General features: G+C 38.6%; 7 protein-coding genes and 1 pseudogene across 8 annotated transcripts in view; 4 read left to right on the top strand and 4 right to left on the bottom strand.

The window, feature by feature from the left end:
* LOC131315970 (axial regulator YABBY 5) overlaps positions 1 to 2,125 on the bottom strand; it is a 5,861-nt gene extending 3,736 nt beyond the window's left edge. The window contains exons 1-2 of the mRNA XM_058345235.1: positions 1,759 to 2,125; positions 391 to 504 (exon numbers count right to left, since the gene is read on the bottom strand). Coding sequence (XP_058201218.1) covers positions 391 to 504; positions 1,759 to 1,836 — 192 coding nt within the window. The 5' untranslated portion in view covers positions 1,837 to 2,125. The remainder of the gene's footprint in view (positions 1 to 390; positions 505 to 1,758) is intronic.
* A 38,975-nt stretch (positions 2,126 to 41,100) lies between these two features.
* LOC131315959 (methyl-CpG-binding domain-containing protein 11-like) lies at positions 41,101 to 51,273 on the top strand. 2 transcript variants are annotated; one of them, XM_058345223.1, is made up of 3 exons: positions 41,126 to 41,263; positions 47,132 to 47,277; positions 50,171 to 51,273. In XM_058345223.1, exon 3 carries the CDS (start codon positions 50,174 to 50,176, stop codon positions 50,975 to 50,977), a length of 804 nt encoding a protein of 267 aa, XP_058201206.1. In that variant the 5' UTR covers positions 41,126 to 41,263; positions 47,132 to 47,277; positions 50,171 to 50,173; the 3' UTR covers positions 50,978 to 51,273. The 2 variants fall into 2 exon arrangements, with proteins under 2 accessions (XP_058201199.1, XP_058201206.1); XM_058345216.1 differs by lacking the exon at positions 47,132 to 47,277 and having other exon boundaries at positions 41,101 to 41,263.
* A 738-nt stretch (positions 51,274 to 52,011) lies between these two features.
* On the bottom strand, positions 52,012 to 55,378 carry LOC131315949 (thylakoid lumenal 16.5 kDa protein, chloroplastic). Its single transcript, XM_058345204.1, has 4 exons — positions 54,930 to 55,378; positions 52,998 to 53,137; positions 52,687 to 52,759; positions 52,012 to 52,397 (listed from the first exon to the last, which is right to left on the bottom strand). The coding sequence occupies exons 1-4, from the start codon at positions 55,294 to 55,296 to the stop codon at positions 52,288 to 52,290; spliced, it is 690 nt and encodes a 229-aa protein (XP_058201187.1). The 5' UTR covers positions 55,297 to 55,378; the 3' UTR covers positions 52,012 to 52,287.
* Positions 55,379 to 63,160: 7,782 nt separating this feature from the next.
* Positions 63,161 to 68,633, top strand: LOC131315943 (glucan endo-1,3-beta-glucosidase 11-like). Its single transcript, XM_058345194.1, has 3 exons — positions 63,161 to 63,529; positions 65,178 to 66,217; positions 68,355 to 68,633. The coding sequence occupies exons 1-3, from the start codon at positions 63,463 to 63,465 to the stop codon at positions 68,439 to 68,441; spliced, it is 1,194 nt and encodes a 397-aa protein (XP_058201177.1). The 5' UTR covers positions 63,161 to 63,462; the 3' UTR covers positions 68,442 to 68,633.
* Positions 68,634 to 73,656: 5,023 nt separating this feature from the next.
* LOC131315933 (protein PHLOEM UNLOADING MODULATOR-like) lies at positions 73,657 to 74,567 on the bottom strand (annotated as a pseudogene).
* Positions 74,568 to 78,160: 3,593 nt separating this feature from the next.
* LOC131315926 (SWR1 complex subunit 2-like) lies at positions 78,161 to 96,881 on the bottom strand. Its single transcript, XM_058345171.1, has 12 exons — positions 96,682 to 96,881; positions 84,991 to 85,093; positions 84,383 to 84,452; positions 83,018 to 83,092; positions 82,848 to 82,891; positions 82,518 to 82,767; positions 81,402 to 81,480; positions 81,163 to 81,282; positions 80,881 to 80,949; positions 80,012 to 80,054; positions 78,736 to 78,801; positions 78,161 to 78,561 (listed from the first exon to the last, which is right to left on the bottom strand). Exons 1-12 carry the CDS (start codon positions 96,869 to 96,871, stop codon positions 78,372 to 78,374), a joined length of 1,299 nt encoding a protein of 432 aa, XP_058201154.1. The 5' UTR covers positions 96,872 to 96,881; the 3' UTR covers positions 78,161 to 78,371.
* A 13,340-nt stretch (positions 96,882 to 110,221) lies between these two features.
* LOC131315918 (cucumber peeling cupredoxin-like) lies at positions 110,222 to 112,044 on the top strand. Its single transcript, XM_058345160.1, has 2 exons — positions 110,222 to 110,531; positions 111,138 to 112,044. The coding sequence occupies exons 1-2, from the start codon at positions 110,345 to 110,347 to the stop codon at positions 111,704 to 111,706; spliced, it is 756 nt and encodes a 251-aa protein (XP_058201143.1). The 5' UTR covers positions 110,222 to 110,344; the 3' UTR covers positions 111,707 to 112,044.
* A 9,766-nt stretch (positions 112,045 to 121,810) lies between these two features.
* LOC131315910 (uncharacterized) lies at positions 121,811 to 128,014 on the top strand. The gene is made up of 5 exons (XM_058345147.1): positions 121,811 to 122,075; positions 122,516 to 122,911; positions 124,628 to 125,014; positions 126,461 to 126,847; positions 127,435 to 128,014. Exons 1-5 carry the CDS (start codon positions 121,886 to 121,888, stop codon positions 127,809 to 127,811), a joined length of 1,737 nt encoding a protein of 578 aa, XP_058201130.1. The 5' UTR covers positions 121,811 to 121,885; the 3' UTR covers positions 127,812 to 128,014.
* The last annotated feature ends 16,165 nt before the right edge of the window (positions 128,015 to 144,179 follow it).

Below are 144,179 nucleotides of genomic sequence, written 5' to 3'. Positions count from 1 at the left end.
TATTTTAAATAGAAATTCTAAAAAATGTTTTTAAAAAATTGAGTAGTTTCGATCATTTGTGTGAAATTTCTGACCAAATGTACCCATAGTTTTATTTGTTTTTAAAATTTGGCGAAAAAAATGGGTTGGTGGGAGTAAACCAGCCTAGGTTTTGAGTTTGTTAATTTAGAGGCCTTATGCCGGCTGATTAAGAGCTGGCTTCGCAGATGCTTTGGAAAACACGATCTGTGTATTATATGAACCAAAGACATTGATTATCCTCAAAAGAAGGAAAACCCAGAAACCCTAGCTAGCTGGAGTATGTTTCAGAAACCAATAAACTCCCTGAAATTAAGCTGATTTCTTTTCAGAAATTTTTATAATTTCAAGTTTAATGTGTATCTTTTTCACCTGAAAGGACTGGAGGGATTGGAAGGCAGCTGCCATGTTGACTGACCACAGATTTGTGCAGTGCCCGCATCGGACGGTCACGATGTCGCATAAACTGCTGCATGGTACACTCACCTGTCCCCAAAAATTAAAACGGTCGTTTTAATTAGGAGTAGCAAAATTACGAGAGAGAGAGAGAGAGAGAGAGAGAGAGAGAGAGAGAGAGATAACACGCGTCAGGAAGGAAAATATAAATCAGACCACGGACTGCATATTTAGACTCGGGGGGTTCCATTTGTACATGTGTGTTGCTCTGTGTGTGTGTGTGAGAGAGAGAGAGAGAGAGAGAGAGAGAGAGAGAGAGAGAGAGAAATCATGTTAATGTAACATACTAGTATTAGGGACGGAAGAAAAACCCTCTAGGGAAAACTCATTTGCTAAACCTTTTTCACAGATTAGATGGGTCGCAAATTCATGAAAATGAGTTTTTTTTTTTTGCTTAAAAATTTAACTATTTACAAGATCAATAGCTTGAAAACCCAGATCAGAATTAAATGCAAAGTTAGTGCTGGGAATCATTGTCTGTCTGTCTGTGTGTGTTTGTGTGTGTGTGAAAGAGAGAGAGAGAGAGAGAGAGAGAGAGAGAGAGAGAGAGAGAGAGCTACAAGAAACAGCTGGACCCAAAATGGAGAAAATTTCAAGCAACAAAGGAAACTCAATTATCAACTGTATCCTAAAAATATGGGTTTTAAAGACAGCTGCAAAATCTTGTAGAAGCTTTATTTTCTGATAGATCCTCCAAGCTTTATTTTCTGATGATAGATCTCTAACCTCCTCGTCAGTTTGTCAGAAAAATCTTGTTTTGTCACTCGTTAACCCCTCTCTCTCTCTCTCTCTCTCTCTCTCTCTCTCTCTCACACACACACACACACTCACACATCTAATCCATTCCACCCTCTCAGGGCCTCCAGGTATGACTTTTCCTTGACTGCAAAAGATAGAAGTGTAAAATAAAGTCCGTCGACTGAGACCTGACCATAAGGTCCATTATTTTACATAGAAAAATAAGAAGACAAAAAAATCCCGGGAAAGTAATAAAAATTAATTTGCTTCCGTATAATAACAACAAAATGAACTGATCTCAGAGATCACACTTCTTCAGCTTTATCCAGTCTCCACTACTTTCATTCTTTCCTTTTTTTTTGAAACCGCAAAAATATTATCGAAGAATTCGATAATGGGTACTTTCTTTCTTTCTTTATTATTAGCTAAATAAACAGATAAAAGGGGTGGGAAAAAACCCCAGATAGAATCGTGCCCTAAATCCGAATGCACAGACAAATTGATTCAAGGAAACGTATGGTAAGAATCTCGAAGAGAATTAAGTACCGCGAGGACGATGTTGCAGAAATTGCAAGGTATGTAGCAAAGTTGCTCCGGCGGGGAGACATCGACGCCGCTTGACATGTTTGGCGTAGAAGGAATTGAAGCTCTCCCAAAGGAAAGAAAATACTGTAGAAAGAAAGAGTGACCGAACAAACCCTAAGAAGAATAGAATTTTGTGCTCTCTTCGCTTTGAAGATGGGCTAGCTTGCTATGTGTCACAACAATTTATAAAACTTGCGTCCAATATATATAGGAAGGATCAAGAATGTAGAGAGAGAAAGGTGGAGAGAGAGAGAGAGAGAGAGAGAGAGAGAGAGAGAGAGAGGGGAAAAGGAGGAAGGGATAGGATCCAAAGTGGTCATGATCAGAGAGAGCTTATAGGGGAGGCTATGGTAAAAAAACAAAAGGTTAGGGTCGGGGGGGTTCCAGTAGTAGCGCCCACGGCAGGCAGAAAACTGCTGGACCGGAAAAAGGGTTTGAATACCGGTTCAAGAAGGCGGAATGAAAGCCGGGTTTAGGGTTTCGTGTGAGGGAGGGAGAGAGGGTTTTTTTTTTTTTTTTAAACAGCAAAGAAGATTTTTATTAATCTTTGAAAATGAATTACAAAGATTAAAACGACCCTAAGCACAAGATATCAAACCGAAGAGGCTTACCATCCCGAGGTCTCAGGTTCGACTCCCTTGCATTGCAAAAAGCTCTTAGGACCACTCCATGTGTAAAACCCTTTGGGTTAGCAAAGGCTGGTGGAAGGCTGGAGAGATTAGACGTGTTGTGCGTGTAAACTGACCCTGGGGGAGGACTTTTTAACCCCAAGGGGAAGCTTAAGTAGCAACATGGATGAGCTCAAGAAAACTTGGCAATCCAGAAATAAGCTACAAAAGAGAAATCTCTTGTGAACACGCCAAATCCAAGTGTGGATGGCGTACTTTTGAGCTGAAACAAACAGAAAAGTAGTTCATGTGTGCTTAAGTTGACCCAGACACAATTAACTATCGGAAAAAAAAAAAAAGAAGAAGAGAGGGAGAGGGAGAGAGGTTTTTTGGCAGTATATATTGATAGAATGAAAGAGACAAGTCTTCCTTCTTATGGCTCTCCCACCTATCTTCTGCCACACAACTGCGGACGAGGGGGGCGACATTTTTAAATTTTCTTTTAAATGCTTATTACCTTCATGACATGTACATGTGTAAGTATATATTACATAGGGAAGGGTAAAATTCAAAATTGGGGAAAAAATTTACAGTGTTTACATAATAAGATGGGACGTTTTGAATTCCGGACCAATATTCGGGAATGTGAATATGACTGATAAATATTCGACTGAATTGACTCGTTAAGAGTTCGTTTGTAACCAACAAGTTTTTTTTTATCAGCAAAGAAAAATACTACTATATTAGTATGGAAGAAGGAGAAACAAAAAGAGATACGTTCCTCTAACTGAAAAGGCTTAATGTGTGGAGGAGGAGAATTAACTCTTTTGGTGGTAGACTTACTTTGATTAATTCTGCTTTTAGTTATCTCCCCACCTATTTCATGTCTATTTTCAAAATGTCGTTGGCCGTGGCAAAGGCTATGGAGAAACTTCAGAGACAATTTTGGGGGCAATACTTCGGAAAAGAAAAATTGCATTTAGTCAAGTGGGAAACAATTGCAACAAAGAAGGAGTTTGGTGGGCTGGGAGTGAGGAGAATGATGCAACAAAACCTTGCTCTTCTATCCAAGTGGTGGTGGAGATTTAATAAGGATAAAGACTCTCTTTGGGTCAAGGTTATTAGAGGCAAGTATAACCTGTTGCAAGAGGCTTGGCTACCGTACTTGCCAAGAGCAGGTAATGTTACCATTATTTGGAGGGACATTTGCTCCTTAGGGGATCCTCTTTCCAATTTGGGTTCTATTATCAATGAGGGCTTCAGAATTCAAGTCAATTCCGGGCACAAAACTTCTTTTTGGAACAATATATGGTTGGGGGATGGTACTCTCAAAGAGGCTTTTCTGAGACTCTTTCTAATTTCTTCTCAAAAGGAAGACACGATTAGCACAGTGAAGGGGGGTTCTGGGGATGAGCTTTGGAATCTACAATTTAGGAAGACACTGCGGGTACGGGAGAACCAACTTCTAGACGAATTGCTTCAGAGGCTGCAACAGGTTACTCTAGACCTATCTAAGGAGGATGTGTTGCAGTGGAAGTGGTCTTCTGACAAACAATTCTCAGTTAAATCAGCGTATAACCAATGGGAGCAGATCGGTCAATCCAAGAACCAAGTTTTGGGTTCTATTTGGAAGAATCTTTGCCCTCCTAAGGTGGAAATCTTCTCGTGGTTGGCAGTTCAAGAAAAGGTAGCCACTAGATCAACGTTATCAAGAAGGAATTTGATCCAGGAGGATCAGCCGTTATCATGCCCTCTGTGTTCCTTACAATTAGAAACCCCCAATCATTTGTTTCTACACTGTCAGTTTTCTTGGAGTATTTGGTCATTGGTTCTCGACTGGTGGCATGTTGTGTGGGTATGCCCTTCATCCTTGGCAGACCTAACTTTATGGTGGTTCGACAGCAGGTTTGGAAATGTGGAGAAAAAGTTATGGGAAGCTTCTTTTTATGCTACACTCTGGTCCTTGTGGTTAGTTCGGAATGACTACGTTTTCAACAACGCTACAATGTCGAGGAGGTGGGGGAGATTGTTAAAACCAGAGTAGCAATGTGGATGAAGCCCAAGTTAGAGATTAAGTTTTACTCGGTGGAGGACTTTAGGCTGTTTTTGGATGGTATCCGAAAGCTCAAATTGTAGTTCTTTTCTTTAGGCATTGTAACTGTCCAACTTTCTGTTGAATGGTCTTGCGTTGTGCTTGACCGACCGGGTGTTAATAAATAAAGACTAAAAACGCGTCCCAAGCGTAGGACTCTCGACCAATGTAGCACAATAATTCCGGAAGTACCGGAGTTGAACCACAGAGACGGACGGACGGTGTTGACTCAATTGTGATGAACTTTAGTTTAATCTGGCTCTTAGGTAGCCACCCTTTGTTTGATTGATTGATTTACTACCTAAATCACTGAATTGATTTAATTAACTATAAATTTAAAGGAGAGTACAGCCGTGGGAACCCAGCGTCTGCAACTAGCCTAACCAATATTTACTCGGGACACAATTATTCAATTCACTGATCTCAGAATAAGAAAAAAGGGGTTCCTAATAAATGCCCACCACTTGTCACCAGCTCTCATGCGCATTTAAAATCTGATGATGCCTGGGTTTTGTTTATTAGAAAGGGATTTTCTTTCATATCCCAAAACTGTTGGAAAAACGAATTAATTCGTACCCGAGGTAAAACATTGATTAAACTAGTCACAGGACGCCTTCGTCCCGTGGCTGCACCCTGGGGAACTACTCACGCATGCTTGAAATAACAGAAAATAAAACCCTAGATCGAAACATGATCATCTATTGCAGAAGAGACGGAAAAAAAAATAAAAGAAAGATCCACGTAGAATGGATAATAACGAACAACTTTAATTAACGAAGAAATTCGACAAACGTTACCAGAATCCAAGCGATTGAAAGAAATAGTGCAGAAAACTTAAGAACTGAGAGAAAACAAAACAACGTTAGTGAAAAAGCTGCTACGTAAAAGTCTGGAATGAAAAATCTACCCTAAAACTAACTTAAAACGAGGTATTTATATTAATCCCCGTTAAAAACAATAAAAATCCTAAAATTAATCGGAATTGGAACCGGCTTAACCCAAAACGTCAACGTTTTAGGCCCTTTTTAAGCCCCTCGGTAGCGCTATACAAAAAATGGTATAGCGCTCGCGAACTTGTTTGAGGCGTTGATTGCGTTGACCTAGCTTTGGCCAATGTTCTCTCTTAACCTTTAGGTAGCGCTACACCAAAAAGGGTGTAGCGCTAGCCAACTCTCTGATCACTTTGTATACTTTGCTATCCACTTCTAAGCGCTATACCACTTTCTTGTAGCGCTCGCGAATGACTACGGTGATTTTCTTGTCAATTTCACTCCAACACTTAGTCTCCACAGCCTTTCACGCTCACAAGCTCTATCACGGCCTACCGGGTACTTCTCATTAGCGCCAAAACATCTCAATTTCCTGCAAATTAGGCACAAACACAAAATCCAACCTCGTGCACGCATTAAATGGAAAAATGAGAATTAAATGCACGTCTGACGCGCTAATTTCCCTACTTAGGCGCTTAAATTCATGAATTCCACGCGCCTATCACATCCCCCAACTTGAGCGTTGCTAGTCCCTAGTAACGAACGAAAAGAAAAATAACAAAACAAAGACTAACAAGACACGAAGGGGAATACAAAGGTTATGTATGCTGTACAAGAAATAGGAGGGTCGAAAAATTTTCGCCTCCTCACTCACCTGCAACTCAAAAGCATGCATGCCTTGGCAAAAAGATGAACAAAATTAGTGCCGAAACACATGCAGAGATAAATGCCCCCACGAAGGCAACGATGCGACACTCGCTCACCAGAACACTCAAACATTCCATGCAAAAAGCGCTTGGCGAACTACGTGGGACCGAAACAAAGGCCACCACGCGCCAATCAAAGACAACGCTGACAAAGAATAAAAGCACAATATATATACAGTCACGATTCCACAAAATTAGCAACATTAACATAAAACATGCATGAACGAGAGTTTAACAACGTGCACAAGGTCCACTAAGGACTTAATTAGGCTTATAATGACCATGGTTCCGAACGAAAGGGAAACTACAAATTAGGCGGCGGCCTATAGTAGCGCAAGGTCATCTACCCAGACTAGCCGCCACCTTACCCTTAGCTACCAAAATGCTTCCATTGGTGCCAACCAAACAAAGTCCAACAAGAGATTTAAACATCCGTAACCAAATTTTTACGGACCCAAATACTAGAAAACAAATATAATCCACCGACACTGAAAAACATGAAATAAACACATAAAATGACACCACCACCCTAGCTTCATGCATCATGGAAATCCAAAATCAACCAAACTGCTCTCGGCAAAGTTGTCGCTGACCTCTAAATCTGGAAACTGAGGCGGTTGATACAGAGTCGAGGACTGCCCTATAACATGATCAAACAATCACTTATTCTGATGTGCCAGTAGGTGCTGATTTCTCCCAACTTGCCTCAACTCCACATTTTCTTTTCTTTTCTTTTCTTTTCTTTTTTTTTTTTTTTTCGACTTAGCTTTATGGCCTGAAGGTTGGGTTTGGTTACAAAACATGACACCCATCAAGATTTCTTCACTTTCACTTCCGACGACAACGATGCTCCAAATCCAATGCAATAAGACACCCATGATGCACAATGCTAGACCCCCCAAACTATAGTCCAACCCACACACCGGTTTCCTAGGTTAGACTCAAGAACTGACTCGGACTGGTTTAAGATTGGACAAAGGGACACATATGTGGTCTAATCATGCAAAAATGCCTTGTCTCATCCCCTATGCACGTTACCAACTCTCACAAATGCATGCAAAACATCTAGCTACTCAATTGTGAAACAAAAGCCTACTATTTTCCGCAAATGCGAGAAAAAGAAAACAAAGAATATGGGAATGTTTATCAGGATGCACTATTAACTACGTGGGGACACTTACTCAACGTAACGACAGCACTAACATGTTCACAAAGGCGCCAAATATATGCATGAACTTGAATTAAAACAGGCACAATAATTCGGCTAATTCTAACATGCTCGCCTAACAATACAATCAAGCATAACAAATGTATCCCCTGGAAAGAAAAAAATAATAATAATAATAATAAAATAAAAATTTACCCTAAAATTACCCTAGCAACGCAACAAAACATGTACAAGGTACACCCTCCCCCCAACTAGAAACATGCTATGTCCCCAGAGCATGGAGACACATCGAAAGAAAGCACAAGGGAGAAGAAATAGACCTACGGGTGGCAGCCAACCACCATGACCTCGGCCGATGTTCGAGGAATTTCTTGTCACCCGGCCTCAGGGCCATCACCGTACCCTGCAAAAGACATTAGTACCGCCCGGTTCGTGGTATCCGAGCTCCCAAAACAAAAATAAAAAGAGAAATACTCCACCAAATCTTCACGCGATCAACGTGTCATACTTTTCTCCCCATCCCTCGCCGGTGGGCAAGAAACGGGTGGCTATACAAGACCATGATGCAATTTTTTTCCGCTTTTCAATTTTCAATTTTTTTTCCTTTTTGATATGAGAGAAGAAAAACAACTAAATAAAAGACAAAAATAAATAGATTGCCCAAAAACAACATAACTTAATTAGTAGAATCCAATGTTACCAACACAAAATTGCCCTTACTAACCGGAGCTGGGCACACGATCCTTATTTTAATAGCGGCGTGCGAAAGCTATAAGACCCAAGTCAATGATGGGTACCCCTATTACTAGGGGTCGGGTCCACTTCTCAATGAAGAGAGTGGTACGCAAAAGCTACCCGTCGGAACGTAGCCACAACGGCTACACTATAGGGTCATCCGAATAAACAGGATTGACCAACGCCTCAACCAGTTCACCTACTTCACCCAGGATCGACCAACACCTCCATCAAACTCCCTAATTCTGGAGAATTTAAGAATGACGCCTCCTTGGCTATCTCTAGAAGATCCTTATATAAAATATTATCGACATGCTCCTGCATCAGCGTGTCGATCAAACTCACCTCATCAATCTTGACTCGGCTCTCTGCATTAAACACTTTCACCTCCATTTTCAAGTCCCCAAACGACGTTTGGACTTGTCCAGTTTTACAATTCATGACAGCACTGGAAGTGGCTAGAAAAGGACGGCCAAGGATAATAGGAGTCTTCTCAAAGACCTCCGGTATTGGGCAAGTATCTAGGACAATAAAGTCGACAGGAAAAAGAAACTCGCCCACTTGAATTAAAACATCTTCCACCACCCCCTTTGGAACTCTCACACTCCGGTCGGCCAATTGTAGCGTGACCGGTGTAGCTCTCAGATCGCCTAGGCCTAGCCTCAGGTATACTGAATAGGGGAGCAAGTTGACACTTGCTCCTAAATCCAACAAAGCCTTATCGAATTTTTGGCCCGCGATAGCTATAGGGATGGTGGGACAACCAGGGTCCTTGCACTTAGTAGGGATCTCAGCCTGGAGAATGGAGCTCACTTGCTCCGTCAGAAGCATTTTATCCTGACTCTTGGTTCTCCGCTTTGACGTGCACAGATCCTTCAAGACCTTAGCAAACTGGGGAATTGCGTCAATGGCTTCCATCAAAGAGATAGGAAATTGAACTTTCTTGAATAATTCAAGCATTTGAAAGTTCACATTGACCTTAGGTTTCGCCACCAAGCGATTTGGGTATGGAGCAACGGGTGGCGTTGGAGTCATAGGGGTCGCAGTTGCAGGCACTACCACCTCAGGTGACTCCTCATCATCCTTTACCTCTTTCCTAGGGATATCAACAATATCAGGAGTTGCTCTTGGTGCATCAACCGGCTCCGGGGGTGGAGCTGGTTTTTGCTTTAGCGGGATGGACTTATCGATCTCCTTCCCGCTCCTGAGAATGGTGACTGACTTAGCCTCCTCCTGATTCTGGTTTTGAACATTAGGACCTGAAGAATTTCCCAAATAATGGGCGCCCGCTGCACTACCCTGGGCTGGAAACTTACCCTTCTCCTGCTGCAATTGACTGATAACTGCAGTGAGTTGTGACATTTGGGTTGTAAGGGCCCCAATTTGCTGTCTTGATTCCGTCTGAAAAGTCATCTGTGACTGCATCAGGGAATTGACAGTATCCTCTAACTTATGATCACGCTGGGCCATCTGCGAATAACCTGGGGGAGGACCACGAGTGGATGGACCTGCCCCTCTTCCAGGCTGTGGCTGGAAGTGGAATGGGATGACCTGACCCTGAGGAGGCCTAGATGATTGGGCCTGTTGGAACTGTTGGGGCGGAGGTAGCGCAAAGGGTTGAGCTTGGCCTCCACCTACGGGTCTGGAATCCGACCACCCAAAATTGGGGTGATCCTTCCATCCCGAATTATATGTGCTCGAATACGGATCCCAAGTCCTAACTGCATTTACTTCTTCCTGAGTAAATTGGCTCGCCCCCTTGGCGGCAATAAACCCAGGGCAAACAGGTGCGGTGTGCCCTTTACACTCGCACCACACACAAACTTCCTCCACTGACACCTCATTGACTGGTCGAACCTGCCTAACCTCTAGGTCCTCTAACCTCTGGGCCATTTTCTCAACCTGAGCCTGGAGTCGCTGGTCACGAATGGTGACCGGGATAACGTTGGACCCAGAAGGTCCGGATCGCTCAAAATCTGATGGCTCTAAAGCCCTCTGCCTATCAGCTAGGTCATCTAAGAAATCCCAAGCCTCATCTGCTGTTTTAGACAAGCAATCGTCCCCTTTGCAGGAATATTCTATGTGTTGGACTGACTCAGCGTTAAGTCCCAAATGAAAGAAACCGACCAACTGAAGCCTATCAAAGCCATGGTGTGGTAACCTTAGGAGCAACTCTTTAAAGCGCTCCCACGCCTTGAGAAATGACTCGTCTCTCTCTTGTCTAAAACCTTGGATTTGACGCCTAAAAATCTTAGTCTTAGCCTCAGAAAAATACTTCCTATAAAAGGCATCACGCACTTGCGTCCAAGTGGTGAAGGACTGAGACTTTTGCATTCGAAACCACAATAGCGCGCCATCTTTCAACGTCGCCTCAATCAGCTTGAGGCACGCATTCTCATATTGGGTATTAGACGCAAGGTTGCGCACTAATCCCTCGAATGTCCGCACATGCTCGTACGGATCATCGCACTCCCTCCCGTGGAAATTAGGGAGGCTATTAAGGACACCAGGTTTGACTGTAAAGGCATTGCGTGCCTCTTGTGTCTCTTGAGGGAATATAATGGGTCCGAGAGGAGTAGTCCTCTCAGGATGTAGGTGCTGCCTCAGAGACGGCTGAACAACTACCTGCCGATCCCCCATCTCTACTGATTCTGATTCTGACTCTATCTCCGACTGGTAAAGCGGATTGCTGACACTAACTGACTCAAAAGGTAACTCTATATGAAGACCACTAATGGGGATAGACTCTGACTGGTAATCAGCTGAGTCTGACTCTAAACTAGAAGAGGAAAAACTAGAAAACACAGGCTGACTCGACTCCAGTTCTTTTCGAACTAAACGATGAGTCGGGTCGCGATAATAAAGAGGGTCCTGTTTAAAGGACACCTTTTTCTTAACACCTATGGTGACTCACTAAAAGACAAACGACACGAAAACTCACAATCTTGAACACACGTCGCCGTCCCCGGCAACGGCGCCAAAAATGCTTGACCGACCGGGTGTTAATAAATAAAGACTAAAAACGCGTCCCAAGCGTAGGACTCTCGACCAATGTAGCACAATAATTCCGGAAGTACCGGAGTCGAACCACAGAGACGGACGGACGGTGTTGACTCAATTGTGATGAACTTTAGTTTAATCTGGCTCTTAGGTAGCCACCCTTTGTTTGATTGATTGATTTACTACCTAAATCACTGAATTGATTTAATTAACTATAAATTTAAAGGAGAGTACAGCCGTGGGAACCCAGCGTCTGCAACTAGCCTAACCAATATTTACTCGGGACACAATTATTCAATTCACTGATCTCAGAATAAGAAAAAAGGGGTTCCTAATAAATGCCCACCACTTGTCACCAGCTCTCATGCGCATTTAAAATCTGATGATGCCTGGGTTTTATTTATTAGAAAGGGATTTTCTTTCATATCCCAAAACTGTTGGAAAAACGAATTAATTCGTACCCGAGGTAAAACATTGATTAAACTAGTCACAGGACGCCTTCGTCCCGTGGCTGCACCCTGGGGAACTACTCACGCATGCTTGAAATAACAGAAAATAAAACCCTAGATCGAAACATGATCATCTATTGCAGAAGAGACGGAAAAAAAAATAAAAGAAAGATCCACGTAGAATGGATAATAACGAACAACTTTAATTAACGAAGAAATTCGACAAACGTTACCAGAATCCAAGCGATTGAAAGAAATAGTGCAGAAAACTTAAGAACTGAGAGAAAACAAAACAACGTTAGTGAAAAAGCTGCTACGTAAAAGTCTGGAATGAAAAATCTACCCTAAAACTAACTTAAAACGAGGTATTTATATTAATCCCCGTTAAAAACAATAAAAATCCTAAAATTAATCAGAATTGGAACCGGCTTAACCCAAAACGTCAACGTTTTAGGCCCTTTTTAAGCCCCTCGGTAGCGCTATACAAAAAATGGTATAGCGCTCGCGAACTTGTTTGAGGCGTTGACTGCGTTGACCTAGCTTTGGCCAATGTTCTCTCTTAACCTTTAGGTAGCGCTACACCAAAAAGGGTGTAGCGCTAGCCAACTCTCTGATCACTTTGTATACTTTGCTATCCACTTCTGAGCGCTATACCACTTTCTTGTAGCGCTCGCGAATGACTACGGTGATTTCCTCGTCAATTTCACTCCAACACTTAGTCTCCACAGCCTTTCACGCTCACAAGCTCTATCACGGCCTACCGGGTACTTCTCATTAGCGCCAAAACATCTCAATTTCCTGCAAATTAGGCACAAACACAAAATCCAACCTCGTGCACGCATTAAATGGAAAAATGAGAATTAAATGCACGTCTGACGCGCTAATTTCCCTACTTAGGCGCTTAAATTCATGAATTCCACGCGCCTATCACGTTGTTTGTTTGTCTTTGTTTTCTCCCCTCGATGTACCCCTTCGAGTTTTTAATAAATTTCGTCTGCCGAGCAAAAAAAAAAAACTCCTTTTGGTAGTTTATGAGTATTCTTACGTGAACAAATACGTTGATTCGAATAGAAATTGATTTTACGTGCTTATAGTTTTTGACATGTTTTATCATCTCATAAATAGAAGTTAAAAATATATAGATATATCCATTTCCTATCAAATTGGATCCCTTTTATTGATTTGCAGATTTGGTCTTTTAGAGAGTTTCTTTTAGATTATTCATGTCTTTGATTATGCTTAAGATTTATGAAATAATAAAGCTACTTTTTTTTTTGAAAGGCGAAAAAAATATATTAATCTTTGAAAATAAATTACAAAGATTAAAAGGACCCTAAACAGCATCAAGCCGGAGAAAAAGAAAAACCCACACGGGAAAACAACAAACTCCAACAATCATATGCCGAGAAGGACCCAAACAGAGGGAAAGACAAACCAAAAGTTGGCAAGAAGCCAACAAAGACAGCACTATCAATCCCAAATAGACCCTTGACGCCTAAGACCCAAAACAACACCCTAAAAAGAAACACCCCACCCAAAACCTAATAATTCAAGCAACACCAAAAAAGACACCTAAGATCCAATCAACGGAAGAGAAGCATGACCCTTTGTCCGTTTCTCATCTTCGTCTTCCATAATTGCGATTCTTCGAATAACATCCTTCTCATCGCCCATGCAACTCAACACATGATCACCAGCTCGAGTAAAGTTCGTCTGGTCAAATTTGAATAAGAAATGGGAATATGAGCAAATAAAATGGAACAGAGCAATCGAGTATTTTCTGTTTAGATAAGAAATGGCTAGCTAAAGCTAGTATATGCTACACTTGGTATGCCTTGGACGTTGAATAGGGCCAACTCTGATTTTTCTGAGGCCCGAGGCAAACATCAAGAAATAGGCCATTTGCATCTTTTTCTTGAAAAACTAGCAAAAAAATCAACTTCAAAAAGAAAATATCCTAAAATTTAACAAGACTAAAAGGAATTGGCATATTAATTAATACACAAACCCATCTCACATGGTGTGGAGTCTCACTTAATTTTTGGTCCAAAGCCACCAAAAGTTTCTATGAACAAATGCTCCTTTTCCAACATACTCCTTCCGTCTAAAATTGCTTGCCTCATAACCAGAGTTGCGAAGTTCGATATAAATGTTTACACTGTGGAGGATTTTAAGGGAAGTGCTACAATACACACCCCTGATTTGGGTGTGTATCATATGCACCCTTATTAAAATACACCAAAATGTTATGAATCCCAAAATGTTACGAATCTATTGCTAAAAAGTTACGAATCATATTGTTGAAAAATTACGAATTTTTAGTATAAAAGTTACGATACGAAATAAAATGTTATGAATGACCGGTCCTACAAGTAATTTTTTATGAGGTGGCACAATATGAACCACACAATAGGTGCATATGGTACACACCTTAAAGGGGTGTGTATTGAAGACCTTCCCGAATTTTTCAAGGGCTTTCATGACGAAATCAGAAAGGTGAAAGTGTGAGTGTTTTTGAGTTGTGGTTCCATCCAAGTCGTATATATTTTTCTTGTCTTCGTTTTTCTTCTTGCCTGAACGAGTGAGCGCCGAGTAAGCATTTTAGCGCTCACTGTGTTCCCTCTCGATCGATGTACCCCTTTCGAGTTTTATAAAAGTTTCTTATGCCAAGCGAAAAAAAAATAGCTTGCCCCCTTTTGGGGAATAATCATGCATTTTGCACGCAAAAAGTAAAGTATTTATGAGATTTAAAAAATATTACACCAATTTACTCTTCTCAATGAGATCTTCAAATTGGTGTAAAATGTTTTGGAAAAAATTCATCCTAATACTTTATTTGTTGCGTGTAAATTCATGGTTTTTCCAAAAAGGACAAACACTTCGGGACCTGCAAAATTATGAGATTTCTAATTAAGGCCACCTTGTAATTGGGCTGAATGTGCGAGTTTCCCTTAGGTCCTTTTCCTTGTCTGGAGCAATAAATAGTCATGAAGCTAATATACCGCCTCAATGTCATCCACAACAAATAAATGTTTTTTTTTTTTTTTTCCGGTTATGTTTTACGTTTTACGTTTTGAAAAGTTATTACTGTATAATAGTAATGATTATAGAGGGAAAAAACAAGTGAGCTTGTAGACATGACATAATTTCAAGTACAAGGTTGTCTTTTGGGATTAGACAACGAGTAAATAGTAGGGATTGAAATACTCCACAATTTGGTCCACCGCTAATTTGGCTTTAAAAGTCAAAACAGTAACTTATTTTGTCTTTATTTAAAAGAAATTTGCATTTGTTAGTTTTGCGTCAAATTTTTGTGACTTATTAATTTGTCTTGGCTAGAGGACGAAAAAAAATTAAATTTTGATCGAAACTCATAAATTTAAAAAAAAAAAAAGTAAAAAAAGTTGTCTATTTGAGTTATTTTGTTTTTATTAAAAAATTATGAGTTTCGATCATATTTTTTTACTTTTACGATTCCTCTTGACGAGACTAATCAATAAATCACAAAAGTTTGACGAAAAACAAACAAATGCAAAAAAAAAAAAAATTGAATAGAAACAAAAAAAAAAAAAAGGTCACTTAACTTTTTAATTCAAACCTACCCTAAAACTTGTGCTATCTGCGGATACAAAATAAAATACTTCAATGCATAAGATATAGTATATTTTTTGCACCAATTTAAATAAACAATTGAAATGTTTAATATGATACGAAAAAATTTATAAAAGTTTAACACTTTTTTTTATCATAAAATAACATGACTTTTCACATGGACAAAAACTTTATATAAGATCAAGAGATTAGTTAGTAGAATAGCGTTTGACCTTGCCAATTAAGCACCCTCTGCAAAGCAGGTGTCGAGCGATAAACGTTCAGATTGTTCGGATTGAATTTGAGCACATACAGATTTAAATTGTTCATTGCTCGGTCAAGATCCGAGCCTTCAATTCCACACTGTATGCAGATCTTTATGCATGGAGTGTGAATTACATGTACTCGAAAGATTTTCTTAGAAACCTATTCGATAGTGATGTAAATTTCGTTTCTTTTATTTTGTAGTTACAAACCTAGTATGATTACACAAAGTGCATAATTGCATATATAAGCATGAGAGGCCAAATAAATGCAATATTGACAAACAAATTTTTATAGTGGATCGAATCCTCTGCACTCCAAATTTTGAATTGGAGAAAATATTCCAAATCTGGATCATACATTGAAAAAATCAATAGTTCAGATTTGCTCAGAGATTCTTCTTGTGAAGTTCGAATCGACTCTTCTCTTGACAAGTCTCTAAGCAAATTTGAACAATTGATTGCAACAATGTACCGTTCAAAATTTGACCGTCTTCTTCTATCCAAAACATGAACTTGAGAGGATCCATTCTTATAGAGTATGGCTTTTTCACCATCTATATTTTTTTTTTGCTCGACAAATGAAGATTTTTTTTAAGCTCGAAGGGGTACATTGAGGAAGAGAGAGAGAGCACAAAGAGCAACTCAAGGAGACAAAGTGAAAAAACAAGTAAACACCCCAACATCCAACCAAAGGTAGGATACAAACACCTCAAAGTTAGGTTAAAATTTCAGTTTCCGAATACCCCTTAAAGTCCTCGATCGAGTATATCTTAATATCGCGTTTGACTTTGACTATACAAAGCTTGGCTCTGACTTTAAACGAGGCCCTCGTTAGTAGACGATAGGATTGTTATCCTAGAATTGGTAGAGGTGCACGTAAACTGGTTCAAAAAATGTAGTTATAAAACAATTTATACATACGGCTGTCTCAACCAGCAAGTGGAATAAATAGGATTGCCTGTTCTATAGGGCAACTAGTTTGGAATTGAATGCTTGTGGTCACACACCCTCAATTTTGACAGGTAAGTACTTAAGAATTTCGTACAATTTCCCTTGACATGTGTGGCTATTGATCGAGTATAAATTGATACAAACGGATTGTCTTCCATCATTTGTGCACCCTGCACTACAGGATCTTCGAATCCGAATTGAATTATATAGGCTCGCTCTTGTAAATTTACAACGGGTCTATTTTGATTTGATTCCTTGTCATATTAGTTCTTTCTTGATAGATCACCACTAAAAACAAATAGAGGTGTCAAATGGGTCATGCCGTGCGGGTCCAGTCTGTTAAGTTCCGTGCCAAACATGTTTCGTGTCGTGCCTAGCCCTAACCCATTTATTTAGTCGTGTCGTGCCGTGTCGGCCATTTTTAGAATATGCTTAGTGTGGGCTACCCGCCCGGAAGGCTTTCAGATGGCCCGAAAAAGAAAGAAGTGTTTTTTTGAAAAATGGAAGAGTCGCCACCCGAATTTAAGGTTTGCCACCCGAGAAACCGTTTTGATTGATAATTATGTTTGAAATTGAAAACCAGAGATCATTTTGAGTTCGGAAGCCACGTTATGAGAGGAGAAAGGTTTTACGGTACCCTTCTCGCTCGATACGAGATCGGTCTCTACTCAACATTTGTGGGATTTTTGTCAAAAATATTTTGTTTCATAAAAGTAGCTAGCAGGTATCCACAAATATGTCAAATAAAGGGTGTATGCATGTGCCAGTGTACAATATATGATAATTGTAACACCCCGACTTTTTAGAACAAAAAAGAATAAGGAAAAGTAAGGGGGTAATTTTTAACGGGCTTAGAAAGTAAATTGTTTGTAACTTAAGGTATAAAACAATTAGAGTATTTTCTGCATATGTGTCAATTTTTTAAAAACATTATTCCCCTAACCCTATTAAGGACATTGTGGCCAAGGGAAAGGACATAAGTTCCCGTGAGGCGGAGAACCAAAACAAAATAATCCGGAAAGAGGTGACATCTCATTATGGGGCGAATCAGATCAAATCCTACTAGAATATCTCTAGATTTTGTGGGATATACTTAGATATTGTAAGATATGATAAGATTATAGTTGGATTTTATTAGATTATATATAGATTATTCTAGATATGATAAGATTATGTTGGATTTTATTAGATTATATATAAATTATTCTAGATATGATAAGATTATGTTGGATTTTATTAAGATTTTTTATTTATTTTTGCTTGGCAAAAGGAACTTTTATTAAACTCGAAGGGGTACATCGAGGGGGAATATAAAGAATACAAAGGACTAATACCGTAGAAGATATCCAACCAAAGTTGGATAGAACACCAAACTACACCTTCACTTTTCGAATCCCATTCAAATAACCTTTGAAATCCTTTACCGTGTAGATCTTGATGTCAAACTTAACCTTCATCCACATAGCTACTCTCGTTTTAATTAAATCTGCCACTTCCGAAGCTTGAGTTGTTGCCCCATTGAATATATACCCATTCCTCGTTAACCAGATGGACCAAAGCGTTGCAAAAAAACATACTTCCCAGATAGCTTTCTCCAAGTTTCGGAACCTGCTCCCAAACCACCAAGGTGCTAACTCTGCTAGAGAAGATGGATATACCCATTGAATATTTCACCACGCCAGAATTTGTGACCATACTCCCCACGAAAATCGACAATGTAAGAGCAAGTGTTGAGGTGTTTTCACATGCAGATCACATAAGAGGCACATTGCCAATTGAAACTCAGAGATTAAATTTCTATCAAAAAGAATCGACCTCGTGGCAACTCTATCTTGGATGGTCATCCATGAAAAGATTTCCACTTTAGGGGGGCTCAGATTCTTCCATAAGGAACCAAGTAGAGCATTTCGTGACTGTGTCTGGGCTTCCCACTGTCTATAAACCGATTTTACAGAGAAGATTTTATCGGTTGTCCAAATCCACTGTAACAGATCAGGCTTTGAAGGATCTAGTGTCACACCATCTAGTCTACGCATCAAAGCCTCATATTGCTGATTTTCCCGAGACCTTAGTGTGCCCCTAAACAGCAGATTCCAATCACAACTGCCCCCTAATCCACAAAAACTGCTCAGAACCTCATTTTGTTGAGTTGAACGCCTATACAGCCTGGGAAAGTCATCTTTAAGCGCTATAGGACCCAGCCACACTTGTTCCCAAAATAGCGTATCTCGACCGAAGTTTACCTGCACCTTGAACCCCTCCCGGATAGAGAAACCAAGTGCCGAATCAATATTGCCAAGTGAACAAATGTCCCTCCAAACATTAGATATCGACCTAGAACCAGGCAAATACGGGAGCCAACTCCTCCGATCCAGATTGTACTTTCCTTTAATAAACTTAACCCACAAAGAATTTTTTTCGCTGCTAAATCTCCACCACCACTTAGCGAGCAAGGCCAGATTTTGTTGTAACAATCGCTTGATCCCTAGACCCCCATTATCCTTCTTCATCGTGATCCTCTCCCAATTGACCATGTGCATTTTCTTCTTGTTTGGTGAGTCACCCCAAAAAAATTACCTCTGTAATTTCTCAAAAGACTTGGCGACTTCCACGGGCATTTTGAAAAGAGACATAAAATAAATCGGCAGAGTGCTAGAGTTGTGATTGATCAGTGTAAGCCCGCCCCCAGTAGATATTGTTCTCGTTCTCCACACACATAACCTCTTTTGAGCTCTTTCTAAAACTGGTTCCCATGTTTTCACCCTCCTCGGATTAGCACCAAGCGGAAGGCCGAGGTATTTAATGGGCAGAGACTCCACTTTGCATCCCATCACCTTAGCAAGTGCTTCAATATCTTGCCATTGGACTTTTACACCACAAAGGGAACTTTTAGAGTAGTTGATCTTCAGGCCAGACATTAATTGCAAACACCTAAGGATTCGCTTGATATTCCCCATTTCCACCAAATCATTATTACAAAAAAGAATTGTATCATCGGCGAACTGAAGATGAGAGATAGTCACTCCGTTACTCCCCAATTGAACACCTTTAATTATATTTTTCGCTCGAGCTCGTTCCAGCATAATGTTAAGTGCTTCAGCCACTATGTTGAACAAAAAGAGGGATGAGGGGTCCCCTTGCCTCAGCCCTTTCTATGTTTGGAACTCTTGTGAAGCTGCCCCATTAATCAAAACAGACATAGACACTGTGGAGCAACATTCTTTAATCCAAACACACCATTTGTCCCCAAATCCTACCTTTTTAAGCATATCCAATAAAAAAACCCCAATTAACACAGTCATATGCTCGTTCCAACATAATCCTACCTTATTAAGATTATGTTGGATTTTATTAGATTATATATAGATTATTCTTGATATGATAAGATTATGTTGGATTTTATTTGATTATATATAGATTATTCTAGATATTACAAGATATGATAAGATTATGTTGGATTTTATTAGATAGATTATTCTAGATATTGCAAGATATGATAAGATTATAGTTGGATTTTATTAGATTACTCTAGATTTGGATACATATTACAAGATATAGTAAGATATGGTAGAATATTCTAGAGCTTGTGATCCAACACTATAAATAGCCCTCCCATCTACTTCACAAGCACACACCACACTCACGACACTCAACTAGAAAAGAAAGAGGGAAAGAGAGAGAGAGGGAGAAAAGAGGAGGAAGGAAGAGGAAAAGAATTAGGTGCGAGTCCTTCGAAGTAGTTGATCATAAGCCAAGTTGGACGGAACGAAAGGTGAGTTATGAATTATCCCTGTTACATGAATTTTCATAAAATTATATTTTTGACTTACAAAAGTATGTTTATTTAACATTTGAATTATTTTGTAGCAAATATACCATGGAGTTATGATGTTTTGAACAGTTTATGAAAAAGTATTATCGATACATCCGAACGATGTCCCTGGAATCTAGGAAACGGTAAAGATACTAGTCGGAACAGTGTTATAAGGGTGGAAAGAAAGGGGGCACAGCGGGGTGTCCAATTGAATTGATCAATTCACTATATATGCGTTGGGGGTCGCTCCCTCAGTACCGGCGGTAATCGTTGGATGGTATATCGTATTTTGCTTATGATATTAGTTACAATTTAAGCTATGAAAAACTGAAGTTATAATTTTGGTTACAGTTTAAGCCATGAAAAACTGAAGTTATGGTTTTGGTTACAGTTCAAGCCATGAAAAATTGAATTTATGATTCCTGTTTTTCTTTGATAAAAAGAATTCCATGATAGCTCATGTAACTCTGGTAATTCATAATCTCACACAAGTAATGGCTTACGTTGTTGAAAATTTTCCTTTTTCAGGTAATCAGGATTAGCGAAAATCCTATGTGTACCGACCATTTTTGGACCGAAACCGTACCGACAGCCGCGCGCGGCCGTCTCCGGCCACTGGACGGCCGATCCGAGCCGTCCAAAAATTTTTAAAAAAAAAACCGAGGGGCCTAACGCGGGAATCAACGTCATCCGATGTGTGTAGGGTGCTTGATCTAAACACCCTATTTTTCGTGTATACATATATACACGAAAAATAGGGTGTTTAGATCAAGCACCCTACACACATCGGATGACGTTGATTCCCGCGCAGGGCCCCTCGGTTTTTTTTTTTAAAATTTTTGGACGGCTCGGATCGGCCGTCCGGTGGCCGGAGACGGCCGCGCGCGGCCGTCGGTACGGTTTCGGTCCAAAATGGTCGGTGTATATAGCAGTACTCCAGGATTAGAAGGGTGGGCCGAGGAACAATATTATTAAGCGTATGTTATGGTTATGTAATGAATAAGAGAAGAGTGTAGCCTATGTTGATCTTAGCATAATGAATAAATAGTGATTGTTGATTATTAGAGAAGCCTTCCATAAATGTTATGATTATTTCTTTTTGAAAAAAAAGGAAAAGAAAAGAGGGTCAATAGAGACCTTTGATGAGATGAACTCACTGGCTGGTCACGATACTCAAATCCGCTAGATTTGGGTCGTGACAATAATGAAATGATACAAAGTGAAAAATGACAGAAAATCAACTACTATCACTGGAACCACTTCTAAACGCTCGATCCTGCACTCCTGAGCTCTCAGAAGCTCTGCTGAGTCACCCTGCAAACTTTGGTTAGAATAGATGCAATATGATACTTGAAACAAGAACATAGAGTTGTCAATACACACTAGTGCTCAGCAAAGATTTTAAACAGCTAAGAACTGGTCTTAACCATCCAAATCTTGCTTCTTTGCAACTGAAAATAAACCCAACTGGGCTCTGGAAGGATTAGCGCACACCTAATGCTTAAAACAGCATTGAAAAAGCAATATGCAAGAAGAAATGAGATTTGTTGCGATGGCATATTCACCTTGAGCGCTCGTGCCCATGAATAAAAAAGTTTGAGAAGATGTGCCTCCATCTTCAGAAAATAAATTGTTTATGTCAACATGTCAAAGTGAAGCCATTGTAATTGTGAAAATTTTTCATTTTCCTTGAATATTTACCAGAAATATGAGAAATAGGGGTGAAACCAGTCCTGAACGCTCGGGAGTGTTCCTGAGCAGGTTGAAAATCTGTTTTATAACTCTTTTGCCCTTATTTTTACACTAAGGCCACTCAACCGCGTATCCAATATGAAGAACTGGAGTGCGCTAGGTGACCTCCCTCAGAAGATCGAATAATAGCCATTTGATTGAAAAGTAGAAGAATTTCTACCTTCTTGGTTTGAACTAGAACCTTGCTTCTTGGATGGTTTTGATGGATGGAAAATGATGGGAAAATGCAAGAAGTTAGAACCAGATGTAAACTTTCTGAAATTTTCTTGATGTATTTGGTATTTTTTTGGATTTTCTTGGAAATGTTTGAGTGAGGATGACTTTTGAAGACAAGAGTGAAGTGTTGGTTTTTTTACTTTTGAAAACAAAGGGTTATAGAGGGAGCATATTTCGTGTCCCTCTAATGCAGCATTGTGCTGTTTGTATAGGAGGAGTAGAAAATAAGATTTATTTTTTTTTTAAAAATCAAAAATAAAATGGAAAATATTTTAGGGGAAAAAATATCATCATTGGTCTTCAGCACTCTTTTGATGGAGTGTTCAGCTGAGAAACCTCAGATTTGAACTAATATAATGATGCATTTCTAAAAAGTTGAAAGCTCAAGCATCCATTGGGCAGCACAGTGGTCCTGAGCGCTCAGGAGTAGTCTTGAGCGCTTGGGACAGTCAATCCTGAGCACTCGGGAGTGAGCTTGATATAGGTTTTTGAAAAATGGTCCTAGACGCTCGGAAGTGGTCTTGAGTGCTCATAACCTATTTTCAGCAAATTGTTTTGATTTTTTTGAAGGTTCAAGAAGTAGGGTTCAAATTTAACCAAGGTTTGTTTTAATCCAAATTCATCATCGGGGGGCCTCGAGGGCACAAATTAAGGATAATTAATAGGGAGAATTTTTTCCAGGTCCACTATACTACTTTCCAAACCCACTAAGTCCATTTCTAAATTTTATAACCCCCTAAGTCCACTAACCTATTAGTAAAGATATAATAACCCTGGTTAGTCTAATATACCCATGCTTTCAAAAAATCTTTTATCCCATTTTTTCCTCCATTCTCGTTTTTTTCTCCCTTTTTTCCTCCATTCCCGTTTTTTCCTCCCTTTTTTTCTTCATTCCCGTTTTTTTCTCCCTTTTTTCCTCCATTTACGTTTTTTTCTCAAATTCATCCATTATAAAACCCATCCTCCCTCCCCCCTCCCCCCCTCCCTACCCCCCCCCCCCCCCCCCCCTTTTCCAGAAACTCCTTTTTTCCAGAAGAAGAAAACTCGGCAGAAACCTAGACGAACGAACTTCTTTGTCGTCACTTCTTGGTAGTCGGCAATCTTCGTCCTCGTCGGGCTTGTTCGGCGTCAGCCCTTCTTTGTCGTCGGCCTTCTCCCACGTACGTCTCCGTTCACCCACGTTTGTCTCCGTCGCATTTGATTCGCCCTCGCTTCAGTCGGAAGCCGTCGCCGTTGCCGTTCTTCGCCTTCGTTTCTCCATTGCCTTCGTCAGATCCTACATCGCAATCGAAGGGAAAGAAGTTACGAGATCTCCTCTTTTTTTTCTTTTTTTTCTTTTGAGTTAGAAAGGACAGAATCTCAAGTATAAAGTTATAAGGTTATATGTTTATTTTTTGTCACACGTATTACGTTTTTTTGTGTGTATTTATTTATGTGGCAAAGTAATCGAAACACATATAAGGTTCTTTGTTTGTTTTTTCATTGTAAACATATATAAGATTATTTATATGTTCTTGCATTGTAATAAAAAAAGATTTCAGAAGCTCATACATATACGGTTATCAGAAGCAAGTCAATGAGACCGCTGCGCGGACCAATTCAATAAAGTATATAATGTTATATAACGTTATACATGTACAATGACGTTATAGTGACATTATATAAGGTTAAATCTAAATAACCAAAATCATTTTAGGTTTGCATCCTTAATATCGTTATATGTGGTCTTCTGTCATGAGTGAATGAGTATATAACGTTAAATGCGAGCTGATAAATGAGTATATAACGTAAAATGTAAGTATTTCACATTAAATGTGAACCGATGAACGAGTATATAACGTTATATACAGTGTATCAGAAAAGGAGAATCTTCTGTCGCTCTATTGAGGCCGCTGTGCGGACTAATTCAATAAATTATATAACCTTATGTAACGTTATATATGTACAATGACGTTATATTGACATTATATAAGGTTATATCAAACTCTAGTCATTATATGTTCTACTTTATTGAATTGGACCGCGCAGCGGTCTTACTGACTTATTATTTGTGCAGTAAAAAGATTTCAAAAACTCATATAACGTTAAATGCGAGCCGATGAATGAGTATATAACGTAAAATGTAAGTATCGCACGTTAAATGAGAACTAATGAACGAGTATATAACGTTATATATGTACAATTACGTTATATACAGTGTATCATAAAAGGAGAATATATAACGTTATATACAGTGTATCAGAAAATGAGAATCTTCTGTCGCTTTATATCAACGTAACTGCTGGGATTTCAAACGTAGAACGGATAATGGGCTAAAAATATGGGATTTGAATGGAAAGGGTAATCTTCTCTCTCTCTCTCTCTCTCTCTCTCTCTCTCTCGTTTGGACTCTGTTTCCCTTCTGGATATGGGAACAACGTGAATATAGGAGATTTTATAGGAGTGGGATATGGGAGATTTTATAGGAGTGAGATATAGCAGATTAACAGTTTTTAAAGGTAAGGGTATTTTAGTCTTAAACTAATTCCTTTTTTAATTGAATTGGACTTAAGGCCTCACCAAAACCTAATTAGTGGACTAGAGGGGTTATGAAATTTAGAAGTGGATTTAGTGGGTTACAAATATGCTATAGTGGACTTCCCAACAATTTTTTATAATTAATAAGTTCAAATTGAGGTGTCTACACTTAGCCTAGCTCATGGGCACGCCTAACTCCATGTCATGTCGTGCCTGTGCCCTTAATTGAAACTTTTTTTCATTGGGCATTGTATAGACGGAAAAAATATATAGAAAATTGCTGGAATTTTTTTTTACAAGTGACCTAAAACAGTAGCAAATGGTACGAGTAACTAATATAAAAACAACAAAATTAAGTAAAAGCACAAACATTTTATTGAGAATTGCAACTTTGTAATACAATCAACGTACGTAAATAGGTAAGAGTGCATATAGTATACATCTGCTTATACAATTAATTATTTTATATCTTTGAATTCTTACTCATGTCGTGCCCTTCCCTGATTTATTCATGTACAATCCACAAACAATGTCTTATAATGTGTGTATAAATAGAATTCATATAATGGGAACCATAATAGTCTGTAGTCGACCCACACTCTATCATGCCGATTAGGACTTGTCAAGTCAACATTTGAGCTAGCTCGAGACATCTCTGCTCCTGAATTAAATTTAAAATGTATATTTTTATTTTGATTGGCAGAGAAAATTCTGTTAATTATTAATTGGATAAGAAGGGTACATCGAAAGGATAGAATTAAACACCATTGAGAGGGAAATGCAACATCCCAACCTTTCTTACTCGGCCTAGCCCTGTTGCCCTACACGATTGGCTAATGAAGCCAGAGTCGCTAGCAATCGCCTATCACAAATTATATGCCGATGCGAGGTTAAGGGTCATATGAAGGCGACAGTTAAGTCTCGCTCGGAGTTGTGCCGACTAAAATTAAGGAATTAAACTATATGACCAATCTCTTATAAACAGTGTATTGGGTTTCATATAATGCAAGCGACTTCTTGAAGGAAATTAACCTCTAAACTCATCTAATTGATGCAAACGCTTCTTTTTCGTCTTTCAGAGGATGAATTTACGGAACAGTCCTTGAAATTTGTAAAATGTGTATACATGCAAGGACTGTTTCATACATTCATTTGCTAAAAGACAATAAATAAATATGTGCATCAATTAAGAAAGTATAGAAATCAATTTCCGTCTTAATAGTCCCTAAACTTGGCCACAAATAGGGAACTATCCTTTCTGCTGGCATTAGCAGTACCCCTTTGACCTTTATTTGAAGCTCCCAAAACCTTAACAGTCCTACATCTATAGGTCATACAGTATATACCTAGAAATACGTACAAAAAGGAATACCTGCTCTCATGAGATCAGTAGCAGCCAAAGTATAGTGCCTAGCTAGTAGTGGAGGCTCTCATTTGTCTTGAAGAATGGGAAGCCAAAGTAAAAACATAGAAGGAAAGAAAAAGGGGAAAAAAGTCACTGAAACAATAATACTACCACCCAATAAAGATACTAGTAAGTGCAAAGACAAGTTTACCCCCTTCTTGAACAATTCCACATTGGTTTGTCCGAATAGCTATCAAGCTAGCAATTAATGCACTACTCGGACTTGTTCCAATAAGACTTCCCGTCTGTTTTGAAATTTTGAATTTGGATTTGGATTTATAGATAATGAGTGAAAAGAGAAATAAAATAAAGATTATAAATATAGTTAGTGATTGGAAAGAGATAGTGAAAAAAATGAGAGTAATGATTGGAGAGAAATAAAATTATAATGATTAGAATCTAAAATTCAAAACCCTTAAACGAACGGGTTCTTAAGACTTTTTAGGGTTTTATCTTTATTTGAATTTTTGTTTGCATTTGTTAGTTTTGTGTCTCACTTTTTTACCTTTTCGATTCGTCTCGAGACTCTAGACGAATCGGAAAAGTAAAAAAGTGAGGCGCGTCTCGAGACGAATCGGAAAAGTAAAAAAGTGTGGCGCAAAACTAACAAACGCGAAAAGAATTGAATAAAGACAAAACTAAAAAGTAAAAAAAATTGTTAATCGAACGGGGTCTCAATAAAGTAAATCTTGGAAGTTGTGTTTAGATTTCTCACTTTTTCACAGGTTGTGATCTAGCTATCGAACCAAGCTGGCCTCTAGTTCATTTTCTGGTTTTATAGAATCGTTTATTTGTTTGATCATTTTTTTTTCATGTGACAAAAATTAGATACTTGCGAACAGTCCTTGTTGCATTCTTTGTGTTTTGTTTTGGGGTTTGGATGGCATATGATTGTCGAATGTCAGGATGTTAACCTAATTGGGATGCATTCACCTCATTGTAATGCCGCGCGCCCTCAATACCTTTAATTTTCGTAAAATTGCTCAAAGATTAATAAATTTTCTTTTTTTTTTTTTGCTGTTAAAAGATTGATTAGATATCGATTTGTTTTTGAAACTTTCATTGCGTGATTCCATAAAAAAAAAAATTTGAAGCAATACAAGGATGGTTTTTAGGTAGGAGGGTGTCTTGTCCTGAGTGGGGGGTGGGGATGTCTTTGTTTGTGGGTGAGAGGGGGGTCTTCCTGTGGTTTTGGTGCTGTTTCGTTAGTTCCTTTTGGGGGTGGCTCTTTTGGGCATTGTTCGGATTGATTTCTTGTCAATCATTGGAGTTTGAATAGTTTTTGATTGCTGCGGTGTAGGGCTTCTTTATTAATATTATATTCATTTTTCGCCGTTCAAAAAAAAATATAACCAGCCATATATTTGAAGATAATCAAGGTAAAATATGAAGCGGCCGATATGCATGCTACATAGCAGTTGTTTTTTAATTCTATGCTCTAACATTGATCCTGAGTACTTTTTAGAAGCATTAGGTTTATAAACCCTACGATCGTTATCAATGATTCAATTTTCCCCAATCAATCTCCCTAAACATCGATCCTATGTGAGAGTAGCAGTCCGACAACCTGCACAATTTTTACTTATAAAAATTAGGTTTATCGGACATTGAAAGCTATATAACCTACTTTGTGCTACCTTTCAATTTATGGATACAGCACAAGGGTACGTTGAATCTAGTAATTTCCAAGAGAAACTTTACAAAAATTGTATGAATTTGGTTATACACACTCCACATGTCCTGTTTGCAAGACTTGACTTGAAGCTTAAATGGGCCATTGATCTCTACCTGCTTTTGTTTTTTTTCGAAATCATATGTATAACGGAAATGCTAGAGACACGTCTCTCGATTACTCTCCAGACACTCCTCCCTCACAAGCAGTGAGCTATATATGTCTGCGGGGTTCACTGCTTGTGAGTGAGGAATGTCTGGGGAGTGGCCGAAAGGCGCCGTGTCATATGTTAAACCATCTCTCTATTTGTTTTTATTGAGCTGCTGAGTTGCCTTATTGAACTTTCAACTAACTTTTGGGTTTTAATTACATAGTCATTGTGAAATTAAAAATGGCCATATGATATCCAACTGTTTGGTTTCTTTACCCCAAGAGAATACTATTCAATGCAGGCATGAAAAAGTGAGGCTTGCTTTTCGGATAGAAAATAAGTTTGTTAAGTTGGTTGTTTTATTTCTCTCCTCAGTGGTGATCTAAGTTCGAATCCCACTGGAAACAGGTTTAGAGTTCAGGTCTATGGATAGCCTCTGAACTTTCCATTGACTAACATACTAATACCCCGTTAATCTCCACTGATGTATACCGTATGAAAAAAAAAAAAAAAAAACCTATCCTTTTCAGATTGAGAGCATAAAAGCTAAACTTTTTCTAGCTCGAAGGCCACACATTTTCTCAAGTGTTGAATAAATTAAGATCAAACAAAGAAAACAACTAAAACCGAAGATTAAAGGACAAAAACTAAAATACAACTTGAACGAAGAACTTACTGTTGCAGGCCGAAATAATGGCTCGCGACTGTGCCGAGCGAGAGACCGAGCCTTCCGCGAAGGACTCGTTTGGGTCTGGACCCTGACATGGGTTCGGCTCGGCAGTTACCAGTGTTCGGCGGAAGCTCCACTGAAGCCAGGAGGAATCGCCAACTAGGCACGCCAACCCTTTGACGGTCGAGCACCACGTTCGCCCTTGAACGGACGTGGAGACCTTGTTGCCAGCTTACCGACGTGGGAACAACCGCCTTAGCCACGATGACGACTCTGACTTCATCCAAGCGGTTACGTACTTGGATAAGAATAAGGGCATGTGATCGAAGGCACCAGCTCACCCCCTTAACAGTTACAAAACCCTAATCTAACGATAGGGTGACATCAGCCGACGCATGTCGTGCACATGTACAGTCTTGGAGGCCAAGCTAAGGAGAGCTCTAAAATATCCCTTGATAGCAACCCTAGAGAGGTACATGGTCTTCAACACTCAAACCCTAGTCCTTGGCTTTCCTCTCTCTCTGCACTATATTTATCCTTGCACCGAAGGGCCATTCCGGAGATCCTCCAGTGTGGTCTTTAGTCATGCTTCCTTGTGCAGGCTAGGTGGAAGCTAGGAGCTACTCTCAACCCAACCACATTCTAGAAAGGAGCGAACTAGATTCATTGGAGCCCCACACTTTCCTCCAAATGTTTCTTCAACCTTGTATGGAACTCAATTGGACAAGAACTTGAATGAACTAACTCTTGCTACTGCTGTAAGTTACAAGTTACTTCAAGATATTGCTAGCTTGTTAATTCTTGCTACAAGCTACATACTAAAATTACGAAGAAGAAAATATATATGTTGATTGAGTATCGTCAGGAGAGTTCATTTTCTTCATCGACGACTTATCTGTATTTGTAAGCTTTTCTTTATAATTGCCACCGATAACTGTGCTTCGATCGAAGTCCTTGGAGCTTGCCACATGTTCATATCCGGCCTCATTAGACCCCGTTCGTTTTGGAGTTTTAGATTTTGAATTCTAATCATTATTTTATTTCTTTATAATAGCCCAAGGGTATGTACGTTGAATCTAGTGATTTCCAAGAGAAACTTTACAAAAATTGTATGAATTTGGTTATACACATTCCACATGTCCTGTTTGCAAGATTTAGTTGACTTGAAGCTTAAATGGGCCATTGATCTCTATCTGCTTTTGTTTTTTGTGAAACCATGTATAACGGAAATGGTAAGGACACGGCTCTCAACCGAGACTGTTGGAACTTTGGTTTGTATTTGTAAAACATTGTGTCTTTTTTAGTCTCACATTGCTAAGTCACAAAATTTTTATCTACTTTAAATGACTTTGCACACAATTGGGTTTGTGAATAAGGACCCAAGGAGAGGTCTCGTGAGCTCAGAAAAATGGGCGGCAATTTGGAAAACTGATTCGAAAACTAGTTAATCGGGTGCGCGTCACGGATTATTCGCGCAGGGGAGGGGGTGTGCAAATCCTTTTCCAAATGGAAAGCTCTGGCTGATTAACGGATTGATTAAAAACGTGTGCATAATCAGTGGGATCTGATTTGTTGCTGATTAACGGATTGATTAAAAAAACGTGTGCATAATTAGCGGGATTTGATTGTTTTGTTTACCAAAACCGTTGCCACAACCCGCTCCTCCTACTCCGATTGTTTTCTTTTCCAAAACCGTTGCCACAACCCGCTCCTCCTACTCCTATAAATTCAGAGTTTCAGAATTGGTTTTTACACAGAAAAAACATCTCTCTCCCTCCACAAAAAATGGTTTCTGTTGAGTTCGAGCAATAGGTAGGCTTGTGTTTTGTTTTTCGGTTTTCTTTTGTGCAGAGAAGGCCGAGCAGAGGTGGTGAATTTTGGGCTGTTTTATCCTGGGGACAACGTGATACTCAACGAACTGCTTGCACAATCTGGGCAGAGCCGCGAAACGTCTTAAAAAAAGTGACCTAGTCCGCGACTCAACCCAACCGTCATCCTTCATTTTGGTATTCTATATTTCAGTAGCAAATTCCGAGATAATACGTTCTTGTTTTACAGTAATTAATCCAACAGAGACACTTCTTTCTTACAAGCAGTGGACTCCACAGATCTACTGGCTCCACTGATTCTAACAAAGGAATGTCTGTCTTGGGAGGGGTATAAACCATCTCTATCTGTTTTTATTGAGCTGCTGAGTTGCCTTGTTGAGCGTTCAGCTAACTTTGGGGTTTTAATTACATAGTCATTGTGAAATTAAAAATGGCCATATGATATCCAACTGTTTGGTTTCTTTTCCCCAAGAGAATATTATTCAATTCAGGCATGGAAAAAAAGGCTTGTAACTTTTTCCAGCTCAAAGGCCAAACTTTTTGTTTGATTAGCGAGAAAATAAAATAAAAAGTAAAAATAAAAGAAAGTGAAGTGAAAGAAAAGAAAAAGAATTTTTTTTTCACACATCCATTTGATTAGAATGGAAGTTTTGGAGGACAATAGTAGAGAAAATAAAATATCCTTATTTGGAGATAATAAAATTGCCGAAATTAAAAGAGAAAATATGGAGGGAAGAGATAAAGAATGAAGTTAGAGTAATAGTTGTTGATTTTCTTGAGAAAATAAAATTTTCATGCACATTTTGTGAGAAAAAGAAAAGCGCTCTCATGCTTTAGAGGTTGTACAGAAGAATTCACTTTCTACCACTTTCTAGGATATTCTTGCTAAGTGAACACAAAAAAAGTATATTTTTTTCTCTTTATTGCATTTTCTACTATTATCTCGCTAATCAAACGGACCTCAAGTGTTGAATGATCGAAGATCAAACTAAGAAAACAACTAAAACCGAAGATTAAAGGACAAAAAGTAAAATACAATAACTTGAATTAAGAACTTACCTCCAAATGTTTCTTCCACCTTGAATCGAACTCAATTGGACAAGAACTTGAATGAAATAACTCTTGCTACTGCTATAAGTTACAAGATACTGCTACTTGTTAATTCTAGCTACAAGCTACATACTAAAATTACGAAGAAGAAAAATATGGTTTTTTTTTCTCGGCAAACGAAATTTTATTGAGTATCGTCGGGAGAGTTCATTTTCTTCATCGACTTATCTGCATTTGTAAGCTTTTCTTTATAACTGCCTCTAATAACTGTGCTTCGATCGAAGTCCTTGGAGCTTGCCACATGTTCATATCCCGCCTCATTAGACCCCGTTCGTTTTGAGGTTTTAGATTTTAGATTTTAATCATTATCCTATTTCTCTCAAATTATTACTCTCATTTTTATCTCTCTCTTTTTCCAATCATTACCTCTATTTTCAATCGTTACTCTATTTATCTCTACACTAACAACTTCTTGTTGAACGACATCAGAACTTCATGATCTGCCTCTTCCTTCTAGAATGACATGTTCCTTAAGTGTTGGTTCGCCTGGTAATTGTGGATGCCGTTTTTCTCTACTCCAAACAATTAATGCGTTCAAATATCAAACCGATTGATTATCAAGTACTGCTCTCTCTCTCTCTCTCTCTCTCTCTCTCTCTCTCTCTCTCAAACAAGCCTAACTCCACACTTGAAAAATTTGACATACTAAAACTCAATAAAAGTGCCTAAACCACTAAAATCATATGAAATCTTTGTCACCCTAAAACCCTGAACCTTATGAAAACGTTTAAAATCCAAAACTCTATGAAAGTGTCTAAACCTAGAAAAATAGTTTATGTATAATAGGAAAGTGAACCCTAAAACCTTTTGAAAGAGTCTAAACCCAAAAAAATAATAAAATTTTGCCGGAGGTGGTCGCCGGCCAGAAGTGCATGGTGGGTGGAGGTGGGGAGTGGGAGGGGACTAAAGTGTAAAAGTTTGTTAAATGGTACGTACTCTTATCAATGAGGTTGAACTCTTATCAATGTTTCATTGGATGTATCTTTTCGTTTCTTTTGCCTCTTTTGGCCTCATATTATGCTTCAATCTTTGAAGCTAATATTTGATCTTCCCTCGATATACCATTTATCGAGTTTTAATAAAATTTTGTTACCTATCAAAAAAAATGAGATTGTACTTAGGGATAAATAAAAAATGATTTTATCCTTAATGGAAAATAAGTTTCGTCTTTCTGTACTTAGAGGTAAATATCTAAAATAAAATTAAAAAAAAAAAAACCAAGGGCTAATATTTGACTTGCTATTTAACTTTTTCTGCTCATAAAATCATGTAAGTCGTATCTTTGAGGTTTGTTTCAGGTCCCGACAATGTCAAGAGCAGCCCAACATGGGGTGTTTATAGTGGAATTTTCCATTGCTGTATGACATAGCTGGTTGGCAATTTTCCACTCAGGGGTGGGCACTAGGTGACAAGGGGGTGCTAAGGGTGTCGGGGCCTCTACACAAGGTTGGGTTCCTTCTTGCCGCCAGTCATCTACATATAGGAGTGACCGAATCTGCTTAACGGTGAGAGACAATTGGTGGTGGTGCTGGTTTGGGCGGTGTTGCCTATGGTATTTTGTGCGGCGGCAGCTAGGTTGAGGGTTAGGGTTTTGTGGGTTTGGGGTATGTCGGGCGGGTCTTCTTGGGCTAATTTGTTTTCTTGGGCTTTGTTGTATATTTGGGTACCGAACATGCTTGATTTGTATTATTTTTAGGCTCCCGTGTTAAACCTTAGGAGTTGGGTTTTGACCTATGTGATGTACTGTCCAACTTTTTATTCGATTTCCCTTTCCCCTCTCCCCGTTTTTTAATAAATTTTTGCTTATAAAAAAAAAACTTCAAATACTCTCATTAATTATGGAGTACTAGTGTTTCCAATTAAGGTGGAAAAGATCTATAGGATCACCCCTACAAGTCTCTCAAGGGAAAAACAAAAAACGTTCATAAAGTTTCTATATATATATATATATATATACAGTCAGGTTCCGGTGAGGGATCCCTTACTTTTTAAAAATGCGGGACTTTCCTTCCCGATTGAATTTCGATGATCCGAGCCGCTCAAAGTGATCAGAACGTGATTTTAAGGGTCCCCGCGAGAAATCAGCAAAAAAAAAGACCGGGAAGGGCTTCATCCGAGCAGTTTTCATTGAACGGTTCAAAAAAAACTGCTCGGATGAAGCCCTTCCCGGTCATTTTTTTTGCTGATTTCTCGCGGGGACCCTTAAAATCACGTTCTGCACACATTGAACGGTTCGGATTTTCAAAATTTGATCGGGAAATGAAAGTCCCTCATTTTAAAAAAATGAGGGATCCCTCACTTGATAATTTGTGTATATATATATATATATGTGAAAAAATCTCCTAAAAATTTCAAGTTATCAACCGTTTATTTAGTCGTAGATACAATATTAAGTGGCGGTTACCCGCGCGTATATATCCATGATTTTTTTTATCTCATTCTCAAAAAGTAGATATATAGTAGCAGCAAATATATTTGAATTACATATCTTTGTTACTAACGTAGAAATACAAATGGTTCGGGTCCCCTGTCGAGTATAAATCATGCGTTTGCCGCTGTTTCCGCTTGCTATTTGGACTCCGAAAATAGCAACCACGTGGAGATCAGTGCAAGGACAAGCGCTTTTACCTCGATCACTGTTAAATTTACATCAAAAGCTTGTACTCCACGAGAAAAATGAAAATCGTTGCCGACTTGGTGCCTAACCGGACAAAGTAGAATGACAACGAAAACGTGACATTTTTGGATATTGAAATCAAAATCGGGGGCCACCCCGGCCCCATGTGTGGTTTCTTTACTGGTGTATATATATACAGGACGGATCAAGTCAGAGCATTCAGATTTTTGTTTAGGTCTGGACTTTTGCTCTAAACCGTTAGATTGTGTTTCAATGGTGCAGATATGCGGAAGGTTTCCGCATATCTGCACCATTGAAACACAATCTAATGGCTAAAATCGTGATTCAAATTTTAGCTAAAATCCGAACGTATTGACTTGATTATATACATACATATATATATATATATATATATATATACCAAACTTACCATCTTGTCGTCAATTAATGGAGACAGGGGTCGTGGGAAGGTACTGCTAGGGCTTTGGCCTAGTTCTGAGGGTTGTTATTTATAGCACATGATCAAATTTTTACCACCATTTTGATTATTTCATCACGTTTGCAACGAAATGTACGATTCATCTTTGTTTTTTTTTTAATTTTTTGGGAAGATTGAACGAAACATATATAAGTACGCAACTAAGCCGGGATGTAATCGGCGACAAATATTCGTTTTTATAACTCATGTCTTTTCTTTAAGTAGTAAGAGCATCTCCTACCAAGCTCTAAAATAGAGCATGAAATGTGACGTATTAAAGGAAGATTTTGTAATTTATTTCTTAGTTTCTTAATTTTTCATACTTTACCGGGGGAATATAGGAGATGCTAATCATGATTTTTTCGTACTCTCTTACTTTCTAGCTTGAACCAACAGGCCAGTTCACGCATGCCTTTGGGATCACATGTAAAATGAAAATGAAAACTGAATCATGAATTTTAATTCCTGACTATATAGTACACTTTAATATCCTCATGTGAAATTAATCTATCCCCAGTCTTCAGCTTAGTTGTCTTTTGTAATTTGAGTGTTTCCGCTAAAGTTATTATTTTTAAATGTTTATTTTCTATTTTACGAGACAGTTCATTCTTTTATAATACACCACATTTAATTTAAAAAATAAGTATTTATTTTAGTTAGTAGAACACATCCTATGCATTTGTTGTAACAATTTCCTTGAAGCTGTATTTGGTGCTTCAACAATAATATTGGACTTTGTGTATAGGATATGAAAATTCAATCCCCACAGAACTACATATTTAGTACTTCCTTCGTCCCTTATTTTGTGTCAAATATTTCATTTTGGCATGTTCCTTAATAAATGTCTATTTTGTAAAGTTAAGGGGTAAAAATTGGTGTATTGTCTATTTTGTCCCTAAAAGTATATTTCATTTTGAAAAGTTAGTGAATAAAAGTGTAACGATGATGGGTAAGTAGAGAAAGTGGAGGAAAAAATTAATGTGAAAAGTGTAATGATGATGTCTTTTTAATAAATTGGAGTTACGAAGCAGGACACTAAAAGGGGGACAGAGGGAGTACATTTTTTTGGTGCTTCTATAGTCTTTTTTTTTGGTCAAAAAGGGAATAATGTTATTCTTCTAAAGGCAAAACCCTAAACATCAGAGAGTGAGCAATCCTGTGGGGGTAAAGAGGTTGTCCACAAGCTGGATGAACCACTGGAAAGAGCCATCTTAGCACAATAATGTGGAGATTGATTACAATCACATTTGACAAACTTAAACACACAAACCTGCTTGACGGATTCCTAATCCTAAATTAATGGATTGCCCCAAGCGCAGGGCGGAGACCGACGCAGCATAATATCCGATAAGTCCGAAGTCGAATCCACAAAGATGGTGATATGTGCTGACTAAAAACTCGGGTTGTTACTAATTAAACTGACTCTTAGGTAGCCACCCTTTGTTGTTTTAATTGAGATTAATTAAAACCTAAGAAATTAATTGTTCTTTTCAAATAATTAAAAAGAGGTACTGTCGTAGGATTTATAGCACTCATAACCAATCCGGATTAACCTGCTCCATTCAGTGTTCTTAAAAACATTCAACTTTAATTTGGAAAAGATACCCCGCAAGATGCGAAACCTCATGGTCGCCGTTTACCCATGCGCAGCGAAGAATGAATTTTGGACCCCCATTCCCCCCGTTTATATGGACTTCGACAATGCCCGGGTTTGTCTGCGGGAAGTATTTTACCAATCTAAAATTGTCTGATTCATTGTTTGAAAACAAGAGCAATGCCCGGACTAGCCACGATGTGCTAATCATCTCGCGACCCTACCTATACGACTACTCACTAATCATTAAACAAGAAACAAATGAAACCCGAGTTTGAAACATGCTTCTATTGCTCGATACGAAAAATAAACAAGAGATCCCAAACCAAACAAAAACAAACGAACAACTTTTATAAAGAATAGAAATTAAAACAATTTATCAGAGTACGAATAATTGAACAAAACTTTGAAAACTTGAAAGGAAGAAAACTAACGATATTCAGAACAAAAGAATCGGCAGTCTGACGGCAGCCCCATTCTTTCTAATTTTTCTGTTTCGTCCGAAACCCTTTTTTTTTTTTAAACTAAATTAAGATCAACGAGCAACTTTAATTAAGAATGAAACGTAAAATAAGTTACCGAAAGATGTGTTATTAAACAAAACTTGAAGACTTCAAAGAAAAGAGCTCTCAAAAGCAAAGAACGTAAAAAGAAAGCTGCTAATAATATCAACTAACCCTAAAAACGGAGTTCCGGGGGTATTTATATAAAACCCCAATTATTCGGAATAAAGAAAGAACGACAGAACAAAGTTTATTTCCGCTGTGGCCATCGGTATCGATACTGTCCATGGATGTATGGATACAAATATCTCTGTTCAGCCTTGGACCAATTTTAGCACCACTTTGTATTGATATAGGGGATACATGTATCGATACCGCCCTCGTTAACGGCCATCGCCCAAGCCTTGCATGGGATTTGGTCACCCGACTTGCAAACCGACGTCACCCGACGTTCACGACTCCGCCTTGGCATCCCGGCAACGTATGAACCGGCCTCGAAGCCACTTATTCCAACCCTGGCGCTAAATCCACCTTATTACCTGAGACAATAATAAAAACACAAAACCAAAACCAAGCACGGCATCAAGTGGAAAATGGAATAAAACGCGCCTCTAATGCGCTAATTCGCCCTACTTAGGCGCTCGTATTCAAGATATCACGCGCCTATCAAAACCATAAAAGAATCTCTAAGAATTTTGCTGTCTTGCACCAATATATCAATGTCAGGCGGCAGTTCTATTGTCGCAAGGCAGTTTCGAACAACCGACTCCGAATCAGATTCTATAATAACCTTTGGCAGCCTCATAGACTCATAGTAATGCCCAAGTTCAAACCATATCTAATAGCAAGAGCTTCAGCAACCCTAGGGGAAGTAATCCCCGTGTGAATATTGAGAGAAATTCCAATTACCTTGCCATCTGCTTCTCGAGCTATATATATATGCACCCATACCACTTACATTTAATGCTTTCGACACCGCTGCATCTACATTTATTTTCACCACGTTAAAGTCAAGCCGTGCCCATGTACTTCGTTCAGCTGGAACAGATCGCAAAGAAGAGGAAGGTGGTTTCGTATTGGCCTCCAGAAACGTGCTTCTATAGTCACACACACACATACATGTAAATTGATTTTTGCACTCCACAAATTACAATTTGCACTTCAAAAGTGGAGATAGTAGTTTTGGAGTGCAGTGTGCGAAAATCATTGTAAGTGGGGAAAGAAGAGAAAAAGATTAAATGTGCCAAAAATTATGGTTGCATTCTGTTGTGTAATATATATATGTTTTATTATCGAAAACGGAAAATTTCTTCTTCTTCAAATTTTTTTTTTTTTTTTTTGGACATAATGCAAATCCCAAATCCTATTCTACTACTCATCTTCAGAAAATGATAGGTTTGAACCTTTGCTTGGAGTAAATTTTAGTCAATTTAAATGGTTCACACGGAAAAAAACTTAAATGCTACGGAGTAGTAAATTTGAACCCTATAGAATATCTCCAATGAATGGTTCACACGGAAAAAAACTTAAATGTTAGTAAATTTGTATGAAAGATTAAATGTAAAATCTTACTCTTCAAAACACAAACCAAAATGTAAAAGTATATTCAGATCACTCACCGGAGGCCAGGTATCAATCACAAATACAAAAAGTCTAGGATTACATCTTTCTTTTCACAACTATGTTCTCAATCGTTTGATGTACATAGGCTCAAATGCATCGAACGCCTCCGTATGCAATTGTGTCCGGGTTTCTATTTTAAGGTGTGTTCCTAGGATTGCTATGATTATTTAAATTTTCCTATAAACATTGTATTTAATTTCTTTCCCGGGAGAGGGGGCAAATGGCAATGAGGGTAGAAATCCAAACCTGAGGGTTTGGGCTGGACTTTTGCACTGTTGGGCTACTCCTCGGCCTCTTTTGCTCCTCTCTTTGGGCTCAATTACTTTTACCGGATGACCAAAACGGGTCAACATTCGGCACAACCCGTTATCCAAAAACAGTGACACGTGTTCTGCGGATAAGCACAACGATTTGGATTTTGTACTTTCACAAAAATTCTACTCCAACTAAAATATTAGAAATAATAAAAATACCCATAAAAAATATTCACACTTTTTTTTTTCTTTGTCAATCCATTTTGGGGGTGATTTTCGCACTTTCCAATTTTTTTCTTGAACTCCCTCGTTAGTGCAAAAATTAACACGATATTGATTTTCGCACTTTCCAAAATTAACAATTTGGGAAGTATTGATTTTCACAATACTCTCCTTGAGAGTGCAGTTACCAATTTGGAGAGTGTAAAAATCATTCTCCATCCATTTTTTTTTCTTTATTCATTTGAAAGAACAAAATTACCCTTCACGTAAATAAGTGACACAAGAGGTAAAAGTAGATTAGTCATTTTAAGTTAAACAAAGTAAAAAAAAGGAGCGCCAAGAGAAAGAAGAGCATGAAAATCATTTTCCACTTATTTTTTCATATTTAATTTTGAGTGTTGCTATATGTACAGAAATGGGGGGAGAGATTTCGTACCGACAAGAAAAGGGATGCTCCGATCAAGCACCCTACACACCTCGGATGCCATTGATTCCCGCGAGGGCCCCTCGGTTTTTTTTTTTTTAAATTTTTGGACGGCTCGGATCGGCCGTCCGGTGGCCGGAGACGGCCCACCGGCGGCCGTCGGTACGAAATCTCTCCCCCCTATTTCTGTACCTCTATCATTTCTGTTTAATTTTTGAGGGGAGTGGTTTTCACACCCTTTTTGATATATACACTTCCTTTTTTAATTTATAGTGTTGTAAGTATATTTACTATTTTTTTCCACTTAAAACATAAAGGGTTGTTTATATATTCTCCCTCTGTCCCATAATATTTGTCCGGTCTGCAAAACGGAGACGTAAAAATAATACAATTTTTGTAAGAAAAATTGGAAAAAATTTCAACAATTTACTAGATCTTGACGAGTTCTTTTAACTTATGAAAAAAATTTAAATTTTTTCTTGAAAGAAATACATTATTTTATAGTCTCCGTTTTGCGGACTGGACAAATATTATGGGACGGAGGGAGTAAAAAAAAAAAAAAGGGTGCGGAAATCCCTTTCCATTATTTATGGTGTCTACCCAAAATTCGGAGTTTAATTTTGTTCACCCTCCAAAAAGGGTGTTGATATAAAATAAAAAAAAAGGGTCCGGAAATCCTTTTCCAATATTTATGGTGTCTACCCAAAATTCGGAAATCCCTTTCCTTCATCTTTTAAGAAGAGTGAACAAAATTGCACTTCAAAATTCGTCCCAAACCTACAAAATCAAAGGTAGATAGAGAAAGTATTTTAATACATTATTTTATGTACAGAATCATGTATGTATATACATATAAGAGTTTTTATTTTATTTTTTATCCCAAAAACTATGCACATTTTCTTTACTTAATTCCTAAACTATCAATTTGACGATTTATCTCATCAACTATCATACCATTTTACATACTTAGTCCAATAAATAACAGAAGTTAGAAATTTGGACAGAAAATGCCATGTAAGGCCTGTTTGGTATCATGTAAAGTAAATACTTGACTATGAGAGCCTTAGAGGTAAAAATTAATTATGACCTTTTAGGATAAAATGATAAAAAAATAAGATTTTTGCATCAATTTCAAAAGATTAATAGAGCATTTAATTTTTTAACCATATTTTTTAGTATAATATAAACCTTAAAAAATTAAGTGCTCGAATTTTTAATCTGTTTGGATTGGTGCAAAATTTTTATTTTTCTGATCATATTATTCTAAAGAGTCATGATTAATTTTTATCTCTAGGGCTATCATAATTAAAAATCTATTTTTTATTTGGAGCCTTTTAGAGCAGATACTTGATTATAAAAGCTCTAGAAATAAAAATAAATTATAACCTTTTAACATAAAATGATCGAAAAATTAAATCTTCACATCGGTTTACATGGATTGAAAATTAGAGCATTAAATTTTTAACCATATTTTTAATATAAAACAGTCTAAATTCTATATAAAGAACTCAGTCTTTAAAAAATATATATGTATGTGTCAGTCTCTATAAAATGTCTTGCAAGATTCTAATATATGAAACTTGTAAAAAAATAAAGTGTTCCAATTTTAAATCTGTTTAGATCGGTGCAAAGATTTTTATTTTTATTTTATCATTTTAACCTAAAGGGTTATAATTAATTTTTATCTCTAACGTTTTCATAATCAAATATATGCTCTACAGGGTCTCAAACTGGCCTTACATGGCATTCTCTGTCCAAATTCTTAACTTCCGTTATCTATTGGACTAAGTAGGTAACGGTATAATAGTTAAGGTGATGAAATCGTCAAATTGAAAATTTAGGGACTAAACAGAGAAAATGTGCATAGTTCAGGGGATGAAAGAAAAAAAAAAACTCCATATAATCGAGTACTGTGAATGGGTTTGAGGTCGTGATTTTGTGGGGTTTGAATTTGGTAGGCAGCAAAATGGAGAGCCCAGTCGAGAAGGAGACTCAGAGCGGTGCTGGGGATGAGGTTTTCTCCTTGGAACTTCCTGCTCCTTCTGGTTGGAAGAAAAAGGTACTCTAAGTCTATTCAAAATTCGTATGTTCGAAGTTTTGCTGTATTGTGCCGTGAATTTTGTCTAATAGTGGCAATTAGCTCCTGGGTTTGTTGACTTTTAGGCTTTTTTGTACTATGTATACATGTTTATGCAGATTCATGTGTGCGAAATTTTGCTGAATTGTGCTGTGAATTTTGTCTATTAGTAGTAATTAGGTTCTGGGTTTGTTCAATTTTGGCGAATTTTTTGTTGAATTTGATTGGTAGGGACAGATTGAAGCTAGGGTTCGAGGAGGTTTATTTATTTTTGGTAAATGAGGAAGTTTATTATATTATGGTGAAGTCTGATTTCTGCACGGAAGATTGGTTTTTTGCTCTTTTCTAGGTTAAATGCACGGTCTTGTAAAAGCCCGAACAAAGAATACAACCTAAACTGAGGCATCCCTCTGGAATACAAGTTCCTGCCAGGTCTGTCCAACCCCAGCATCAATGACAAACCCTAACAACCTATATACAAAGAAAAAAACCAGAATCACAAACAAGGGAACACTACAAAATAAAACCTATACGAAAGAAGAATTATACAACAGACTTTAAAATCCTATGTGAGATCTCCCAATCTTGGCATAAGGCTGTATTTGTCTGAGTAGGATCCACCATCCTCATTGAGCTCAGGTAGTCCCTGATGTTGCTCACAATACTCTGAACAAGCTGCCCCATGGGAGCAACCTTATTATGAAAAAATTATTTGATTTCTCTCCATCCACAGATGATATATAGAAGCAGGTAAGGAGCACTTAAAGACTATGCAGCTTACGTTCCTTCCCTTAACTCTCCTACTACACCAGTGCACAGTATCCATGAGACCCAAAGGACCATTGTGGACCTTATTTTTTCCTCTCGCAGCCTGCCACATCTCCCATTTTACCAACCTGTCACAAGTGGTCAGCTTTTGTTGAACAGCTAGCCAAGAGATAAAGGACCATCTTTGGTCATTCTTGCCAAACCAAATCACACTATGCCTTTTCTGGAATAGATGCTTCTGTCTAATGGCATTCCATGTAGAATTTGTTGTGAAATTTGAAGGAGCCCGGTCACTAAGTGTTTTCTGGATTCATCTGGCAGGAGATTAGAAGAGGTATGAGCCATTATACATTGAATTGTGCTATACATTTTTCTAGGCCAACACGTCTGCCCATTTTGAATGATAGAAACCACCCTAGCTTGCAGGAACCTTCCCAGGTTAAATACCAAACTTTCCCCAAATCTATGGTAGAGGGGACCCAAAGAATGCCAATTATCCAACCAGAGATAAGTGGATTGCCCCAAATCTATGGAATTAGACTCAGTGGTGCTCCTCCATGTTCCATCCTATGATAAATGTTTGGTGTATATGTACTATCACTAGTCACTACCATTGTTCCAGATACATTGAAGGAGGCTAGGACACTGAACATGAGATGGTGATTTCCCTCGGATTCCCTTCCTAACCATATCAAAGGAATGGAATGAAGCCGATCTATACACTCTAGCATGCATTATAGAGCCGAATAAAGGCAGATCTTCATTGTGTATGAGTGATGTCTACTGCCATGAAAACATTCTTTGTTGTCATGCTAAGTTTTTTCTAATGGGTTTCTAGTGACAGACCTCATTTGTGGCATGTTCTTGTTCTCATTTTCTCCATTGCTCTTATCACACAAAATGTGATGCATATTTTGATTGTCTCTCTTGTTTTTATGCATTTTCCATGGGAATTTTCTTAATTTGAATGATTTTTGTAGATGTTAATGTCTTGTTTTGTGTTGGTAGTTATGTGGTATTGATATCTGTGGATTTGAAGAAATTTGAATTTATTTTGAGGATTTTCTGTGCGTGACTATTTGCTGATTAGACAATTGATTGAAACACGTAAAAAACCCCGAAGATGACCTTCAGATATGTTTATTGATTTAGAAAAGTATTTGATAAAGTGTTCTGTGAGGGATAATGTGTAGAGTTTCAAACGAGACAAAAGTTTCAATTAGGGATATTTACATCATCCAGGTATGTAAATTAAAGTGATTACTAATGTGTGAACAAGAGGAGCTGTTATAACTTCCTAGAGAATTTAAGAGTTATAAAAATGAAGCATGAATAGAGGAAAAATAAATAGATGGGGTGTAGGTATAACAAGAATGACCATTTTGGATATCTTGGATGCGTTGTTCAGAAAGGAACAATTAGGGGGGATGTGGCCAATGGAAGTAGAGCAAGATGGTGAATGCTTGAGTTCTTCAAAAGTGTCGGCCATAAGGTTCCTATGAAGTTCACCAGTAAACTTTATCTAACTATTTTGAGGCTATTATCATATGTGGTACAAAATATTGGGTAATTAAGGACTATTGTTTTAAATAACAAGTGTAGCTTAAGTAAGAACATTTAGTTTGGTGATTGATGTTATAAAGAAAAGCTAGTTCAGGAGATAAATGCAGTAACCATGTTAATCGACTATTGGGAGTAAAATTGTACATAAACTGATGGTCTTTCCAAGGGCTCCTTAGAGTGGAAGGGGAGTACTAGTAGTAGGAGCAGTCTTAAAGCTTCTCCTTTGTAGTTCTCCCCAATTTTTTAAATTGGAACAAATGAGGCGTTTCAGGGTGAGAGGTTACTTCCTAGCCATGAGGTCAAAGTGCTGGATGAATCGAATCAAGGGTCTTTGCAAATCCGTGAAGATCATGGGGGACAAAAGGAGATTCGCTCTGGCTGGCTAACAACACCTATTGCGTAAGGTAGTTTCGTAACTGTCTATCTTGTTACCTCTCGGAAGAAGAGCTACGATTTGAGGCTTGAAATGGATTCGTCATAGGACACCTTCCAAGGAAAAAGTCATGACACCGCATTTTCCCCTCTCTAACTTGTTTGATAGATGAGTAGGCTGGCTGAAGCAACCAACTAAATAGTTAGCAAGTGAGTGCCACCAGGATAAAAATCTTCTTGAGCAATGTAGGAACTTGGGGATCATGGAGTGCAAGATTAAACACGAGACAGGAATTGTGATGGCTTTTAGGAGGAGGTAAGGCTATTGATTATTTGTGGCTTTTGAATTCTCACTAGATGGAGAGGGGAGGAGCAAGGAGAAATGTCCCAAAAAGTGGTGGTTCCCATAGTACTATGAGATGCGATGGATTATTTGTTGCATAAATTTATGTGGAGTTCTAAAAAGGGGGCTGTGTGTTCTCAGAGGAAGGGAAAGGGGCCTAATTTTCTTGAAATGATAGTATTTAATATCCTGAGTTGAACCATGCAGGGCCTATATGTTGATGATAGGGCTGGTGTTGAAGGTGCGTTGAACCAGTGGAGGACTGGAGTAATGTGTCTTCAAGAAACCCGATTGAAGAGTAGTCACATGATTCATGGAGAGTATTTGGGGTGTGAGATTTGACATGTGATAGTGTTTTCTGGCGAAAGTGGTAGTAAATGTATTCTATTATTTTGCAATAATAGGAGCATTCATAGAAAGTGCAGTGTGTTCCATAATGATAATAGTATCCACACTTGAGATTTTACTATAAACAATATAGTCTTGATATTGAAACGAATTTTTTGCACAACCAATGAAATATAAAAAGGTTTAGATTCTTATACTAATGCCTAATTCTTTAGGGTTAGGATTTTGCATTAGAAAATAGCAATGGTTTCTCGCTATTCTTGTGCTTTTATGAAATGTGTACTTTTGCATACATTTGTAGCTGCACTCCATTCCTAATTTTGTTCCTGATGTTCCAGTGTTTTCATAGTTGTATCATATCATATACGATAGGATACCCTTTGCCTCATTGGTGTGTGGAAGTTTCAGTAAGTTTCCCTGATGGTTCTATAGGTGGATGGTTGATAGAGTTATTTTGGGAAGAGTTAGTAATTAGTTGTTGTGCACCCCAGATGGGGTGCTTCATGTGGTGTTGGGGAACTCAATTTGGTTTGGCTTTCTTGTGAGAAGTTGGGTTAATCAGCTATAAATACGACCATTACAGGCTTTTCGACTTTTCTCAATTAGTTGAAATTCATTTTTCTGCCTTTGAGAGCAGGGGTAACCCTTGGCTGATGGTCAGCACCAAATTTTCTTGTCCGGTAATGGTTGGATTTTGATCTTGATTGACTTTGAGAATAATTGTTTGGGTTTATTCTTCTTGATTTTTGAGGGGGCATTGGAAGAAGCCCAACTCCTTTGACCATTGTGTTTGTGGGATTGGGTGGTCATGTGATGGCATTAAGTTGTAGATTTCATATGCCTAGAAGCTCAAATTGTGGTTGGGAGATTTCGACAGTTCGAATAAAGAGGGGTTTGGGTGGCTGGAAGCAGAAGGCGAGTTTTAGATGGTATTCATTTTTAGTTGTGTAGAAAATTGCATTAGGGATTGGCCTTAAAGAAGAATGATACAGCTTAAGGAAAATTGATGAGATGAAAACAAATTATTTGGAGGCTTAGATTAACTTTTTTGTTGTTTAATGAAGGAGTTAGGAAAGCTCGATGTTTCCATATGATTGCTAGTGTCAATAGATGTAGAAACTGAATTATGAAGATGAGTGTTGATGACCATCTTCCGCAGAAGGAAGGAGTGTGAGGAAGGACTGTTAATTTCTACACAGAGACTTGGTGTAAAGAGGAGATGGCTGTCAGTGATGTATGGAATGCACCTCTAACAAGGTTTTAAAGATCCGGTGATACGTTGCATATTTGTGGATAATACACCTTGTTTTACTCGTGGGAATGAAAGTTGCTTGAGTTTGGTTTGTTTATGATTCGCATCTATTCAGACCCGATTACAAACTTATTCGCTGCAGATACCTTCTGTTCATTGCTAATGCAACTGATTTGGTTATCTTTTTCCAACTGATGTTTTGAAAATTCACCTGTCATCACTCGATTTGAGATAATTATGGCTTCAGAATTTTTGTTGATTGCACGTGTTTGGCCCCTGTATTAGAGGAGAGCTTAGCCACGTGAGTCGTGAGGGGGTATGTAGAGAATATAAATGGTATTGTTACCCCTCTCTCTTGTAGGTTAAGCTTTTGGAAGAATTGGAGGTCACCAATTTAATTCTAACTTTAAGCTTTCTTATAGAACTTATGCTTCAGGTAATAGGAACTCACAATCATCCCCACTCATGATGTAATTTCCAGTTTATCCATTTTGCGCAGTTTGTGGGTAATGTTCTCTTCATTCTTCTATTTTGTGTACACGGTGTTTCAATGATGTCAGCGATGATCTTCTCAACCTCTATGCATGATTTCGTCATGAGATGTGACTACTACATTTATACTGTCCATCTACCTACCAAAACCTGCCTTCTCCTGGCATGGACCAGCGTTTTGGAGGATAAGTTGTGATGTATGACGGGTAAACTGTTTGGTTTGGCTCAGTTTAGACATTTTTCCAAACCAAACCATACCATACCAAATATTAATGGTTCAGTTTAATACAGGAGGGAAAATAACTAAAGGATGTTGGAGATGATTAATGCTTGAACTCTTTTATGGAACTTGCTATCCAGTAATACCTGTTTTGCTTCTCCAAATTGTTGATTACCGATCGGGAGGCATATGAGTATGAGCAAAGCAATGACTGTCTGCCCATCTCCCCTTGCTTCTCCATTTCTTTATAATACCAATGAAGAAAGAAAATAACAAAAAGAAAAAGAAGAAATAGGGAAAATAAGAACCGTGTTAAGCCGGTAAAGGGACTAAAGTTATGCAGCATGTAGTAGTACAAATCTGAAGAGATATAAGAACTGTCATGCACCATTATCTTGATTCTGCTGCCTAAATAAGCTTTCTTTCAGCAATCTGTATCCTGTATGTTACTGCTGAAATAGATACTTGTGTATTCATTTGGATGCATCTTAGTGACCCATATCTGTTGGGCATCCGAAGCAGCCTGTTCAAGTCTTAACTCTCGTGTCTCTGTGACCTTTGTCTTTTGCGACTTACGAAGAAGTTGGTGGAGGCTGAAACTTCACAAGAGAAAACAGTGACAAAGACATAAAATTCAGGTAATGACCAAAATACGAATTTGCGTAGCGAGATATCTTATCTTTAAACAAAATCTTGTATGTTACAGCTGACGGTGATTGTTGACCGATTTTCGAACTGAGTGTGAGATATGCATATGTTTATTTATGTCAAACATGGATTACTGTGGTACACTAAAGAACCATAGTCCCAAGTCTGTACTGGGATGATGTCGGAGTAGCCCCCATGTCTTATAAATAGGCATAGTTCTGACTTCTTTGCAAGTTCATTTTTCTAGATGTGGTTATGTTGTAAGCTGATTTGGTCCTTCAAAGTGCTTCCAGTTATGTTGAGTTCCAACGGGACTCGCTGGAACAGCAGGTGCAGTTGCAGCCACCATCTCTTACAGCGCTTCTCTTCTTATTTAGTTTGACTGTGGTTTTGAGTTTGTCTACTTCAGAGCGGATTAGTTGGGTCGTCTCCCATTGTTTTTTTTTTTTTTGGTTAGGATTGTTTGAATTATTTGAGGGAGAGGGAGGATTATATGGTGTTTTGATACTTTGGCTGTGATTTATCACTTGGGTTGTATGGTGTTTTGACTTTTGTCACAAGAAAAGAGTTCAACAATAGCCTTCGTATAGTATCTTTTGGCTGCTTTGGATGAGGCCTTCATGGGGGTGATTTGCAAATTTAGACATTTGGAAAGGAGTATAATCATATGATTATGATTTGTTGTACAACCAGACGGAGCGTAAATGCAAAAACATGTGTAGCTGACCCAATTGATTGTGAATCGAGGTTTATTTTGGCTGGTTTGCTTGATTCATTGATAGATGGATTTGGTAACGGATGGAAGCTATGGATACTGTGTAGCATTCCAGCTTGGGTGGCAAGGAGGCTCAAAAAGTTGCAGTATGGTTTGTTGAGGTCATGTAGGGAAGAGGTTATATGACAGGATGTGGTTTGTCTCCCGACGAGGGATGTTGGGAATTTTTATTTTAATAGAGTTACGAGTATTGGGGAAAGTGGCTAAATATGTTTACCAGCGAGGGGGAAAAATAGTGGAGAAGGTTGATTGACCTGCTGGAAGTGACTCATAGTCGAAGGGGATTTTGACTTCGTTTTTTACTTTTATTTGGTTGTGTTATTTATTGATTTTTTTAACTTTGTAAGTGGTGTGAAAATGATGTATTGGAGAAACCGTTTCCTTTTTATTAGTCTCCCCCCTTGGTGATAAAGAAGCATTTCGGAGGCAGATTATGTGCAATGTGCTGCTAGTGATGATTTTTTGAGATATTTGGTCTAGGACTGCAAGATGGAGAAATGGAACCGTTAACAAATATTTTCAATTTAATTGTGGGTGTAGGTGGGTTTTAGCTAAGAAAGTGAAGTTCAATGCCTATTTTATAGGGCTTTGTTGGGGAAGGGTTTTTTTCCCCCTTTCATAAAGACATTTGGATCTTTGGGACTCCATCCAGATGTTGCTTTTCTTGCAGTCAACTGCAGAGAAGCCAGTGCAGTTCAATCACAGCCGTTCATCTTGATAATTAATGGTCCAGATTTGCTCTCTTACCTGTACGAAGCTTTCAGCATATCACTTGTCCTACTTGTTGGATACTTCCACAAATCTGGTCCAAGGAAAAAAACTTTGGACGGCTACGATCAAGCAAACTGCCCTCTGCAATCCAAAAGTGGACTGCAGACAAGCTGTTTCCTTTTTGGAATTACTCGGGATTGTGGCTTTATTTGGGATGGATAGGCATTTTGCCAGGGTTATGTTTGGATTGTGAGGAGGTAAATGTGGAAGGTTTGGCTGGCTGCTTCTTTGTGTATGAGGTGCCTTTTTTTTTTGGGCGGGCGTGAACAAGAGGGCTTTGTGAGGTGTAGAGGAGTATCTGTTTGAGCTGAAAAGCTTAATAGCTGTTTTTGGTGAATTCCTTAACTTCGATGATTTTGTAGATTCTCTTTACTTCTTAGAATTTCTTCTCAGCATTATGGGAGTGGATCCTTTTGCGATTGTGTGGGTGCAAGTCCGAATGTGTTGAATAGATTGGTGATTAGGTTGATAGGTTCTGCATTGCTGTCACTTTGTTCACCGTTTTCCCTTTACCCTGTTTGATAGTATTTCAGGCTTAACTTAGTTATTAGGCTCTGTATTTTTAGGCCCCCATTTGTTTTCCTGGATTAAAGCATCCATTTGGGCAGCAAATCCAATGGTACACATCCCACGTCTGGTTGGAACTTTTATCGTGAGGATTGAACATTAGTCAGCTCTTCTGTTGGAAATATGGTCATGTGGATATTACTTCCTGCTCAACATGGGCATACAATACGTTGGGGATGTGTTATACTTTTATCGTGAGGATTGAACATTAGTCAGCTCTTCTGTTGGAAATATGGTCATGTGAATATTACTTCCTGCTCAACATGGGCATACAATACGTTGGGGATGTGTTATACTTAATGCTTCCACTATTAGTCTCATATGATTGCTTATCCCTTGGGATTATATATTCCTTCGATATTAGCCTAGTCAAATGAACAGGGGTCTATATTCTTGTACTAAATGTCATGGCAACAGAGAATAATCACATAATAGGGACTGATTGTCAATGGAAGAAAAAAAAATAAAAATAGAGAGGTCGTACATCTGATATAAGTCCATGTTTTGTTTTAAATCATTGAACCTGAAATTATGCAGCAAGTGAGAGTTTGGCATGTAGACCTTATTTACTATGGGCAAGATTATCTAGTTGTGTTCATATTTCGATCCCTCCTGTTGTTATTATCTGTTAAGTGTTTCACTTTGTATACCCATTCACATTTGTGAAGTCTGCTTCTGGATATTCTTTGTTTGGTCTTTTACTTCTTTCTTTCTAGATGAAGAGTTGTAAAACTCAATGCTGTCATTTTGTGTTTTTGTTTTTCCTGTAGTTCATGCCCAAGAAAGCAGGCACCCCTAAGAAAAATGAGATCATTTTTACTGCTCCAACTGGAGAGGAGATCACTAACCGGCGACAGCTGGAACAATACCTGAAATCGCACCCTAGTGAGCCAGCAATAGCTGAGTTTGACTGGGGATCTGGTGAAACTCCAAGGAGATCGGCTCGGATAAGTGAGAAAGTCAAGGTCACTTCCCCGCCAGAAAGTGAGCAGCATCCAAAGAAGCGTAGGACTTCAGTTACAAAGAAGGAGAAAAAGGAGGGGGCTGAAGAAATTGTGGTGGTTAAAGAAAAAGAGGCAACTGAGAAGGATAGTGCAGCTGAAGAAACAGGTAAGGATATCGGAAAAGAAAACCAAGAACAGAAAAAAGCAGAAACACAGGCCACAGATGGGAAAGTAGGAGAAAAAGGAGAGATTGAGATGGCTGATGCTGAAGAGTGCAAGGAGGAGGGAGAAGCAGAAACAGAAAAGTCCAAAGAAAAAGTAGCTACTGATACTGAAGTAATGCAAAATGACAAAGGGAAAGCGGAGGACACCGAAGTTCAAGGAAAAGAGGAGCAAACAGCTATGGAGCAGGACAAGCTGGATACAGTCACGGCTGAGGAAAAGAAGTATGCAGTGGAAGGTGACGAGAAAGGGAACGAGAAAAGTAGTGTTGGAACTGAGGGTGAAACTAATGGGAAAGAAGCAATGGGCGTGAAAAATGAGGAACAAAGTAAGGTAATTGACGGTGAGACAAAAAAGGTAGAGGGAGAAGTGACCGAGAACGGCGGCAGCGCTTGTGACTCCAAGCCATGAGTTGATTTGGTGCTGCTTCTCTCACATTCCCAACTTCCGCGGGTCTTGTCCATTGAATAACTGTAGTATTGTAGTTTACGACTGAATTCTGATTGTTCGTGTAGACATGGTGTTTGTAAAATTGTACACTAGAATGCCTTCGATGTAACGTGGTGTTGTAGATTAGGTCTTTGATGCCGCTGCTGCTGTCTTTGGGGACATTGAAGGCACTTGTAGCTACTAGCTTGCAGAGCACTATGTAAAATTGTAGTGTTTAAAACTGGTATTGTAATAAAGTGCTTATGTGATTCGGTGAATGATCCTATGAACTCCTTTGAGTTTGTTTCCTCCTCCATAATTTGGTATGCTTCTCTTGGGATGCTGAAAGTTTTTAAGGGTGAGTTTGGCCTATATTATCCGGGGCTTTTTGCTATGGTCTTTTTCATTGCGTTCTCTTAATCCTTATAAGATCCGCGTAAAATTTTTACACCAACTCTTTCGTCTGGATTTTTTTGGGTCTTTTCGTCACCTTATATGAATTTGTTTTCAAGTTTGGTCTATGTTTTTATATTTTTCCAAATACTCTCGTCGTGACGAAAAATATGGTGTAAAAATTTGACTCAAAGTTTGTAAAGATTATGAGAAGACAACAAGAAAGACTGTGCCAAAAAATCCCTGAAAAGTTAAGCAGCTCAAATAAGACCGAGAAATGAGTTGGGTTTCGCCAAAATTAAGGCTTCCTTATCTTTCTTTTTGTCCCAATACGATTACCAGCAGAACAATTATCCAGAACATACTGTATATAGAGAATGATGTGGCCTCTTCAAGTCTCTTGTCATTTCGATTTCAAAAGCAGCATGGTTTACACATCAGCCGTTACATAACAGGATTTTGGACCTTCTATGCCGAAATATACCTACAGCATACTGTTCCATATCAGTCGATATATTGCTGCGTATTCTGATGCGGCAAATTAGAACTCTGAAACGCCCATCGAAGGGATCTATTAGACAAATAATGACACTTTTTTCATTCTGTTTTAGCTTTGAAGTTGATGAAGTAAACTTGGTTGATACTTGATAACAAGTTTAGATAAAGGCAACTTGAACAAGCTGAGCAAGGGTTATACAACTCATATGCAGACCAGAGAATCTTATCTGCAGATACTGATATCTACTAGCTAGTTGAAAGAACAAGGAATTTCAGTGAAGAATCAAATGAAAAAATCGGAGAAGAGATCAAGAGGAGTTATGAAATCTTCCTTCCAGGTAATTGAAAACCTAAACAAACAAAAATAGGAACAAGAAGAATTAAAGTTCCATTTCCTCAATTCAGAGCCCTTTCAGCTGCCCAACGAGCCCTGTCAAGGCAGTCCATTTCTCGAATGCAGTTGCAGATGAAACAAAAGCTATTTTAGAGGCGTCGACATCCTTCCGGATCACTGTGAAATCCAAAACATAGATTATACTAGCAAAATCCGAGAAATATTCAACGCTTAATCAACAATCAACATCCTGTTCATGGGTTCTAAAATTCAGACGAACGGAACTCTTTAGGAGCTGGCACTCAGAACATGTTGCTTGATGTTTTATAGAACATCAGGATCTAGATGAGTTCTTTGTTTTGAATACAACAATATCACAACTCGACACATCGTTCTGTACAAAATCGCCATATGCTTTTTCTGTTTGTGTCACCTTACTGAGAAAACTTTCAGATAGGAACCTAACCTGATGAAATCAAAGAAGCCAGTGAGGAGTTGAATGTTTCCACCTCAGTCTTCTCCTCAGGGCTGGAGCTCAACTATACAAAGGTAGATATAAAGTACTCAGAATTATCCGATAAAGACGATATTCCGTCTATAGGCTGCATCTGAATTTTGGATTCGCTGAGGGATTTAGAGGGAAAAAAAAGAAGAGCAGCTTAATAGCTCCTTTCATTTCCTGTCCCTCAGCAATTTTCTCTGTGAATCCAAAATTCAAACATAGCAGTAGAACGAACTGAGAAAAATGTATCCAAAGACTACAATCAGTTCGAACACCTTGGAAAATGCTAAATTGGCTTTCTGAACCCAATCTGCGTCAGTGTTTTGACCGAGAACAGAAATTGCAGCAGAGAGATCATTGTTTTCGATCGCTTGGCCTACTTTGCTCAGCTTGTACACAAGATCTTGCAGATATGCTGTAAAAAGAATATAGTCACCACGGTGGGGTTAGAAAACTTGTTGAGATCATTGCCAGAATTTCAAAAACAAGTGCCAAGTCCAAAAAACCAACTCTTACCAACTAGTTGATAATATATACTGTAGTTAGATACTGCCACTAATACTATAAACTCAGAAAATATTTATAGAAAATGTCCAAAACTTTTAGTGTGGCAACACAGTACTCATTCTGGTGCAGTGTGGGCCGCATTCAGGCGAACTATGCTTATAAAGTGCTATTCAAATTGTTTTCCGAACTCAATATCGATTTATAGCCTACGCTACGTGTATCCTTGTAAATGACTAAACACCTGCGTCGAGACACTAACACTCGAATAAGGGTGTGGGATCATACCTAGCCAACGTATTCCACGAAATATGTGCAGAACACCCAAATTATGGATGAAATGCCCCATTTATTCGAGAACATAAAAGAAAAAAGCAAAGGAATTTGAATATTTGGGTAATGTCCTTGAGATGAAAATGAGAGGACTTTGACACTTGGACATGTACCCGCACTTGACACCCGTACCCAAGTTCATGTAACATGGCATGCACGTAGCAGATGCAAAACTGAAAGCAAGTGTTTAATAGCCTATGAAACATGACATTGTTTCTTTTTCATCTTCTTTCTTATTTATAATTGCTGATAGGACGCCATCCAACATATCTAAATGCAACTACAATCAACTTTAAAAGGTTAGTAAGTTCATGTCCTCTATGGTATTAAATAGAGGAGTAGCATCAGTTCCTCACTGGTCAGCATTTTCAGTTCCAACAATTGGAAGTGGCAATAACATGAACCTACCCCAAGCTAGGAATTTTGGAACAGTAAAACAGGATCGAAGAGAAACAAATAAAGAAAGTAAGAGAAAAGTCACACAAGAACATCAGATTAACGTAGTTCGCCTAATGTGGGCTATTTCGTCGTCGTTGCAATGGCTTTTCACTATCATGAAGAACAACGAAACTCAATCGGTTATTTATTTTGTTTTATCAGTAATTCGCGAGAAACATGGTTTGGTGTAAAGTTCTAAGGAAAATCCCAGTATGTCCAGATTCTATTTCTAGGTAGTTGCATTTCTAGAATGGAGTATCCTACCACTCAAACATAAACACAAAATCCATCATCTATAGGCATCAACTTTTCGCACTTGAGTATTCATCAAATTGATCAAACTGCAAACTAGACAAAGAGAAACCATGAAATTTCGTAGGGAAGTTAAGGTCTTGCTAACGACTGTCCACTAGTATGTTGTTGAGAAACACATAGTCTACACGGGATTTTGTCCCCGCTTTAGTTGGGTCCTCTAGCAGACAGGTCTAGGATCAACTTTTCGCACTTGGGTATTCATCAAATAGATCAAACTGCAAACTAAACAAAGAGAAACCATGAAATTTCGTAAGAAAGTTGAGGTTTTGCTAAAGACTGCCCACTAGTCTGCGGTTAAGAAACACATAGTCTATGCGGGATTTTGTTCCCACTTTAATTGGTTCCTCTAGCAGACAGTGGAATTGGTGTAGGATCAATTGTTTCATTGGCTGGATGCCGAGTTATCAAAAAGAGACGTCACGCCAAAGAACTCAACCTCTCCACACACATTTACAATACCCAATTAAAGCACCTATTTCTATCCACTTTTCACATTGTTTCATACACTTTTTCAACCTTAACCGACGCCCAAAAGGCTATGCTTAACATATCCCATCAATATATGTACTTATAAATTCCTGAACTACTCAGTAGAAAAATGAAAGAAACCAATTAACCTTTCTCTTTGTTGGATGAGCTGATGACCCCTTGTCTTTCAATCCTCTTTTGTCTGTCCTTCTTCACCCTTTCCAGAAGCTCTACGTCATCGTCGGCTTCGAGTATCGCTGCATTGGAAGCAGAGTAGTAACCCTGTCCAGCTATGGAGAATAGGAGAGTGGTGGTGAGAGAGAGAGAAAGGTTCCTTTTTGTGAGAACTTGGGGCTTATACTTAGGTGCTGAATCACTCACTGTTGCCTTGCACAGAGGCAACTGTGGCCTTGCATTGGGTTTCTGGCCTTGAGTTTGAGGTGGTCTTGTCACAGAAGATGATGAGGAGAGAGAGTAGAGGAACGTTTTTGCAGTTGAGAGGAAAACTGTTGCCATTTTTTTTCTTTTTCTGTTTTCTCATGGGGGAAGAGTCAAGAAGTGGGCATTGGAAGTTTGGGACTAAAAAAAGTGGATAAGATTAATGGATTCTCTGATCTTGACACCATAGACATTTTACTCATGTTTGAGGGTATTTTAGTCATTCAAAGTGATGAAAAGCTTTCCTTTTGTTTGTTGGTAAATTGATGAAAAACTCTCGAGTTTGGATATAATAGTCCAACAACAATAGTGGTTTGCCGACCTTATCTCTCAACTCTAGCCACCACAATTCCTCTTCTCCCTTCCCTTCTCCCCCGTGGGTCCATATCTGTGTGCGGCGGAGCGAGGGGAAGGCCATGGTACTATTCCGACTCATTTTCTTTGTTTTTTCCTTTTTCTCTTTCGTCTTTCCAGATTAACGACTTGTCATCTGAACTGTGAAAGTTTTGTCTCCCGTTTTACGAGAGTTTTAGTTTCGTCTTTGAATGAATTTTATCTATAGACCGGGTTCTCTCAATCAAGATTGCTTCACAACAATGCTTCGGCGTTCTATCACTACATGATAAGATTGCTTCACAACGATATCTGTGCTTCGGCGTTCTATCACTACATAATATCTTTGGCGGAGCAACTCGTGGCGATTTGACAAATCCGTAGTTCTTGGGAGTTTATTGGTGCGTTCATTCTTGGTTTGAGTGCATCTGATCATCTGGGTATTTGGTGTCTTTTATTCTTAACTTTGCATTTTTTCTTGTTTGAGACTCCTAATTAGATGTTAAACAGTTTAAAAGTATCGCTGTTGCGTTAGATCATATCGATTGCCTTATGATTTACTCGTTTGTATTTATTAGACAATTAGTTTGACTTTATTCAAATTCTTTGTAATGATTTCCGATTTGTAAGTGTCGCTGGGCATTTATCAGTACAATATTCTCACTTACAAAAAGAGGAAGAAGATATAATAGTCCAGTTAAAAAAAATATAATAAAAGGATATTTGACTCAACATGGGGAAACTTACTATGAATTGGCAGATACAAGAAATTTTTAGTCGCAAATCGGGTATCACGTGGTACCCATGCAGCGCATTCGAGACGTCCAAGCGGAGCAATCGACGATCCAGATCAAAACAGCCTTTTTCATTTTCATTTTCCTTTTTTTTAGATCCGTTCGGTACCTTTATATCCGGACCCTTGGTTGCAGTTTTTGAAGATACGAATGCGCGGAACGAGTACCACATCAGCAATATCCTATTTTCACCCAAAAAAATCTCGGCAGGTACAAAGCTCTTTCGAGAAAGCCGGAGACTAGAGGGGTGAGTGAATTTAAATACAACCCTTCTATGGACACCGACAAGTAGAAACCAACCAACCCCGTTGTGCGGGGCCCACTCCTAGAATCCTCACGGATAAAATACAGCTCCAATTCAAGATCTTGGATCCAGGCCTTTGGCACACTGTCGAGTTTTTTTTTTTTTTTACTGGGCCTTAGGTAGATACAGCTCCAATTCAGATCTTGGATGGGTTAGGCCATAAAATAGTCAGTGGCAATCGACCATCCCTGGGCCAAAGTTGACCCACCAAAGAAAAAGCAACACATTCAAATTGTGGTTTGGTTTGGCATAAAAAACAAAGGCCTTGGTTTTAGCAACGCCATCTCCCCATCACACATGAGAGGTAGTCTTACATGAGTGATTATTCAGCGCTCTTGGATCAGCGTCGCATGTTGCTCTAAGTCCTTTTCCATGACACAGTGGTACATGAGCCACGCACTATGTGGTGGAGAAGGATCCTTAAGCGCACGTACTAAATTTTTTGGTCTTACGTTAGGGGTACGGTGGTATCCTACATGAAGGATGGAGGCTCATGTCGAGTTTGTTAGTGCCTAGGCCAGCTCAGTCATGGGACTTTTTTTGGGCCAATTCAATTTTAGGCCCACAACAATGACCAAATCACCTTGATCGAAAATGGGAAAATGATGGCCAATAACGTATTTCGATAATTAATATCCGTAAAGGACATTTTCAGCATTAACAAATATTCTTACCTTGTCTTTGGCGAATATTAATTATCAAAATATGTCCTGGGCCGCCATTTTTCCATCAAAAATTGGTAACCATACGAACCACGCATATATATGTACTAGACTAGCTAGGCCGTCGTTTTCGGATAAGCAGAACGATTTTTTTTTATTTTTGACAAGAAGCAGAACGATAAAGCGCTGGCATAACACAAGATACTTGCACGACAAAGTCACAACACGGGTTGGGGTATACTGCTTTGTTTTATGCACAAACAGTTGAACTCGTTGAATTTTAGTCATCGGACAATGACATTTTTTTTTGTACTAAGCACGTTTAAAATGGAAATGTTCTATTCATACAGTTGAATATTTTGTAAAATGAAAAACAATAATATCATAAATATAACTACGTATTATTATATTAATTATTCTATTTTAATTTTTTTTTTATAAGAGAAAGTCAGTATTGTTAATTGTTACTCCATCTGTTCCTAAATAAGTGTCTGGCGTGCAAAACTTGGCTTTATAAAACATGCATATTTTTTATTAAATTTTTTTTTTCACAATCTAATAGAACTTATTGCTATCGATTGATTTGTGAAAAAAAATTATTTTTTTTAACAAAATAAATGCATCTTTTTAAAGGCTTAGTTTTGCGTGCCAGACACTTATTTAGGAGCGAAGAGAGTAGTAGATATTAGCACCTTGGAAGAGGAGTTCAACTCCTGATCTCCTTTCCCATAAGACCTAATTAAGCACGCCTGATCCTATTGGAGAGACCAAAGGCTTCTTGGCATGCTATTTTAATTGCTACTAGCTGAATATTCTTTGTTTCAGCTTTCAATAAAGAATTAACATTCTCTATTTTTTTTTTTGCCTTTATAATAGGACACAGTTACGAGACGGACAAGGAAGAAGGTACGACTTAAGTCAAATAATATGTATGCGTAAGTGGGAGTGAAAGTGAAAGCACGAGTACGAATGTGAAATCGTCTTTGATACGTACACATCCCAACTTATTCAAATTCGGGAGAACAGGGGCAAGAATTGAGACCGGCATAGGACTATGTCGGCCTCCGAGTGCCTTCGTGGCCTAGTGTATTCCAATAAGTGAGCTTAGATACCGGACCCGCATGGCTCACTTCAGAAAAGAGAGTCACCAGATATTCCATAGAAAGTGTAATAAAACATAGGAAAGACAACATTAAAGTAGATTCCTATCGATTCTAGTTGGTAATGGTATAAAGATGGAAAAGCCAGTCCATTACGTACCCCAATAATGGCTCTTAATTTGTTAGTAAAATCACCATTTATATAAAGACTTACCTTCACACCAAAGCAACTCTCATTGTTATTGATATACCAAGCCAGCTCTAAAGACTACTGTGCTAACTCATGCATGATCTGTACCATCCATCCAAAGGTTGAGAATCACTTTCACCCCACACACCCACAACCACAGTATTGATTGAGAGAGAGAGAGAGAGAGAGAGAGAGAGAGAGAGATGTTTTCTTAGGATTGGGGAAAAAGTTTTTCTTAAAGCAATGAAACAAGGCAACAAACCGAAAAGTCTTTCCACTACCATTCATCCTATATATCTTTGTTCAACTTTGCTCTGTTTTTTCCTTTCTTTTTCTTATGTTATCTGTTTTATGTTTGCCTCAAATCTTCTTTGTGGCCAGTGGTGGCTAGGTTGATTTCGGTGGTGGGTTCATTTCAGTGGTACTGGTGGTGGTACTAGAAGATCTGTCTGATCGGTGGGAGGTGGCGTTTGCAATCTTAGGGTTAGGTTTTGAGTTTTCTTTGGGCTGCTCTTTTTAGGCTTTTGGAGTTATTTGAACTTTTTATTGTTTTAATTTGGGCACTTTTTGATATAAAAAAAAATATGGGTACTTTAGGCCATCAGGTGTTGTATTGAGCTTTGTCCCTCTAACTGTATTTTTCAATTTTTGGTTGGAATTTCTTCCCCTTTCTCTAATGAAATGGTACTTGTATACCATAATAAATTATTACCCTAAAAAAACTATCTAAATTATGAAAATTGCGAGCGTCATGTTTACATGAACACTGAATCGGCCGCCGCTTGGCAACATCCCCATTCCCATGTCGACCAATACAAGTTTCATGCATAGAAATATATATTTTGCAAAAAATCGTAAAACAATTATTCATGATGCAACCACTCGATCTCTCACTTGTGGTTGTACCTATCTTTTGAGTTTTGAAGTTTGCTTTTACTTGACTACTCAAAAGTTTGAAGTAAAAGTCACTTACCTCCTTAAATCAATGATTGTGATGGGGGAGGAAGGCTTCAACCCATAGGCTCTACTACTATATGGATATTAAGAAAAGTATGAGACCGGCCAATAAAATAGATAAACTAAAACTAAACTTGCAGGACTAAAGTGTTGGGTAGAACTTGAAGTAGAAGATTCTTCTGCTTCTATTCCTTATTATTATTGCTGTTGCCTGTTGGCTTCTTCTATCAATGTTTTTTTTTTTTTGTTTTGGGAGAGGATAGTGTTCAGTCCAATTGGAGTCAGCAAGTTGTAAAGTATATATACTTGAATATCATGGTCGAATAACAGCACAAGTGATGCTATTATTGGGTAAATTTCACTGACACCACCCAAGGTTTGTCTCAATGACAGAAATCCCCCTCACATATGAGAAGTACTGTAAAAGTGAACTTCTTGAGGTTTCTTTGTCCGTTTCACAGCCACCCCAATCGGCAATTGTCTGTCCAAAAACGCGATGGAATGAGCTGTAAGAGACTTATATCCAAAAGTTCACCGTTTTCTAATAATACAAAGTGGTAAAATGACTTTTTGTACCCATTGGAGGAGCTATTTTATCAAAAGGGGTCAAATTTATTAATGCCTAATTCAACTACTTGAAATAATCATTTTTTTTGTTTGTCAAAAATGACAAATTTATTACTTTTTGGTCAAAAAATCAGAATTGAGAGCTTTCTATTATTTGTGCTATTATTAAAAATGGTGAATTTGGTAATATAAGATACTTTTGGCTAATTCTATCACGTGTTTGGTCGAACAATTGTTGGTTGAGTATCGGTGAAATAAATATTGAAACTATAGTGGTTTATAGTTATTTTCATACGTAAGGGGTATATTGATCATGATTAAGACAAATCTCAGGGAATGTTAGGGAAATTTATAAGTTACTACTCAATAGAGGCATACTTAATCCATGCAAGAAGAAATCATGTTGATCTAACATCTCTATATAGATGGCCACACTCTACCCATTAATTTATTGTAGACAAATATATTTCAACAAAACCTTTACTGGCAGCTTTAGAAATTCTAGAAAGGGTGTTCAGAAATTTCTACTAAACTTCGTTAATTTCTTTTTTGATTTTGTTTGAGCATCCCCACTCCGTATTGGAAATCCTGCAGAGCACTCCCCTATAGTGCACCCTGCAGGGTTGATCTGGGCCGTCCACTTTGGCGATCAATAGTTCTTACATGCATGTTTGTTATCTTTTACCGGTAAAAGATAACAAACATATCTAAACTATTGATTACTGATATAAACGGTTCAGATCTGCCCTACAGAGTGCACTACAGAAAGTGCCTTGCAGAATCCCCGGATTTGATTGATCTCCACTCCTTACCTTTTTTTTAAGGCCGCCCAAGGGAACAAACCACCGCCAATTCCTTGGTTGATGAAATGTACGTACTGATTTGATATTTAAATATTTAGAGTCGTTGAGAATCCAAACTATTTTCTTCATTTCTTGCAGTCTAGTTAATGACCTACCAGACACGTGAAAGGTGTATACGTCGAATAAAACTCCAATGATCCTGGTCACCATTTCTTATAATTATTTTTTGTTTTCTCCCGTAAGTAAGGTTATGAAATGGAATAAATTATTCCATGTTGAAACTGACGTCAGATTAGAAAAAATGAAAAATAAGAACAAGAGAAAAAGAAACATTCCAATCTCCAATTTTTTTCTAAACCATCCTAGGGGGTGATGTTTACAAGGTAGATATTTCTAATTTGAGAGGTTGCCATAGAAGAAATCACATTGGACTAAGGACTTTTGGACATATTTGAGACCAGATTCTATTGTCATAACAATGATATATATAACAAAAGAATTATGGGTGATGACGAGACCAGACGACCCATCTCCACATCAACCTTTGAAGGACTCCGAGATTATTATTGGTGCCATACTTGATGTTTTGCCAGATATATTGACACCATCATCGGTAAGCGTTATTTGCTTCGTAGTCCTCCCCTCGTCATGAGGGTGGAGGAAAGAAAGAGAATGAGAGAATGACGTACGATGTCGGGGATTTTTTCATGAACTTCTAGAAAGAAGGAATATGAAATTTTCCAATTTGGTTTGCTTGACAAATTCAATCCATGTTATAAAAATGATGTGTCGTGTACAGCCACACATTTCTCGTTTGGATTAATGGATTGTGGCTGCTTTCAACAAGTATAAAATAAACAAGAGCTAGCAATAAGAGTAAATTATGATAAATTCAATAGTCTAGGGATCAATGCCAAAGAGTGAATATTTTAAAATTCATAAAATAGGTTCCATCAGAACTAACGAAATAGACTAGCGGTGAGCAAACGGAAAGTTGACATCCCAAATGAATAGATCCATGTGATCAATGCCTATTGGAGCGGCGCGAGATAGAAAGAATAGATAGTCACAATGTCTATCGTTCGAAAGTAAGGAGCTCAGTGACCTGCACCAGAGAGTTCACCGCTTATAGAAACAGAGATTAGAGAACAAGGGGCAAAGAGCTGTGAAAAGGGACAATGGATATAGAAGGCATCAGAATGTGATTCAGTAAGCCAAAGGCTGCGATGAGAGGAGGATGAGGATGAGAAGGGACAAATGTGGTTACTATTTTTTGGTTGTGACTCGACGAGGCGAGAAAAGATCATTTCGACAACTATTTGGTCTCCCTCTCCAAGTCCTCTATGATAGAGTATATTAGATTTAACGAATGACAAAAATAAAATAAAAAAAGACCGTATGTAGCAATTACTAAAGCTTTCATGGCAAAAGAAATGACGATTTGGCAAATGTCATTCATTTCTCAAATTTGGGCAAAATATATGGCAAATCAGCCATTTTTTATGAAAGAGAGATAGAAATGAGAATGGCAAAGAAAAAATAACAAAAATAGGTGTACCACCCTTGTTATTTTCTTGGCCAAATGGCACAATTTATTGGCCCAAAATAAGAATGACAATGAAAAAGTGACATTCATAAGTGAATTGGAGATGGTGTTGTGCAGTGGTGTGCGCAGCATCGTGCTGCGCATCTCCGAGCCGTAGAATCATGCATCCGACGGCTCGAATCTCATCTCGGCAAGCTCTTGATCATTGATTTTCGAGATAAAATCCGAGCCGTCAGATGCACGATCCGACAACTCTGAAGGGTGCACCTCACTACAAAGCACCAACCCAAAGTCCTTCGTGAGTGTAGATGGTTTTACGATAAAAAGAAAGTCAAAACTATACTATCTTAAAAATGAAAGGAATCCTAAAACTTAGGGGGCAAGTCTGCAAAACTTTCCATTACCCAGGACCAAACCAAATTTAAAAGAGGTAGGTTCTTTTTTTCATTTAATTCACTTTCCTAAGAAAACCCAACACGTTCCTACGAAAGTCTATTTTTCCAAACAAAAATTTAAAATAAAAAAAACAAAAAAAACCCGAAAGAATAAAATAGTAATACTTCTTAAAAGGAAACAAATACAATACCATTATGCCGCGTTTGTTCACACAGTATGTGGAAAGTAGTCGTACGTGGTAAACGACCATACGCGTTTTAAAATTGAACACAAAAAAGACTTTATAAATACCAATATCAAACACGACACTCGCTCTCGCTCTCTCTCTCTCTCTCTCTCTTCTCTCTGATGAGTGAGAAAACGACCGCCAAAACCCCTCCTTGATCCCGCTTCAAACCCCCGGCGCTCCGCCCGCCGTAATCCTCCACTCTCACTTCCAGTAGATAACAGAGAGAATATCATTCTACTTCTAGAGAGAGAGAGAGAGAGCAAAGGGTGTTCTGATTCGTCTTATGGAATATATAAGTGTGGTTGGCAATTACTACTTTATTGGACGAACCGTACGGAATTCTGTAATCTTCAATCCAACGCAATGATTTTGGTTTCTGGGTTTTCTGTCCGGTTGCTTATCGCGCTCTCTGTCATCGTCATACCAAACGGTAACTTTACTGTTCTTTTGCTTTACAATTTGAACTGGACTAATTGGTGCTTTTTGGGTGATCTAGATCACTGATCTTGTTTTCATATGTACGTGCTATATCTATATTATATGGACTATATTTGTATTTTGATTGCTGTTCTTTTGAATTGATGAGAAGATAACTTTTTGGTTGATTAATTGAGAATTTTTATTTGGAAATTGCAATTTTTCTATTCAAGCTCTTTACTGTTTTATGATGGGTGTTTTTTTTTTCTTACCTACCAGAAACTTTCGATTTTCTAGCGTGGCGTATTGATGATCCGTCTTTGGAATCTCAAATTTGGATTAAATTTTTTATTTGATTAAATTCTTTTTGGTGGACAGTAATTAATTCTCACATTCTTGATTCGGGTTTGAATGTGATGTTGAAAAATAGGATACGGGTACGGTTAGGATACGTTGGATTAAAACGTATTTTAATAGTTTTATAGCATTATATTACTCATAATCACAAGAATGGTGGTTAACCGTTCTATTTTTCTTATGTTGTTTTGAAGTTTATTTGGTTGCTTGTTTATAATTGTTTGAATAATAGCTATAAACCACGCAAAAGGCACAGTGAGGATATATTCAATACACTATAAAGAGGGAGTAAACTGACAAAATTATTTACTTTTCTGTATTCCTATCAATTTTACCCTAACTTTATGTAATTGCCGCGATTTTGGTTTCATGAAAGTTTGGATACGTGATCTAGAGTATCCGAAAAGTTTCTGATACTTCAAAAATACAAGATATCGATTTTTATATTTGGGGTACTTTTGGCATACATATCTGGAGTTCATACAAGTATCGGTATCAGATATGGATATGATACATACACGACTACCATCTAGAAGTATCCGTGTTTCATAGCAAGTAACTACCATTAACCAAATTGATAGTACTAATTAGGATAGTAGATACTGTGAATAGGTCACCTGAGAGTTTAGCGAAGAGGATGGATTTATTCAACTTGTTAGGTCGAAGATTAATCAGAGAGCTGCCGAGCTGGTAATCATTGTGCTGGAAAGCCAATCAAAAGAAAAACCGTTGTGTTGGAAAGGATGGTGGCTGCGTAACAGGAAGTGCACTTTCTTTTTGAAATGGGAGTGATTATAGGTGCGCAAAGTGTGCTTTCTTGTATCTCTTGAGATTCTTCCTTTATGTCTAGTTCCTCTATTGAAGATGGAGATCCCTATCGTGGCAGAATAGGAGAAAGTAATGTATCCCGGTGAATATTTTTATATTTCTTTTTTTCCTTGTGGTCTATTTTTGTTGCAATTTGGTTGGCTTGGTTTACTTATGAGGGGAAATCAAATTGACAGCAGGAGCGTATTACGAATCTATGATTAAGTTGGATAATTTCAGTGATTGTGCTGTACTGCAATGTGTCCCAAGGTTTTTAATGGTACTTGTAATGTGGTAAATAAATTTACTCCTGTATCCAAAGTCCAGTTATAGTACTCAAGTCAATTATTTCGTATTCTGTGTTGACTCTTCCGGAGAAATTTATTTCTACCGATGGTTTAAATGTGATGTGGCAGCAGAGTTTGTTGGTGTCTTGCAATTCTTGCGAATGGAATGACACGGTGGCTAATGAAGTTGCTTCTGTTCTTTTTCTCTAGTTTCTCTGGCTGTGGAAGCGTTTACTGGAACTTATGGGATAAACTATGGAAGAATTGCAGATAACATTCCCTCTCCTGATAAAGTAGTTAAACTTCTCCAAGCGGCAAAGATTAAGAATGTCCGAATATATGACGCTGACCACAGTGTCCTCAAGGCCTTCAGTGGATCAGGGCTTGAACTAGTGGTTGGACTTCCAAATGGAAACGTAAAGGATATGAGTTATAACCCTGACCATGCCCTAGCATGGGTAAAAGAAAATGTGCAAGCCTTCCTTCCGGGGACCAACATTGTTGGGATTGCTGTTGGAAATGAAGTTCTGGGTGGGGGCGACGATTCACTAGCGGAAGCGCTTTTGGGTGCAGCGAAAAATCTTTACAACGCCACGAAAGAGCTTAAGTTAGATGACGCAATTCAGATTTCTACTGCACATTCACAGGCTGTTTTCAGTGATTCTTACCCTCCCTCTAACTGTACCTTCAAAGAGAGTGTTGTGCAATATATGAAGCCACTCATGGAGTTCTTCTCACAAATTGGTTCCCCTTTCTGTTTGAATGCATACCCATTTCTGGCCTACATCTATAACCCTGGTCAGATTGATATAAATTATGCTCTTTTCAAGTCAAATGATGGGATATACGATGAGAAAGCTGATCTACATTATGACAACATGCTTGATGCTCAGATTGATGCGGCTTATGCTGCTTTGGAAGATGCTGGATATAGAAAGATGGAAGTTATAGTAACAGAGACTGGTTGGGCTTCTCATGGGGATCAAAATGAAGCTGCCGCCACCGTAGGCAATGCAAGCACTTATAACTATAATTTGCGTAAGAGGCTTGCGAAGAGGAAGGGAACCCCTCGGCGGCCGAAAAGTGTGTTGAAGGTATACGTTTTTGCTTTGTTTAATGAATATCAGAAGACTGGTGCAACTTCTGAAAGGAACTTTGGGCTGTTTAAAGCTGATGGAAGCATTGCCTATGATATTGGGTTTCCTGGGTTGAAATCCTCTTCTGCAGGATCATCTATTTTGTCTTTAAAGGTATGGTTTTCTTTATACCCTCTCAATGCACTATCCAAAGCTTGATCTCAATTCTTCTCGGTTGTAATAACATTATCATTGTCTTGGCACTAGTAAGGTTATTATCATCCAAGGGGGGACCTGAAGCTAGGTAGGTTAGCATATCAAAATAGAAGTGTGAACATGAACTATCCGCAAAACTGAGTGAAGTCCCACTAAACTCATCTTTTGTAATGACCAACAAAGGCAGTTATATCTATTCACTTTTAAAGGAATTGAGCTTGATGCCTTTACATGTAAGATGTTACGTAAGAAAACCTTATCTCATTTCAATTAGTAATTTACTATATGAAGTGATAATATCTCTGGCCTCTTTGAGATGCATATGGTCTTTGCTGAAAGGGAGAAGGAAAAAAATACAATCAACTAAGACGACTAAAAACATGGCTGAGAAATCAATTCCATGGATACATGATACAAGACGAGAGTAAGGACAGGCACATAGAGGCTGCTAGTACTCATAAATATATTATGTAACTGGTCTCTTCATTTGTGCTCCAAAGTACATAAAAGATGACCAGATTTCGAACTTGATTTGTTTATAGATGAGTCAACTGCAATTAGGCCATATAGCACTTGGGAAACCTCTAAGAATCTGAGCGGAAGATCCCTGTAATTGTTGTGCTGCATTTGTGGGATATAATCATAAAAAGATAAACTAAGAACTAGATGACCCCTCTATTAGATCAAAGGTGAAAAGGATTTACTTATTTGATCATCTTTGCCTTCCTTGAAGAAGTCAAGGACATCCCGTCTGTGCTAGGGAAGTTGTAGTAGGAACGTGTACCCTTCATGGATTGACACATCATCACCAAAAGGCTGACTTTGTATCATAAAACAAGAGCCTATTTTGCTGCCACGCGTCATCTCTCTCGCTGTCGCTGTTACAGGCACCTCTGCAACAGATGGTTGATTGCATCTCGTTGCATTTCTTCCTATGAGGAGTCGGTTTATGCAAGGATGTTTTTGTATACCCCTTTTTGCCTGCCTGCCATGTTAAACGTAAAGCCAAATTCTGCAGCTACATTGGAGTTTAATCTGTTGGATCAGAAAACTCCAAATGGAAAGTGGCTGAAAACTCCAAGGGTACCTCCAAATCCTAAGTTAGTGGTTGAAGCTCCATTTCATTTATTAGCACCCAATCAGAGGAGAAGACCACGGCAAACTCTATCCAGCATTTCTCCCGGCAAATTAGTGTATAATTTCGCTGTTTGTAAATTGGAGTTATTTATTTGTCTCCTACTATGCAGTGGAATATGATATGACATTTGGTTATTCGGCTACTGGCCAAGTATGAAGAAACTCCTTAAGTACGACACACCTCAAAATAAACACTTGTTGATTTACTGATTCTACATAATGACAGGACAGTTTACACAATGCTAAGATAACTCCACATTTATTGCTGGTTTTCATCAAAGCTGGTTTTTGGCTTATTGCATCTGAAATCTACAGAATCATGTTACTATTTTTTTCTTCCATGTAAGAATATCTGAAAGCTTCGTAATCCTATATCTTCTACTCGGCCTTTGGCCAAAGTCAGCAAATTTGTGCTTTTGAGTCTGTGTTTGTTGTATTGCTTTTTTGTTTGTTCTTCAGTCAAGGTGCTCTTCTGTAGTCTGTGTTCAAAATGCATTGGGCAGTGCTACAGACACAGTCACACAGATGTCCGGACACTAGGGGAAGTCTACTAACACAACCACTTATACAACGTGTTTCTGTGGCATTTGTTCATTGGTGAATGGATTCAAGCAAAAAAATTGCAAATCATTTACTCCCCAATGATAGAATGCCACAGATGCATGTTGTACAAATGGTTGTGTGTGTTAATAGACTTTCCCCTGAATAGACTTTCCTCCGGACACTGATGAGTAATGGCCTAAAACTGTTCGAACATGTGGGTTCCATACGATGCATCTAGGACCTACGCATGGAATGGCTTTGGACACATCTTTGTCCAAACACGTATCTTAAGCATTTTCCAAATGCATAAGACAGACAAGGGGCAAACTCAATGTAGCACATACGCGTTGGCCCATTAGGGCACTATTGGAGCTGCTAAATTGATTGAATCTTTTCTCTGTTGGCAATATTGCAGGATATACGAGGTCAAGGTTGGTCAGGATCCTACTACTCGGTATTAACCGCCTGTGCTTCGGTGGCGCTTCTCTTTTTTATTTCATGACCAAGTAGAGTTTGGGTACTCTTAGATAGTTATACTAGAACAGCATTCAGAAATTTTCCAGAGTCATAAGTTTGGTATGATCTCATGCCATATTCCATTGCATCATCAATTATTTGTTACTGAGCAAAATTATAGGAATTGGTGATAAATTTAATCTATTTAAGCAATGTATATTTGTGTAGTTCCTAATAACTCTTTGTCGTTCTTTGTAGTTTTTGCATTTAAAGATCCAATGTTCTAAAAGTCGGCTGCTTGGGCCTATAGCCTACTAGTCCCCACATAGGTTCTAGGCAGTGGTCCAACACTTAGATTAGGCAGTTGCCCAGGTGCTAGGCGACAGACTAGTTAGTGTCTACACGCTAGATGCCCCCTTTCCGACCGACGACTGGCGCCTAACAATTTAGAACATTGTAAGAGCATCCACATTAGAGTAGCTAAACTACCATGTACTTCACTTTAATGAGCAAAATGGAAGAAACACCCTCACATCAGCCTCTTTACTAGTAGGGACCACTTTCTAAAGTTTTAGTTTTGTAACAGTTCCTCTTTATCTCAAGAGAGGCACTGTTCATCCTTTAAAGGTTTTTATATTAATTTACTTTGTCTCACCCACTCCTTTTATTTGTTTCCAATTCGGCACTGTTCATCTTTGGGGACTATTTTATTAATATTTAATTGAAAAAAGAGTGAGATTAAACAACCTGATGTAGTGGACATTTTAAAATTGGATAGCTAAAATAATAAAGTCACTTTTTAATGTGTAAATTGGTCCAAAATGTAGAGAATTAGATGCGGATGCTCTAAAGATCTAACAACCCTTTCTAAATTATTGGAGTCTATGGTATGCAACAATTATCTCCACCTCCACAATTTCCTCTACATTGTTGGCATTCTACGTTATGAAAACGACCTATAGAGAATCTTTTTTTGAACAGGACCTATAGAGAATCTAGTAAGGAACTTTTAACATGAAAATAGAAAGGTAAATTGCACTAACCTCCCCAGATTTTTGTAGAATTACAGTGACCCTCACTACTTTGGCATAAGATTGCATATAACTTACCCCATTTTGCTTCATATGTTGGCCATGATTTCACCACTATCCAATGAATTCTTGTTTTACCATTTATTACCTGGAGATAGAGCCTGCTGTGGCCCAAATTCTGTGACTTGACAAACTATGATGGGGAAGATCAGCGTAATTTGTTCAAACTAGAGGAGCATATTGTACTTTCTCGGTTCACTGTCATGGTTTGAGGTGGGACTGTTGTGAGTCCAAAATGGGTTACATCTTAGCTGGAAAATGTGATCCGTGCGGTGCGGTTCTTGTAGAGCTCGATGAGTAAATCATTTGCGAAAAATGAAGTTTATTGAACATCAATAACTCAGTGGTCAAAGTATATGCCCTCGAAAAAAGAAAAGCCAATTTAATTTTCGAGAATGCGCTGCAAACAAAATTTCTTTCATCACATGGTTTGCGATGTCCGATTGTCTTTATTTTTGCAGCAGCAATATTTTACCCATGGTGTTCTACAAAGCGAACATCTTGAATTAAATTTAAGAAATTCAAGATGAATTCCATTTCAAAGGCACCAATTTAATTCACAGTTTGCAACATTGAACCACATAAGTCATGGTTATGAGTCTTATGACTAACAATTCCTGTTTTGCTACATTATTGCTCCTTTTTTTATCTAGGCCATGTTTTTAAGCACGGTCTGTTTGAACTTTCAACTTGTCTTCACCTCCACACATTACTGAATCTCCATCATTCTAAAGAGTTCTGGATCACCAACCAAGTCCATAAAAGTTTAAATCTTTTTCCCCAAACGCGTCCCTAGATGTGGTAGAACATTCAAAGTACGTCAGTGTCTACTTCCTTGGACCAATGTACAACCCCCCGCCCTGCCCCCCACCTATCATTTTTGGATCCGTCCAGTTGTCCAACACCATCAAATCACCTAGAAATCAAGTAAACGGGAGTACTTTTAACATGCGTGGGAGGGAGGGAACCGGTTGTGTAGGTGTACTTAAGTACAGTGAGGTTACGAGTTCAACTCTTATAGGCAGGACGTTGATACTCTTGTTGACGGGTTAGGGAGGAGTTGGAGTAATCTATAAGTTCTTCCAAAGTACGACCGAAAAAAAAAAAACATGGGAGGGAGGGGAGCCTTGTCAATATGATTCAAAGAACAAGCCGAACGAAGCAGTAAGATAAATTTATCTCGATCATGTAGCTGTCAATATCCGATTATCGTTTGGTGCATTGCTAGAACCCAGTTCCTTGTACGTGGCTTCCATCCATTAAAGGACCCAAAAGATTGTCTTGGCTCTCTCTCTATATATACTGGAGAATAAGCACCCAGGGCATTGCAAAAAAATCTAAAGATCAATTTCCATTTCCTTCACAGAATAGTGAAGGATAAGGAGACCTCATTCAGATACACAGAAACATACTCTCCAAATGACCACGAAATTCATTTTTGCAGCATTTGTTCTGGTAGTATCGGTAGCAAGTGCTGCCCTACTGCTAGAGGGCACAAGTGCTGCCACCTCCCCCTCACCGGCGCCTCCACCGGACTCGCCGCCTGATTTTCCTATCCGCTTTAGACCACCTCCTCCTCCTCCTCCACCCAGCTCCGCTCCACCACAGGCTGTCGCTGCCTCCGCCATCGTCTTCATGGCCGTTTCCGCAGGCGGTCTTGTATATTACTTTTCTGGAGTCTAGGAACACAAAGACCGGATGTAGTTTGATGTCATGGACACGGTGATGTATCAGTAAATTAATTCTGTCGATTTTGACGTTTAGTTTTGGAATATAACAATGTACTGCATGTGAGAATCACGTTATGATTATATGTGTGATTGGCCGATAAACAAATTAACATAATTATACTTCAGGGATGGACCTCATCTAATTTTGTGATCGTCATCCTCCCCCAGTATTTAGGGATGGACCCTATAGAGATGTGCGATTCAAAAGAGCGTTAGATGCAATCTCTTGCAAATTAAGACTCACAATACCCCATTGACACAATACCCAAACAGTTTCAGATTGTAGGAGCTGGGAGAAACAAATGCATTTTTTTTCATGCTGTTCGTAGCTAAAAATCGAAAGAAGAAAAATAACAAACCCCCCACAACTAATATGTGACGATCTCACAAGCACAAACTACAAACATTTATTTCACTCCACGGTAACGTTTTCAAATAGATAAGTATTCTAAGATCTTTCGCGACGAATACTTGATACAAGACAGCCATAGGCAACACATCACCTGAGTCTCGACCAATTAAAAAAAAATACCACGGCCAGCTCCTGTATTTGCTTATTTATGAGTCTGCCTTGTCAAATTTCGGTACACTGATAGGTTCCATTGTGATTCTGGGAATATCTAATCCTGCAATTAAAAAGCTTGCGTACTTGGCGCCAAGAAAAAGCCTTGGGATACAGAGCAAAGCGTTTTTGGCGACCTCAGCATTCTCATGGTTCATCAGTTTCATCGCGCGATCCTTAGCCTTCAGATCGGTCACATTGACCCTCCCAGCAGGATTGTACTGAATAAACTGCGACAGATCAAAGCAAGTGGAATTGCAGCAACCTTGAGATCGAAAACGTAATACTACAAGCTAAACTTCTTGTTCTTTCCTTTTCACATTTTTTGTTTATCCTTTTTGGTCCGCTGGGAAAAATGAAAAACAACTATGACAAAACAAAATTTAAAAATTGTTGGCCTTTTTTGGTTGCATAACAAAATCGAAAAACAAGGGGAATCTCAAGACCCCTACGAAGATGATGGTAATACACCTTCTGAACCTACTTTGGGTGATTTTTGGGATAGTATGACTGAAATTATTGTAGGTCAGCTGTCCTCCAGAAAGGACAAAGGTCCAAAATCTCAATAATTGGAATCTTCGCACTACCACCTCAATTATGGAGGGAATAGTAACCTCAATTATGAAGGGCGCACTCAACTATCAGATGAAATAACAGACACATGTGGCGATGGGGCTTTTTGTGCACCCGGCATATCTTTATTTTAGATGAATTTGAGTGGATCCTTTTTGGTCCCCTAGGAAAAATGAAAAACAACTATGACAAAACAAAATTTAAAAATTGTTCGCCATTTTTGGTTGCATAACAAAAAAGAAAACAACCATGAAAACAAAATTTCAAAAAAAACTCACTTTTTTTTTTTTTTTTTTTTGGGACAAATGGCTGTACAAATAGACTGGACATTGGGATTTGAGAAATGCTCCAGAAGGGGATTTTAAACTAGATTGTGATTCCCTTTAGAAAACCATACAACATTCTTGCAAAGCATGCAAAGAACGAGAGATAGACGGTAAAGGTCAATAGAAATTAAGGTCGATTGGTTACTGGAACTACGGGGATTGCTCACAATATAAGTACGTAATACTACCCTCGATGTATAAACATTTGCCTGGAGCAGAGATTGCAATGACTCCTCTGGTTCTATTGCAGCCCTACCGGGCGGCCATGCCATTCAAAACTGCAAATTAAGCAAACCAGTTCACCTCGTTGTTTATTATGCTAACCAACCAATTGATCCTCCGGCTTCCTAGGCGAGAGAAGCAGAGGCATCTGCATTCTAACCGATTCCACCATCAAATCTTATTGACACGTGACTAAATTGGCCCTAGTTACTCTTTGGGCTCATATAAAATGTACGAATGAAATTATCGTATTCATTTCAATAATAACAAAATGATTTTTTTTTCCAAAATATATGATAACAAAAAACAATGGTGTTGGTGGTTAGATGAATGAAATTAGCTACGCACAAAAACCAGTTCACCTCTCTCTCTCTCTCTCTCTCTCTCTCTCTCTCTCTCTCTCTCTCTTATATTTTTGTCGATCTACAATTTTCTCTCTCTCTCTCTCTCTCTCTCTCTCTCTCTCTCTCTCTCTCTCTTATATTTTTGTCGATCTACAATTTTGGAGCTTCTTCATAATCGAATTTTCCCTTTGGTTTTTCATGTTCAGAGACCCTTATTTAGAGTTTTTTATTTTTTAGTTTTTACAATTGACAATAAAGAGCAGTCTAGAAATGTGGGACAAGTCTCTTACCATTTCTCTAACTTTGTGGCTTTAGTTTCCCTTGAAGGGGAAAGAAATATGGAGTAACAAACACCACTACTGAATTAAAAAAAAATACTCAAGAAGTTTAAAAAAAAAAAAATGGCAGAAGATTTTGAGTTATACTGGTAAACCACTACAAATATTGACACATCTCAACCGTGATGAACTCGTGGTAAAGATAAATTTCACAATCCACAGCCAAAAAAGAGAACAAATTTACCCATCGCTCGTCCATGTGAAGGCCAAAAGAACTATGGTAAGCGTGGAGAAAATAGTGGCGCCCGAAAACCACCACATCCCTACTTGTACTTTGCTGGTTGTCCGTCTTGCGTACTACCCAACTCAACCTCTTTCAACAGCTCCCTCACCTCATCCATATCAGAATCCTTTGCAGCCTGGATTAGTCTACTTCGAATTTTCTCAAGCTTATCTAGCCTTCTATCCCTCAACACGTTCTTGGTTGACCAAATAAACCGTCATCTTCCATAGGAGAATCCCTACATAGGTCATAGATGGCCACAACGCAGTCTACACTGTAATGGTGTCGTTCCTTTACTTCTCTCTGGGCACTGTGCAAAACCAGAATCCATATAAGAGCTGAGCTAAAGCCTCCGTAAGCTTCCTACAATCAGAACAAAAAACCATAACTCAACAGCTCTGAGTTTGAAACTCAGGGCCAGTGCCCCATTATTGTTTGGAAAATTTATTTGCAAATGTACCGTCCAAGCCATAGCAGTGAGTACTGCAACAAGCATGTGGCCGCTATATAGAAGGTCATTGCAGCCCCCTCCAGCCTTTTTTAGGAGATTATACCATGAACAGGTCGTCGACCGTTCTGTACGCGGTGGACATCCGGCCCAGGCTGGACCCGGCGCCGCTGCCCAAGTCGTACACCTGGAACGCGGTGCTGACCGCATACACGACCGCCACATGCAGAGAGCTTGAGGAGCTGCCGCCAGCGGCGCTGGTGGAGATGGTGTCGGAAGGGGCGAGGAGGATGACGGACGCGTACGCGAGGTCCGCGATCGTGCTGGAGTTGCTTAATGATGGCGCCGACGCGGGAGGAATGGTAGAGGAGGCGGGGTAATCTCAGAAGTAATTCTTGCATTTTGAAAATTGGCAGGAGTTCTCCGTGTATTGGGTCCAAAATATGGACCGCCCCGTAAATCATCCTTGATTTTTTATAGAGATGTTCTATTCTATAATTAATACATTATGACCGGTTTGAATCGGATTTTAGTTAGATACAAGCGGTATGTGAGATACACTTCTGTTAGAATATATGGAATTGGATATTATGTGCACACTTCATAAATTACAAGCGTATTATGTGCACATTTTAAAACTATATGGGTATATCTGCACATGACCCAAACACGCCAACGACTAGCCGGCAGATCTCTGGCCCCGGAGTATATATGTCTTCTAGGCCAATAGCTCGTATGCTGGCAAATCTTAGATACTCCCACTACGCCAAATTTTATCTTTAGTGGCATTAGAAAAACGTCCAGTAATAATCTAAAAATCGCCGGGAATAAACCGCCATTAAAGCAACTAAAACAAAAACGGCAATAAAAACCCGACAGTAATAGTAAAAATAGTGGTAAATTTTTCTTTTTCTTCTTTCCCATGAGTCTAACTCGAAACCTCCAGATATTCACGTGCGCGTGCTATCAATTGGGCTAACCTGCATGTTGAGTCAAATTAGATAAACAATAATATTTATATTATACGGGTTGATATTATTATAAGCGGCGGTAATTTAAAAAACCGCCAATAAAAGTTCTTGACAACTGCAGTCCCAAAAAACCCGCCGTTTTAGGGTAAATATTGTCAGCAGTCTTATTAATGCCGATAATAGTGTCTTTTAACGGCAGTTATTTAATGCTAGTAATAATACCACCGGTAAAGCCAAAATTTGGCGCTGTGCCGGAGATCAATTGTGGGGTCTTATTTTCGTAAGGACATAAGAAACCATCACATAGTCACATTAGGTTTCTAATTCGACTAGTCTCTTTTCACCATAAATAAGCGAAACATTTCACCACAAAGAGGTGTGACATTTTACTCTAAAATAGGTGTAACACCAACATACAATATGCACTCATAATCATAAAAAGGCATAAAATTTACAAAAACAAAATTGTAACAGTAACATTTACCATAGACATAACAAAATGACACTTGAAGAAACCACATTCTTAGGTGTCTCCATAACATTAGCATGCAAAAATAACAAAATGACACTTGTTCATACGGAGTATCTTGTTTCCTTTGAAGTAACACGTGTTGGGTGTCTTGGTGAATCCTCTAGAGAACAAACCATGCATATATATATAAGTCCGGATTCAGTCTGGGATCCCAAATTTGGGCTTTGGTGTGGACTTCTTTCCTCAGCCGTTGGATTGTGTTTTCAATGGTCAGGATCCGTGGATAATTTGTTCGCGGGAACAAAAATTTGTTCGCGCGAACAAATGATCCGCGGATCCTGACCGTTGAAAACACAAACTAACGCCTGAGAGCAAGGTCCGCACCAAAGCCCAAATCCGGGATCCCTGACCGGATCCGGACTCTATATATATATATATGCCCAATGTAAGTTACCTATGCAAATTGGAACACACAAAACAGAGATGGAGCAGTACCCAATGCGTAAGATTTCAACTGTTTTCCTTCTGATGATGTTTCTGGCTACCGGTAATTACCTCTCTTTCTTGACTATTTATTAGTACTACGTACCTTTCCGGCAAAGTTAAACTCATGAAGCCTTGGGTCATGTTAGTTAACGCCTTTGGGACAATTACGAAGATCTTTTCTGTTCTAATAATGATTTAAGCCGTTAAACTTGTAGGTATCATCAACTTTTAATTTATATAACTATGAAAATGGTTGTGAATAGCATAACCGTTATAATTATCTGAGTTGCTTACATTTTAAGTCCCTGTTTTTTTTTTTAGTTATATGTAAAAGGTTAAGTTATAATTTTGACTTAAAGTTCACGAGTTTAATCGAGCCAAATACTGTCATGTGCAAGTTTGACTCATTTATTAAAGGAGATTAAAATTGAGGTTGAGTTCGGTTCATTCCAATAGACAAATCAAACTTGAACGATTCTCTACCGAGCCAAGCCGAGCGTTGAACAATTCAGAAATGGCTCGGCATCAGTTAGCAAATTGCCATACCACTATTGGGGTAAAACACCGTCATAAAAAATGCCTCTTACATTTAAGGTATCACCTGGAAAGTACTCAACCAGCATCCAAAAATTGCTTGCCCGGTCATGACTCAGAAGTAAATAAATATGATATAAGCAGAAGGTAAACCGTACATATAGCATAGGTGCTCGAAAATGGAAAGGTATACATCTTTTCAGCTGCTTTATTCTTTATCTATAATTTTTTTTAAGTGATACAGACTCATACTCTGGCCATGTTCTAAAAATCTTTTTAAAAAATAAGCAGTTTATTTCACATTTTCAAATTTAAAAATAATGTAAATAAAAAATAATTTTTCAATTTTTTTGCATCGTATAAAAGATCTCATCGAGATCTTTCAAATAAGATCTATATTGCATATTTTTAGATTTCAATAAGATCATAATTTTTGATGTTGAAATTGTCTTCTTAAAAAATAAATGTTTTTTTTTCCTTTTTGGAACGGGCTCTCCATCTTTTCAGCTGCTTCATTTTTTAAAATTTGTTTTGGGTTGTGGGTGTGTGTTAGCAGAGATGGGGCCGATTGCAATGGTGGTTGTGGTGGAGGCAAGGATGTGCGAGTCTCAAAGTCACAGCTTCAAGGGAGTTTGCTTGAGCGATACAAACTGCTCCAACGTTTGCCAGGGCGAGGGCTTTGCTGATGGCCATTGTGTGGGCTTCCGTCAACGTTGCTTTTGCAAGAAAAAATGCTAAAAAAGTAACCTCAAACTCAACCCCTCCAAAATAAATTATGTGAACCACACCCACTTTGATTTCACATGATCTCTCCGTTGGATTGGCATTTGCTGCATCTAAGAATAAAAATAGCCATCTCTCTCTCTCTCTCTCTCTCTCTTATTTGGTTACCTTTTCGATTTCGGATGTTCCTAAATATGCTTATCCAACATGATCTCTCCGTTGGATTGGCATTTGCTGCATCTAAGAATAAAAATAGCCATCTCTCTCTCTCTCTCTCTCTCTCTCTCTCTCTCTCTCTCTCTTATTTGGTTACCTTTTCGATTTCGGATGTTCCTAAATATGCTTATCCAACTTTAAAGAGATTCGAGCATTTTGAGAACCCTTGTTTCGTATGGCTTTGAATACCTTTGAAAGTGAATAACATCAAGTTAAGCGTTCTGATTTGAGTTTGAATACATGAAAGGCGGGCCTGTTCCAGCGGAGATGCACTAGACACACCAAGGTCTTCTATGTCAATACAATAGCTCGAATGCCAGCAGATCTCCGGTTTTCGATTCAGCATTTACAGCATTCTCCGGTTATCGATTCAACATTTACAGCATCCGGATTGTGGTGGGGTCTTATTTTTTTGGGATCACTCATCACATCGTCACGTTAGGATCCTGATTCGACAGGTCTCGTCCCTTTTCTGACGGTCTAGTCAATTGACTCAATTTTCCAACTTACCAAACCCCAGAACACTGGGCATATATTAATAGCTCAAGCTTAAATAGCCGAGGTATCCTATATTTGTAACAGAAACATGCTATTGCTTTCTAAACGTGGTGATCCTACACATTATCATTTCAACCTTCGGCCCTCAAGGATCCAATCTCCAGCCCAAATTGCCTAGAAGCCGGATGTGAGCGGCTGACCTCTTATTTACGACGACAGCTACTCAGAGTCGTCGATTATTTCAAGAGCTGGAATGGTGCGGAAGCGAGCTGAATACCGAAAATCAGATTCCTCCCTCATATTTGGAATAACTGATCTCTTCTGCTTTTTGGAAAATCCTTCCCCAGAAATCACATCACAAAGAAACCCCATGCTCTTCTTCTCACTAGCTCTGCTGTTTTCCTCGAAACTGCACAATTTGACAACCAAAATTTTAACAGGAGATATGAGCTAATATCAATTTATAATTGTAAAATCGAAGCAAAAGAAATAAATAACAGAACTTTCCGAATTAAATGAATATCATATTTCCTATGTAAAAGAAAAAATTCGCTGAGTTCCATCAAGGCAGTGGAATCCTTACCGTTCGCGAATTATTTTAAAAGCTTCTTTCGTTGCATAAGGTAGCCCAGTTTTTGGATCACGGTACCTTTTATCATCACATGACAATCAAATAACAGCAAAAGAGTAAGCCAATGAAAGGACACTCAGCACTATGGTTGGTGAAGTAGACATAAGAAGTAAAGGAGCTCAAAAGCAATAGATATTAATACTGGAACCTCGATCAATTAGCAAGACAGAGCCAATTTGAAGTCCATAAATACATTTGTGTCCCATAGCATTTGTGTGCCATAAGCTCATTCACCACATGGTTAGTTTAAGAGAGCAAATTCATAACATTTTGTTTCCTTTTATAGGTCCAGATATTCTATGGTACATAGGCTCATCCCAACCTTCCACCCAGCCATACCTTAAACTGAAATGAATGGAGCGACTAAAATAATGCTAATATGGTGTAGGCTAGCTGTCCTGTGAAATTCAGGTAGCATGAGCAGAAATCAATGATGCAATAGCGCATTATGAAGGGATGGACAAGGACATAAGAGTACGTGAATGCAGAATTGGAAGCTCGTATTTTACCAACTTAAGATACTTAATATGCCATGTAATGAGAACTCCAGAAGAGGGTTGGGTTCAAATATGTGTCTAAATATCAACCTCATCCTATGTTTGATGAGAATGGGACACAACACAAAATATATCATGTTCTTTCATAAAATGGCAATGACAAGGCACAAAGGGAGCATCTCATGCACTATGTGCGCACTTTATGCATCTTGTATGGAAATTCTTGTTACTAGACATGCTTCTTGGGCAAAATATCAAACTCCATGTCAGACACAAATCACATATTATGCACTTAGTACCCATGACCAAGTGTAAAGTGTCCAGAGAAAGTACTTCATCCACTCAAAAGGGTACATCTGCCAAAAGTTCAACAAGCAAAGCTTGTCACTTTTCAAAATTTATTAGGCTACCGTTGTTGAATTTAGGGTTCTTAGTTTGGTCCCCTATTTGTACTTAACCTCTTTAATTCTTCAGTCATTCTGGCCGAAAAAGTTCTGATATTGTACATTGAAGCATGTTCATTCCTCAAACCATAAAACTAAGGTTAATGAAAAACCACCTACCACTACCATACCAATTTTCAATTTTGTTTTTGCATATCCCTACAACCTATAAGGCATTATAATGCCTTATATCTGATGTTCCATTTCTTTAAATTTTTTGTCACGAAATTGCAATAACAAACATAGTAAATGCAACAAGTGACCACAAAGATAGATATGAACTCTTACTTCGCAGGCAACCCAGTAACTGCACACACAGCCCTCTTCGGATCTAACAAAGAAAAAGGGAATGAATACCAAAATGAGTTGTAACAATATCTAGAGAAAAACAACTGAGATATTATCTGTGAAAATTCAACAGCACATTTCTAAATATCATGCTCGGTCGTCAGTCCTTATGTAAAATCTTACAACAGCATTTTCATGCTTGACTTCAGGCATCATTGTACTTCAAGGCACTGTCTCCATATGACAAGGGAGGCCCATGTAAATACAAAATCTAGAAAAGTAAATTAGCCGTGTCATTCACCAATCCGACCGCCTTGTTTGTGATCTAATACTCATGTGGAGCTCCAAACTAAAGAAGCTGTCAACAGACTTATTACTAACAGTGGCAGGGAGGATAAAGATTAAGTACATGGACGAAACCAAGATAGAGAACGAAATTCGCATAACCATTGCCTTAATACTTGTAGGGTCTTCCCTGAGATTGTGTGACTCACTTCCGCACCGAAAAATAAAATGTAAAACTGTACCTGCTAGACCTTAGCGAGAGGGCAAGGATCCCAGCATACTTTATTCATAGTATCATAGAGCAATGCACTGAAAAACGTGAAGAATTATTTGTATGAAAATTGTACACGTGACGCAGTTGAAGAGACCTATTCGATTCTGGAAATGCACACCATGACATAAGGTTGATCAAGATATTCTCTATGCTTATAGAATTGACTTGATTCTAATATCAATATACAGTGACATCAACTCTACCATTAGCATTTGGCAGGAAATTGATATTCAAGCATCCATGAGCATGATGTTCAAACCATCAATCTTAAGAACTCGGTTACAGTCATTAGCACAAAAAATACACTTACACGGAGTGGAACCTGTAGAAATCTTTGCCTGAAATGACAATCCTTTACAGAATTCTAGATAGGATTTCCCTGCAACAAAAATCCCATCAACTTGAAATAACCAGGAAAAAAAAATCCTTGATGTCAAATCCAAAACACGTCACCAAAAGAGTGACAAGTACAGGAAAAGTAAAAATTATTAATCTCCTCCAATGAAAATGACCAAGCTGGATTCAGATTCTGGGAACTTAGAAAGAAAACCACAAAAGGAAAAGCATTGATAGGTGATGAGGAAATACTTGCCATTTCTAGAAAGATATCGTGTCTGAGGGCCACTATAAACTGCTTTGTACACGACCGCTCTTTTCTTAAATTCTTCCTCCCTTGCTAACACGCGTTCTAAGTGTCTCAAGTTCATGATTTCTGCAATATAAAAAATTCATGCCACAAATTGAGAACATCCCAAAAGCAACCTCTTTACCACATCGTCTATCCATTGCCTCATGTAACCTGAGGACCATCCAAATCTTTATAGACTCGACCTGTTTGAGCTGCTTCCAGAAGCATCTCTTCTTGGGTCATCCTCTTCTCCTCGCCTTCCTTTTTCCTTCTAATAATTGGCTGCAAAAGGTGCAAAATCCAATTAAAGCTATATGACTGTAAATCCTAGCATGGCTGAACTAGGGACAACAACTAATAAGGTTTTCAAAGATCAGCATCATCAGAGCCAAAGCTCCAAAAGGCATGCACTTTGTTAGTTTTTTTTATAAACCAAATTAGCATCAAACATATAACAATATCTTCTCCTTATCAATATGCAATGATGGACTTGGGAATGTATCTTAATTTTACAACTCATTCTTCAGTTAATGTTTCAACCAAGTATGCAAATTAAATTGAATATGGCCCATAACTGAGGTACAAATTCATGCTTTGCATATGCTGCTTGATGCATGAACCATAACTTAATGAGGAACTCATAGTGTATTCTGGTTTCTTGCTCATAAACATGACAAAAATATAAAGTAAAACTGCTTAAGGAAATCTCGGTACACATTAGAAACCTACATTAGAAGATCACGAAATAACAAATACAACATATAACTAAACACCACATCATGGAAAACAGCTACAACCAAGCTTTTGCGTAATGCTTATATTCCCAAACTTATACCAGTTCAAACATACATGCCTCTCCAGGATGAAAACTTGCTATAAATCTTGAGTGGTAAATTCTTCAAAAATCCATTATTACAACAAAAGATTCAGGAATCTCAAACTCTCTGGGGAAACAAAGGAGAGAGAAAGAGAAAGAGAAAGAGAAAGAGCAAGAAGAAAAGAGCCATTAATGCAGTTCCATCCAATAAAACTCACTAGTCTGAATCTGTATAGCAGTGGTACATACAGCATATTATTACCTAAAAACTGTGGATAATTTCATCAACGTAGAAAAATAACTCCCCAAAACTGCTGAGAAATTGCCTACTAGGTCATATAGATTAGCTGATCAGAAAAAGTTCCACATAGCTTTAGTGGAAATGATGACAAAAATGACATTTTCCCACAACTAACCTGTAATAAGAATATACCTAAATGCCTGGGAAAGCTAAAAGGTTCACTATTCAATGTTGTTTATCAAGAATGAAATTTTAACTAACCTTCATTGTTGCTTCCAAAGCTGCACGTATTGCATCTCTTTCAGCTTGCCTCACAATAACTGAAGTCCTTGTCGATTTCCTAACCATTTTCTCTTCTACATCGTCAGGCATATCATGATGTTCAGGCAGGGTAGACTGCTCCAGAGCTCTTTCGTCCTTGGGATCTTTTCCTAGTTTGGAAAGGACCTTTTTCTTCTTTCTCTTTGGCAATTGCTTTCCAGGAAATATTAGTTTCTTCTTTGTTCTCTCCCTGTACAATAAGAGATTAACAACTTAATCCATCACAAAAAGTTTAAATGCTCCACTTCCTGCACCTTGAAGAAGACAGACCTGCCATCTCCTTCATTTTCTATTTCTTCATCTGGCTCCGGTTCCTAGTTCCAATAATATCAGACAGTAAGAAAATTCAAGTGGTCACGGAAACAAATGAATAATGCAGTGTGAGAGGAATAGATACTTGTCTTAAGTCTGAGAAATTAATGAAAGAAAGAAATACTTGCATCATCATCAAAGTCACTATCAAAAACATCGGCAGCCTCCCCCTCAACTTCTTCATAATTTTCGTCATTTTCATCCTGAGAAATAAACAAATGAACCCAGACTAAAAATACAAGAGAACCCAAAATAAATATTTCCAACTGCTCGTCTCCGTAGATCAATGTAACTCAGAGGCTACTACAAAGCATATGCCAGGTTTGAAGCCCCATTATCCATTCCCATATTTACAGAAATAAAAGCCCAACAATTCCCTTAGAATTGACTATAATCATCTCGTGGATCTACATCTACAAATTTTAAAATAGCAGCAGACTTGATTATGATGACTATAGCATTCAGCTTTTACCTCCAATTTAAATCTCTGTCTTCATAATGGAAATAGGGCAAATCACTTTTCTCTTGAGCCGTATGAGGAGAAAACTTCCTATAAGTTTCTAGGGGGTATTATTTGTGTACATTTATCCCAATGAGCCTAGCGAACCATTGTAATAGTCTAATAGATATTCTGTCATGAAGGAAAAATATTAAAGTTGGTCTGCTAACGACCGAATGATGTTGCTTCGTCAGCCCGTACCAAAGAATATCTTAGACATGATCCAAATTTGGTAAATAGATAAAGAACATTGGACATCAAAATCGTTGAGAGGTACTTACGGAATTAGGATACACTTACTAATCACAAAATAGATACTAGATAAGAGCATCTCCATTGGTTCAACAAACATCTTGCCATTGCAAAACTTTGGCAGGAGAAGACCAAAAGTGATGCTCCATTGTTCGGGGAAAAATTTCGCCAAAATTTTCCAAAGCCACTTCTCATGCCAATTTTTTTCATGAAGTATGGCATTGTCAAATTCGCTACGACATCATGTACGTTTAGGATCTTCAATAAGTCTGATCCAAAGGTGGAAAATTGTTAGATGAGTCAAAATGGCTCTGCACCAATGGAGCAGTATTGATATTTGATACTATTTTGGCATTTGGTGTTGTTAAAATGACTTGAACAACTGGAGAAGCTATAATATAACATAGTATATAGACAAATGCACTAGATCATTACCAGTATTCGTTTCCTTCTCTTTACACTCAAAATCCACTTGGGAGATCCTATCAAAAAGGAGAAAAAAGCCCACCCCGGTGACGCCTAGTCAAGTTTTGTCATCCAATCCTTCTGACACCAAACAGAAGGCACTACCACCCAACTATTTATGAAGGACTCAGAAAACAGTCTATTTCCTTGGTTCTCGTTCGACTGGGGACTTATACATCTGCTTCACTTTACACAACCGAAAATCTCTTTCCAAGAATAACACTACTAGTTTTCAGATAATGGTCAATAACTTCTAGCAGACAAGACAAACATCTACCTCTTTCAGAGCATCCTGATTCCAGAACAATTCATCCTCTTCAATCTCCTCATCAAGCAACGTGGTCATCCTAAAAAACCATGGCATGAGTACATAGTCAAAAGCTTAACATTTTCATAACTTCCACTACCTCTACCTTATGTACACAGTACGTGAATGCATACGTATATCTATCTATCTATTCATATCATAAAGGGAACACCCCTTTTGGAGTGAACATCAGTTTTAAGGCTGCCTCACACTTTTTTCCCCAAAGTACCCCTTAAATTATCTAAAGAAACTGCCCCAAAAAAAAACTGCCACCTCAAATTTCTTCCCCAATCTTTTCTACTTTCACATCTCAGATTTCATTCACGGTTAGTCGCAATTCAAGATTTTCTTCCCTCCATCTTTTGCATAACACGATTTGCACACGCATCAAGTGTGTCTAGGCATCTAGTGTCTCTGTGTGTTTATACATGTCGAGAGAGAGAGAGAGAGAGAGAGAGCGCTATTCCCGCATTGAACTCAACTATGTACATGATCCTATACCTACATATACACACAAAGCAGATAAATTAGCCATCTAAACTGCTTAAGTGATCAAATGCAGTCGTTTATAATGGTACCTTTTGCCTCTCGTTGCTCGAGAAGTGCGATTGAGAAAAACAGTCTCATCTTCTTTCCCATCCTCCATTCTAGCAGACATCAACCTTTCTGCAAACAGGAACTCTACAGCACAATTACAAGAAGAATGTTTCATTCAACTCCACATGCGAAGCTAGTGATTATTACACTCCCAAAAAAAAAAAACTCTTTGATTGAAACACCAAAAGAAGATACAATTAGATTTCCAGACCAAGTTTACCAAATTTTAGGAGACAATCGCTACTTTATCCTTTCCTGACACCAGTAGCTACAAACCCTTGATGGGAATTCTCAATTGAGTCAATTCTAAATAATGAATAACCTAGGGAGAACAACTGAAGGGGGTAGGGTGGTGGGTTTCGAGTCACTTTCGACTGAGGGATGAGCGGAGGCGAGTTTCGGAGAGAGAGAGAGAGAGATTTGGGCCCTGTTAGTTTGGGACAAAACAATCGGGGCGGGGGATTCCATTATCGGTAAATTAGGCTAGGGTCTGTTTTGAAGGTGTTTTTGGGTGTTTAGTTCAGTCTAATGTGTATTAGTGGTAAAGGTCCATTATTATAACATTTATTAGGTCTACAGTCCATTTCTAGACCAAAACCACCTGATTGGCGTGTATATATCATTCGTTATTTTTAAATTTTGTTCTCTGCTGCTTTTCAACCCAACGTGCCAACCATTTCTAGATCACGAGCAGCACGATCACAAGCTCGCTGGTGCTCCTCTCTCTCTCTCTCTCTCTCTCTCTCTCTCTCTCCGCGATCACAGCTCAGTTCTCTCTCTCTCTCTCTCTCTCTCTCTTCCCGCGATCACAACTCAGTTCTGGATCACGATCTCGATTCTGTATTGCGATCATGATCTCGTTTCCCTTTGTGACGATCTCTCCCAATCAAGATCACGATCTTTGTCTTCGAAGTTTTTTTCTATTCGTGATCTCTGTAGTGATGTTTCTCTGTCGCTGTGTTCTTCTCTGTCGCTATGTTCTTCTCTGTTTCAATATTTGTTTTGATTTTTATTGTGTTCTTCTATTTTTACGTTTATAGAGTTTATTTGCTGAGATAGCGTTATCTATTGCTTTATTTTGGTAAATACTGAGATTATTTTTTGTTGAGATAACATTATCTATTGCTTTATTCTGGTAGATACAGAAATTATTGATGCTGAGATATGTGTATCACAATGAACTGTATTTGCTGAGATACTGTTATCTGTTTCTATTTTTGTCTTCTTCCTCCTCATTTTCTTCTTCTTCTTCTTCTTCTTCTTCTTCTTCCAATTGTTATTCCTCTTGAGATAGCGTTATCTCTTTTAATTTTTGGCCGAAATATATTGGTTGAGATACTGTTAAAACGGATGAGATAATAGTATCTCAACCAATTCAATTCACAAATTAACTTAGAGATAAAGCAAGAGATAGTAATATCACAATGTAAACACATGTGAAAACTCCATTTCATAATATTTAACATGTTTTCTGTCATTTTTCTTGTTAAAACAGATGAGATAATAGTATCTCAGCCAATTCAATTCACAAATAAACTAAGAGATAACTTTATCTGCCAGAAATATAGTGTATCAGCAAAAATGAAGCAAGAGATAACAGTATCTCAGATAAATAGTATTGGTATCTCATAAACTTAATAGAGAAATAATGTTATCTCATCAAAAACATTTTCTGATTGTATTTTACAACAAGGGATAAAGCAAGAGATAGTAATATCACAATGTAAACACATGCAAATACTTCATTACACAATATTTAACATATTATCTGTTATTTTTTCTTGTTAAAACAGATGAAATAATAATATCTCAGCCAATTCAATTCACAAATAAAGTAAGAGATAACTCTATTTGCCAAAAATATAGTGTATCGACAAAAATAAAGCAAGAGATAATAGTATCTTAGCTAAATAGTGTTGGTATCTCACAAACTGAAAAAAGAGATAATGTTATCTCATCGAAAATATTTTATGATTGTATTTTACAACAAAGGATAAGGACTGGAACCACTATGAAAAGTTAAATAGTGTTGGTATCTCACAAACTGGGTATTTTTGGAACGTGTGTCCATATAAGGACTGGAACCACTATAAAAAGTTTAGGTGGACTAATTGCACGTTGAAACCTGTAGCGTGTCCTTATCAACAAGGCTCCCTTCTATTATAGCCCTGAGATTAGGAGGAGCGCCAGACTAGAGAAACTTACCAAATGCCCCATAGATGGCTTGCGAATAAAGCATTAGGGCTATTCTATCTAATTGAAAAATTAATTTTGTTGGTAAAATTTATACAACAGATCGATTATAAGTATTGGTGGGTTTGTAAAAAGCTTTGGGGGCAACATAGTCAATTGAACCACTAATCCTTGTCAAGAGGATTCAAAACAAACATGGTATATGAAGGATTATGGTTGAATTTGACTTGTCCATCACATAATCCCATAGAGAAACAAACATGGGACAGGGAGGATTAACCATCAAATAGTCCTCTGTGGACTATTTAGTCTCCGAATTAATAATTCCATAGCTATAATCCTCCATGATCCAATCAGAAAATTACCTGTGGATCTAGAAAACCAAGACTTAATTTCCATTAAGGATGAACTCAATTTTTATTTACCTCCAAGTACAACCTCATGATGAAGATTACCCTTTTACCCTTTACTAAATAGAACCATCATCAGATTTTATTATTATGGCTTCCTGGACAGAAGTTGTAGCTCCATATGCATAAAAAGCAATGTTCTAAAAAGCGCTCAGTGTTAGGCGGGTGGCTGACTATCTTTGAGTTTCGAGACCTATTAATCGGCCATTAATCGCCTTTTAGCAATTAGTCGGGTTTTTTTCTTTAAATATTCTGCAACCTCCCTACCATTAATAATCACAGATTTCTTAGTTGATGTGATATATCTTCTCTCCCAAAAAAATTTCTAGTTCTCTTGGGCTATCGAATACTCAATGTTAACACTTCTGAATGTTAACAATTCTCTACATTTCAAATATAGAGACATAGAAACTACATTTCAAAGATTTAAAAAACAATTATTGTATAATTACTAGCCCTACCAGTATAGACTGTATAATTACTTTATTTATATATACACCAAAGAATAGCCACAATACTACACTTTGTGTTAAGATTTTAAAAAAATATATTTACAACGTGTCAATAACTCAATATAAATGATACAATATACAGCAGAGAGAGAATTACAGCAGAGAGAGAAAGAGACTGCTAGGTGGGAGTTCTCAGAAGCCGGATATCAAGCATCCAAAAAAATTGGGAAGAGCAACTCCCTCCTTCCCTTCTGCTTACAAAGAGAGGGGGAGAGAGAGAGAAATTACAGAGAGAGAGAGAGAGAGGGAGGGATCGAGAGAGAGAGAGAGAAATTACAACAGTGAGGCAATCGGCAATGAGAGGCGGTGGCGTTGAGTAGCGTCGGCGATGACTGGCGTCGGCGATGAGAGGCGATCAATCTACTGGGCGTGGCGTCGGCGATGACTGGGTTTCTTCCCAGAGAGATGAGAGGCGATCAGGAACAAGCTCTAAAAAGAGAAAAAACATCCTTACAGCAGATGAGCTAAACAGGGAGCCAATTTCCCTCCGTCTACGGTTGTAAGCTAAAAATAGCTTACAAGTGTTCACAATCAATTCATTTTTTTATTATTTCCTCTCTCTCTCACTTTATTAATATTTTAATAAAGAATAGGTAAAATATATTGCATTGGTGTAGTGTTAAAAAAATATGAATAGATAAAATGAAAAATATGCACTGTTCAAGAGCTTTTTTAGCAAACGATCGGTAAAGTTGCCCTAAGACTGTGATTCGAAGGTTATTAAACTGGTATGAGTGCGGATAAAAAAAAAAAAAAAAAACTGGTATGAATAAATAACAGTTACCCCCTTTGTTTTCCAAAAATACAGATTTACCTCGACTAATCGGCCATTAGCCAATTAATCGGCCATTAGCCAATTAATCGGCCATTAACCGATTAATCGACTGATCGCCTACTAGACGCCGACCAATTAACTGGTGACTAACTCCAATTAATCCCCTGACTGACTAATTCAAACGATTAGGCGTTAATCTAATCGATTAGGCCAAATTTTTGATTAATCAACGATTAATCCCGCCTTTTAGAACATTGATAAAAAGTTGAAATCTGCAAGTTTTAGTATGGTTTTGGTCACAGATTTTATTATTATTATTATTATTATTATTATTATTTTGACAGAGCATTGGTCACTGATTAAACTAAAATTTATGGTGAATGGGCTCCAGGCCAGCTCGCATCTTCTGGTCCTCCCCATGTGAGAGGCCAGAGTTCAAGCCCTATAGTGGACGTTTGGAATTTCAGGCTATGGATAGCTTCTGAAATCCGTTGTCCTTCTGTGTCCAAACCGGCAGTTCATTTTTGTTGGGTTTTGTCTCCTTGTGCATGGGCTTTCTCGTAAAAGAGCTGGGTTGCTAATGGGTCACTAACGAAAACCTGCAACACGTCTCTATGTCTTGAGATTTGGCAACAAACGTAGAACACGCTACATAGAGCAAGTCCCTACCCCTACTCCAAGATTGATCAACAGTTTCTAATTTACTTCAAGCTGTCTCTAAGAAAACTGTCCCAGCTCTTATATCAAAATGTGAACGAACAAAAGGTGTCTGCAAATCGATGGTAATAGCACAGATCTACCAACATGCACCAAGCCAGTTCAACATAAGTTCACAACTAAAAATGCTAGCAAAAAAGCAAGAGAACTGAGCACAATAAATATCCAAAAATAATCTTTACAATTTATGAGCATGGAGGGCTAAACGCCACACAGAATTTTGGTATGATCATTAACATCGACCCCCCCCCCCCCCCCCCTCTCTCAAAATTATAAACGCAACTCAAATTAAAACACATGCACTCATCATCAAAATAACAGCTACGTGTTGGCGAAAAACAATTGTAAGAATTCTGGCCTAATGCACACACCACAGAAACCAAAACAAATATCTGACATCAACTTCTTCAATTGACTATTTCTCTCTCTCTCTCTCTCTCTCTCTCTCTCTCTCTCTCTCTCTCTCTCTCTCTCTCTCTCTCTCAATGAACCAACGAAACTCAGTAAAAAACATATGCAGACATCAATCCAATCGATAACAAAATAACATTTATAGGCAGATTAGAAATTAAAAATCGTAAAAATCAACCATTATGTACGAATCTGAAAAATAAAACACAATCTTTCATATCAATTGGTTGGGTTGATTCTCCTTTTTTTGTTGTTGAACATGACGAACCCAAGCCAAAGAAAAGAATATGCATGCATCAAATCAATGGCCCCCAAAACAACCTTTATACATGAATTTGTGAAGAGAAATTGGAAAGAATCAAACCTCTATGAAGTACTCTCTCTATCTCTCTCTACCCAAATTCAATCGATGAACCCATCACTGATCTTTCGCCTTCCCTTTCCATAATTAGTAGCTCAGTTAGGGTTTTAAAGATGAGGTCTCCCTCTCATTAACCTACAGATAAGAGAGGGGAATCAATGGCCCCCCAAACAACCATTTATACATGAATTTGTGAAGAGAAATTGAAAAGAATCAAACCTCTATCAAGTACTTTGAGAACGGAAATCGTACTCTCTTTCCCTTTCTACCCAAAACAGATCGACAAACCCATTGCTAATGTTTCACCTTCCCCTTCCATAATTAGTTGCTCAATGGGGCATATACACTAAACTCTTTGTTGTGTGCGTGTGTATATGTGTGATGTTGAGTTCTGATATTGTCATTGGGACATTGTATTAGGCAAATCACATGGAAGCACTCTGGTTTAAGTTTGCACGAGGAATATGTAACATACGTTGCCTTCAGTCTGGTTTAAGTTTGCACGAGGGATATGTAACATATGTTGCCTTCATCAGAAAAGCACTCGGAAAACATAAACAATTACCAATGGTGAAGTTCAACCGAAACCCGCCTTTTTACCCTATGGCCCGCACGCGCGAGAGAGGTGAGAGAGAGAGAACCAAGGAGAGTTTGATTTGCAATGGCCTTGCGGTTCGTTATGCCATTTCGTTATTTTGGAGGTGTGGATGGTTTCCGTGAAGGTGGTGTCGTTTCTGTGGAGAAGCATGGACCTGGTGCCTTTGTGGGGAAAATGGGACAAGGGTATTTTTGGAATGGAAAAGGTTGGCAATCAAAAAACGGGGCAGGGTATTTTCGGAATGGAAAAAGTCAATGAACAACTGGGAGACTTTTATAAGACTAGTGTGGTGCATAAAGTAATGATACTTTTGGTGCATAAAGTATCATTACTGTTGGATATATACAACCGTTGTTACCAAAATGAAGGCACAATGCCTTGAGCTTGCTATTACAAAGTATCATTACTGTTAGATATATACATCGTTTGTTACCAAAATGCAGGCACAATGCCTTGAGCCTGCTATTACAAAGTATTATTACTGTTAGATATATACACATCTGTTTCCAAAATGAAGGCACAATGCCTTGAGCCTTCTATTACAAAGTATCATTACTGTTAGCTATATACAACAGTGGTGCTAGCAAGGAACTGTAAATCAAAAGGCTAGACACTAACACCTAGTAGTTGGAAGGGATACCAAAAGGAAGGCTTAATGCCTCATAAGACCTATTGAAGTAGTTACCAAAAGGAAGGCCTAATGCCTCGTAAGAGCTACTGTAGCAGTTATGGCGATTCAAAGATTTCAGCTCATGAAGCTTTTCCTGTGTTTGTTGGTTGATTTTGCTTTGAGTTATCTTCATTCAAGGCTGGTTTGATGCTGTTGATGTTGTATGCAAGAACCTTGACACCATGAGATGGGTATTCACGCCGTTTTAACTAGATCCGGTATTCATTTTCTACGGCCAACTTCGGGAAGATAGCAACAACATTTTGGTCGTTCTGTTAACAGGAGCATTGGTTGTTCAGTAGTCCAATCGAAATCTGTAATTGATAATTTAATGTAACTTGTAGAATTGAAACTTACCTCTGCAGCATACTTCATGATTGTTTTCCCATTGACTAAGAAATATTCTTCAGCATGATTCTCGAACATTGTTGCAGTCATTGAACCAGAAGCATCGGTCAATAGTACTTCGAATTTGACTCTGCGTTTTTGGAAAATGTAAATATAGCTGCAGATTTGGTAGAAAAGTTTGCTAATGTGGATATTTCTAACCTTGGTTTTGCCATAACTTTTTCGCTGTTGCACTAGAAGCAATCAAATAGAGTTTCCTCTCTTGCACTGATGGCTTTTCGACAGTTGCCGCAGGACATGTACCAGAAGTTTTGGTCCAAAGATAAAATTGACATCTTGCCTTGGATCCAACACGTTTTCCTTTTCACCTATATAAAATGGCATTACAACCTTGGATAATCATATGTCTAACTGTAAACCAAGGAAAGATGAAAATGTATTAATAGTGGAAAATAATAGCAGCAACCAAGCGAATACATGAGTGTTTTCCCATGAACTAAGAAATATTGTTCAGCATGATTCTCAAACATTGTTGCAGCATTCCAAAATAGACCAAAGCAGATTAAAATTTGATCTCGAGGTGCGGAAAAAGCAGTAAGGAAACTGTAATTGATAAGGCCTAAAATAGGAGGTCATACATTGGCACGAAAGGTAACACATTCAATAACCAGCCTGTCTTAGAATGATCATAGCATCTTATAGGTTTAGAATTAGATCATGATACCACCACCATTGAAAAGTAGGCTCTCAGTACGTGAATTTTGAAATAAAATTCGTCTTAAATGGAGTTCGGATAACATAGATATGGTTTAAATGAATTTTCGATCACAAACTGTTCAGCTGGATTTTTGTATTTGCTGCACTGACACGTCTGGCGAAAACAGCCATAGCTCTTAGCACGGTATTAGGTTTGTGCACCGGTTTTTGATTTGGAAACTAAACTCATATACCTTTCAGAATATGTAAGGTTTGTGCCTTAATTTTGCGTAGGCAGAAGCAGTTTTTGATTCGAAGAAGGTGGATGTGCAGAAACTGCAGTTTGGTGTTAGTAATTGGGCAACTTCGGACATCGCATACTCAATATTTCAGTGATTATAACACCAAAACATGACCAACTTACCAATCTTTAAGACCCATAAGGACCCATAATCAAAAGGGTTGTTTTACTATAGCAAAAATGATGAGAAACGCAGCTCTGCAAGCTGGCCAGATTTCCAGAATTCCCAAACCATCAAAAACAACTATCAATTTCGAAATTCCACAAACCCATGCTTATAATCCATCTTTATATCAACTAACAAGTATCAATTAAGGGTTTTCAAGATCAAAAATCAAGAACAAGTTAATTTACCTCCTTGAACTATGAATCAATCCAAGTTTAGATCACCTTCCTACATTTTTTGCCATTTTCTTCTCTCTCTCTCTCTCTCTCTCTCTCTCTCTCTCTCTCTCTCTCTCTCTATATATATATATATATATATATATATATATATATATACACACACACACACACACACACACACATGTATAGATGAGGTTCAGAATAAGAACACGTACACTTATTTGTTCTGATAGACTCTGAAGAGTTGCAGATAGTAGAGAGCCAAGCACCCTAAAAACAGAATGGCAGCATTCCAAAATAGACCAGAACAGACGAAGTATTGATCTTCAAATCAAGAAAAAGCAGCAAGAAAACTGTAAGTGACAAGGCCTTAAATTGGAATAGCAATACTAAAATTGTAAACTGCAGAGCTATAGGGGTTGGGGAAAGCGATTATCAGTGAATATACTTACTGTTTCTGGTGTCCTTGGAACTTCTGTAACTGGTGTGATATCCTTATCTTGTGGTTCTGGCACTATTTGAATGATTAGTTTGGCCAAGAACTGATCACAAAGCTGCTCCACCTTTTCTTTGTTTGCAATACACCTATATATCGAATCTTATTAGATAAAAATATCAATAATGGCACTGCTCTACTTTTGTTGTAAGAAGCTATACCAAGTTTTCAGCGTATGTGCAGCGATTGTGTCTGGATTTATAACAAAAGAACTTCCTGCTCGACTTGACAGTGAAACACCTGTACAGAATAGTCTTATGTAAATTTTTTTTTAAAGTTGGTTTGTCTTATAAGTAAATCTAATGAATTTAGGACAAACCATTGTATTTAGTAACTTTGATGTGAATCCCGATCAGCACTGGGTATGGATCAGTGTTCTCTTACAGTTGTGCTCCTTCTCGTGTTATGAAATCATCCCAAAAGGTTAAGATACTTGGCTTCATCCTATCATACAACATGAGCTTTTGTATGACTTTAATGTAGTACTTGTGAGATATATAATTTCTGTCATTGAACGGAAGTATATAATTTCAAAGTTTGAGTATGCTTACTCTTGATTAATGATAATGATCTCCTGTGCCTTTGGATTTCCAGGTTTGTTAAGCACCTTAGGAGTGTGGACTTGTGCAACAGCTGCCAATATATCTATTCATTCAAAAGTAACAGGTTAATCAAATGACTTATTATCCATTGTGAATGAGTGTACTATCAATAAACTAAGGATTACCAATTGCGGCTTTTCTATCAGCATACTGGCCAAACTGTTCGAATGGTATGAAATCAATATTGAGAAGCTTCTCATGAGATAGAGATTTGTTGAAAGTTTGAATCAGTGTGCTTGCGTCAATCGTCATTGCCAGTCAAAATCAGCATCAACGGTTCGATACTTTATTGTAGTAAATTTCACGGTTGCATTGGAAATCAGGTAGGTATTGTAAACTTGTAGCGTGTCTTCCAGTTTTTTGATATTGTCGTTATAGATCATTGCTTGAACTCTGTTTCCCTGTAATTTATATGAATTGCATTACAATTAGGGAGTTTGTTGTCATATAGTTTATGAGAGATTACACAAAACAGCTCATGTTGGATGTCATGTCAGAATTGGCATTTAAAATGAAGAAATGTCTCTTTTTCATACCTCTGCATCAGCTAGGATCAATTTCTGATACTTGACTGGACTATGTTGAGCAGATCTTGGCCTCCACTTTTCAAGGACCTTGACTTTCGCTGTCCAATTCTTCGTGTTTCTATTGATATTCTTGATTGGTGTGAGCCAGTCAGCCATCCTGAAAAATATAAGTTATATATTAGGAAAAAATGCTACTTTTTTTACTTTAGAATCTCATTATAAAATAGAAAGATCGATAAATGTGAAGGAATGTACATTACTGTTAAAGACAATTTGCAAGTATTAGCAATTCTTGATACACAACATTTCTTGTTCGATTGTTGGGAATATTTTGATTTCCTTTTCCTGTTTCAATCAGGATTTTGACAGCTGCAGCAGTTTTTGCTTGTGATAAAGCAACGTATAATTGACCATGAGAAAAAACAGGTTCTCTCAAATATATGCCAACATTTTTTAAAGTTTGACCTTGTGATTTATTGATTGTCATTGCAAAGCACAGCTTTATTGGGAATTGTTTTCTCATGAACTGAACCAGATACTTTTCATTATCAGATGGCTGCATTGGTATCCTATGAAGGAACACCACTTCTCCATTTCTATTGCTGACTGCAATTTGTGCTAGAATGACATGATTTTAGAAATCTTGACAGATTAAACGTGCGCCATTACATTGTCCTTGAGAAGGGTCTATGTTCTGTAGAAGCATGATTGGGCAATTTTTTTTAAGAATGAGTTTGTGAGGTGGCAAGCCATTCGGTGAAAGAAATTCAAGTAATCTTCATATTGGCCTTGATCATTTGGGTCAATGGTAGTGTCAATGCTCGTTTGCTCATCTAGCTGTAATACACTCTGCCTCTTTCGCTTTGTTTCAGCAACACTAATCCCCTTGCCACTATCTTCTGGGCACAAAGAAAATGTCGGTATGGATTTAGGAACACTAATAACCTATTATCCTAACCGAAACTGAATCTACAAACCAAACTATTATCCTAACAGAAGCTAAGTCTACAAACCATATAATCTAATCTAATCTAGTCTAGTCTAATACTCTAATGTAATCTTTGCAAAGCAATAAAGTCCAAGTACCAGCAGCTTTTTGTCGTTGTTCTAAAAGCAACTGCCATCTATTAGCAAATGCTTCTCATCTCCGTCGATTCCGCAATTCTTGCAATTCATCGTCCATTGAATTATCTGCAATTCTACATGGAAGCACCAATGACGAAAACTCCCTTGACTATCCTAAACTTAATTAACCGTAATTAAACTTAGTAACCTAATAAAGTAATTAAAGCTTAAGGGACATACGTTGGAAAATTTTAGTCCAGTAAATGGATTTATGCTTAGAATCTTTCGTAACACCTAGCTTGGGTTTTGGATCATTTTCGAAAGTAATACTCATTGAGGCAATTAAATAAACAGCTGGTGCCCATTATTTTTTCAACATATGAGATTGAAGTCTTCATCATGAATTGAACAAGCCAATTGAAGCCAAGTGTGAGAAACAAAGCAGCCTTCATTCAAATTGATCACTCTTACTATACTATAGGATAAGAATATTCCTAACTAAGAGACTGAAAGCAAAAAAGACCCGTATGTATTTTTTCTTTCAACAATACATGCAAGCAAATAGAAGAGAAGCCAAGAGAGAGAGAAGGAAATTGCAGTTTTCAACATGGAATTGGAGTTCCAGAGTGCAGAAAGTGAACTGACCTACGAGTCTTTCAAGCGAAATCAAGCACCGTAGAACAATCCACCATAGAACATCAATCGAGCGAGACGTCTCTGCCGAGTATGCGTGGTTCTTCTGTTTTCTGTCCAAAGGGAACTGGAAATTTCTGAAAGAGGGAATTGGAAATTTGGTATGAAGTCTGAACAATCCGCGAGTACTCAGTGACTCCATTCGCGCCGAGAGAGAGTTCAGTGCCGAGTGGGTACCACCTGGCACCCTACGTGGTACCCTCCAGCCAATCACGTCGCGCCACCTGGTTCTTACAAAGGGATCCCAAAATTAATAAATTAATTAACTAAACATGAAATTAACAATGCTGAAATGACATAATAACTCAAAATTTTATTTATTAAAATTTTGGATAATTACAAAGGGATCCCAAAATTTACGGGGCACGGATTGCAATCCTAACCGTTGGTTAGGGCACGGAGTGTAATCCTAACCGTTGGTGTTCCAGATCTATTAGTTTTAAACCGTATTTCTTTTAGGGGAAAACAATTTTATTGGGATCGAATTTGAATAGCTTACAAGACGAAATAAGAGAGAAATAGATTGATTTAAAGTTATTTGAGTTTTTCGTGTTCAAAAAAAAAGTTAATTGAGTTTTTGTTTTGTATTAGATTTGCTTAAGGTTAAGTCAACGAGATAGAAAAGAAGGACAAAGTTACCAATAATAAATATAAGGACCAAAATGAGAAACAAGTGAAACTTAAAGTTGGATTGGTTAGTTTAAAGATAAGTGAACAAAAATAAAAAATATGGACAAAATTAAAAGAAAAAATATTTTTGGGGCCTTAGCAACAAGTAATCTTTTGTTAGATTTTTAATTAGCAATTGATGGTAGGAGTTTAATTGACGACGAAGTGATTAGTTCAGGTGTTCTTTTAATGTTTTATTGAAGTTCAGGGGCGTGGTGGACATTTGGGGACAAATTCAGGAGTTTTTCTGAAGTTTTCCCCCTAATCTTACCAGGAACTCTCTGTTTTCAAATCCTAACCAATAGGATTAAAGGACGCGGATCGCAATCTTAGCCGTTCGGTCGTTCCTATCAATGGATCCTAACCGTTCGTTCCAATTAAAATGATAGGACACGAATTGCAATCCTAACTGTTGGTTAGGGCACGAATTGTAATCCTAACCGTTGGTGTTGGTGTTCTGTGTTTCTTTTAGGAAACAAAAAAAGTACTTGTATACAGTATAATATAAATTACTAGTATAAAGGTGGGTGTGCCCAGTATTTTGCCCCTGTCCCGCTAATCTCTCTCTCTCTCGTTCACGCGCTCATCCCGATAAATCTCTCTCTCTCATCCCGTTGAAGCTGAACTGATGGCTCGTCATCCTTCAAGTCCTGCTATTCGCAAGGAAGATTTACAGGAAACTATTTACAGAAAAAAATGTTTGAGCTCATTTCGAGTCCCACAAAAATTTAGAAAAATATTTATAAATATTTTAATATTATTTTATGGGGCCCTATAAAAAAATCAGCTCCAACGGATATCGGTAAGTATTACTTATGGATTCGTAGGTGCGAACTGAACAGTTTCGCTTTTACGAATCCAAAAGTAATACTTACTGATATCCTGATTTTTTACAATGCCCTATAAAATAATATTCGAAAATTTATGGATATTTTTTTAAATTTTTGTGAGATTCGAAATGGGCCCCTGCAATCTTCCTAGAGATTAGAATTTTCATCGTCCTTATCATCATCGTCTTCTTCCCGCTCATCGTTTGGTTCCTTCCTATGCGTAGTCTCCATCGGCTGAGGGAGATAAAGGGGGCACAGTATCTCATTGAAAGAGTGCTCATCTGTCTCAATGCCGCCAGAGAGGCTGCACCTTATGCTGCTAGATTGGTTCGTCATCAGAATATTTGAAGCTTCGGCAACGTTACCGTGCCCACCGGCGCTGGGAGGAGGAGGTTGCGGAATCTATGCGCACGTATGGAGGGATCTAGACATGGAGGTTGGGTGGCCTGGAGAGGAGGCTCCGCCGTTCAAGGGGTCTCCTCCTTCGTCGGGAGGATTTGGCGAGGAAAGCCATGATGGCTCATAACGAGGCTGAATCTGAGATACAAGCTGCTAAGAGACTCTTCGAGGTGGTGAATTCAAGATTCAATGCAATGAAGCGGGAGGCAGATATCAATCGCTCTGTTCGGGTCTCCAATGTGAGTGAAGCCCTATTCGCCCTCGGTAATGGCTCGGAACTCTTGGTGTGCAAGTTCGTTGATATAGACACCACTCTGGAGACAGTTGAGCGTGCATCGGTGGAGTTTGGTGTTAAGGTTGAGGCGTTCAACAACAATTGGAGAGATAGAGATTGTTGAAATCCAAATTGTGTAGGGAATTATATTTGGGGATTTGTAAGTAATAGAGAATATAATGCCTATCAAAAACAAAGGGCAAAGTCTACTTTCACCCCATGTTATTGTCATGTGCGGATACCTCTCTTGTGGTTCAAAACTAACCACATAACCTACCTGTGGTTTTGAAAATGTCCGGATTGACCTCCTGCCGCCATGTTTTCCATCCATATTAACGGAGGTGTATCTCACGCGCCTCTAGAATATAATTTGAGTCGTTCATAATGAATTAAATAAAGAATAAAGTATTTCTGTAAAAAAAAATCATCTCGATCAGGCAACAATAACCTAGTGATCTAATTTTTAATAAATTCAAATTTGAAATTTTAATTTCATAACAAAATCGATTCGACCATAAACTTTTCATTTTTTGATTGACTTGAATTTTGAAATAGATGTAGTACTCATCAAAATTTACAATATCAACGGTTTGGATTCAATTTTTGGTATAAGGAATGGTGTGGTTAGATTTAAAAAGAATAAGAATCAAGGGACATGATGAGGCTAAATCGGTCTTTTAATGTTGTGTCCGTTAATATGGATGGAAAACATGACGGCAAGAGGTCTATCCGCACATTTGTCAATTTTGAACCATGAGGGGGTATCCGCACATGGCGATAACCACAGGGGGTGAAAGTGAACTTTGCCCCAAAACAAAGTACAATATAGATATTGTAGTGAATTGTCCGTATATTGTAATAGTAGTAGCAGTGAATTGTGTGTAGTGGAGTGTTGTAGGGAATTGTAACTAGTAAACCGGATTTTGTTGATCGAGAGATGGGGGAAGCAATGGTTTCGGTTATACACAAAAATGCTTTCCTTCCCACGCAATGTAATTTAATTGTTTTTGGTATGTTAGCTGCCCATGAAAAATTTTATAGAGGAAAATGTGCCCCCTAACGAAAGTTTTTGAAAGTTTCCATAAAATTATCGCAATGTGCACGCATACAGTCTCTTTAAATTTTGGAAGGCTGCCCGGAAGGCCACCACAATTAATTTCAAGGCCGCCCAGAACTCATAAACAGAGAAACAAGATTACCTTCTGTGTATGAGAGATGGATTCATCGTGAGAGCTGATGAGGGAGAGAGAATGACTCTGAGTTGTGGCTCTAAGTTCCATTTTGGTGCTTAATTGAGGGTCCAAAATGGGCGGGAGAAACTGTAGCTCGGGCTACTTCTCTGGCGATTTCAAGAGGCTGGTAAAGCAGGGGTTTTTGGATTTTTTTGGGGTTGGGTCGCTAGTTTAGAGTAGAGAGCAGGAGTAGAGAGAGAGAGATATGGATGCTCTTACAAATGTGGTAGTCACTTGACACTCAGATATGGTCATAGGATCCGTTTAATGGTTCAAACGACATGAACAAAAAAAACAATCTCTCTCTCTCTCTCTATCTCTGAATTTACAAGTACCAGGAAGCTTTTATCTCATTGACGAACTTCTTTTTCTGTCATTATGAACTGTATGTATTTGTTACACCGTGCGGTGTACCTCATAACTTTGTGCGGTGTAACAAATTTTGTTACACCGTGCAGTGTAGAGGTGTACCGTGCGATATTATAGGCCCAATCCTGGGATCTTGGGATTTCTGGGTTTTTTCTGGGCTTTTAGGCTTTTTTTGGGCTACGGGAATCCACATTTAAGCTCTCAAAAGTATTGTTTCCTTTATTTCGTCATCGGAACGTTTAAAGAACCTCCGAAGTCCGGATTGGGGTGTCTACAATACTGAAGCTATTCTTAGCTTTGTGACTTGTTTCAGGGGAAATTAGAGAGAAAGGAGAGGATGATGGGAAAGCGTTACAGAACTGCTGTTACATAATTTATTTTTTATAACTTATATATTTATTTGTATGATTAGGCTTAGAGAAGGAAAGGTAATCCGTTTCTGTATATATAAATTTTCTAGCTTTACCATGAAATTCAGACAGAGAAATTAATTTATACTGGAATCCCAGTTTTCATCATACTATAAAGAATCTAGCTTTAACACTGAGCATCCACTATTTGCTAGCGAGTACCTCTCCTTTTTTTTTCCTTTTCTTTTTGATGGTGGCTGCACCTGTGTTCAGCAGCAGCAGCTTCTGAATCCGAGAGTCTATCCGATATCACGCCAATTTTTAAGCAAAAGGGTGCCGCGATCATATGTCTACCCAAAAAAGAAAGTCAATCTTTGTACCCCCTTCTTTCTTTCTGAAAAACAGGTGTATTCGTAAATGAACCTTCATTAACAAGCCCCAGACACCAATCTCTGCGTGTGCACGCGCGTGTTCAATCACTAAACTAAGAGGCCGTTTGTTTGGATTAATGCAACTTTCTGTTTTTGGCAAAAGAATATTCACTGACTTTATTTTCCTTTACTGCTGGTTTGTTGCGCAGACGGATAATAATTTTGAGGACCACATAAGTCAGCTGCCAAATGAAATCCTTATTCACATTTTGTCTCTACTGACACTTAAAGAAGCGGGAAGAAGTAGTGTGCTTGCGCATAGATGGAGGGATTTGTGGAAATTCACCCCTGTTCTGAACTTTGAGGCACCTGAATCGGTGAGATTGTACGGGATAAAATGCACAGAACGAGAAAGGTCAAAAGTTTGACTTGGGTGAATCAAGTTTTGAAGTTGCATCATTGTCCTTCTTTGGACGAGTTTAGAGTTTGTTTTGACTTGAGTAGCGAGGCTAGCCATGACATTGATGAATGGATAAATTTTGTGATACCAAAGGGAGTAAAAAGGCTCGAGTTGGATTTGGTTACATACTTCAAAGGCAGCCGCTGCACTCTTTCGCACAAAGTCTTATAGCTGCTTCAAAAGCCCATCTAACTCATCCAGCATTAAGTTCCTAACGAGCCTTACTTTGAAGGATGTAAATGTGAATGGAGAACTTCTTGAGTTCTTATTGTCAAATTGTCCGCTTCTAGAGACGTTGTGTGTGTCTCATTCAGAGCATATTGTTAATCTAAGAGTTGCTGGTTCGTCGCTCCAGTTGAAGCACCTGGAGATATTTCGATGCAAACGCTTGGAAAGTCTCGAGGTTTCTGCCCCAAACCTTGTGGCCTTTAAGTATTTTGGGCAAAGAATAAGAGTGCATATTGGGAACCTTCCCCTTCTTTCCAAGTTACATATTGGCGGGGGATATGGTGATCAAGTAACTTACGCCCTTGTGGCATTTTCAAGTCATCTTTCGCAGATAGAGACTCTTGAATTGGAGATGTTCTCCAAGGTTAGTATGGAGCTTCTGCATGTTGAGTATCTTTTTAACTGGTGCATGCGCCACGAGCACACGTTTGTAGTTTTAATCGAATGTTCATAACCTTCAATTTTAACACTAAATGGGGCATCAAATGACTATTTTTGTCTGTTGTTGCATTGATCATCGTGCTCCGCCACGCTCCCTTCCTCTTCCTCCTCCATGAAGTGGGCATTCAGTGGTTGTTGTCGTTGCTGTTGTTGAGCCGCCACCGTCAATGCTGTGATTTGTTCAGTTAAAGCAGCGATTTGTTGCTGCATCCTTGTGTTATCGGCCTCTTAAATTTCTTCCACTGTACGTTGTTTCCTTGGTGCCATAAGTGCTAGAACGTGGCCACGCTCTGATACCAACTGATGTAGTAGAAGCTAGTGAAGATCGAAACTACTTAATCGAGTCCGAAATCCGTTGATTCGAAAGGAATACTCGGAGATCGAAATCCTTCTCTAAACCTGTTTAGTCAAAGAATTTTCAAGAATAAAGGCATCAAACACTCCGTTGATTCCTTAGAATACCAAAGAGTTTGGAATAACGAGATTAGAGCTCTCAATAATTTTGTTCATCCATCCCATAAACGTTAACATACTGCTGGTTATATAGAAAAGGAAAACACTTCCTAATACCTTAGAGTTAAGAAAAGGAAATAAATCAAATCCTAAACAATAAGGAAAGAATTAAACAAAACTATTAGAAACAAAGATCAAAGACTTCGGTGTAGTCTTGACTAAGCTGAAATAAGAAATAATGCTAAAGGCAGAAATCTTTTTCAGACTCCGTTCGGTTTCCATTGCAGTTGCATTCGTCTCGGTTTTTGCTGGAAAGAAAGCCAAAGGTTTTGAAGCCTCATCCCCATCAATGCCTCAAGGATGTGGAAATGTTTGGCTTTGTTGGGGGTACCACTGATCTAGAGATTGTGACGTATCTACTTCAAAGTACCATCAATTTTGAGAAGATAGTCATTGATCCTTACGATTCATTTGTATGGAACCATAAGGAAAGCAAGGAGAGAGAGGCAGCACGAAAGCATGCTCACCAGCTTGAAGTGAAATTACCTCCTGGAGTTAAATTAGTTGTTCTTTAGTATCAGTTAATTATTCTACGTAACCATGCAGTTAGACTGCTCTCTGAAACAGGTTATGGTTCTTTTGTGGTTAGATTTGCGGGAGGTCCCTTGTCACGACACTGGTGTCGTGAGCGTAAATGGGGCCCATCCCGGGCCCCATGATGTCACTGACAACGCCGGTGCACCTCCCCCTGAATCCTGTTGTATCTCCTATGTTTTTATGTTCTGGAACGGTGGATGTGTTGGACAAGTTTTTATTTGTGTCCGAATCATGGAGAACATTTTACTTGGAAAATACTTTATTCTCCCTTTACACAACCAAACAACAGAAAACGAGTATATATAATATTTTACGGGTGGGAAAAAAATTACTTTGAAACAAACGAAGCCTAATCTTCCCTTTCATATAGAATGGACAATTAACAACTAGAAAGACAAACTAACTTTCCCTCCTCTGGGCCCTTTTGCAACTAACCTAACTGACAGAATTCCAGCTCAACAACTACTAACTACCTTGCCCTGAAATTACGCCCAAACAATTTTTTGTCTTGTTTTGTTGTTTTTTTTATTTATTTTTAAAGTGCATGGCTTGGAGATAGGTTTAGTTTTTTTGAGCAGCAGTACTAGTAGGGTTGCAAACGAGCCGAGTCGAGCCGAGTTTTGCCTTGCTCGAGCTCAGCTCGCCTTAGTTTTCCTCAACTCGAGCTCGGCTCGAGCTCGAATCAAGCTGAAATATGTGGGCTCAAACTCAACTCGAACATATATTCAAAAGCTCGAGCTCGGCTCGGCTCGGCTCGAATGGCTCGTTCGGTACATGTATGGGTATTGGTATATGAATGTATATGTAAGCTTGAGCTCGGCTCGAATGGCTCGTATAGTATATGTATGTACTGTATATGGCAGCTCGCGAGCTCAACGAGCCGAGCATCAAGTGGCTCGAGCTCGGCTTGTTTATGAAACGAGCTGAAAATATTGGCTCGAGCTCGTTCATTTGCTTGATGAACCGAGCTCGAACGAGCCGTTAGCGAGCCGCTCGCGAGCGACTCGGTTCGTTTGCAGCCCTAAGCAGTAGTAGTAGGAGAGTATTAATCGAGACTCTAACTATGCATTGGTTCTCCTCTTATATTGATTTCATCTTTTGATCTATATATTATGACTAATGAAGTAAAATTATCACCTAGGTGGATCCGAGGTAGGCCCACGATGGCCTGAACAGTCAAGTCAGGAAAGATGCTCTTAAGGAAGAACTCAGTTTTCCCCACAAGCACAAACCACACGGAAAGTAGGGTTCAGAGAACATACAAATCTGCGAACAGGGGTAGAGCGATCGTGGTATAAGTGGGGTCACTTGAGCCCACTAATTTGGAGTTTATAACCGGACAGCTTATATTTTGCAACCAAATTTCATTTTTCTTAACCCCGCAAAAAGTTCCTTAATTAACTGTCCCAACTCGCTTTAAATGTATATCCATTTGCTCTCTTCTCCTTGCTAGTTACGTAATAGAATTACAAATCAAGTTATCATCCATCGTTTCTAACATATGACAAGTCGTTGGAATCAATTCTCAGGCAAAATTAATTACCATCATTAGTAGTATACAGTATATTTTACCATTTAATTTATTTAATAATTTTTTCGATTACCAAACAGAAAAAGTAAGGCTAAGTTCCGCAAAGATTTTTGGATTTTTGGGCATATATCTTGCTTTTATTTTAAAAAAATACACGTTTTGTTAGTTTTACGCTAAATTTTTTTTTGGATTATTGATTTATCTCGACAGGAGAAATTGAAAAACCCAAAAATAAAATAAAAAATTTTCACTTTTCCTATTCCTCTTGTCGAAAATAAATCAATAATCTATCAAAGTTTGGCGCAAAACTAACAAATGCGAATTCATTTGAATAGGCCCCGTTCCAGAACACCTTCTTAAAAAATAAGTACTTATTTCACATTTTTAAACTCAAAAATAATGTAAATGAAAAATAATTTTTTAATTTTTTTTGCACCGTATTAAAGATCTCAATGAAATCTATCAAACAAGATCCATATTGATAGGAAAATAATTTGCGTAAATACATGATTTTTGAGCTTGAAATTGCCTTCTTAAAAAATAAGGACTTATTTTCCTTTCCGGAACGGGGCCTAGTACAAAACTCCCAAAAAGCTTAGCGAAACTTAGCGTAAGTCGTATATTGTTCTACCTATTGACCCTGCCCCCGCCTCCTCCCACGGTAGAAAAAAGCACTTTTACAACACTTGTTCTTCTAATGGTAGTTACAGCTGCAATATTGCTAGAGACCGCGTTTTGGTAGAGAGTCATCATGTTCATTTTTGCTTTGTTTTTCCTCAGTTTTTTTTTTTTTTGGGTCAAAGAGTAATGTTGCTTTCCAACCCTGTGATGTGTCCAGTCTAGTTGGAGAAAATAAGCAGTGGAAACGCGTATTGGATTTCCACCAAAGGGGAATGAATCCAAAGTCTTCGATAGACTCAACAGATTTTGATCATGAATTCTACAGAACTTTCCAACTATATGGCCCATTCTGGATTTGTTGTGTGCAATTATATAATCAAATAAAGAAGCTCTTTTCATGCATGACCCAGAAGATAAAAATTACCAATTAAAGGGTAAGCTAGACCTGTTCAAACAGTTGTAACGTAAAGAGAAATGTGTTGAATTCTTTCCATTGGAATAATGGTCAGTGTTCATATGCATTTTTAAGGGAAAATGTTCACTTTAGTGGTTGATGGTAGGTCTTAGATTATATGAGGAAATACTCGAAATAATACAGAATGTTAGGGGTGCAGACATGCTTCAGCTAGCAGTGGTTTAGCCAGAGGGTTTAAGGACTTGGAGTGTAATTTCGGCAATAGGATCCGACCTAATTATGTTGCAGCCTCTATGTAATTAGGATAATCGGTTTTTAGAGAAACACAGAGAGGGGCGAGAGAAAACGCAGATCTCAGAGAGATTGCTAGAAGACTTGTACTCTTGATTCGATTTCATAGTGGACTGGTGTGGTTTATGTGGTTTTTTCTCGCGTTGAGGTTTTCCACGTATATCTTGTATTCTTTTTTTTCTTGTTCATAATGTACTATTTTTCTGTTTGCTTACGATTTCTGTGATTCTAATTTCTAAGATCCGTAGGATGTTGTGAGTTGAACGAGATGTCTTCTTTGCAGTTGTGGACAACAGGGTGCGGTTGTAATGGTAGCTCCATGATATCACGAGTTCCCACTTTCAGAATCCAAATTTTATATATATATACACACACACATACGAGGCGGTTCCGGGGACACCCAAAAAAACACCTAAAAAAACATCTCATAGTTCCCGATCAACTTTTGATGATCCGAACCGCTCAATGTGATTAGAACGTTATTTTAAGGGTACTTGCGATAAATAAGCAAAAAAATGACCGGAAAGGGCTTGATCCGAACAGTTTCAAACAGTTTTTTAATGAACGGTTCAAATAAAAACGGCTCAAATCAAGCCTTTCAGGTCATTTTTTTTGCTAATTTATCGCGGGCACCTTTAAAATAACCTTCTGATTATATTGAACGGCTCGGATCATCAAAATTTGATCGGGAACTATGAGATTGAGATTTTGGATTTTTTTTAGGTGTATTTTTGGGTGTTCCGAAACCACCCCGATATACGTATATATATAGTCCGTTTTCCTGCGAACCACCGTTCTGACCGTTGAATTGATTGTGTTTGAATGATCAGAATTCGCGAACAATTTGTTCGCACGAACAGAAATCCGGGAGTGATCGTTAATACCCAACAACCCCCAAACCCTTCACTACTCCTTACGAGTGGACGTAATCGAGCGGCGAATAAGGGGGGTTGGACATTGCTCCGAGAGATCCGGAATAAATTTTTACAATTTGGGACACAACCCGTTGGATATTTCGATATTTTAATACTGCTAATAATCGAATCCAACGCCTTATGTAATGCAAATAATTATTTATTCAAATATACTACTGTATTATTCGTGACTCCACATTACATATTCGTACCATTGCAGCTGCACCATGTGCAATTTTAAAAAAACCAAAATAACCGTGCTCACTGTAGTACTACGGTTTGGTCAAAGTGCTTTGAACGTTCAACGTGTATTTAAATTTGTGCAAGTCTCACTCCTCACGAGAAATTAATTTTTGGTGTCGGGACGAGTACCACGTGGCTACACCCATTTGCGATTCTATCGGTCTAAATATGTTTTGAATGGCCCATATTTATTCCTTTTCTTTTCCCTCACCGGGCTCACCCCACCACTCTCTCCTCTCTTTTTCTTTTTCTTTTTCTAAAATCGTAACCGTCTAAAACATGTTTGGATGGATGGAATCGCTGACGAGTTACAACGTATGTGTGTGATATCCGTCCCGCACCCGAAAACTTCTCCTCACAAAGGCATCTCCAACTCATACGAGATCCCAAAAAACTTTAATCTATCCAAGTAGCAACTGCCCTAGCCATTCGTTTTAGTTTTTTTCCACTGGATAGAAGCGTCCCCAGATGCACACGTTAATCTTTGATCCCTCACCTCACCCTAGACTTTATAGCAGACGTGATCAATTCAACTCATCCATTATCAATAGTTTAAGCATTTAAGAGCATCTCTAACCTAGACTTATTTTAAGATCCAAATTTAAAATTTGGACAAAATTCACAAAAAATTCTCTCCAATCTTTGACTCAAACCCTTTTTCATTTTGGGTTTTACCCATTTTTTTTCCAAAATTTGAGACAACCCAAGTCTCTTTCTATTTTTTCCCCTAATATTTCAACTCTTTTCTTTTTTCAATGGCTCCTTTCCATGCAATTCTGAGAGCATGGCGTGGGCTTTCCCAAGCTTCGATACCCCTCTCTCTCTCGCTCTCATGGCTGCTGCCACTAGAACGAGTTCCTACAGATGGAAAAGAAATGAGGATATATGGATTAGAATTCTGTGGGTGATGGTAAGTGGTAGACTGTTTGGGTGGTTGGCGGTGGACTGAGTTCTTCTTCTTCTTTTTCTTCACAGCAATCAGTCACTCTTTATCCCAAATCAAATTTGTTCCCTTCTATTATTTGCATTATTGTCATTGAATACTTAAAAAAATAATATATTTGGGTAAAAGATCATTTTGCCATTGGAATAAGTCTTACCCAACATGGTTTTTTATTGGGTCAAGGTCAGAGATGCTCTCACAACTCCAAAAGGGTGAATTAGGGATGGCATCTTGTCATTCTTTTTTGTCTTGGGTGGCTTATACCAACATGCCCTTGTTTCGCACGTTTATAATCTTTTTAATCATTTATAAAGATTAATACATTAAATCTTTTTTTGCGAGAAAAAGAAGCAAAAGAATTAGAGATGCCGTAGAACTCTCATGCACTATAATGGTATAGTGGCCCAGGAAGTATAATCCCACATTGAACGGTTCAAAGTACAGGTTTATCAAAAAATTGAGCTTTCTTATTATAGAGCTAGTGGGCCGAATGCGCCATTGCACTACGGGATATAGGGCTTCTCGACGTGCTTATTTAAATTTTTTCATCATGATCTGGATTGTTCAGTTTTTTTAGTATGTTGAGTATATTATTTAGGAGAAAAATTATTGGGTCAATCCATACAGAGCTTTTCTCTGACTTTAATTGAGCTCCCCGCAAGTAGGCTGTGTGATTGGCCGCCCATAATTAGTTGAAATGCGCATAAGCTAATCCGGACACTTGAGTTATAATAAAAAAAAATCCATGAAAAAAATTAAGTTGTCTTATGGTGCGGTAAAATGACAGTTTTTTGTATTTAAAGTTATTTATAGTTGAATTAAAATTAGATTAAATTAAATAATCTCTTCAAAATGGAAACATGAACAAATAAAATAAGATGGAGGAAATATTAAATAGTTTGTAAACTACTTTAAATGTGGACAAAATTACATCGCTCCGCCGCACTGCACCGCTTTAGTGCAGGGGTACACCATACACAACACCACCAACGAATTGGAGACTCGTGAATTTGTTCCTCCTAAGCTTTATCAATTTCAAATCAATAAAGCTTTCAAATTCAAAAAATTTCAAGTGCTATCAATTTTAGTGCAACTATTTCATATGAATTTCTACTCTGCCTGTAATCGAGCTCTACACTGGTAGACGGTGCAACTGATCCTCAAAAAATCAATCAAAATGAGTGTGAATTCGACCGAGATTAATCGAGGTTCGTGTAAGTGTCAACGGGGACGCCGTGACGTACAAAAATATCAGCCGTGCTATTCACACAGATGAGTAGCGTACAGATCATGCACTGATCAAGATGTGGGGTCCACTATGGGCCCCACACAAAGAATCTGATCCGTTCATTAAATTTTAAACATTTTTTCAAGGGTTCTCGCGAAAAATTAACTCAATCTGATATCAAGAACTACCCTATCCAATCATCTAACTTTTTGTGCAGATCCGAAATTGAACAAAACGTTAGATGATTGGATCAATATTTATAGGTATCGGATTGAGCTGATTTTTCACAAGGCTTTTTAAAAAAATCTTTTAAATTTAATGAACGGCTCGGATCATTTATGTGGGACCCGTAGCGGGCCCACATCTCGATAAGTGTAAGATCTGTGCATTATTCATATGTGTAGGTATCATTTCTGCAAAAATATGTTTAGTTTTGACTCTTTGTGCTTCTCTCTCTAACTCGATTTTCCCCCAGTCCGTTCAACAAACCTCAAATCACCACACCAATAAACAAACCAAAACACTCCACTTTCTACGTGGCTTCCGTCCATTGAACTCTCCCCACAACTGCTCCTAAAATCAAGGTCGGTGTTGACTCTTGTTGCCTCTATAAATATATCCAAATCAGGCACTTCTCTTGAGGGAAAAAAAACTCATTCACTTTCTCTGTTTTTTTTGTCCAAACGCACCACAAAACAGAGACAGAGACAGAGAACAGGGGAGACCAGAGATCACAGAAACACCAAGTAGAGAGAGATGGCTGGAAAAACCACGCTTGCAACCCTTGTTCTAGTGGTGGTAGCTGCTGCTGCCCTGATGGAGGGCGCGGCGGCGACGGTGTACATCGTCGGAGACGCCACGGGTTGGACCATCCCCTCCGGTGGCGCCACCTTCTATTCCACTTGGGCTGCCAGCCATACCTTTGCGGTCGGCGACATTTTAGGTAAACTTTTCTTCTTTTCTTTGTCATTCGTTAAACTTCATTCACCATATGGACTTGTAGAGGAGGAGGATTGGTGCTTACCGAAAACTTGGTTGTCCTATTTCGTTTCCCTCGACATCTCTTTTGAAATACTCCTTTTGAAGTAATTTTTTAGAAAAGTTCCTAAAAATTCTTAACTTTTTTCTGAAACGAAAAGTCTGTGCACACAAACTAATTTTTAATGTTTCCATAGAGTATTGTTTTTTCAAAGAACTTTCTCATAAAAGTCATCAAATGAAGGTTTTTTTTTTTTTCTAGTTATTATAAGAATAAAAACAATACTAATCACGCGCTTATGGCCCAAAATTAGGCAAATACTTGAAGGACACCCACTTAAAAGTTAACAAATAATCTTGGTACGACTTGTGTAGACAAATCCAAACATAATTATCCCAAATCGTTTGATTTACGTGGACTCTCATTATTTAATTCGAGCCACGTGCGTCAAACGATTCTGAATATATCTCGTCACCTAAATATTTGCACACGGATTTTTCCATGATATAAGTAATATAGTTAGTATTTCTTTACATTTGATCACTTAACTAATTTTTTCATTTTGTGCAGTCTTCAACTTCATTACCGGAGCACATGACGTGGCAACGGTAACAAAAACTTCATACGACTCATGCAGCTCCGCCAGTCCTATCTCTCTCCTATCAACCCCTCCGGTGAACATCACCTTAACTACCTCCGGCGAGCACTACTACATCTGCACAGTCGGCCAGCACTGCGCCAACGGCCAAAAGCTCTCCGTCAACGTCGCCGCCGCCGGTAGCCCCACCCCCACCCCATCCCCGTCTCCGGCATCTCCGACTCCGTCGCCGACTCCGACTCCGTCAACGACACCGTCTCCGACTCCTTCCGCCACCCCCACCCCCACCCCCACCCCCACCCCCACCCCCGCTCCCACTCCCGCTGCCCACACGCCCTCGCCCACCGCCCATTCACCGGCACCGTCGTCACCTCCAACCAACAGCCCTCCGTCACCACCCGCCATGGAGTCACCGCCGCCAAGCTCCTCTACTTCCCCGACGACCTCTCCTCCACCGCCGCCACCCAGCTCCGCCCCACACAAGGCTGTTGCCACTGTCGGCATGGTGGTCATGTCCGTTGCTATAGGTGCTCTGTTTTAATTTAGAGCAATGTCACGTATACAGTTTTATGTGTACAGATCTGACCACAGATAGTATTTGGAATCGTCCGAATCACGTGGTTACTTACTAGTTTGTAGAGTTCACGTGCATCGGACGATTTCTAACACTTTTCTGTATTAAGATCTATACACAAATTTGTGTACACGCGAGTGTGCTTTAATTTATTTTCCCTCTCACAATTTTGGTTTGTACACTCTATTTGTGTTGGCTTAGAGAGTTGAAATATGGCAGGGGACATTCTTTAGTGGATTGTTGTATTGGTTTAGTGATTGATGATTTTATTCAGCTGAATAAAAATGTGCACGGATTTGTCTTTATATCGGTGTGAGTCCATTATTATTCAATGAAAGTCACATTATCGGACGATTTCAATCACATTTGTTTTCATATCTATGCATGCATTCAAATGGACTTGGGGTTCCTGTAGTGCAGAGGTTCACTACAACCGTTCATTAGGCAATCAATGGGTACAGTTTTCATCTCGGCTCTTACATATCTAAGTCATCCATTGTCGAGATGGATGTCTCGAATTGTGCATTACACCCCTTTGATAGATATTTTCACACAGATTAGTTATGTACACTCTATGGTATATTGGCTTAGAGTTGATATATGGCAGGGGAAGTTCTTTGGTGGATTGTTGCATTGGTTGAGTCACTGATGTTTGGACTCAGGCTTGTTCGTTTCAGTCTCTAATTTTTCTACATTTAAACGGACCGTGCCCTGTTTAGGCTCTTCTGGAAGTAGCTTTCGATTAATGAAACCATTCATTTTGAAGGCCATTTATACGAGAAAAAAAAATGGGCTGACACACCGAGTAGAATCTGCTAATTTCAAGATAAATACGTTATGATCATTAGTTTATCGATATTGTATTAATGTAATTTTTTTTTTAGCATGATTGAGTTTTTCGATAAACTTTGCAAAATGAATGTTTTCATCATTTAAGTAGGTCCGAGATTGACCCAAAAATACAAATTTGGGAAGACGATCCTCCTCCAACAAATGTACTACTTACTGTATGATCAATTTGATCGTATGTTTATTACTCCTTCCGTCCATTTTTTAGAATTCAGCATTTTATTTTGGGTTGTCTCTTAATAAGTGTCAATTTTGTAAAGTTAGTGGATAAAAGTTGGTGCATTTTTCATTTTGCCCCTAAAAGTATATTTCATTTTGAAAGTTAATGAGTAAAAGTATAATGATAATGTCTCCATAGAGGGTAAGTAAGGAAAGTGGAGATAAAAATTGATGTGAAATGTATAATGATAATGTCTCCTTAATAAATTGAAGTTACGAAACAAGATACTTAAATAGGGACGGAGGAAGTAATAGGATTTGAGGCTTGGATTTAAGGTTTAGGATTTTGGTATGTTTGTTCATCTTATTTTTACAATCATAAATCTTTGGCGGCAACATTTGTCCACCAATCTCATGTGATATGACACTAGTGTATTCGCAGAATATGTCACATTAGTCATATTGTGCATCACGGCTATCAATAATAGGGACGACATTAGGAATACAATTTTAGAGAACACAATTTCAGGCATAACTGTATTCAGAGCTGTTTGATGCAATTGATGCATATACATTGAACAGTGACATATTACATGATCACCGAATAACATTGCTATTTTAAAACTTAACCCTATACCAACTCTTTTTTTTTTTTTTTTCAACGGAATTTAACTCTACCAACTCGAGTATGTTAATGTGGGAAAGTTATTCAATGGCCCTAGCGCACCTTTACGCGGTGTCCCAAATTCTTTCTCCATCACACATTTCCATGGTTTTATGGATGGAGCCATCGTAAATTTGTGGAAAGAAAAGTTTGAGATAATTATTTGTTAATGTGGTATTCTGATTGAGATTGTCTTATTTACGAAGGGGCCATGAATAAGATATTATGGAGGCACACGATCTGGACCGTCCATTCAGGCTTTGGATGGTCCGAATTTAAATGAAATTGAAAATTTTTTTTTGAAAAAATTTGATTTAAATCCAAATCGTTCAAAGTCAGAATGGACATGTGCGATTCATCTCTGTAAACCCAGTTCACGGAAGCTTCGTTAAATTTATTTTTTCCATTCTGGATTCTCTCAACTTCTCATCAGCAATGACGAGACCACTTTGGCACGTGAATAATCAAGTGGTGCTAGAGAAATAATGAGGTGACAAAGTGGAAGATTCTTCGATGGATTCAAGGTCAACTGGATGTGAAACGAAAGAGAGAAACTAAATGCATTCTGTACTACTAATTAAAGAAGCATACGCTGAGATTTTTTACTTTTTACAATATTTTGTTGAGTTTGTCGTCGTAATTTTTGGGTTAATTAGCTCGACAAGAGAAATTAAAAAACTGAGAATTTTAATTTGGGTTCAAGAAATTTAAAAAATTATGCACAAATTTACCTTATATTTTGGTTCAAATTAGGAACGGAGAGAGTATGAAAATGTGGGCCAATATTAAAAAAATATCATATAACTTTTTAGACAAAAAGAACATCCTTTTGGTCTTTTTTCGTCTGTAAGCTTTCATTCAAGACGCGAAATTGAATGCCTTTTTGGGCTCAAGTGAACGTTCCGAAGAAAGTTTCCAAACACTCTTCTTGCTTTATTCATTTCAAAAAACTCGAAAACGAATATGCACGAAATAGAAGGATTCAAACCGAGACCCCAAGACCACTGAATAAATACTCGTTTCCGATAGCCTTGTGTCGTCCACTTGTTCAATATTAGTGGAGTACTAGTAAATACCAAGGCCAAATTTCCAATTTTCAGGCGGCGAATTGGAAAATGAACTACCCTAGAGGCTAGAAGTCTCTAGAGCTTACGAACCCAATGGAGACTTTTTTTTTGTTTGGTCAAGCGGAATACTCCAATGGAGACTTTTGCCTAGCCATCAAGTTTGAAAATTAGAACCCTTTGCCAAACTCCAATGGGACCCACACCCTTCTTCTCCCGTTCCTTTTTTGTTATGTCATAGTAGTATTTAGTACTCCATATCCTATTTGTGGCTCACCATTAGACATAGGAGATTACAATTTTTTGATAACCAACTAGCGTTCAAATCAGCTTATACGCATATTAACTAAGGACCAAGGGACTGTGCTACGCAGAGTGCTGTGCGGGGCGAATCGCCGCCGCTCCTGTATCGGTTTGATGATCGGAAACGTTCGCTTCGTAGAGCTCGTTAAGTAGGACAATTGTACCAAAAATCAGCACGATCGGATATCATTAAGTGTCTCATCCGAACATTATTATCTTGAAACGAATGGATCCGAAACACAAGATTAAAATCCACTGTTTTTTTGGTACACTTAATAATTTCAAGATAATAATGTTCGGATGAGGCCCTTAATAATATCCGAACGAGCTGATTTTTGATACACTTGTTCTATTCGACGAGCTCTACGAAGTGAACGTTTCTAATCATCAAATCGAGACAGAAGCGGCGGCGATTCGAACCGCACAGCACACTGCGCAGCATGGTCCCTCAGTCCATTAAACTAATCATGGGAGGTCAATTCCATTGTCCACTTGGGAGAGAGAGAGAGAGAACAATATTTCATGTATGCTTCTTCTTTCTTTCTAGTGAAGATATATGCGTAAGAGTTCAAAAAAGAATTAGATAAGTCATTTTTTAAAATATCTTAAGGCTTGAATTAGCTTACACGCTACTTAAATGATGTATGAGGAACCAATCTCATCTCAATTAATCGGACCTATTCCCTCGTCTCCTAGTGAGTGGAGGAGGATCCCATCCAGTTTAATTTGCTTCCAACCAATTTGGTCAAGTTTGGACCATTTGTGGGCTCTTTTCTGGCCCGCAATAATGATGGGGACCGTTCAATTTTTAGAGCTTGTTGAGAACATTGACCATGTCAAAAATTAAGTTGATCGGATATCGTTGAGGTGCCGCATGTGGTGCCCTTACACCCTATTCCGCCCACATGTTTCTATAGGAATTCAAACGCTTAGTAATGGACCCTACAAGAATGTACAGTGGTGGATCACGAACTCCTCTGTGCTATAAGGCGTGCCACAAACAGTCACCGACATCCGGATGCGACCAATTCACAGTTCCTCACGTCCGCACCTTTGGCCTTTGAAACATATTCTTTTCACAACAAAATAGTGTGGGTGGAAACAGAGAAATTTTTGGTGTCGGGCGGGTACCAAGTGACAATATCCGTCGGCAATCCGAACAATTTAAACGTGTTTTGGACGTTTCATATGTATCCTCTCTCTCTCTCTCTCTCTCTCTCTCTCTCTCCTCACCCCACCACTCTCTTTACTTTTTTTTTTCTCTCTAAAATCCGAATCATTCAAAATACATTTGTACTGTCCAGATTGTCAACGGGGTACCACGTCTATGGTACCCTGCTAGCACTCAAAAACTTCTCGTGAAAACATGATTTCCTGACTGATCGATGTTCTTCTAGAGCTAAAGCTCTTCCTTGCATTGACTTCCTACTTGGGGCTAAGTGGCTCACCCTAGTCACGTTATCTTTTAGATGGCTATTGCTTGCATTCACAATTCTCGTTCTTGCGAATTTAATAGTTTATGATATTTTTGAAAGACATATTCACACTCGCGCTTCCAAATACTAGACGCACGTGCGTTATGTGGTGCAATGCTGACCTCACAAAGTACGAAAAAGTATTCAATGCTCTAAAAAAAAAAAAAAAAGGCGCATAGAGCCTACCTCTCATAATGTGGGCCTCTGATACTATTGTGGAAGGATAGGAATTAATGGTCCAAAACAGTCGATAATCTCTTCAAATTAACGGCCAAAATAAGAAAATAGACAGGAAATTCTAGACGTCCACGTGGGATTTAATCCCATGGAACTGAGGGCACCAGACAAATAACCCAAGCCAATGGGCTTTACCCCAATTAGCATCCCCTAGTCCTCCCCATGTGGGAGACCAGGGTTCGATGCCTGTCCTGAGTGTTTGGGATTCAAGGTATTCAAGGTTATGGATAGCCTGTGAAATTTCTTGTGGATTAACTTACTAACACCCTACTAACTCCGTTAATGTATACAATATTAATGAAAGAAGAAAAAAAACAAACAAACAAATACCTGAGGAAGTTGGGCTTGAGCCTGTACATCGAACAGCCGACAAGTCCAGAAGCAGTTGGGCTTGGAGCCATCAATGTAAAAAGTAAAAAGTAAAAGTATTTCACATTTATAAATGCAGACAAAGGGAGAAAACAAATGCCTTTGGCCCCGTTTCCGAAGGGAAATAAGTGTTTATTTATTAAGAATGCAATTTTAACCTCAAAAATTATGTACTTATGCAAATAATTTTTCTATTAATATGGTCTTGTCTAATAGATTTCATTGAGATCTTTTATACGGTGAAAAAAAATTTGAAAAATTATTTTTTATTCACATTATTTTTTAGTCTGAAAATATGAAATAAGTACTTATTTTTTAAGAAGGTGTTCTGGAACGGAGCAATGAACAATAGTAGTAAGCTTGTAGCTCAAGTTTGTGGATCAACACTGTTTATACATGCATGCATACACAATTAAGCTACTCAAGTTTGATTTCGTATTCGCTCGTAAAAAGCTTGTTTGACATCGATCAGTTTGTTGCATCGATTAATCAAGATTCAATATATATATATATATATATATATATATATATATATATATATATATATATATATATATATATATATATTTCATAGCAAGATTCAATATGTTTGAATCTCTGTTGGCTTATAGTGTTTCACAATTCAAACTATTCGGGATCGTCTCGTGATCATCTTGATTAAAAATCATTTAATATGTGGATCTGTATCTAAACTAATTAACCACAAGGTTGAACGTAATTTTTATGCTCATTAAATTTTCAAATAAATCTTAAAGAACAATTGACAAACTGTCCGGCTAGTTCGATTTATTCATCAACCCTATATACATGTTAATTAGCCCTCCTCGCGAGGGCTATCATTGGTTCCTTTATTACAATTAAATAGAATGTTATCTTCTTTCTTTTTGCTAGACTAATTACAAAATGTTATAGGGAATTGATTTTCACACTCTGCTTTTTTTATATCCACATTCATTTTTTGTTTTTTAGCAACAACAAAAAATTACGCACTTTCAACATTATAAAACAAAAAAGTGAGTGTGAAAATCAATTCCTAATGTTATATGATCAATCCGGATGTAATCAAAACAATCTGGTCCTTTTTAGGGAGTGTTTTCACTAAATTAAATGGGCTAAAATCCATGTTTTCATGAATTCTGTGCAAGTCATTCTCATTACATACATTAACTAAAATACCATTTAGCGAAAATAACTTGATTATAGTCATTAGCCTAAAAGGAAAAAAACACAACGGAAACGCATCCTTAGTGTATGTTTCCTAGAGTATGGACCAAGTATTAATATTTAATACCAGACCATGACGCATTTTGTGATGCTTAAAACTCCATGTCATAAGAATTAAATTTATTTTTGGATAAAAGACAAAATTACCCCTCAATCAAGTTCAATTTTCCATAGGAACTCAGCCCTGCCCACCCCTTTGACAACCCTAACCGCTGCAACTCGATCATCCCACAACCATCTCCATCTTAACCTTGTATGACTATCATATTCGGCACCTACCGCTGTCGACCACCACCATTTGTTCATTGCAACTGGCAAATTTCTTTTCTTTTTTTTTTTGGCCAGAATTAGGATAGTTCTTTTGATAGGAAAAGAAAACAGTACATCAGGAAGGGATGCAAGCCAAGTAAGCATCCCATTGCTCTCATTCTAGGCTACACCATGCACGTGCCACAGAATTGTCACCATCATCACTTGATCAAAACACTACACACCTCTTTCGTTGGCTCGGCACCTTATGGTGTTAGGCCTTGGTCCTTTGGGTTCCCGTTGGCTCCTTGCTAACGGGTTTAGCTGTTTTTTTCTATTTTCATAATATTGTGAGGTGATCTGTAGTGATAGGTTGAACTTGTTTAATTTCCTTTGTGTAACGCTCCCTGATGTATTACTATAGGGTTTCTTTTTTGTATCATTACTATTAATGATAGGGAAACCTTTTATTGCTGATCAAAAAAAAAAAAAGGGTGAGAAAGTCCCATGAAGAGGAAGAAAATCCCGCACCAAAGAACAACGACCTCCCAATGGAGGCAATGACTAATTTTTGAGAAATTAAATTCTCCTTTGATTTGATTTGTCACGCGGCAATGGTTAATCAATGCGAAAATAACGTGGCATTTTGTGGTAGAAGAATTTGTTATACAAGAGAAGTTGTAAAGATAAGAACAAAAAGCATGGAAAGAACCATTCCTATGTTCTAGAAAATCTCGTTATCACCATGGAAAGCAAAAGCCATCTAGAATATTGACTATTGATCACATTTTGTAGACTAAATTATGCCGTGATTTTATTAATTTAGGTGTAAATTCACTTCCTGGACTTGGCTGCCTTGGCTTATTTTCTCGTGACTTCTAGTAGTTTTTCCCCCCCTTCTTTTGACCTTACACAATGATTGACTTGTTTATTTTTTAGGCCTTTCTTTACTTTGAAATACCTTCTTCTTCTTTTTATCATCTTTGAAATACCTGATTACGTGTTAAAAAATAACGTTATCACTCTCTGACATCACAGTTCTTTCAATAAATAAAAATATGTATATCGACAATTATCTATCGTATATAAAAAACGGGAAGTGCTAAAATACATGATTTGGAGGTGTGCGATATGTACCCCATTGAATCGTCTTATAGTTGTAACATCGAATATAGATTGTCTTAACATTTGAAAAGGAAAAACGTACAATACAATATTTGCATAGAAATTCATGAAATCAGGACAAAACGAATGGCATATGAATGTCCGGACACAACTGCGTCCGGAGCCGTTCGATATATGTGCATCGAATGGTTCCGGACGCAATTATGTCTGGAGTTGTGGTCAAGAGTTGCATGTGTATATAGCATTCCTTTTCAAATACCTATGTATAGGGTGCCATCTAATTTCTCATAGCAAATATTCAACTGTAAATGATTTTCCAAGATTTTGGGGATCAATCGTACCGCCCACCAAAATGTTGCATGTATCACTGTACGTAAGTGTGAAAGATCCGCGGACTCGATCAGCTAAATTAGATTCTTGACACCAAAAAAATAGTCAAAACTGGATTATAAACTACTAATTTTCTGGCAGTCTTCAATCAAAGACTAAAAATACGGATTACAATCTTTACCAGGATTTTTATATCAGTTTCTATCTGAGAGTTCTTAAGTTGACCAGGCCGAAACTAGGGTTTATATATTTCACAAGTCTCACCAGCTTCCATTTTGCCCCATAAAATAAACAGGCCCGGCTCAACGTCTTTAGGAGGCTAAAGCTAAATTCAAAGGTGGAGCCTTTGATTTTTAATTTGTTGACTTTGTAATCAATCCATTTGTGTAATTTGAATATTGATTTTACCGCGCCTTCACGAGAGTATGAGATATGATTAATAGCATCTCATAAAATATAGTACGTAAGAAAGAGTCAAGAGTTCAAATCTCGTAACTAGCTATTGGAAAGAAAAAAACCTCGAATAAATACTTGTCAGCTACAAAATAAATTAAATTAATGAAAACATGTCAAAAATTCTCACCAGCAATTAGGAGAAAACAAATACTCATGGATTTAAGTCAACGGTTCATTATAACATCAATATAGATAACGTCCCTTCTTTTCCCTCCCTAAAATACCTTTCTTTGAGCTCCTTTGTTTGATCAATAAGGCCCTGTTCCACTTAACTTTTTTTTTAAATTAACATTTTGTCTTTATTTAAATTTTTTTCGCGCTTGTTCGTTTTGTGCCAAATTTTTTTTAACTTTCTGATTTGTCCCGACGAGACGAATCGGAAAAGTAATTTTTTTTTACTTTTACCCAAATATTTTGATCAAAGGACCACTTTTAATGCAAAAGTATGTTGACAATTGCAACACCTTCTCTATCTTCCCGAAACAATTGATCAAGATGACCAAAATGATCATGAGGAATCAATCGGAGAGAGAAAATGCTAATTGCTAGCTAGAAAGGGGAAATCATTACTTGCTCTTGGAGCACCGCCACGTTGTACTTCATCGAGACTATCAACTATGCCAAAAAGTATGCTAATAGGATGCCGATGATATATATATTTACAACACACAGTTATGTTTCAAAAAGTAGGTTTCAATGCAGAGGAATCAATTGGAGAGAGAGAGAGATGCTATGTACTAGCTAGGTTCGAAAGGGGAAATTATTACTCGCTTTTGGAGTACCGCCACATAGTGCTCGTCGATCGAAACTATCAACCACGTCAAAAAACATGTTAAAATTATCTTTCGTTCCATTTTTTAGAGGACTAAAAAGGAGTTTGTTAATATCAATCTCCCAAAAGATATTTTTACAAAGTCATGGAATCACCGTGTAATTTGATCATGTATATCAAACAAGGTTGTCTGACTTGTCTCTGTCCGATCACTTAATACATTGGTCACAAATGTGATTAATGAAAGCTTTGAAAATAGAGTTGCACCTTAACAAATGTGAGGAATTCTTGGGTGCAAATAGGGTACGGAAAATGTTCATGTACTCGACGCATACATTCGAGCCGTCTAACAATGCAACCAACGGTCCGGATTGAAATACACTTTTTCCTTTTTTTCTTTTAAAAATCCGTTAGGTACTTTCAATTCAGACTGTCAATTGCATTTTTTAACGGCCTGAATATGTGCGTCGGGTATCACGTGGTGCCTTGCAACCAAGAATTTTAAACCCATAAAAAACAGAAAAGGACATGACTTTGTTTAACGAACTGTCTTCTTTCTTCGAGAAAAACACGCATTTGTATTTTTTTTCCCTTGGTCCAAATAACGGCCAAAACATGATATGTCTATATTTGAGAATCTCTCTCTCTCTCTCCCTTTCTCTCTCTCTCTCACACACACACACACAAATAGAAAACGAAACTTTGACTATGGACATTGGACAATATTGTCAGATTGTGTTTGGGTGGTATCCAAGGCAATTTATTCCCAAAAGAGCTTTCTCTCCTATATAAAGGTCAATAAAAATCCAACTTTTCTAACAGTTCTCTCACATACTCAAAGCTCACACAGGTACAGCAACGCATACAAACATGGCCACAAGACTCGTCACTTTATCCATTTTTGTTGCCACAATTTTGATCGCCCTTCATCAAACCACAGTAGCGGCACAGGAGTTGCATGTCGTCGGAGACAGCTTGGGGTGGATAGTCCCTCCCGGCGGCCCCATCGCTTATGCCACCTGGGCTTCCTTGCAAACCTTTCACGTCGGCGACATCCTCAGTACGTAATCACACATAAGTAATATATTTATATATATATATATGATAACTCAGGTGTTCGGATCAGCTTACGCGCATCTCAACTAATTCTGAAAGCCTTCCCACTTTCCAACAGCACGACACATAAGCTATATGTGTGCCTCTCTTTTCATAATAGATAGTTGCAAAGAGAAAAACTGCAACAAAAATACAATCCACTCCCTAATCACGATAGGGAGAGTCACGTCTTGAATGAATCTAATTAGTACCGTTTTGTAGGGAATGTTTGTGTACGTAGCATTGTTATATTGGTGACATCTTTGTTTGGTACCATATGCCCTGTTTCGAAGTTGGTTTTTCACCAAATTTTTTGTTTTTCTATTTTGAAATCTTCTTTTCTCAATACCGTATCAATCATTTAATTAAGAAAGTATTTCTAAATCCTACTCTCTTTTTTTGCAGTGTTCAATTTCACAACTGGAGAGCAAGATGTAGCCATGGTAACCAAAGAAGCTTACGACACATGCAATTCCACCAACCCAATTCTCCTCCAAACCACCGGTCCGGTCAATATCACTCTTGCTTCAGTTGGGCTGCACTATTTCATTGGTACCATGGACAGGCACTGTTTCTTGGGCCAAAAGCTAACCGTCGACGTGACTGGGGCATCCGGTCCCACCACTAGCCCGGCTTCTACTCCTCCACCACCGCCCCCTTCTCCGGTGGTGGCGGAACCGCCCAGAGCTCCGATGACTTATGTGGTTGGGGACGCGTTGGGGTGGATTGTGCCTCCTGGTGGTCCAATTGCGTACTCTACTTGGGCTAGTGGGAAAACGTTTTTCGTTGGAGACACTCTTGGTACGATTTCAAAATCAATCAATCTCTCTCTCTCTCTCCATATCTCTTTCTGCTCCATTTGGAACTTGTAAAAAGAAATAGAAAGGAAGAAAAAAGTTTTAAAAAATTTCCGTTCCCTTGTTTGATTCGTTGAGAAAGATAAGGGAAATTTTCAAAACCTCAAGTTCAACTTTTCCTCCAATTTGTCTTCAATTTTCCTCTTAGGTCCCGTTTCAGAACACTTTTTTTTAAAAATAAGTACTTATTTGATATTTTCAAACTCAAAAATAATGTAAATAAAAAATAATTTTTTAATTTTTTTTGCACCGTATAAAAGATCTCGATAAGATCTATCACACAAGAACCATATTGCTAGGAAAATTATTTGCGTAAACATATTATTTTTGAGCTTGAAATTGTCTTCTTAAAAAATAAATACTTATTTTGAGTTTTGAAATAGGACCTTAAATTATTGGCCTGCAAACCGAATCGAATAGGTAGTAAGAACCGTCCATGAGCCCGATTCTTTACGTTGGGTCGGGTCCGACCAAAAACCAAATTAATCTTCATGAATTGGTCGGATCGGGTAAGAAACGCACCACCCCAAACCAAAATCTAATTTTTAACAGAAATTAAACCCGCACCTATTCGAACCATATGTTCGACCCCGCTCGAGACCCTTTGGGTTGGGTCTGCTGGTGAACGGGTTTTTTGCACAGGCCTACTTGTCATTTTCACTTGGTTAATTATTGAAAATTTTCGTAGTACTAGTTGGTGATCAGTTTTCCTCTGTCTCTATCTTTTTTTCATTTTTTCATTTTTTTTTGTGGAGATTGACTATGCATCTACTTTCTAAGTATAAAGTATATTCCAAATAAAGAGGTACGTGTAAAGGCTCATATATTAATGGGCGAAAACATTTTTTCCTCCATACAAAAGTCAATTTTGTTGGTTCTAGCCTGTAGGAGTAATCAGTGAGGTTTGAACCCATGTCAAATACATAAGAGTATATAGTGCTTACTACTTGATTACCACTCCTCTTGCGGTGAATTCAAATTTTGCTTATGTATCGGCTTCTTTCTAATGCGGATCAATACACGTGTTTGTTTTTATCACATACCACTCATCTAAACAACCCAAGCATTGTATATACAATATAGAGGGCACTCGCCTATTACCAACTGATTTTAGTTAAAACCTTTCAAAAATTCAAAACACAGTATCAAAGCAGCAAATTTAGGTTTTAGGTGGCCTCAATTCACATGGTCAAGTCGCCTCAATTCACATGGTCAAGTCTCCACTGAGTCAATTATCTCAACTTGTCAATCCATATCTCCACATGCTATAGGGCTACATGTGAGGGTAGTAATAGATATTATCCTGCGTTACTCACCTAAAGGCTAAAACACTCATGGTTAATATGATCTAGAGGCTACTAGCCTGCTACGATCATGTTTACAACATGTATGATTTCTATCAAGTTTACAACAGAGAACCACACAAAATGATTTCATGCCCGCTACGATCACTTCTAGTACCCTAGATTTTTTTCCATCAACAACATTTCGAACATTTCACGATCACAATAATAAATTCTCGCTGTATATCATTTGGCAAAACGACATTTAGATTCTCGCTATATATCATTTGATAATCCCAATTCGTTTGGGATCACCATTACAATTATCCAAACCGTTACCGCGATTTAAAACATTACTTGCAAACTTTTTTGTGCAGTTTTCAACTTTGAAAATGGAACACAAGATGTTGCAGAGGTAACAAAGGCAGCATACGACTCATGCGACACCACCAACCCAACCACCGTCTTAACCAACAGTCCGGTGTCGATCACACTCTCCACCGCCGGCGACTACTTCTTCACGAGCACGTACTCGCGCCACTGCTACTTGGGTCAAAAGCTTGCCATCACTGTTGTGGGAACTACGTCTGGTCCCACTTCTAGTCCTGCACCACCGCCGCCAAGCACTCCGGTGCCGGCACCGCCTAGAGCTCCGGTGACTTACGTTGTGGGGGACAAGTTGGGGTGGATTGTGCCACCTGGGGGTCCTATTGCTTATTCGACTTGGGCTTATGACAAGACCTTTTATGTTGGAGACACTCTTGGTATGATATCTCTCTCTCTCTAATAAGTGAAATGAGTTACAAGAAGTCCTTTTAGATACAATTGAACCAAAGAAAGATAATTTTGAATAAGAAAAATTTAGGAGAAAATATACACAACCAAAACATTTGGTGTTATTTAGTTTAAATAAGTTATTTTAGCTTATTATGTCTTTCTATTTTTTTTTTTTTTGAAGTTATGGATTAACTTTTTTGCTACTTTAATTTGTCTTGACAATTTTAATGGGTTAATACGTACAATTTTTTTCACGACAAAAGTCAAGTTAGTTATAGTTAATGAGATTTGAAACCATGTTAAATACACGAGAGTATATAGTGCCTACTACTTGGCTATCACTCCTCTTGCGGTGAATACAAATTTTGCTCATGTATCGGCTACTTTCTAATGCAGATCAATACATGTGTTTGTTTTTGGAGATTAAATTTTATCCATCGCCGGTGTAAAATCTCACTTTTTCACCACCGTCCATCATGGGCCCCACCAAGCGTCAATTATTGTAATATGAACTATTCATATTATAAAACCCGCAGTATAGTATTGCCATGCAAAAAATCAATTTCATTGAAAGTCGATAGATATATCAAAATTTGAATTTTGGTTTATAAATAGACGATTTGATTTCTGTCAATAATAATAAAGATAAACTATTCATTTTACAAAACAAAATTCAATTTTTGATATTTCTATCTATGTCCGATCAAGTTTATTTTTTGCATGAATACACTATTATGTGGGGTTTACAAGATGAACGGTTCAGATCAACAATAAATACAGAATAGGACCGAAAAAGGTGGTGGTGGAAAAGTGGAGTTTTCCACCGCCGGTGAAAAGTTGTTATTGCACACCGCTCACCTTAATTAACAACCCAAGCATTGTATATACTCCAAAAAAAATTTTTTTTGATCCGTATATACTCCAATTTAGAGGGCACTTAACTATTATCAACTCATTTTAGGTTGAAACCTTTCAAAAAAATAAAAAAAACGGTATCAAAGCAGCAAATTTAGGTCTAGGTGGCCTCAATTATCACATGGTCAAGTCTCGGCTGAGTCAATTATCTCACATCCGCAATCCATACCTCCACGTACTACAGGGCTACATGTGAGCGGAGTAATAGATGTTATCCCACATTGGTCACCTAAAACACTCATGATTAATATAACTTGGAGGCTACTATTTCAAGTATTACCAATTGGTTCTAGGTTGAAACCAACGGGATAATTAAATCTAACATGTATGATTTCTATCAAGTTTACAACGGAAAACCATACAGAATGATTTCATGTCCGCTTCGATCACTTCTAGTATATATTTAGATTCTCGCTATATATCATTTGGTAATCGCGACATCGTTTGAGGGTTACCATTACAATTATCCAAACCGTTGCCGCGATTTAAAACATTACTTGCAAACTTTTTTTGTGCAGTTTTCAACTTTGAAAATGGAACACAAGATGTTGCAGAGGTAACAAAGGCAGCATATGACTCATGCGACACCACCAACCCAACCACCGTCTTAACCAACAGTCCGGTGTCGATCACACTCACCACCGCCGGCGACTACTTCTTCACGAGCACGTACTCGAGCCATTGCTACTTGGGTCAAAAGCTTGCCATCACTGTTGTGGGAACTACGTCTGGTCCCACTTCTAGTCCTGCACCACCGCCGCCAAGCACTCCGGTGCCGGCACCACCTAGAGCTCCGGTGACTTACGTTGTGGGGGACAAGTTGGGGTGGATTGTGCCACCTGGGGGTCCTATTGCTTATTCGGCTTGGGCTTATGACAAGACCTTTTTTGTTGGAGACACTCTACGTATGATCTCTCTCTCTCTCTCTCTCTCTCTCTCTCTCTCTCTCTCTCTCTCTCTCTCTCTCTCTCTCTCTCTCTCTCTCTCTCTCTCTCTCTCTCTCTCTCTCTCTGTTTTTCTCTAATAAGTGAAATGAGTTATGAGAAGTCCTGAATTCTCATAATGATGTGGCTTTTGCAGTCCTCCTTTAGCTTAAAGTTTTGAAAATGCCCATATCATATCATCACACTGAAAAATTATTAGGTGCTACCGCCACAAGTGCCACAGCCCCCTTTCCCACTATAAAATTCATGTTTCAGACCGCATGAATTTGAGGTGTGAAAGGGGTTCGGGCACCATGTGGTAGTGTCGCCACTCAAAAAATTACTCCATTGTATTAGTTTTCTTCTAATAGAAATTAAAAGCTAGAAACCAGAACAACCGAATTATGAAATCCTCCTGAAAAAACGAATGAATGAATGGTCCAGATTTAAAAAAAATCTTTGGGAAAAGAGTTTTGGTCTTCCGGTTTTCTGTTTTCTTTTCCTTAGACTGTACCAGGTCTGTTTTTCTAAACTAGTTCTAATTTATTTGCGTCTTCATGTCGGTGCAGTTTTCAACTTTACAAACGGTACTCAAGACGTAGCAGAGGTAACCGAGGCAGCCTACAACTCATGCAACACCACCACCCCAGGCCTCACCCTAACCACCAGCCCTGCGAAAATCACCCTCACCACCGCCGGCAGCTACTTCTTCACGAGCACGTACCCGAGCCACTGCTTCCTCGGCCAAAAGCTCGCCATCAACGTGACCGCCACCTCTTCCCCCACATATCCACCGGGCTCGATCGCGGAGCCGCCCAGTAATGCACCTTCTCCTAGTGCCGGTGCGGCGCCCATTGCTTCTGCCACCAGCTCGGCCCCGTCCACCGCCGCGATCGGCTTGTCCTGTGCCGCGTTCTTGTCCGTTGTCACGACGTTCCTTGTTTAAGAAATTAGTGCATCCTAGTGAGGTGATATTGTTACTCCATTGTTTTTGTGAGGTCTATATATGTATTTATTATTGATTTATTTCAGTCTTTAGTGTGTCATTTAGTGTAGTCAGCTCATACCTGTGATCAATATTCATTTCCATTATATGTAAAGTCGAAACTCCCACATTTTACTCTGATAAATAAATGGGATTTTTTGCCATCTCTCTCTCTTGGCTGAAATTGGCAACGAGCTGATGGGCTAAAAGCCACATCTTTATAGTTCGCAAGACCCGTCACCCGGGCCCAAACTAGGCTACGAATTTCACAAGTCACTCCAACTTTAATTTTGCCCCTTAAAAGTAAACAGAAGCATGGCCAGCTCAACACCTTTGGAGGTCTAATGCGGAAGTCGAAGGCGGAGCCTTTTGTTAATTAAGTTTTGAGTTACAGAGATTGAAAAATATATTGTTTTTTGAAATTCAATTTGTGAGGAGGGGTCAAGAGTTCAAACCTCATGACTAGTGGGAAAATAAAATCGAAAAAGCTTGTCACCTGAAGAAATAAAGAAATTACAAAATGCCAAATTCTCTGCAATTATTGGAAGAAAACAAATACTCCATGAATTTATCTCAGCGGTTCCTTATATGTTAAATTCCTTTTCTAAAATGCCTAGTTGTTCCACTGTTTGATCAATTAGTATGACAAAGAAGCTTCGCCCCCGGGTGTTTTTGGGCTTTGACGTCCCATCGGATGTTTTTTGCTTTCATCTAATTTTTGGTTGGATTCTCCTCCCCTCTCCCCCAATTTCTCTGTATCATTCCAATTCTATCGGATGTTCCCGAAGGGACCCCTCTCCCCTAACTTGATGTACCATTTGTCTAATTTTTCTTCATAGATTTTATTGCCGATAAAAAAGTGTATTATGAAAATTCCATGATTTTTCGGTTTGTTAAGATAGCGAACCTTAAAATCTGTTTACTACACCAAGGCTCAATCTACTCTTCCTTGGTTGCATTAGCTGGCCGGCAGCTCTTCCAATATGTCTCCAACACCTGGTGGAAAATATCACAATAACGTAGTATCGTGAGTGACAACACTCGATAGAGAAAACTCTTCTCCTTTTTAACACGCAAGTATATAACAAGTACATATAAACCGATCCAATTCAATAAAATACGACGCGGAAGTTAATTAATTTAACTAGTCATTATCCTACGTCATGAGTATCTAGTATCTCAACCTTGAAATCTTACCCTTAACCACTCAATCCCGAACTCCTCCCCACACGTAAAGGTCCGGATGAATACGCCTAAGTTTCTCTACCCGGATCGGACCCATCTCCAACCACGCAAGGAAAAGAACACACCCCGAGGAATATCTTGATTCCCGGGGATGCACCTAAATGTTCATATCCATCCTTATTCCAAACCTGTTCGATCACCGGAATTAATCATCGCGGCGCCATACTCTGGGTTTCTTAGTTCATAATATTCTAGGCCCTTAAGGTCACCCTCAGACTTCCAACACCGATCCTCTATAATTCTATGAATTGATAATTAGCACTAAAACTCTTTGATTTTCACAACCCAACCCCTGTTTGTAAACCCCGTCTAAGTTATCGCAACGTATAAAATCAAAGGCATCTACATAAATAAAGTACCTAATCCAGTTCTGTAGAGTCCAATCAACGAGAATAATCACCACGAACCTATAATGCTGAATTTATTGAAAATGAAATTTTTATTTTTTGATAACTACATGGGCTATAATACAGAACCCTTGTGGCCATGCCCAATCCCCCAAAAGTATACCCAAAAGTGATTCCAAAACAAAACCAGGAAAAGTCTGCAAGAGATCAAATTAAGTTGTCAAAGAGAAGTTTTTTTTAAAAAAAGAAGAAGTCAAAGAGCAGCTTTTGTAGGAATTTTTGGGGGCAGCGGAAGCAAATAATAAAAGAAAGAACACAATGATCGATGTTTTTGGAGATATAGGGCGGAGCCCTACAAAGCTCCTACAGAACTATGACTTTACCAAAAAGGACTTGATAGTAAAGAATATGATTCTGATAGTATTTCCGATTGTATATCAATCTATTTGATTGATTTAAACAATAACATAAAGCGTCTTTTTATAGAACTACATGGATAAACCTAAAATATAAATCACAAGTCCCAAGAGGATTTTAAACTAAATATTATCATGTATCTTACTTGAGATACATGCATCCCAAATTAATAAGAAAATTATGGATTACAAGTTCCAATAGCTTTGCCTCCCTTACATCTCTATCTGCAAGATTATCCCCAGACTTCTGCAGCAGGAAGGTGCCAAACCAATAATCAATGATCGAGCGTACCAATATACTATGGCAAGTTAAAGGGCCGCGAAAGGGATAGCCTTACCAGGTCATAGAACATACTACGTACCCGCTTAAGGTCTTTAAGAATGGAAGCAAGCGCCCCTTTAGTCTTACTTTCGTCATTTTTTCAACTCGGTTAGAGACTTGCAATTTGACCCGAATTCCCGACAACTTGAAGCAAAGTAATTGTTATCTTTTCATCTTTATCAGGTTCTTCTTGTGCTTTGCCCATACCTAAAATAACGAGATTGATATATTTCAGAGTACCAACAAATAAGTAGCAAAACCTGTCACTAGAGGATAACGTACCGCATCCTGGCACAAAAGTTCTTCATAATGAAAGATGCACAAGAAGCACAAGACAAGGGGAAAGAAACCGACAATTAAGAGTTTAATCTCACAACAATACTAGCTGATGGTATAGTCGCGTACCTCTTCTGTATCATCAAGAATCAGTACAGCACTTTCTTTCACCAGTACCACATCAAGACCCTTTTGATATCTCTGAATGCAGTCCTCTTGTGCAATAACAAAACGGAAGTACACATTTCCCGGGGTCTAGCGACTTTGACGTTTGCAATGCATAAGAGCGTTTGCCCATGGTATATATGTCCATCTCAAACAATTTACTTGCCTCTTTCAGGAAGGTGCGAACAAAGGGCCTCAACTTGGTCAATGTGGGGGCTCCGTTCCGGATGATTCGAAGTTAGCTCCTGGCTCCTTGCTCAGTCCTGCAAAACGAAGCACGACTAAGAGACCACGCCGGAGGTTCTCCGGGATGGCCCTCCGGTGCAAAAGTCAGTTTGCTTGCAAGGAAGAGTTAGGGATTGGGAGCTAGGGTTTTGTTTGAACGTACCTCTTCTAAGTAGGCATAATGGGATATTTATAGGGAACCCTTAGCTTGGTCTCCAAGATTGCACCAACGCTCAACACGCGTCGGCTAATGTCACTATTGCATCACGTTTAGAGTTTTACAACCGTTTTCATGATGAGCTGACACCTTTACGTGCCACCATCATTGTCCTCATAACCGTTTGGATGACGTCACGACCATCATCATTGCCATGGTTACTGTTCTGATGCGGATGAGCTGAATCGTCGGCCAAGCTTCGCTTGACACCGAGCATGTTGTGGGACCTTCGGCAGCTATCCAAACGAACGTATCCTCCACCCCGAGCAGGTGCAGGGAATGGAGCATTAAAGGAAGTGGTAATTAGCGAGACCCTCGGCTACAGGGACCCTCGGCTACGGTTGCTGATCCGAACGTCCAAAGAAAGATGTCTTGGAGTTGAAAGGAATACTGGATCACATTCGGAAGCTGCTCGAGCCATTTGCTCGGCCTGCTACAGTCAACATGTTCATGGAGTCCAATCTGAATATCTCAACTTTGCCATTGGAAACATCTTTGTTGTTTAACATGTCGACTGCACCAAAACCCGGTTAGATTTTTAAGTGACAGTAAGAAATATGGCGAAGGTTAGATTTTTAAGTGACAGCAAGAAATATGGCGAAGGATAACGAGGAAGCAGACCCTTGGTCCTTTCCATAGAACACAAAGCTTGAACATGAAACCTTTAACAAACTAATAGGACATCACTTGGATGAAAGTCTATGACTTACTCGGTTCCTATTGTTCAGAAAATACTAACTTAGCTTCCACAGCACTAATAATTGGAAAACGCATACGATATGCAGCAGAGGAAGTGTGTATAACCACGTTATTGAAAACAAGATCAACCACATTCTTTGAAACAAGTCCACATTTCACCCATGCAGCATGCTAATCACGAAAACTAGAAATTATTTACCGAAGCAACAAAAAAAGAGAAAAAGAGGTGGAGTCAACCAGAACATTCAGCTGCATAATGTTGAGTGAACTGTGTAAAACAGAGAAAAAGCACCTCCTGCTAGAAAACCATTTCTTCTGGAATCGAACTTCTAACTAGTAAACTATCACATCACACACATACATAAACTGGCAAGAGACATCATACCTCGTAGAGAATTTGCCTCATCTGGTGTTACATCTTGAAGCTGAGTTGAATTCGGCAGTGTATGATCTAAATCAAGAAGCAAGTAAAGCTTCTTGCGACATAACAAATTCAGCACTCTTTGTTTCTTATACAAGCAATTTCATTTTTGCCAAGCAATGTACCCTGCAAGCAGAAACTATACAAAAATTATGTCTTCTTTCATAAGTTTTCTAAACTTCCAAAAGGTGTGTGAGCGTGTTTGAGAGAGAGAGAGAGAGAGAGAGAGAGAGAGAGAGGAATGAGAAATAATTGCATGAATAGCAAGATTCTAGAGTAGTCCAATTCTGTACATACTTGGATCTATTTGTATTTGAGGTTTTATTAATCAGACGACATTAAGACGACGACAATTCATCTCTATACACCTTCAATTGTGTGGAAATACTCTGCAAGATTCGGGAATTGTTCTAGAGAGCTGCTAACAACCCCACATTTCAACTTATGAAAGGCCTATAACAAAGCTCTTCAGCCTAACAATGTATCCTCTATAACATCAAAAGGACCTTAGATTCTCCTCCAATCATGCATGTTATCCACATGAATACAGGAATCAGTTGCCATGTATTATTTCTTGTCTCCCACTCTAACCTGGAGCTGCTCAAACACCTCAAAAGGGACATTGCACCACTTCAAACCAAGAAATAACTGTACCGATAGATCTCTCGCCAGTAAAAAAATGAGTTAGGAGATGATCCAGAAATTCAGCTTATTAGTAGAAAATCGAAATTCCATTGTTTTCATTGAAACAGGCCAAATGCTCGCAACCCATTGTATAATTGCAAGACGTTGTGAAACAATTTCCGATTCAGCATTTAACAGGAACATCCAACAGTTCCTATATCTATCTGCATCTCTTGAATTTAATAGAGAATCTGATGAAGTAGAAAGGAGAAAGTGAGATGGATAGATAACGAGAAAACTGATGTGGTTAAGTTGCTTTGTTTCTTTGTTAAAATATAAAAGCATTGTTTTATGAATACTCATCCCAGTTACTTTCCTTCTTTTAGATCACTAACACTGGAATCTAGCTCTTCAATATGTCTTACCTTCCAATGGCAAACGCTCTTGAACAACCCACCCTTTAAACCTTAGGTTTCTGGGCTTCTAAATACTAACCTTGTGAGCCCAAAGGAGGTCCCCATACATTGGACTAATGTTTACTACTCTTCCAATAAATCTTATGGGTTGAACGTTGAACCACATCTAGATGAACCCATGCTCCACAGCTCCAAACAAACATGGGTTGGTTGATGCTTAAAAGAGAGCTTACTTTCTTTTATAGACTAGAAGGCAAACATCGGTTTGTTAACGTTTGTTTGGCGGAAGCTTTCAAGCCCTGCCAAAATGAAAGACCCGGTTTTTCTTTCTTTCCTAATACTCCTTTTTCTTGCCTTTTTACATTCCTCCCGCTGAATCAAAACAACCATATAACCATTTTACTTTCCACAAAAATCTGATATATCATTTGGAATGAAAAGGATAACCGGATATTTTAAGGGCAAGATAGTCATCTGTTTTTTTTTTAAATATTTTAAATAAAAAAAAAACTAGGTGTGCTATCAATTGTGTTCACAGTCAACTTAAAAACCAGCTTAAAAGCTTGGTAGCTAAATGCATTAAGCTTCTCCTGTTGAATTTTGCTTTCTTAAAATGTGAAAATGGCAAAAAAAAGAGGGAAAAAGAAGGCTAAAAAGCCTGAGCTAAACAGGTCATCAAGAAATCTGCAACTCCACTCTCCTGCCTCTCCAACCCCCTTCCAATCCCACAACACGGTCAACAGTACACCACCACTCCTCCCATTGAGCCAGCCGCATAAAGATGAATTAGCTATTACACCTTTTACGAGAAAACCCATCTGCAATTTCATTGTAGTATTTTTCAGTTAGAAAAACATATTAGATGGAAAGCGCTTAATTCCTCAATGTACCGCATCAGACAGAAAGCATTCAGCTGAAAGGAAAATACCATTCCATTATGTACATTTACTGGATGCAAAGAAATCACCTCGAATATGTAGTTCATAATCCACCTTTCGCCCACATATAACGCACATTCCTTTCACACAACCAGGATGAGCACAAGTATCCTCCTTAACAGATGCTTCTGCACAAATAGCAAGTTCAAAACATCAATATCCAATCAAATGCTAAAACTCTACATTGAGGTCAGATACTGGAAAAGTAAAGTAAAATACTGGATGAGAATGTAACATAGAAATCCTGATCTTCAGCAGATAAGTTGTGAAAGACATAGTCACATAGATGTGGTCCTTGCATAGCAAAAGATGCTTGGCACCTTTCGTGGACATGATAAAAGTCAGGCGGTATACCTCTGTTGTACATGGGACGCATATCATACATCCCTTTGATACTTTTCTGTAACTTTACTTATCAAAACAAACAAACTGAAAAGAGATGAAAGCAATGGAAGCATGGCGCAAAATGGGCTAATGGACTTCCTCTTTGACTTATGCAGGATGCAGCTACTCAGTAACTCAACAAAAGAGGAAGAAACTAAAAGAAAGGCTCATCGAGGAACTCAAATCCCTCTTGAGCATGCATGTAAAAGACAGCTTGATGGATTAGCAACATTCAAGTCGAAGGAAATGCCCAATGGCAGCAAATTTGTTCCGTGTACATACCAATCAGCAGGATAAACTTTGTAAAACATTGGCAGCGGCAAGGGAAGGAAAATTTTTGAAAGGACGGTGATTGGAGGACACTCTATACAATGTGCCCAAGTATTGCCTACAATTAGGTTTCATGGTGAGTGAAGCCTAAATGCTTCAAATTAGGATCATGAAGGGAAAAAAATGTTTGAATGAAACTATAACCAACATCAAGGACTACAACAGAAAGAATCACCCATACTGGAAGAAATATCAGTCATATGCAGAGGACACTAGTGCCAGCGCCAAGTAGGAACAATTATACATAGACCAATATGGACCAATACGAATCTAAGTCATAAAAATATAGACCAAGAACATCAAAGTCAATTACCAAAACTACATTTCTGTCAACATTATCAAGATAGTATTATTTAGCCCTGGCAAAGTTACAGTATGAATATGTGCATGCCCCGTGATTAGAAGTTTACCCGGTAGTAGCTGAGTTCACAAAAAAACATTAAAGTACTGGAAAATGATGTATCCGACTGAAATGGAAAACATCACCTGAACTTCTATCTGCATCCAGCTGCCAAGTTGAACACCCAGGATCCTCCACCTTTCACCGTTTAATCCTACAACATTTACTGGCTTTTCGACATTGCAACTACAGAGCAATCTTTCTGAGAAAAATGTATTTTGCCGTGAAGATTCTCTCTGTAATCTAAAGTCTAAACTATTGGAAAACACTTTTGGACTGTCAAGATTGCACGAACGGCTCTCTCCGGACTCCAGAGAAGCTTGTTTTCTTTAATAAATGGACCTATCAATACCTGTCCATATATTCTCACATGATGATGTGTCAGTAGTAGAAGCTAGCAGTCCCTCAAGGGAAGCAGCAAACTCGTCCATGTCGGAGGAATATTGTACCATTGAAACAGCAATACTCATCTGAAAAAACAAAAACAAAAAAACATATGCTAATATTAAAGAGGCCCCGAACCCTAAAAGAATGGTACTAGTAACTAGTGCATCAGCGTTGAATTGATTCACTCACTGCCGGTGTGCGGAAAATACATCCCAATACTCTTTTCAAGAAGTGTATTATTGTTTTTTTTACAATATATGAGGTATCCTCGCACGTAAAGAAGACAAGACTAATTCACCTAGGGCAAGCCACAGGGAGTAGTAGTAAATACTGTCAAGCATGCGACAAGCGACACAAAGAGAGAGTGAATATTACAGCATGCTTGACACAATTCATGTTCTATGCCAATACATGGAATTGAACCACCCTTAACAGCATGAATTCATGTTCTATGCCACCACGGGAAGGCGTTGTGCCCCACCTAGGTTTTTTTTTTTTTTTTTACAAATTTTCAAGTGTAACGAAATCTCTGTGAACAGGGGCGGAGTTGTGCCCCACTTAGGGTTTTTTTTGTTTTTACAAATTTTCAAGTGTTTATTTATTTATTTATAAAGTAAATCATATTCTACTAGTAATTAATCTAGGGAAAAAGGAACAAGGCTAGCTAGTGGGGTTTGAATCCTCATCTAGTGCAAGAAATATAAGGCTCCGATCATTTGGCTATCACTTCGTTTGCCATGTTTTGTGATTTTAATATTCAGAACATTTTGTTAGCATACTTAATTGAATTCGATCTGAGCTTTATTTTAAATATACTTAATCAATATTCAATGTTTACTTTTGACGAATTTTTCCTCCTCTTTCTTCGGTCCCTCTCGAAGAGGCGAAGAGAGATCCTGGCTCTTGTCACTTCCTGTGAATCCCTTATATCAGCGTTGATAGCCTGCTTTTTGAGCAGACTGATGAGGTGAATAGTTGAGCCGCACATAATTAAATAGACATTGCCGAGCAAAAATAATACTCCCTCCGTCCCTATTTTATAGTCCAGTATTTCATTTTGGGCTGTCCCTTAATAAGTGTCCATTTTGTAAAGTTAATGGGTAAAAGTTGGTGAATTTTCCATTTTGCCCCTAAAAGTAGATTCCATTTTAAAATGTTAGTAAGTAAAAGTATAATGATGATGGGTAAGTAGGGAAAATGGAGGAAAAAGTTGATGTGAAATGTATAATGATGATGTCTTTTTAATAAGTTGGAGTTACGAAGCAGGACACTTAAAAAGGGACGGAGGGAGTAATTAAATAGGCATTGTGATAATTCTGTGTAGTTTATACGTGCATAAACCAAATGGAGGCCTAAAACAGAGTCTTCACCTGCTTTAAGGGTCGGCCAGCCTTGAATAATAAGTTTTTTTTTTTTTGAACGGCAAAAATGAATTGTTATAGTAAGTTTTTACTCGATCGGCAGAAGTCCTTCTCATTAGTATAAATTATATGAGTTGTGATAAGTATAGCATAAAATATCGTGAAAAGGGATTAAGAGTTCAAGTCTCAGGAGTAGTAAAAAATTCGAATATACTTGTCACCTGAAAAATAAACAAATTAAAAAATATCAACTTCTCAGCAATTATAAGAAGAAAAGAAATACTCCATAAATTTATGTCAAATTTTCGTTATACTGAATTTATGGAAGCATTGTAGTCTTGCAGACAAGTGATAAGTAATCTACCAATATGTAGACACTCCATTTTGGACGATCCAGATAATGCTATTTTACGGTCTTTTATTTCCCCAATGATGATTATGATCAAGAACAGTCTGAGGACGATGGTGTGTTTGAGCTTTGAGCGTTCCGAACCTCATTCAAACCCTTCAAACCAGAACCAAACGGCTCCAGCAAAACCCAAACTGGCTTACGCCAGTACTGTGCTGACGTATGCCAGTTAACTGCCACGTGTCGGTCATCGGCCGTTGACTCAGTTATTACCGGCGCACGCAGGTATGTATCTAGCGCATGCCAGTCAAACTCAGTCAAATCAACTTTATTCAGCCACATGGACGAGACTTTTGTGCCACCCTGACATGGGCTACAGTCCCCCTGATGATTACACTCGGCAGGGACATCCCCCTTCTCTCCTACACCCTCCATCAAGCCAAGTCCCATGCGTTTAATGCATGGGAGGCTCTCCTCTTAACCAAACTAGCCCTAACCCAACTGGTTAAGCCCCTTCCTCAGTCTCTCTCTCCTCTATAAAATCCCCCCCTTGCATTCATTTGCAAGGGGTTAACCACATAAAGAGCCAAAAAGCCTTTTCCTTCTCCCTTTCTCTCTCTTCTCCTCCATTGAAAGAGGAAGGAAATGAGTCTTTTCACTACACATTCCACTGATATATTCCCCACATTGTCACCATCCAATCTCCATCTCCCCAAGTCAAAGCTCAAGCCATCCATTCATCCCAACCAAAAGTATACCACATTTGTGGTTCTTTCTGTTTTCGACCCCTGAAGGGAACCAGTAAGGTCCAGGCTAGTAGTCAATACTAGTCCTGGCCTTAAACTGGTAAAATATAACAATCGTGTGAGATGAACAAATGGCGCACGCTAGTAACATAATGCCGTACGCCAGTCCTGGCAGTATGTGCACTACTGGCGTGGGGATCATTGATCATCGTTTTCGCTTGCTTACATTTCTGTCAATCACCTTAGCATGCTAATAACCAGTTTACTGCTTTCTGTACATTTGGAACTGCTTAGCTGTAGTGGTTAATGCTTACTCCTTATTTGTTCAAAATGCCTCTGGGATCTTTCTGGTCATGTTCTAGAACCCAGATGATGCAAAGCCAAGCACTGGGCAATGGAAAGTAATTGGCGTACGGCCGTCTATGGCTGACATACGGCAGTTCGTCCCAAGATCCAGTGGCTGGCCCTTACATAGTAGCTTAGTCTTGACCTCTTTTACATCCCCACACTGTTTTTGGGGTATTCTGTTGTCCTTCATGGCTTGAAGTCATCTCATCTATCTGTAACTATATGGATTCTGCTCTATTAACTGAATGGTTTGTCCTGGGTGTGCGCTGGTCCCTTTCCAGAGCCCAGAGGATTGCAAACAAAGACTGAGAAACTAGATAAGTGGAGTACGCCAGTTGGGTTGTGGCGTGCGCAGGTCGTATCAGCATGCACTGGTTCGGCCAGTGTATGCTGGTGCGAAGCCTGCTCACATCCCTTCAGGGCAGCGTACTTCAACTTATTCGGGTTGCTCAGTGCTTGTTCTCAATCTATATTTATCATTGCAAGCAAGTCATCCATAAATATTTTATCACATAATCGCAACTTGTTATAAGTTTTACTCCCCATTAACTGTTCCCCCGCCCTAACTGGCTAAAATGATTAATGAGAGAAAAATACAAATGTTTTACCAAAAATGCCCGAGTAGAGACCGATCCTCGGATCGGGTGAGAAGGTGCCATAAAACCCTTCCCCTCTCGTAACCTGGCTCCCGAACCTCAGATATCGAAGGTGACGACGGTCCAGTCTATAAGCCTTTTTCAAAATCAAACAAACGTGGCAAACGTTTTCGAGTTCGAGTCCTTGGGTGTTTTCACCGCTAAAACCCGAGTGGCGACTCTGAATCGAAGCGTTTTGCCGTGCTTTTTCAAAGAGGGCCGCACCCAATTTTACTAATAAAGAAAATCGATGATTTTCGGGGAGCGTGCCCACAGTGGCGACTCTGCTGGGGATCACATTACATTGATTGGTATTTGGCAATTAGTACATAATTGAACAATTTTCAAAAGTCTGTCAAAACAGTACGCTTCGCGCTGCTGAAGAACGGAATGGTAACGTAACAGGATCTCAGCATCCGACCAATCCAAACTGGGGCTTTTACTATTGTTCACTTGTGTAATTTTCTCCAAGTATTAATCAACAAAAGTGAACCAAACTTCAAAAGGCATTTTTCCAAGATATTGCATTTCTCTCTCGTCGAATCATTCTTCGGCATTCTCCGTTCGCATCGATGGTTGGTCAGCCTCGTTGAGGTGTTTTGGGTAACCGACACAATTTATTAGAGCCCGGGGTCCTCGAACGCCCAACAACCTTGGACGATGATGAGTCGTAATACCGTTCGACCATTGCTTTGCTCCACGCATAGCAATGGGAGATATATCGCGGCTTTAGTCAGAGGAACCCCTTAAGCCAAAACCGGCCTCTACCACGCTTACAAAGCACTAGAACCTTTCAACCCAGGACAAAACCCTGCAGGGTAGGATTACTTGCTTCTAACCTATATGTTGTTTATGTGTTATTGCTTTCCCTATCGCATGTCTGTACATACATTCATACCATTTTGCGTAGGAGCATGCTAGGGCGGCTTTTAGGTAGTCTCTTTCGAATCTGTCTTATGCCAATTAGGACGCTACTATGAACCGATGAAGAGTCGTGCATCTTGATGGTGCGCGTTATAAATTTTCAAGTCCTTGGATCAACGAGACTTTGGGAAATCAAGACTTTCTAAGTCCTTGTCTAACGCCCGGTCGAGATTTCAAACAGAAAACTCCAAAGTTGAAACTTCGAGAACGGAATAGTCAAAGGCTTAGACTATTTTGACATTTCTTAGTGTTAGTCGATTCAAATAAAGGATACACCCTCGAAAGGAATATCCGAGGATTCGTGGCAACGTCCAAATATCATAAGATAGACACTCTTTAGTCATAGAGTCTAGGAGGACACCGACGACGATGACATGCGCATTGCATTCCTTCAAATTCTTTCAAAAGCTTACTGCAGGAACGCCACTGAGTTCTCATTTACTTTGCTGTCTAAAGCTCTAGGCCATTTCACCGAAGGAAAAAGCCAAACCTATTTGGGAGCGTCTACCAAGGCTATTTCACAGTCACTTCCAAAGCCATATCACCCTCCTCACTCATCAATCCAAAATGGCAGCACAAACAGAGCTGGCTGAGCTGAAAAGGGCTATTCAAGAAATGAACCAGAAAATGGACAAACAAATGACAATGACAATGGTCCAGGGACTGGTTGACCTTTTTACCTCTGTCATGTCAAAACCGAATCTGGGGCTAGTCAAAGAACCTCCTCAGACCCGCCACACTGCTGTTGTCAGAACCAAGTTGTGCTCGAACGATATGTTCAAAGACCTGGCTGAGTTTCATGAAGCCAGGACTCGCCCGAAGGAGAATGTTGAATCTTTGTTCAAAGCCAACGCCGAAAGGGAGGATACGCGCGGCAAAGAAATTAATCCTAAAGGCAAAAGAGTGCATCATGTTCCTCAATTTGGTCGTTGGAACCCACCAAGGACCTTCTCCCGCTTCTCCACACCTTTGTCCTCAGTTTATGAGAAGCTCCTCGAAGCTGGCTTCCTCGAGCCACTCCTTCCAACTCCTTCACCTCGAACATTCCAGGCATCTTACAATTCAAATGCCTATTGTGCTTTCCACCAAATGTCTGGCCATCCCACCGATACCTGCTTCCGCCTTCGACATGAAATTCAAAATCTCATTGATAATGGTACCATTCAAGCTCCACTCCCATCAAAGCCCAATGTCATATCCAACTTCATGCCTCAACACGGTTCCAACCCATGTGTTAGCCAAATATCCATCAGCTCTACTCAAATCAACTCAAGCTCCACTCAAATCAAACCTAGCTCCACCATATTCAACCCAACCCTTTTCATTATCCCAGAAAATCAAACTGAACCAATTTTGTCTCTCCCATCCGAACCCGAGGTTAACCTGATGGCCATAGGTGCAGTCGAGGTCTTTACCGCCGATACCTGGGTTGATAGTGATGAGGAGCCTATAAAGGAGGAATTCAAAAGGAAATTTAATCAATCAAAGGAGAAAACGGATTGGCTGAGATCCTTCAATCATGAGAATTTGGGGCTGTTGTTCAAGGAGTTCTCTCAAGTGGGTTTGGATGAAGAAGCTGAAGAAGCCGAAATGCTGTTGCTTGAGCCTGTTGTCCTCTAACTCCCACCTCTCTGCGAAGAAGTCAGGGGTAACTATAAAAGTTGCATTTTCAAATCGCGTCTCTTTTGCATTGACACTTTCGAGTCTGAGTCTGATGCAGTGTCTGTCAAGTCGTCTAAGTATAGCTCTGAGTCGGAGTTTGTGCCTCTTGGCCCTTCATGTCGTAGCTTTTATTCTCAATTTGAGTCTTTTTGCTGTACTTGGCAACCCCGAGGGTTCTTATAATATGCATTATCCTGCTTTTAAGTACTTTGCTGGCTTTTGAATAAACCGTGTCGACCCCGACGACGAAGGGATAGATTTCGATGGGATCATCCCCAAGGAAATGTGTTCCCTCGCCGAAAGGGAAGACGAAAGGCATGCTCAGCCTCTAAAAAGAAGAAGTAATTTCAAATAAACTTGAAAGATGGGGCAGACCCCCGGATGGTTCAAATTGGTTCAGCGCTGTCCCCATAAGGGTATTGCACCCGTTCAGACTTGTTCAAAGAATTCAACAATATCTTGGCATGGTCTCACAAAGACACGCTTGGCGTTGATCATGGGATAAAAAAGTATCAAATCCCCTGCTGCCGAATGCCAAGCCAAAAAGCAAAAGCTCAGAAGGCTCCAGGCCTCGTACCATGTTCAAAATAGTAACAATAGTGTTCCATCAAGCGCACATTAAAATGGTGCAAAAGTGGCCTAGAGCGAGGCATTTCCAATTGTAGCAGTCAGGACCCTTTCACTATCAAAGCCGTTCTATCTGGGGCTACAATCAAAGATCATCGACCTCGACGGCAACAAATTCGATACCTTGGTCAACCTAGATCAACTCAAACGTTATTATCCCTGAGAGATGCTCGTTGGATCGAAAATCACAAGGGTGGGCGATTCCAAGCAAAAGTTAGAGCAGCCTGCTAGACCAAAAACCTATGAAGGCGATCTAGGCAAAAATGAATTGGCAAAAAGTTGAAAGCTCGCTAGACCGAAAACCTGAAAGGGCGGTACTAGGCAAAAGTTAGAGCATAAAAGGAGAGGTAGAACTTGCCTGAACTACATTTTGGCCTGATTCCTAGAAAGGGATACGTAGGCAGTCTCTCTTCGAGACTCGGTCATACTTTATCAATTGGATCCAAGGTTGACGTTTTGGTGCACATCAAGAGTCAAGAAAGGTCAAGAACGAGGCAAGCCGAAGTGCTGACTAGTAGGCTGAAGTCCATTGATTCATTGGAGAATCAGAAGGGGGAAGCCATTCATCTTTCAAGTTTAATGCAAACTGCTGTTTCAATTTTAAAGCTGAGCAAAAGCCTTAAAATATTTTGAAGCATCAAAAACAGAACGAAATGCTTATGAGGCCTAACGGCTCACAGTTTATTCTAAGTTCAGCAAACGTTTATTTTAAGCGGCAGCAGCAGCTTTGCAATCTCGCGCGCTAGTTTGAGGCTCACATGCACTCGTACAAAAGTGATGCGCATTGGTCTCAAGCCTGCGCGCGCTTCTTCAATCCCTGCATCAGACAGCAATAGGCAGCCACCACGCCTAACAGAGATTTTTAGACCCTCGGGGGCACATTTCAAATTCAAAGCACCTCGAATCTCGTTCAAGGGACTTTTACCAAGTCTTGTCATGCTGTGCAAGTCATATGGTCCTAATGTGGCTGCACAGGGGTGTCGGTTTCAGTCCGGGCCTATATGAGTCATCATTTGCCTCTTTTGTCCATCTTTGCGACACTTTTCAAGTTTTTCAATCCATTGTCATGTCAGGATGCTTTTCCCAATTTTACCGATTTGTACAGGTCAATGTACATTTATTGGACCTTATGCAAGTGTCAGTTTTACCTGTCTAAGGGATACTGTGAATTTTGGCACATTAATGCCCAAAATTTCATTGTTTTTCATATGTCTAGGAGTCCATGATATACCCGGGGCTCTTCTTCCTTTCTCATTTGAGCTAGGCGAGTCTGTACATATATGTTTCTGTTTGTCAATTCAGTTCGCTTGTCAATACAAATTAGATATTAGCGATTGGTTTATGCATTCTTTTAGACATTCTCAAAAGAAAGTCAAATAAACTAAAAAAATGCAATTTACATTGCTACCCTACCATCTGTGGTCCACAAGCAGTGAATCTTGTGAGCAGCGAGGGCATGTTGGCTCAAGGCCAAGCAAAGCTTTTCTATGGGGCTCATCCGCCCCAGCATCAAAGAAAAGGAGTACATCGACCTAATGCCACTTCTAAATGTCAACTGGGGCAGGCCAGCCCACTCAATGTCTATCTATCTGGGACTGCATCTAAGAAGCAAAGGACAGTGAAGTAAAGAGGCTCAATGGTAGTCCTCAGTGGTAGAGCTCGGCCTCGTTCTCGTCGTTGTCGTCACTCTTGATCTCCTTGAAGTATTTGGGGCTCCTATCCCATCTGCCTCTTCTGAGGAGGCTTTCGCTGATGGACTCTTTCTCTCTCACTCTCTCTTAATCTCTCAGACTACTCTCTCTAAACCTCTGAAAACTCTTTGGTGCGAGCCACCCTTTCTATGGGCCTTTCTTTCAACTGCACAC

This window comes from Rhododendron vialii, chromosome 1a, assembly GCF_030253575.1.
Source record: "Rhododendron vialii isolate Sample 1 chromosome 1a, ASM3025357v1".
NCBI classification, from domain to species: domain Eukaryota; kingdom Viridiplantae; phylum Streptophyta; class Magnoliopsida; order Ericales; family Ericaceae; genus Rhododendron; species Rhododendron vialii.
Note: the sequence above shows the minus strand (reverse complement) of the source record. Positions and strands in the feature narration are given on the sequence as shown.

Bases quoted from the DNA above. Each gene is read 5' to 3' on its own strand.
- LOC131315959 (XM_058345216.1), top strand. From the start codon at position 41,171: ATGGAGAGCCCAGTCGAGAAGGAGACTCAGAGCGGTGCTGGGGATGAG. The intron at 41,264-50,170 runs GTACTCTAAGTC...TTTTTCCTGTAG, and splicing joins CTTCTGGTTGGAAGAAAAAG to TTCATGCCCAAGAAAGCAGG.
- LOC131315910 (XM_058345147.1), top strand. From the start codon at position 121,886: ATGGCCACAAGACTCGTCACTTTATCCATTTTTGTTGCCACAATTTTG. The intron at 122,076-122,515 runs GTACGTAATCAC...CTTTTTTTGCAG, and splicing joins TCACGTCGGCGACATCCTCA to TGTTCAATTTCACAACTGGA. The intron at 122,912-124,627 runs GTACGATTTCAA...TTTTTTGTGCAG, and splicing joins TTTCGTTGGAGACACTCTTG to TTTTCAACTTTGAAAATGGA.
- LOC131315926 (XM_058345171.1), bottom strand. From the start codon at position 96,871: ATGGAGTCACTGAGTACTCGCGGATTGTTCAGACTTCATACCAAATTT. The intron at 80,055-80,880 runs GTAAGTGTATTT...TTTCTTTGTTAG, and splicing joins TTCTACAGGTTCCACTCCGT to ATCCGAAGAGGGCTGTGTGT. The intron at 78,802-80,011 runs GTAAGAGTTCAT...TGATGATAAAAG, and splicing joins GTTACTGGGTTGCCTGCGAA to GTACCGTGATCCAAAAACTG.
- LOC131315918 (XM_058345160.1), top strand. From the start codon at position 110,345: ATGGCTGGAAAAACCACGCTTGCAACCCTTGTTCTAGTGGTGGTAGCT. The intron at 110,532-111,137 runs GTAAACTTTTCT...CATTTTGTGCAG, and splicing joins TGCGGTCGGCGACATTTTAG to TCTTCAACTTCATTACCGGA.
- LOC131315949 (XM_058345204.1), bottom strand. From the start codon at position 55,296: ATGGCAACAGTTTTCCTCTCAACTGCAAAAACGTTCCTCTACTCTCTC. The intron at 52,760-52,997 runs GTGTTCGAACTG...ACCTTTGTATAG, and splicing joins CCAATTTAGCATTTTCCAAG to TTGAGCTCCAGCCCTGAGGA. The intron at 52,398-52,686 runs GTTAGGTTCCTA...TGGATTTCACAG, and splicing joins GGCTTCTTTGATTTCATCAG to TGATCCGGAAGGATGTCGAC.
- LOC131315943 (XM_058345194.1), top strand. From the start codon at position 63,463: ATGATTTTGGTTTCTGGGTTTTCTGTCCGGTTGCTTATCGCGCTCTCT. The intron at 63,530-65,177 runs GTAACTTTACTG...CTTTTTCTCTAG, and splicing joins TGTCATCGTCATACCAAACG to TTTCTCTGGCTGTGGAAGCG. The intron at 66,218-68,354 runs GTATGGTTTTCT...GCAATATTGCAG, and splicing joins CATCTATTTTGTCTTTAAAG to GATATACGAGGTCAAGGTTG.